The sequence below is a fragment of the Cavia porcellus genome, unplaced genomic scaffold, assembly GCF_034190915.1.
Source record: "Cavia porcellus strain 051 isolate PalLab524CR breed Dunkin Hartley unplaced genomic scaffold, mCavPor4.1 scaffold_17, whole genome shotgun sequence".
Lineage (NCBI taxonomy): Eukaryota > Metazoa > Chordata > Mammalia > Rodentia > Caviidae > Cavia > Cavia porcellus.
Window position 1 is genome coordinate 15,555,991 of NW_026947500.1, and position 144,179 is coordinate 15,700,169.

Here is a 144,179-nt window from a genome sequence, read left to right on the forward strand (position 1 = left end):
GAACGCGTTAGGTCACTTTCGTGGCTTAACAAAACAACTCTAAAGACTTGGTCCGAAGAGTGAAGCCTGGCGTTCCTGGGCGGTTCCGAGCACGTTGCGCTCCACTACTGCACAGTTTGGGAAACCATTTTCTCCTTTTTGCGCTGACACCCGCTGGGCCAAGCTCTGAGCACGCCGCCTGCGGGGGGCCCAGAGGCGGGCCAGACACTGGAGGCACCGAGTGCGCGTGCGCGTCGGCGCTGCGCGGGGGCGGGGCGGCCGCGGGGCGCACGCCGTAAACAGACAACATGGCGGCGGCTGCGGCGGTACCGGGCGCTCTGGGCACCGTGCAGGCCAGCCGCGCGCGTCTCGGCCCCGGCTGGCGGCTCTCCGGCTCGTGGGTCGGCCGGCGGGTGGGCCCGGCTCTGTGGGCCCGGGCCTGGGCGTCCGCGGCCGGGGGTCCCGCCCCGCGGAGGGGCTACGTCTCGGAGGTGAAGAGCGAGGAAGAGCTGCGGGTGCGGCAGCTGGAGGAGGAGAACCGCGGTGAGCGGCGGCCTGGGCTGCATCTCGGGGGCCTCGCGCGCCTCCTCAGAGCTGCGCGCCAAGGTCGCGTCGGGCGGCGCGGGCCGCACCTGTGCGGTTGCGGACGCTGCGGGGAGGATACACTTTCGTCTTGCAGAGCCCGGACTCGGAAGCAGTTTCCCCGTGTCTTTTTATCTTAGAAGTTAGTTTTGTTTCGTTTCAGTTAAATGATTCAGAGCACTTTCTGTCTTGCTGAGCTCTGGGGGCAGACAGTGTGCAGGAGGTGATTGATTTTGTCCTTGTGCTTCCGTGTGCCTGGGAGGCAGACGCCAGGCCTGGACTGTGCAGAAGATACGAGGGTACTTGGTTCCTTCTGCTCGCAGTGCTGGAAAGGGCTGGAGGGGTCTCGAAAAGGGCGGCACAGCACATTGCTCAGGTTAGGGCAGGGGACCAGGCATTTAGTTTTGGCATACATTTATTGAACACCTATAATCCATTATGCAAAAGTGAAAATCGAATATATTAGGGTTTTTAAGAAGCACTTGGAAAGCATCGTGAAGAATACCTGGAGTGCTAGTCTTAAAGGCATGTGAGAGCAGAGAGCTTCAATACTTGCAGGGTTTGGCAGGTGAGAGGAGTTCCAAGGCTATGCTTACCAGGCAGTGGATAGGGAGGGTTCCTGGGCAAATTTAGCTGCATTTCACTTGTCAGGCATGCAGTCAGGTAGCATTGTTTCTTAGGGGGTCATTTCTTTCATGACTGTCCATCCCACAGCGTTTTAGAGCAGGAGTCTGGTCTTGGCGGCTCTTCTCATCTTTTTCGTAGGTCTGTTGGCCTCCAGTCATTCTCCTTCCCAGTTTATTCCTCACGTTACTGCTAGGGTTACTCTCCGAAGCCTAAGAATCATTGATTGCACAGTTAAAAACCTGTCATGGGTCCTGTAAAACCTTCTCAACCATTAGGCCTCACAGTCTATTTCTCTGCCACTGAATCTAGACTTTGCCTTGCCCTGCCTTTTTTTGTGTGTCTGGGATACAGCACACTTTTCCTGGAGTGACTCTTCCCTTTGCTCTGCCAGCCTGCCTTCCCGTGGTGTGGTAAGCTGTACCATGTATCATCTACTGTAATTGTGTGCTATTTCAAAGATCATCTTTGCAAACCTTCTGGCAGAAATAGAGCAGGCAGATGCATAGTGCAGAGTCATTCTTGATCCTGGCCTCCTCATGCAGCACATCCAGGACAGGATCCCATCTCCCAAGTGTCTGGGAGAGCTTTCTGTGTTCTCTGTGCTAGGCATCCCCTGCCAGTCCACTGGACTGCTCAGCGGCCTGTGATAGGTCTGTTTTCATGTTATAAAAATGCACTTTAATATATTTTATGGTTATGTGACTTATATCTTAGTAAAGTAGGTTCTGAGATATTTGTACTTATTTTCTACTGAGATGTAATTCATAAACTGTGATGTGAAGATCTCACATTGTGCCTTTCTTTACTTCATTCAGAGTTGTGTAGTAATGGTCAGCAAGGTCTAGTCCTTGTGCTGCGGTTCCCCATTGCCCCCTCCCCGGTTCACTGGAGCTTACCTACTTTCTCAGTGCGTTGTCTACTCTGATGAAGTCCGTTCTTCAATCTTTTATTCTTTTGGATTGATGCTAAGTGGGATTTTTCTTAACTTCATTTTCAGATTGTTCATTGCCAGTACATAGAAATACGATTGATTTTTGCACAGCACAAGTTGCACAACTTTGATGAACTTTTATCTTTTTTTTTGGTTCGGTGATTGAACTCTTGACCGCCTGCACGTTTGCAAGGCAGGCACTTATGCCACTGAGCTAAATCCCTGGCCCCTTTTTTGTTTTAATAATGTCTTAGGAATTTCTTACTACTTTCATTTGCAGATAAGGTAATTTTACTCCTACCTTTTCAATACGGGTATCTTTTAGTTCTTATTTCTTTTTTTTCTTTTGTTCCTGGGGGATGGAACTCTTGACCCGGTGCTTGCAGAAAGTTCTGTTTCTTACAGTTGATGAGTCTGGAGCCTCCACAGCAGTGGCCAGAATCGTGAAAATGGGAGGAGCATTCAGACATCACCATTCAGTGTGATGTTAGTAAGTTTTTCAGATAGGCTTTATTCCTTAAGTTTGTGTGCTGAGTGTTTTATCATGTTGAATGTTGTCATATATTTTTCTGAGTCCATTTGGGTTATCATGGTTTTACTTGTTGAATCTGTTGATGTGATGAATTACATTAAATGATTTTTAAATATTGACTGTACTTGGAGACTTAGAGTAAACCCCACTTGCTTGTGGTGTAAATCTATTTTACATATGGTTGGATTTCATTTGAGAATTTGTATTTTGAGAGTGTTCACATTTATGTTTATGAAAGATATTCATTCTTAAATGTCTGATTTTAGAATGAGGTGTACTAATTTCATAGGATGAGCTGGGATATTTGCCTTACACCTTGATTTTCTAAAGAAGATTGTAGAAAAACAATGTCATTTTGTTGGTATTTTAGAGGAATTTATTAATGAAATCATCTGTGTTTAATGATTTCTGTGTTAAGCTTTTAAACCATGTAGCTCAGGTTGGTCTTGAACCTTCAGTCCTCCTGTCTCAACTTCTCAGGTGTTGAGTTTAGAAGTGTGTGCACTATCGTGCCTGTTACACATTTTTTTTTTTTTTTTTTTTTTGCAGAACTGGGAATTGAATCCTGGGACATGGTAGGCAGGTACCTAAAATATTTTTCCAGCCTTTGTTGTCCTTGTTTGTTTATTCATTCTGTTGCTTAGGCATTCTCTCTCTTTCTGTGTGTGTGTGTGTGTGTGTGTGTGTGTGTCTGTCTGTCTGTCTGTCTGTCTGTCTTACTGCTTCCTGTGGTTCTGATCAAGCATTTTATATGATTTTATTTTGTTTCTTCAATTTTTTTTTTATCGGTACCGGGAGTCGAACTCATGACTGCCTGCTTGCAAAGGCAGGCGCTTATGCCACTGAGCTAAATCCCCAGCCCCTTATTTTGTTTCTTAGCCTATCAGTTACACTTCTTTAAATGTTTTGTAGTGATTTCCTTAGAGTTTTGCAATATACATTTATGGCTAATCTAAATTTATTTTTAAATTAACATTGTGCTGCTTCCTGGTAATAATAAAGTACTAGCATTCTCAGTGTTTTCCTCCTGTTCTCTGTAACAGTGCTATTCATTTCCCTTCTGGAACTAGAATCATCTACACATAGTTCAATTTTTTTTTTTTAAAGAATTGCTACCTTTTACTCCAGTTAGGAATTATAAATCAAAAAGAATCTTAAATTTTATATAGTATGTTTGTTAGCAGAGGTAGATAGATATACTTCTTAATATCTTTTGTTTTTTTTTTATGTAGGACAAATGAAAAAGGTTGTTTTTGGGAATGAGATTTTTCATTATGGTGGGAGGAAAAAGTACAGATACAGAATAGGGAACACAAGGTGTGAAAGAAACCTGGAATGGTACATTTAGGGTTAGGGTTAGGATACACTATGCTTTCAGGTAACCCTAAAAACCATAAGCACATTATCATCTAGTTTTGTGCACTGAAATAACCTAAAAGCCATGACGCTACCATGATAGTAAAGATATTTAGTACCTGGATCATGGTTTCTGAATACAGCTTTCTGATAAACATAAGCCAGTGCTCTTTGAAAAAATAGCTGATTTTCTTTCTGGAACTGGAAAAATGTAACGGGAACCTGGAAAACCTTCTTGAGTCAGAAATAAGCAAATGCTCAGGGAATACCAACAGGAATATTTAAAGGGTGTGGCAGTGGCTGCAGAGAGGTCATCGGAACATTCAGAGGCATCGTGGTGCTGCTAGGTCATGGATGGTGCATGAAGAATGCGTGATGCTGTGGGAGTGCTTAGTAGGGGAGAGGGGAGCTAGTGTTTAGCGAGGAGGGATAGCAGAAATCCACTGGATCGGAGTCTCTGCCAGAGTGATCTTGGCTGCATAACCTCGGAACCCTCTATCTGTGGGTGCCAGGTCATCCCAACACCATTTGTTCATTTTTTTTACCCACGGATTTGAAAAGTTTTATCTAAATTTAACTGAATTTCCAGACGTTTTATTATTTTACTATCACATAAATTTTACTTCTAGTGTTGTATTAAGATGCTATGTTATGTTTTGGTATATGATGGGCTGGTTCCTCTCTCCTTTATCATTGCTTTCTGTTTTGGGGGGTATACTGCATTATTTTCCCCATGAACATTAGCATCTTCATCAGTAGTTTCAAAATTGGGATTGTTTTGAAGTATTCATGTTAATTTTCCCTATGTAAGAACATGGTATGTGTTTTCATTTGTTCAAGTGTGTTTTTGTGTGTCTTGACCTTTTTTGTTTATTTGGAATATATTCCAGGCTGGCCTTGAACTCACTGATGTAGCCCAGGTTGGTCCTAACCTGGTGGTGGTCCTCCTACTTCAGCTCCCAAGTGTTAGGATCACATGTTTTAGTTTTAATGATGTCCACCAGTGGGATTGGCAGGGTTCTTGCTAAGTATGTCACTGCCATCCTGCTGTGCATTCTGCCTCCTTTGCTCTTTTCTTACTATTAGCTACCATTATCTGATTACATAGTACTTTCATTACCCCCTTTAGAACCCCCAGAATAAACTTCTGCTTTACTCTTCTTCCATTTCCTCCTCCCCAGCCTCTAGGAACTCCTGATCTCTGCTCGGTATTCCATAGACATAGAATGATAGATGCTCTTCTTTTTTCTAGAAGCCTGAAGTTCCATATTAGGTTGTTTATTTGAGCTGTTTTTCTGATATGAGAATTTATTGTTATAAATTTCCTTTGTAGGACTGCTTTCATTAAATTCTGGTACATTGTATTGGCATTACTGTTTAATTGTAGAAACTATCAAATTTCTTAATTTTATCTGTGATCCATTGGTTGTCCAGAGGATGTCATTTAATTTCCATGTGTTTATGTACTTTTTGTTTTTTCTTTTGCCATTGATTTCCAATTTCATGGCACTGTAGCCTGGTAATATTCTTGGGGTGATTTCCGTTTCTTTGCATTTGCTCAAGAAGATCCTAGGAGCTAGCATGTGGTCAGTTTTGGAGAATGTCCCTTGAGCAGTTGAGAATGTATATTCTGATATTATGGAGTGGAAGACAGCTACTGAGTCCATTTGTTCAGAGCTTTGGTTCAGTCCTTTTGTTATTGTTGATTTTTTTGTTTAGTTGATCTATTTGTGACAGTGGGGTAGTGAGGGCCCCCATTACAATTGTATTAGTGCTTATTTGATTTTTTGTGACTGTTAATGTTTGGTCCTAACCTGGTGTTTTTATATAGTTGGGTGCTGCTATATGGTGCATATATATTTATGATTGTTAATGCTTTCTCTTGGACTGTTTCCTTAACAAGTATGTAGTGACCTTCTTTGTCTCTCTTGATCAGTCTTGGCTTGAAATTCACTTTGTCTGCAAATAGAATAGCTACCATTGCTTTTTTCTGGCTTCTTGTTGCATGGAGTATTGTTTTTCATCTTTTGACTTTCATGCATGACTTTCTTTTTGCTTTAAATGTGTTTCTTATATGGAATGTTTTGTTGGATCTTGTTTTTTTGATGCATTCTTTTTTTTTAAAGAGAAAAAAAGCACAGAAAAATAAAAAAGCAATCAAAGAAAAGAAAAACCACAAAGCCAAATAACAACAAAAACAATAGTGAAACAGGATTTCAAAACAAGATGATAGGAATTTAACAGTGGTTGTTTTACTGCATAGTGTTATCTTCAGAATAGTTGCTCAGGTTATCAGATATAGACATGCAAAATTGATCAAACAATGTGATTTTCCTTTGAGTAGTTTCTTTCCCTTTCATTGGTTGTAACTTGTGGATCTTACTTTCAGTTTCTTACACCAGTGACAACAATACAGTGTTTACACATGAGTGATTTATTTCACTTATGAATATGGTCTCTAGTTGCATCCACTTATCTGTAAAAGCCTCCAGTTTACGCTCCTTTATAGCTGAGTAGTACTCCATCATATCCATTTCTTTTGATTGGTGAATGGAGACTATTGGCATTGAAGGATATGACTGACATGTATTGACTTATCCTTATGTAATTTCCTGTTGTACTCAGAAATCAATAGCATCCCTGTACACAAACACATACTCACTGAGAGAAATTAGGGAAACCACATCCTTCACAAGAGCATCTAAAAAAATGAAATACTTAGGAATCAGTCTAACAAAGGAAGTAAAAGAACTGTACATTGAAAATACAGTACTCTGAAAAAGGAAATTGAAGATGATGTCAGAAAATGGAAAGATGTCCGTTGCTCTTGGTTAGGAAGAACAAACATTGTGAAAATGGCCACACTCCCAAAATTGTTACACAGATTTAATGCAATCGTGATCAGAATACCGTTAGCATACCTTATAGATACAGAGAAAACATCCTAAAATTCATCTGGAACCAGAAGAGACCTAGAATAGAAAAGTCAGCCCTGGGTAACAACAAAGGCAAGGCAAGAGGCATCTCAACCCCTGACTTGAAATTATACTACAAAGCTGCTGTGATAAAATAACAGACCTGACAACCAGTGGACCAGATTAGAAGATACAGGTACAACTGGAAGTACACTGAGTCACTGTATCTTTGAAAAAGGGGCCAAATGTGTTCACTGGAAGAAAGACAACCTCTTTAATAGAGCTAAAAAAAAACCTGACTTTCCACATGTCTCAGACGAAAACTTAAACCATGCCCATCACCCTGCACTAAACTAAAGTCAGAATGGGTCAGAGGATTAAATATTAAAGCAGAAGCGCTAAATGTGCTGGAAGACAAAGTAGGTAGAAAACTTGAAGACATAGGGGTAGGCGGAGAATTCAGCAGAACCCAAACTGCACAGAAGTACTTCAAAGAATCAATGACTGGGATCTCATCTTTTAAAAAGCTTTTTCTTTTTACCTCAAAAGAAATCACTAACAGTGAAAAGAAAACCCACAGATTGGGAAAAATTATAGCCAACTGTCCCTCAGACAGAGGACTTTTATCTAGAACAAATAAAGAATTGAAAAAAATCAGGTTCCCCCAAATTCAAAGACTCAATTCAAAAATGGGCATCTGAAATATTCGAAAATATACTTCTCAGATGAACAAATGCAAATGGTGAATAAATATATGAAAAAATGTTCAACATCACTGATCATTCACAAAATGCAAATTAGAATAACAGTGACATTCCACCTCACTCCAGAAAGAATAATCAAGATCAAGAAATCAACCAATAACAAATGCTGGCGGGGCTGTGGGGAAAAAGGAACCCTTTTCCATTGTTGGTAAGAGTATAGACTGGTGCAGCCATTGTGGCAATCAATGTAGAGATTCCTCAAAAAACTAGGATGAGAGGTTCCATTCAACCCAGCTATTCCCTTTATGAGTATTTCCCCAGAAGAATTAAAAACATCATACTATACCAATATATGTGCATTCATGTTTATAGCATCACAGTTTGTAACAGCTAAATCTTGAAAACAACCCAAATGCCCATCAGCTGAGGAATGGATAAAAAGATTGTGATATTTTATACAATGGAGTACTAAAGTATAAAGAATGATAAACTAGAGGCTTTTATAGGCAAATGGATGTAACTAGAGACCATACTCATAATCACAATAAGTCAGACTTGCATATGTAAACACTGTATTGTCTTTGTTGATGTAAGAAACTGAAAGAGTATATAAGATCCAAAAAATACAGTGGATATCGTGAAAGGCAAAGAAACTGCTCAGAAGGAAAGAACAATTGGGATGAGGGAAAGGGGAGAAAAGGGAAAATAATATCTATATATACACACACAAGTACACACAAGATAGTTAATATAATTGTACTACTAATTTCTTGTTCATTGAAAAGAATAGTTTGTGCTTGTGTTACTTTATCAGTTTTGCATGCCTATATCTTGCAACTACTTGGAAGATAGCAATATGCAATATATTAACCACTGTTAGTTTTCTATTATGAAATTCTCTATCATTGTTTTTAATTTCTTTCTCTTTAAATAAAAAAAATGAAATTCTCTGTGCTTCACTTCTGTGTCAAATTCTTTTTCCATGGTTGGGAAGTTTTTTCCATTACTTCTGTGAACTGGTTTTTTGTTATTTGTGCTATTGTTTGCTATTTTAATGACTGATCTATTTTATATTATTCTTTTTTGCATCATCTAGCATTTTTTATTTTTACAGATACCCAGGAGATTAAAGATTTTATTGAAAGTATACACAGCAGAATAACCCAGTGTGAGGATAGAATACTGTACTTTTACATGGCTCCCTGGTATTTTTCAGGAAATCTGATTTGCTTTATTCCTTCCAATGTAGCATTGCAGAGAGTTTAGGTGGCTGACTTTTGAATTTTGCTGCCTCATTCCCACCCTGGGTTTGCATTGTGTGAGCTGGAAATCTAGGGTTGCAGCTTGTTTTTGTATCTTCTCATTTTCTTTCTGTCTGGCTCTTTTTTTTTTTTTTTTTTTTAGTTAACTTTCTGCATCAATGCTTGTAAATTGCTTATGGTAGGCAGCTTCCTTGCTGGTACTGAGAACTCCTTAGGGAATGACTACTTTTTAGAGATGTCTTCTACATGTAGTTGGCTTTCGGCTTTTGAATCTGTTGCAAGATCCTACCTCTTCAATTTCTTTTGGGGATGAGAAGTTACTGCTTGTTTGGCCCAGCCCCTGGCTCTTTGGCACCTACCTGTAATACTGTTTATGGTCCTCAAACAGTCTTGGTCCTGGCATACAAGGAAGAAAAACTGATTGGAACAACTATGTGACCTTGGCCAATGCAACAGCATCAAGCACAGTTTAGAAAATGACAAACTGTGGTAACTATTAATTTGCCACCTTTAGCCATATGAATAAGATTTGTAGTAATACAACAAAATGTAAAACAAACATAAAACCCGAATAAACAATGAGGGGAAGAAAAAAGCAAAGAAGAAGGAAAAGCATGTCCACTTCAGGGCCTGTCTCTTCTGTCACTGGTAGACACACAGAGCCCAGATCCGTGCTGATTAACTCCAGCAAGCTTGCAGTAGAATTATGGCAGGATGGTGGATAATCCTGCAAACCTGTGCTTTCAGCTCCATTGAGGTTCAGGCTGATTCTGGGTTTTGGCTGTGAGGCTGGGACCTGAGTTACTCAGTCCTCAATACTCTGGGTGCCTGTTGCTGGCTTTAACTTGGCTCCCTGACCCTGGCTGTCTTCCATGGCTGCACCTCACCCTGACACTGGGAGCCAATAGATGAAGTGAGTCCACAGTGGCTGTGGTGCAGGTGCAGCTGGTTTCTTTCCAGAGTGGCAGCGAACTAATCGGGGTCTCCTGAGGATATCTGAACTGGAGCTACTCACCAGCCTCTGACCCTGCAGCATCCACTGCTCCTTTCTGCTGGTGCAGAAGCATCCGGGTGGCTGATGGTCCCTGTGTCTCTGTAGGTTCAAGCCACCTCTCATGCTGCAGGCTAGGATTCAGGGAAAAAGTGCTTTTGCCAACTCCTTCTTTTGCAGTAAAGTCCTCTTTGCTCTCCCTTGTGGGCTCCAGTTGTTGCTTCAGATCCGAGGGATCCACCCTGCTCCTTCTCTTCCCCATGTTGGTATATTTCAGGCTCTGGACTCCAAATTTCACAGTAGCTGCTGTGCTGCTGCTCTCCACTCCACCAGCTTTCTAGAAGTCCAGTTAATTTGTGTATTGTGAAGATGTTCAATCTTATGAATTTGAGCTATCTGTATTTATTTTTGTGTTTTGTTTTTTCCTTGCCATGTTTGAGATTGGACCAAAGGACTCATATATGCAAGGAAAGTGCTCTACCACTCAGCTACTTCCTGGCCTTTATTAGTACTTCATTTGTCTCTATTTTCTTCCTACGTAAGCATATGTAACTGAACCCATTGTTGCTTACTTTGTTTTTATTTTTATTTTTTAATGCTGTGTTGGGGATCAAACCCAGGACTTGGCACATGCCAGGAGCAAACCCTCCTCCAGTGGTAATGTTTTAAAAAAATTGTTTTCTTAAATCAATTAAGAAAAAGAAAAATAAACTTTTATTTTACCTTCACTTATTTCTACTATGATGCTTTTCCTTTCATTATGTAAATATGAGTTACTGACTTATAAAATTTTCTTCTTTGAGAAGTTTCTCCTGATATTTCTTATAGGGCACTTGTACTGGCAAAAAATTTTAGATTTTTTTTTTTTTTTTTGTATTTGACAAAAACTTTGTTCATCCTTCTTTTTTGGAGGATTTTATTATAGTATCCAGAATTCTGGCTTGGTGATTTCTTTCCTCAGCACCTCAGCACAGCATCATGTGTTACTTAAAGATGGAAACAACTGCTCTGGGAGCTGAGTCATGGGCAGTTTTGTCGTTGTGTGCACACACTGTGTACAGTCGTGAATCTGTGGTGTCGCTGCTCCATATCTAGGTGGTACTGCCTTTTGCCTCTGGGCCCAGGGTGAACTGAACAGTTAGTTTAAATCAGGCTCAGCAGAAGGATGCCCTTGGGAGACAGTAAAGACAGAACAGTTGCGGATGCTGCCGGCATAACATGGCATCCTGTCCTATAGTAAATTTTTTTGTTAGTAGGAATACAGCCTAAAATGATAATTAACAGAAGAATAAGTGTGTAGACCAGTAGCAGTAGAGTGGTTGTCACCCTTAGCGAGGATTTTGTACGGTACTTGCTTGTGTGCCATGCTTCCATGTGACCGGCAATACGGCGGGTTTGTTCACACTGGTACCAGCACAGATCTCGAGCCAGAGGTCGATACCAGGATGGCTACAAAATCCCTGCGTGTAGGGACCCTGCAGTAGACCAGCAGAATTCTTACATTGTTATTAGAGGTGTTTATTTTCCTCTCCTCTCAGGATTTTTATTTATCTTCCATTATCTTCAGTTTGAAAATTGTATATTCTGGTTGATATTGTTGGCATTCATTTTTCTTGACTTTTTCCTATTTTTCTGGGTCTGTGGGTTAATGTTTGACATTAATTTGAGGGAATTATCAACCGTTGTTGTTTTGCATTTTCTTTTCCTCTTGGAATTCTCATTGTATTATACCCTTTGTAATTGTCCCCTAGTTCTTGGATCTGTTCTTTTTTCCTCTGTCGTCTAGTGTTGGTGGTTTCTTTTGTGACATCCTGAAGCTCAGAGTCAGCACTTAGCCAGAGACCCTGTCCCCTTCCACATAGACCGCTCCAGCCACCATCTGCTGCCTCTGGGCTTCTGCGCCCTGGTGCCTTCGCGGTGCTCCCCGCGGAGGTTTGTACCTGTGGATTTCTGCTCAGGCAAGCCAGGGTTCTCCACATTCTCTTATGTTTCTCCAGTTTTAGGGACACTAAGTAATGTTAGCTCTTCTCTAATAGATCTGAGGAGAGTTTTTAAAATTTTTATTTTTTTCAGTTTCTTTAGGGTTTTACTTTTTAGGATTGAGTGAATGTTTTCGGCTTCTTAACATGCTGTGTTGCAAAGTAGAATACCTATTATTAAATTATTTTTCTGATTTCATTTTTGGTTGTGTTACTATATAATTGCCATGCAAGCTTTGCTGCAGTTTTTGTGTGGATTATTTGGGGTCTCCCCCTTTCCTCCAGACCCTGTCAGTTCTGGCAATGAGATACTGTTGCACCATTTGTAGCATGTAAAACATTTTGAATTGTGTATTTCAATGTTGTTAATGTTTGTTTTTCCCTTTTAGAGGACCAAGCACCGTGATGCATACTCAATATATTTGAATAAATGCATCAAGTTTTAGCTGCTTAATTTTCTTCATGAGGAACTGAAGTTGAGCAGGGTGGCATAGTGGTGGCGATGTGGAGTTGATTGCTGCTTACTGTCTGACGGCACTGAACCTCTGAAGTCTCAGGGTCCTTGTCTGTTAACTGATGATAAGTGTGGTGCCTGTCCCTTGGTCACGGGGGTTATGTGAGTTAATCCACCTCAGGCTCTTAGGCATTAACATGCTCAGTTAGAGGTGGCTATTGCCATCTATTCAAGGTCATGCAGAGCCTGCCATAGGTAGACGTTGTGTATTGTGTTGTTCTGCACACTGAAATCACTTGGGATTCTTGAAGATCTTGTGAGCTGAAATCATCTTTGTACTTTCCTTAAAAATATGTCTGTCCAGTTTCTTGGACAGGAGAGGTGTACATTTCACTGTCTTCTGTTTAACTCTACATGTAAGGACTATTCTCAGCCTGGAGAAAGGCAGTTCAATTATGTGGAGAAAATTGTGCTTAACTTAGGGCAGGAAGCTTTAAAGATTGTATTGAACTTTGAATATCCACTTAAGGTCTTTGAATTCAGATATTGAGAAATAAGTAATTAAAGGATTTTAAGGAAATATGAATTCTATATGTAGGTTTGGTGTTTAGAAAATTGATGTGAGTCCTTTGATTGGTATGATGCTCTCTGATAAAATTTAGGGGAGGAAGGCAGGAGGCCTGGGTTTAGTGCAAGACATAGTAAACTTTGTTTTCTGTGGATTGTGTTAGAGTTGCTTGTGTGCTCTCACTGTGAAGGTGCCCTCAGTTTAAGTGTGGGACAGAAGTCAGGAGAGAAACCGGGATGTGAGTGCTGACAACTGCGAGGTGCCGCAGAGGAAGAGGTGAATGAGCTGTGGCAGCTGGCATCCTCGCAGAAAGCAGCTCAGATGATCCCAGCATGCCACTAGCTTTTGTCAGTGATCACCTCTTTATGCCTGAAGATGACAAACGCAGACTTTAAGTAGTATCCTGGGATTCCAGATTTTTACCAGTTAGTGTGGCCCTCCCCCAGGTAGTCTGATTTAGTGTTGCAAAATTTATGAATGTACTGTGGTTTAAAGAAAAAGGCTTGTTTTGAAAAGGAAGTTAAGCATGAAAATAAGGATAGAGCACAGGCCAGGAATTTGAAGGAGGTGGTGGATTTGTTAAGGCCAGTGTTGGTTAGACATGTTAGAGTCTCAGGTTTTGGAATACTGCGCTAACTCTTGTGTCTTGTTTTGCACTCCCACCCCTTCTTTAACTAGGAATCCTGGTGCTTGGAATCAACAGAGCTTATGCCAAAAATTCACTCAGTAAAAATCTTGTAAAAACGGTGAGTGTGAACATTAAAATGTTTATTTCTAATATTAAGATCTAATGTAAATATCACTAGTCTAAAAATAATTTTTTTTCTTTTTCCTCCTTACTCTCCCTGTTTTGGTTTAGTTATCAAAAACTGTGGATGCTTTAAAATCTGATAAGAAAGTTCGGACCATAATAATTAGGAGTGAAGTCCCAGGGATATTCTGTGCTGGTATGTAAGTGAATTTTATTATGAAATAATAGCCAGTTTTTCTCGTATTATGAAATTATGTTAAAGTCTGTTTTCCTAAAATGTCCTGTGGTTTGAGCTTCATTGCCAGCAAGCAACTTCTTTTTGTCTGTTTTTTTTACTGTTTTACAAGAAAAAGTACTTATAAAGAAAAATTTGTAATGTGAGTTGTTTTAGAAGTTGAAACATAATTTGAGCTCTGGAAATATTTGTGGCACATGAGTAGTATTTATGAAACATCTGTTGGGAAGGGAAAGTCCAGTTGCCTGTCCCAGAATTATGCTGTGTACTTTCAGTGGTGTAAACAGTACTCTTAACTGACCAGCATGCCTGCCACGTCCCAAAGCATTCATTGTGGAGTTTGCTTTGGAAATTGGTGGTTACATCAGCACCCACCTGGGTGTGTGCCTGTGGTTGTACAGTGTTTCCAGGTTGGTATTCACGGCAGCAAAAGCTGTATGTTTTTCTGTTGTTGCATTACCAATGCTAAAGATTAATGTAGCTTGCATTTTACTTATTTCTTACTATTTCTAAGTTATTCAGTGAATCTGTTTCAATTAGTAAGAAATGCAGGTGATCAAGATGAGAAAGGCCTGTAATTTGTGGTGCCTTATAATTTACCAGGAAGCAAATAAAGGTAGAATTTAAAGCATAAAGTACACTTTTTCAGTCAACCATAGGTGGAATTATCCCCTCGAAGTAGTCTGATATTTAGGGAAACCACCACCCTGTTCTGTTGATTAAGCAAGTGTTTACTGCATATGAAGAATACATACCTGGAACAGTTCTGAGAATGTGAGAGAATATTTGGAGACAGATGTTTTTAGAGGTGTCTTAATTGTGGTTGATGTCCTTTAGTGTGCTCCGTCTTTTTAAACTTCAGTGTTTTACCTTAAAACATGGTAGATTTATGAACACTTAGGAGTAATAGCACAAGTGGGTTATATTTTGGCTTTGGTAGGGTTTTTTTTTTTTGCTTTTTTCAAATGTAGTGTAACATACTTAAAAGGGTTAGATTCAACTCCTGATGGCATCAGTGCACTCCTGTGCTTGGACTGTGGTGGTTGACATTCCAGACCTCTGCCTTCCCATCTGTCAAGGGCCATTCTGCTGCCTATTAGGGGTGTTAAGAGATTTCACTGTGACAGTGTCAGGAAAGTACAGTGCACTAGAATGGGCCCTTGGTCTCTTATGTGACATGATGTGGTGCTTGCATGGAGCTTATCCACATCTTCTCATAAACTTTAAATTGTGTCTGGAGTACTTGCAATACCCAGTGCAATGTAAACGCTATAGAAATAGTTTTATATACTACATTGTTTATGGAACACTAACAAGAAAAATGTTTGCACCTGTTCAATATAGATCTCCCCCCCCCCCTGCCATTTTTCTCTTTGTGGGTGGTTAATTAAGAAGATGTGGAATCCGGAGATTCAGGGCCAATAGTAGTAAATACATGATAACTCTGTGGTTCTTATTAAAGGTTTTACACACATTTCAAGTTCTTTTTTTCTTAAACAATATGGGGAACTTATCCCAAGAGGATTATGATTCTTATTTCTGTAACTTTTAGAATAGAAACTTTTAGACCAGTTGAGCATGGTCTCGAGGTAAATTGTTCTCACACCATGATTGGTGGCTTTGCAGTCTTCTTGGGACGATAGAGCAGCTAGCTAGGAAGCTGTGATGTGTTTCAGGGATTTTAACAAGGGCTGAGCGCGTGAATCTTTGAGGAGTGGCAGTGATACTGTGAAGGCAAGACGGCACTGTTGGCATTCACTTAGTGTTTGTCCTTGCAGAGCAGTAGGTTTGGTAATTACCACACTATAATTACTGATAGAAGTCTTTTTACTTTACCCTTTCTTTGGCTTCCATTTATTTATTCTGCTTCTCTGCACAAATGATACTATTTAGAAAGGGTTTTAGTGATTTCTTGCAGTGTGTAGCTGTCTGTTGCTGGTACCTGTTAAGGGACATATTAAATAATATACAAAGCACTGTTTTATCAGATGAGCAAGTTAGCCTTGAATACTTTTCAATTTAATCTGTCTTTATGTACTTCTAATTTTTCATGTGATCAGGATAATCTTTAATAGTTCAACTCACAAGATTTGTTATTGTATCCTGTTAAAGTCAGTATTTTAATTTAGGAAAATAGGTGCAAATAAGTTATTTTAGTAATTCACTCTGTCATTTGGGACTATTGTTTCAGATTTCTGTGAAAGGGTTTCTCTGCCTGGATTTTAAATAGACAATCTAGTAAGTGTATCTGTATTTATTTGTATGATTCTAGGTCAATAAAATTTTTTTACCTAGTTAAAAGAATACTTAAATTTATCATGGCCTAAAGTGACATAAATATCTAATGTTTAATCACACTATTTTCATTAGTTACTATTAAAGAATGGAGTCTTTCATGTGATGTCTTGGTTACTTTTCTGTTGTTGCTGGGACAACACACCTGACACACAAAGTTAAAGGACAAAGGTTTACTTAGCTCATAGTTAGCAGCGGGTTAGCTCATAGTTAGCAAGAAAGATTCTTACAATCTGTAGTCGGCTGGCTCCAGGGCAGGGTGGCAGAGCAGACAAGCTTTGCAGAGGAGAATCAGTTCATGGTGGGCAGAAGATAGCGAAGCAAACAAGGGGTGACTACAGCAATTTTTACCCTCATTTCTTATCCAGGCTACTCAGGGCAGTAGCACTTGCACCCTTCATCCTAGTGCCCTTGATCCTAGCAGTGCACCATGAATCGGTTCCAGTGTCACACAGTCTGCCTCTGAAAAAGCCCTGCCTACGCCTGCGTGAGGCTTTGGGGGACATCTAGACACAGCCATAACATGTAATAAAACCTTTTTGACAATCTTGGGTATTGCCAGGCTTTTGCTCCCCGCCCTATTCCCAGCACCTGTTTTGTTGACTTACGTCCTTTGAGATAGGGTCTCACTGAAGTTGCTGGTTTGCCCAGGATGATCTTGCACTTGCTACAGCCTCCCAGAATGCCAGAATTAACAGATGTGCCCTGCTGTAGCTGCCTCACATAATGAAATCTTTAATTTTCCTTCTGAAGTAGCAGTAATAGTAAAAAACCAACACACACACACACACACACACACTGCTCAGCAACAGTGGACCTGTTCACTGGTTATTCTTTTGAAGCCTCCCATCTCCCCCAAATCACTCATTTTCCTTTTTCACCTCCCCAAAGGTTTCTCTTCCCTGTTTATCGATTCTAATGGTACCTTGTTCATTTCTTAAAACTTAAGGCTTATAAAGTGATCTTGCCCCAAATTCCTTGAGCAGAGGAACTTATTCTTTGTCCTTTATTGTATTCTCAGAACACAGCATTATAATAAGACACTCAATCATGTGTTTGCTGAAATTAATTAGTATTTAAACAGTACTTCAGTTCACTGATGCTTGTTTAGGAGTGTTGGTATATGTTTAAGATGATCCTCTGAATTATCCCAGACCACCATTGTTTTAGAGTATTCTGACTGCTGACTTTATTTTCCCTATACCCTTTAAAGTGCTAGGAAAACAGGTACTAATATTAAGGACTATTAAGGAGAGCCTTACATTGTATTGGACCAGGCGTTTTCTGACTTCTGATAACTGTTTCATCTACATTAATCAAGTTTTACTTAAACTAGTATTAGTAAGTTAAAAAGTCTGCAAAAGAGTACACAGAGAAATCTTGCTATTCCTTTCATCCCCTAATAAAAATAATAATTTTATCATTTGTCTCCCCTAACACTTCATTATAGTAATAAGTAATCATTGTACAAATATATGCATGCACTCATTAGAATGTTAAGCAGCTAACAGGATACATATAAAGAAAGATTCTTACAGTCTGGCACGTACATAAGAGAGTTACAGCACATTATGCCCAGTATTATTATAGCTGTGTGAGCTGTGCAAGTTAGATCACAGATCAGAGGTGATATTTTCTCTATCTTGAGACTTTCTGAAATCTGAATTTCATTATATTGACAAATTATATTGAGCAAATATATATGTAGCAAATAATTTTTTAAAACTTATAAAGTGTATTAGTATATTTTTTTGTTTTGATAAATTGTGTCACATTTCTGAGTTGTTAAAACATTTGAGAAGAAAAGTTTTAGACTACAAAGAGATTTCATAGAATAATTTCTGTTCTTTCATTTACAGACTCCCCAGGAGGTAAAAGGCTGGTTAAGCCAGTGGCTTAGTTGGAACTATTTGACTCCCAGGGCAGGGTCAAAGCAGGAGTGGGAGCAAACCCTTGGCCTGGTGCATACTAAGCAGGCATTCTACCATTGAGCTACCTATCCCCAGGCAGGGCTTTCTGTACGGTATTGAGGTTTTTAATCTAAGACCTAAAAGGAATATGAAGTCTTTCTCTTTCTCTTTGGGCTGTTTTTGTCTTTTTGAGACAGTTTCACTATGCAGTTCAGGCTGGTCCTGAAATCACTATGTAGCCTAGGCTGGCCTCGAACTTGCAGCAATCATCTTGCTTTAGCCTCTCGAATACTGGTCTCTGAAGTCTCCTTAAGTTCTTATAATTCATGCATTTACACATCTTAGCAGCTCTGTTGGTTGGAAGTCACTGTTGTGTATCTTTCTTGTAGATTAGAAACCTGTCTCTGGGCTCACGGCATGCCTGTGCATCTTAGAATATTGGGAAACATATTTTGATAGCCAGAGCTTCTTGTGAAGCATCAGTTATACTGATTATATTAGTGATTGACCTGAATGTGTGGTGCTTTCCCTGCCGCATGTTTTAGAAATTGTTTATTCATTTTTAATATTTTTTGTTTCTTACACCTGAAAGCTAAAATAATTCTGTTTCAAAACGTTCGCTCAAAAAATTTTATTGTTGTCTATAATAGTTATGAAAAAGTTCTTTTGAATTAGCCAGAATCTGCTGCATTAGCCACAAACTTGCAATCATAGTCATCTGTTCATTATTTTTACAAGTATTCTAATAGTAAATCGCAGAGTGCCTATGCGTTGTTTTTTATCATGTTTTCAGGTGAAATTTTATGAAAAATTACTGACACTTGAAATTCCTAAAATAGATGACAAACAATTCTTGGTAATTGATTCCTGTGTGTAGAACTGTAAGTTGAGTGTTTCACCGAATTATATCAGTGTGGGTTTTTTAAAAAAAGATCGTTTTACTTCTGCTTTTGAATTCTAGTAAATTGTGTTATGACTAAACACTTCTCACTAAAGCTGTCAGCCTGCATTATTGAACACAGTGCATACTGTTCTAATAGATACAGATCTCATGACATGTGGAAACCTGTGACTAATGAAGCAATCTGTTTAATACTATTTCATAATCTTAGCTGCATACTTATTTATTTACCTAGTCAGACCCTTAGTTAAGTGGTAAGTAAAACTAAGGGTGTAGATACCACAAATTTTGTTTTATGTTAGGTTATCATGTCAGCATAGTTTGTTGTTGTAGATCTTTGTTAGAAATTTAAAAATCTGTTTTGAGGTATGAATTACTTGCTGTGACGTTTACCCATTTTAAGTGTAATTGATGAGTGTTGACAGACACTGAAATGATGATCACACTCATGATTCATGTTCATCACTTAAAAAGTTTCCTTGCCCATTTGTAGTCAGTCTCCTTTACTGTGGTCTCTAAGATGCAGGTCTCCTTGGCACTACTACAATTTTGTCTGTTCTAGAGTTTCTTATAATTGGACTCGTGGTGTAGGTGGTGTTTTGTGTCTAGCCTCTTTCACTTAGCATAATGCTTTGAGTTCACCCGTGTTCTATGACTCAGTAGATCCAGTTTGTTTGTTTGTTTGTTTTTGTTTTTTTTGTTTGGCCAAGTACCGTTTTCAGTACATTGCTGAGTATTCATTTTCTCTGCTGGTAGTTAGTCATTCACTGTATGGGTATTATTTTTCCTTTATCAGTTGACAGTCCCTTGAGTTTTTCCATCTTGGGATTTTATGCAGACTGCTTCTAGATATGTTAGTCTGGATGTCAGGTTAGTTAGCGTTCCACCACTGTAACAAAATACCTGAGGTAATTAAGAGAAAATGCTTTACTGTGGTTCTCAGTTTGGGGTTTCCAGTCTGTGGTCAATTAGCTGCATTGGTTTGGGTCTGTAGCAAGGCAAGTACGTCAAGGCTAGAATGCCTGGAAGAGCAAAAGCGCTCACAGTCGTGTACCAGGGGGCTTAGGGAAAGAGGAAGAGGTCAGGGTCCAACGGTCCCCTTCCAGGGCACATTCCCAGGGACCAAAGAGCTCTGATGATGGCCTGTCCTGAAGCTGCTTCCACAGCTCCTGGGAGTACCACTGGGAGACCAGGCCTTACCACATGGCCTTCGGCAGGGGATGGGACGTTCCACATCCATACTGTAGCATCCTCTCTGCACTGATGTGCAGGCCTCTTTATGAATGATTTATTTCTCTTGGGAAGACACTTTGGAGTGGAGTTACTGAGTCTTACCATAACAATATGTTTAGTTTTATAAGAAACTGGTAACCATGCATAAGGCCCTAGTTTTGATCCCCAATACCAAGAAAACAAAATAGAACAAAACTCAAGAAACTGCCAGCTATTTTCCAAAAAAACTTATCACTTTGCATTTTTGCCAGCAATGAATGTATGAGAATTCCAGGAGTTTCATACCTTTTCAATACTTGATGTTATCAATCTTTTTACTTTTAGGCATCTTACTAGATATGTAATCATGTGTTTATGGTTTTACATTTTTATTTCTCTAATGATTTTTAGCATCTTGTGTTTGTCATGTGTATATATTTTTTGGTGAAACATTTATTCGGATCTTTTCCCCATGTGTTTCTTAGAACGTATATTGTATATTGTTATATATTCTTGACACAAGTCTTTTGTCTGGTATGTTTTGCTAATGTTTTCTCCTTTTCAATGGCTTTTCTTTTTCTGTATACGTTGAGACTGATTCTTTTACAATTTACACTGTTTCAGTGGCTTAAGGAGCACTGTCTTATCTCTAAAGCACAGCACAACGGTTTTCTCCTGTGTTTTCTTGTAGTATTTTAGTAGTTTTTACATTTTGCCTTTAGATGGATGTTATATTCTGAGTTAATGTTTGAATATATTATGAGATAGAGATTGAGGTGTTATGATAAAAACACATATTTGGTCTTTGTTTTGGTTTGAAGCACAGAGCTCCTAAAATACTGGAAATTTCCTGAGTATGCATCCCTTTGGTTTATAGTGTAATGATATAAGCCAGGGGAACCCTAGGTAGCTTTCAGGTGAGAACTTCTAGTAGAACTACAACTATGGGACTAGAGGGTTAGAACTTTCAGTACTCTTGGCTCTGGAAACAGAAAAGGGTCAGAGGTTGAGTTTATTCACTGACGGCCAAGGGTTTAATCAGTCATGCCCATGTAATGAAACCTGCATAGAATCAGAGAATTGGACAGTTGGTACAGGTCCCTTGTCCAGTGGTTGGTTTCAGAAGTAGTATTAGAGAAAAGAATCACAAGTAATGCCAGAAATGAGAATTGCTAAATCAATTCTCAGAACTCAAGGGAGTATTTTACTTACTGTTACTGGTTGATTATGAAGAATACAACTAAGGAGCAGCTGAATGAACAGGTTTATAGGATAAATTGGGATGTAGAGATTGCAGAGCTTCCATGCCCTGAGGCAGGAGATTGGAGTGTGACCAAACTGGCTGGGCAAGTAATAATGACCTTTTTATCACAGACATCCAGGGTGCATGCACAGAATACAGTTTCCAAGCCCTGCAACTGGGACCAGTTAGCAAGTGCTATCTTCAATTCCTCTGGTGGGAAATGAAGCAAGTTTTTGTAAGGCAGGCTAGGTCTGACAGCCCGAAGAAGGAGAGATACACAGGAGCTCTACCATTAACCTCGTGGCCAGTGAAACTTTCTCAGTGGCCTGCTCTCAATCTGCAGATTGTGCTGCTTTTTCTGCCTTCAATAAGTATAAAACCTAGCTACCTTTTGGCATGTCTTCACAGAACACCAAGGTCCTAGCAATAGCCTGTATAATCCCAGAACCCAGTGATCATCACTTTCCCAAGCAGGTTGACATGTTCATTGATAGAAACTCCCCAGATCCTGTTGTTTAGAGGATTTTTTTAGGTGGAGATTTTAGTACAGAGCCACTGTTGATTAAATGCCACTCCACACAGGCTGTGTTGAGTGTGAACTGTGTGTCCCAGTGCTTCATCATCGCTTATTCTTCTGGGTTAGGAACTGTCTGGGGGCCCAGGAGGGTCACTGCAGTGGTGTGAACATTGAAGTTGGTTGAGAAGGGCTGCCTTTGAGTTTCAGAAGATACTGTCACTCGGGACATTCCAAGGGTGTTAGATACTCTTGAATTATTTTTGTGGGGTTTTTTTTGCATGTGTATATCCATTTCTTCTAGTACCATTTGTTGAAGTAATTAAATGTCCTCCTGTTGCGTTGAGACCTTACTAAAAAATCGTTTGGCAGTATGCATGTGTGAGTTGTGTTCGTTTTGTCTGTCCTGTTCCATTAACTTATGTATCTTGTTGCCAGTACCATACTGTTTTGGTTAATACAGGACTTGTCTTAGTCCACTTTGTGTTGCTGTAACAAATACCTGAGGTTGTATAATGAACAGAAGTTTATTTTACCCACAATTTTGAAGGCTGAGAGTCCAAGGTCGGACAGCCCCATTTTCTTTGGCTTCTGTTGAAGGCTCGGGCTCAATTGCTTCATGGCAGATGCCTTCACAGTGGGGGGAGCACCTGTCAGAGACAGGAAGTCACACACTGAGGAAGGGCCAGCTTTGCCTTCTAGTAGGACCCCCCCCCCCCTTAGGAAGGAGTGAGCAGTGTGGTGGTAACCACCTCCCATCGGTCTCCTTCTCTGGAGTGTCTCACCTCCCAGCGTTCCCATCGCCCTGGATGGCCAGGTACCAACACAGGAACCCTTGGGGACGTGGTCAGATTGCAGCTGAGCAATAGTGACGTGTTCAGTCAAAGCGATTTCTAGGTTGTTTCATGTTTTTTGATGCCACTGTAAGGTGGAATTTCTTTTTAATTAGTCTCAAATTTTTATTCCTAATAACTGCTACTGTGTATACCAGTAGTTGGATTTTATCCTTGACCTCGTTAAACTATTTTTGTTTTGTTTTATTTTTTGTTTTTAGGAACCTTTTTTGGAGATACTTGAGATTCTCCCATAGATAGTCAAGTAATCTGCAGATAAATTCAATTCAGTCTGTTTGCTTCTAATTTTTTCCTTACAGCATCAACACAGACCTTCACTACAGGTTAAAGAAATGTGATAAGACTTGACGCTGGCCTTTTCTCAACCTTAGGGGAAGGCAGTCAGTCAGTCACCAGGAATCTTAACCTTTTTGTTTGTTTTTAACAGATGCAATTTCTGAGGTTGAAAAGTTCCTTTTTATTCTTTGTTTGCTGAGGCTTTAAAAAAAATTTGGAACATGAACTATTCAAAATCATATTTAGGGGAGAATCTATTGATAGTCAAATATAAAAGTCGTGTTTTGTAATGAATCTCTCGGTCATGATGTATCCTTTTTATGCATTGCTAGATTTGATTTGTCAAATTTTATTGAAGTTTGTGATTACTTTCATAAGGGGAGCTGATTTCTTGTTATGTCTGTTTTTGGTATCAATCATGCTGATCTATGAAATGAATTGAATGATATTCCTTCTGTTTTTCGGAAAGAGTTTGTATAGAATCTAGTCTCCAAATTCTCTTTGTGAGAAAGAATTTTAGCTATTAATTTAATCTCTTAATGGATACAGGGCAATTGAAGTTACTTTTTGAATGGCTTGTGTTTTTTAAGGAAATTGTTTTATCGTAAGTTTTCACATTTATTGGCATAATTTTGCAATTCTTACTTTCCTTTTTAATATCTTCTGAATCTATAGTTATATCTCATTCACTTTTGATACCTTTTTTCTTAAAATGCTATACAGCTTTAATCATTTTTGAAGAGTTATTTTAGTTTCATTGTTTTTTTAACTTTGTATTTCTTTCATTTATTTTCTGTGTGTTTTGGGTTTAATCTTTCTTAATTCCTAAGGTATAAGTTTAGATCATTGATTTGAGGCTTTTCTTCAGATAACCTTTTACTAATATTGTTATTTAAATTTGCACTTGAGTGTGGCAAAGTTGCCCATGAATAGTGTGATTCAATACTGGTGTCCTTTCTGGGGAAGGAGTAATTGATTTGCTGTTGCTGATTCATTATGGCTAATTTCCATTTTTACTATTTCAGGCTGTGCAGATTCTTTCTCTTTGTAACGAACAGGAAATGTGCATTAGTAAGTGCTATCCTGCTGACTCACCCCACTTTCACTCTTGTCCCCTGGTGGCACTTTCCCCATGCAGCATCCAGAGGACCCTGAAGAAATGAAAAGAGCCCGCCCCCTGCCTCAGGGCCCTCACACCACCTGGCGTGAGTCGTGGCTGCCAGCGCAGCAGGTGTCTGGATGCTGATTCCAGTGAGCGCAGGACCTGTGTGCAAAGGGGAATGTGGCCCGTGGTGGTTGAAGACCTCGAGTCGTGGCGATTTCCCTGATTGACCGGTTGGGTTCAGTGCAAAAGCCCGTGAGTGCGGGTAGCAGGAGGAAGGCAAGAAGGAAAGATGCTGAAGGGAAGCTAGAAGTCCCAGGGACGTGAGCAAGGGGCCACATACTGGGAATGTGGAGGCCCAGAGACCCTTCCGTGGTGCCTGCAGGGGATACAGTGGCCCACAAATACCAACTAATCCCTCTAAGCAACAGGAAACGGATGCCAGGCGAGTGCAGTACTGTCCGCCTGGCCTCTTGGGCTGTGGCCCTGTCTCTGCTGTGCTCCCTCTTGTCCCCTCCACCTTAGTTCCGCTTCTCTTCTGGTTCCTGTGAGACAGAACTCACTTGCTTCTTGAACTTGTCCTCGGTTTTCCCTGGGCTTGGAAACACTGTGTTCAAATGTCATCTCAGGTAGGCCAGAGTAGGCCTCCCTCCTTCCCCAGCCGTGCCACATTTTCCTGTTTTGAAGTTTCATCTTTGAGCTTTTTAGTTCAAATTTATTTTTTCCTGCTTAGTATCAGTCTACCTCCCCACAATTCAGCTCCTGCCTAGAATGAGGCAGGGTGAGGGCCCATGGCCAGAACAGTGCCTGGCTCATAGAAGGAGCCTGCAGCTGGCTTGTGGGACACTTGTATGAGCATTTCAGATGGTAAGGAAGTAGCCTCGGCAAATGCCTGATGAAATGAGCTTACTGTAGAATTTCCATGTGCAGGTAGGTGGCTTGTGTGGTTAGCAGTGACTTTTTCTTGAGATACCATTGGGATCTCATAGACAGATTATATCTAGAATATCAGTAAATCCAACCTCTTGCTTCCCCTCTCAAATTTGAAGCACCTTTACTACCTGTTGTTAAAACTATTTGAAGATGTGACTTGCATGTGAACCCAAATAGACTTGGAGCTTCCCCTTTTCACAGGGATGCCTGGGAGGGGCAGAGCTGCTGGGGAGGGCAGTGAGCAGAGAGCAGACCTCTCTGGAGATCGGAGCCCTTCCTTGGCTGACCATCGAGGCCTGCTGGGAGTATGGTTGGCCTCCTGAGCCATCAGCCTGGGTGGAGCCCCAGCCACTGAGTGCACTCCAGCAGGCGAGGTCACCTTTTCTTGGGCTCTTCCTGGTGTTGGTCTTGGGCAGTAGCTGGCTTTGTTAGTCATCTCTGAGACTGGTAGGTGTCTAGGCCAGGATCAGCAAAATTTTCCAGTTGTGGGCCAGATATTATTAGGCTTTGTGGGGTTCTTACCATTTTACATAGTCTTTGTTTTATTTTTATAACCCTTAGAAAAGTAAGATCATTCTTGGGTTGAGGGCTGTTAGTCTGTTTTGGTTATTATGGTGAAATAGGTGAAGCAGGCTACTTTATTAGAAAGGGATGTGATATGGATACCAGTTCAGAAGGTACAGAAAACCTTCATCTAGTGGAGTACAAGCCTTAGGAGGTGAGAGGCGGGGCATTTCTTCTCCCTCTGTGTCAGTCACCGCATTCAGTTTGTAGGAGTTTCGTCTGGTCACCTTACCTAATTTAAGTCACTTCCCAAAAGCATCACCATCATCTCTGAAAACTTTTTTTTTAATAACTTCTTTTCTATACTGGGGATTGAACTCATTCTACATAGTCCACCAAAATGTATGCATATTTCAAGAAAACAAAAACATGTATAAATATTTTAATACTGAATTGATTGAAACATATGAGATTAAAGGGAGTTACCTTTGGCCTCTGCAGTCACAGGAGGTGCTCACCGTGGTGGGGTCAACCTCCCGCGTGGGTGACCTTGGTCATGGAGGGAGCTGCACATGCACTTACAGTTTCTCTCTGAGGGCTGGCAGTGTAGCGGCTTTTTGTGTGATCTGCAGCATCCTCGGGGGTCCCCCATGTGTGGGTAGCACCATCTGTTGAAAACATATACTGTTTTTCTTTTCCTGAAGTGTGTGTTCTTTTTTTTTTGGCAGACTGTGTATGCATTTTGTTGAGCTAGGGCCTTGCTAAGTTGTCACATTGCGCAGGCTGTACTCAGACTTGTGATCTTCCTGCTTCAGCGTCCTAGAGGGATGGGGGTACTGTGCTCACTTTTACCTCGAGGAGGCCTCACGGTGGGGATTACATTTGAATAGGAAGCCTTGGGACACTGGTACCACATGCAAACCACAGCAAGGGCCACGGGGAACAGACTGGCCTGTGGGCTGCTGTGCCCTGCTCCTGTGCAGGCACAGTCTTCTGTTTCCTTGGCTCATCCTGTCGGTTCCCTGGATTCTGGGCCCTGGTGCTGGAGGGGGCTGGGCAAGGACGCGTGGTAACGGAGACCCTAGAGAGGTTCTGCTGAGCAGGCGGTGTGGCTGGATAGGCAGTAAAGGTGTTCATGCTTCTTGTGTGATGGGGCGACCTGAAGGCAGCTGTGCAGCCCACACAGTTCATGAAATACTGTGTTCAGTGGTAGTGTCATTGTGCAAATGTTAGACTGAAAGGTCAGCACCAATCAAGATGATCTTGAGGTTTATGGTTCCTAAAATTCCCCTGGTTTTTAGAATTTCCATATGAATAATGTAGGCCTTTTGGGGACAAAATAAGGTCAAGATAGGTGGAAATAATCAGTATTTTTACATTTTCTATAAAAAGTAAAGGCTGTGTGATTAATGAATTAAATACCAATGCAGTTTCCCCAGCTTAAGTTTGTAAAAATGGATACTATACATCTCCCTTCCTGCCTATGAATGTTTACAATTGTTCCCCACGATCAGTGGGTTGATTGTGATTGTGACCGGACCCATCCTTCCTGGGCATCTGTCTCCATGGCGCCTGCGCTGGGACCTGCAGACCAGGGCTCCTGTGGGTCAGGCCCTAACTGTCTCGCCTGCTGCAGTCTCCAGGCTTTTCTCAGATCACAGCTCCTTAGCTGTTTGTTCTGGGAAGGAGCCAGTGTGGATGGTTGGTGCTTTTCCCTGTGAGGCTGTCTGCCTCTCTAGGCCCTTGCCCTGAGGATCCATTGCTCAACCTGCTCTGTGCGGCTCCTGCTGTGCACCAGCCGCTTTATGCCTCGGGAGAAAACTGGGGCAGTCACAGGCCCAGGGCCACAGTCTGTCCCCCTCTGCTGACTGTATCAGAGTGACCTTTTGATTTGTGTTGAGAGAGAGTGGGCCGGCAGCAGTTGTTCCATCTCAGTTTGGGATGCAAGTCCCCGGTGTACCTGGGGTGAGTGGTGTTGCACTGAGGGGAGGGTGCTCCGAGAGCTCGTTGTGATGTCATCATTGTGCTCTAGGCCTCTGTCAGGAAGTCAGTTACATTTCCCACGCATACACATGGACTTGAATCAGTTTTAAATGTGGTAACTGCGTTTTGAGTTAATACTGCAAGGTTCATCCTCCTCCTCTTCTCCCTTTTCATTTGTATCATCTCTTTAGTCCCATGATACACAGAAAATAGTCATATAGTTGCTGATGCAGGCAACTGTGGTAATCAGACCCTGTAACTAGAGCTGGCAAGTAATTTATTTACATTTCTGTCTTTAGACTGAGGGCAAACAATGCTGTACTATTCAGTGTTAAAAATGCTGTGGTGAGAGTTACTTACATTTCTTCTCCTTTGGTGTGTTTATGTTTTATTCATTTGAAACAAAGTTAGATTTCCTCACTTCAGATCTATAAAACATTAACATGATTTCAGAAAGTAAAAGCTGTTCAGAGAGATGCAGTTATAGAAACGTCAGCGTCTGCTTCCTTCCTCTAGTCTCTTTTCTTCTAGTTTCCATCCTTGAGAGTGTTAAGGAATATAGTATCTAGATTATTCTTGTGTCTTTTTGCAAAATTAAAATTACCTACTTGCATTCTTTGTTACACAGGTAGCATTTCTATATATACTGTTTTTAATTTTTGGTTAATAATGCATGCTAGAAGTCATTCGATGTTCGTTTATAGGAATGTGATACCTGGGAGTATATGAGGGACTAACAAGCTGTTTTCAGGATGGAGATAATACCACTGTTTGCATTTGGATGGATCAGTCCTATCTTGTTGGAGAGGGAGAAATGATCTCTTTACTACTAGAGAGGCTGGGATGCTAGACAAAGGCGGAGGTTTTGATTCTATTTAGTAAAAGAAGACTTTGAAAAACTCCTGTAGGAGGTATAAGGGTGGTCATGTTACACCAAGCAAATAATGCTCCTTAGCTTCACTGGTCCTCTCCCCTCCAGACTTTGTCCGGAAATTTCCTGTAGTACCTAGGCTCATCCAAGCTCCAGTAATCAAGATCCTACCCTTTGAGGATAGATGTGGACTGCACAGAACCAATTTGTCACTTGTAGGTGATAAGCTCTCACATCCTGTAACAGAAAAAGCTCCACAAATCGACTTGAATTGTAGGCCTGTCATTACTATGGGAGCCCAGTGATTGTGGATTTTTCTGCAATCTTTTCATCATCACTCTCAGTATGCCAACTTCATCCTCAGCTTGGTAGTTGGAAGCTTCGGCAGTCCCAGGTCTTACATCAATGCACGACTGTTGACGGAAGAGATTGCTTAGTCCACAGGGGACCCTTCAAGTTGACTGCTTAGGGGAGTGGACCATCCTGTGAGTTCAGGCTTATAGCGCCCAGGTGTCAATGTTGGGGTGACTTCATCTTCCAAATATGTGGGTGGTGGAGCCTAAGGAGGGCATATGCCATAACAGAAATAACAGTGTTGTTAGAAAATGGGAGGAAATTTGTATAGTGAAAAAGATGGCTAGTAGTCATGCCCTGTAGAAATTCCTGCTGAACACTTGCTAAAAATAACACATTTAGATTTGAAATGTTTATTCAGTTTTTTGGGGAGGGAGTGTGTATTAGGTAATGTTCTAAAACCTGAGGATATAGCAATAGATAAGACTAAAATAACTGCTGCCCTTCTGGAGGAAGGTGCTGAGACAGACCACCTGATTTTACTGGGAGGATGTGTGCCAGTGTGTTTGAATATTACGTATAGTCTGTGTATGAACCTTGTAAACTGAAAGTGTTGAAAGCAGGTGTGTGTACAAAGAAACTAGGAAGTAAGTAGATGGCAGATGAGTGACAGCCATCATTGGTGTGATTATTCTGACTGGTGCTTACTATATAAATTCAAAAGTGAAATTATTTTGAAACTAGAGAGCAAAGAATATCCTTGACTCTTTTCTCAGCAGAGTTCAGCTGTTAGTATTTCCAAAAGCACTGTGTTTCTGCAATGCAAGTACAGAAGAATCAGAGGCAATGATCATCTATTGCAGATATATTTGAAATGTATCAGTTTGATAAACTTTTGTGTTCCAGGTTAGTTTATATTAGAGAAAATGTGATTAAATTATACAGCCCTTTGCTGGTGTGTATGTGAAGGGAAAGAATGCTTACGAGAGTAAGTTTCCAACTTCAGGGACAGAACTACAGAGTAAACCCAAATAGGATAGAAGGAAAGCATGAAGTGAACATAAGCTAATACCGACATGGAAAACACGTGAAATCCCAGAGCTGATTCTTTGAGAATCAAATAATCAAACTCTTGGCGTGATTAATACACATATATATGTATTTGTAGGGTATATGTGTGTATACATGTGTATATATACCAGGAAAAATGTATAATCAAGATGTGTTTAAATTTTGTTAAAATTACTAATAAAGTTACTTTCTCACTGTCCTGTGCTTTTCTCTGAAGTGATGAGGTGAACTAAGAGTAAACCAGGCATGCCATTGGCCACAGCTCCTGCAGGTTGGGCTGCTGTGTCATCTAGTGGGGCTGGTGTCAGGTGCTGTGTGGGGGTGCCTACCCGGGGACGACTTGACATTCCCTCCAAGTGGACGCTCTTGAGACCTCAACAGTCTCCAAGTCCGTAAACCCCTGGACGTCTAGCAGGTTGCTGCCACCATGGTAAAGGTAGAAATCATTTACAAAAAAGAGTAAGAAAAAGTTAGGGATAACTTGTATCTTGTAGTGTGGCCAGAGACTTTATGGAAATTAGAAAACAGAAACAAATCCTAACAAAAATATTTGAAAAGTTGTGTAAGAGAGTGTAATTTAAGAAGGAATGCTTACGAGAGTAAGTTTCCAACTTCAGGGACAGAAATAACTACAGAGTAAGCCCAAACAGGATAGAAGGAAAGCATGAAGTGAGCATAAGCTAATTACCAACATGGAAAACACGTTGAAATCCCAGAGCTGATTCTCTGAGAATCAAATAATCAAACTCTTGACATGATTAACTGGGAGGGGGCAGATAAACAATATTCACATTGAAAAGGGAAGCCATAGGCATAAATTCCACAGAGATTAAATGTATAAAGTCAACTTGGTTCCAATAAATTCAGTATTTTAGATGGAAAATGAAACTTATCCAAAACTGACTCAAGAAGTGGAAGACTTTAGTAATCCCAGGATAAAAAAGTCCATCCACACAGAACCCAGTTCTGATGACTTCAGAGGAACATGCCATCCAGATATTTATGGAGCAGATAATTCTAGTCTTTTGTACATTCTTTGAGAAATAGAAAAGAAAGACTTTTTCAGCTCATTTTCTAAGCCAGGAGACTCCTGATGCAGCCCCCACCCAGGAGCAGCACAGGAAGGGAAAGAGCAGGCCAGTTGTCATCGTGGATGAGGACATTGTGGGCTCAGGAAGAGTCAGTCTGTCTGTCTGCCCCATTTTATGCTGGTGTAAGTGACGGTGCAGATCTAGTGTGGGGAAGGCATGGCCATCCCAGCCTGATCTTTGGTTAAGTGTAGGGAATAAAAACCGTGGTTTCAAGGAAGATAATGATGAAAACAGCTGTGACACACAAAACAGGAGGGTCAGTGGGACAGAGCAGAGGATGCAGAAACAGCCCAAACACAGTGAGCTAATGTGATCTTTGACAAAAGGCCAAAGCATACAAGCTGGAGGAAAAGTAGCCTCTTCAATAAATGGTGCTGGGCAAACCGGCTTTCCACATGCCGAAGAGTGACTCTAGATCTGTATCCCTTACCGTGTACTAATGTAGAATAAAAATAGATCGAAGGTCTGCCATTTAAACAGAAACAGTTAATCTGCAGGAAGATAACATAAATACATAGGCACAGGTAAGTACTTTCTGAACAAAGCTTGGTTGCACAGGAAATAGTACCAAGAATGAGCAAATGGGATCACATTAAATTAAAAAGCTTCTGCACAGCAAATAGCAGCACGGTTTATAATACCCAGATCTTGGAAACAACCTAAATGCCCATCGACTGAGGAATAGATTTAAAAAAAAAAAGATGTGGAATGCTACTCAGCCACAAAAAGTAATAAACTGGACACTTTTATAGGTAAATGGACTACATTTTTATAGATAATTCCTTGAGAACATACTTACTAGTGAAATAAATATGTCACACATATAAACATTACGTTGTTTCATTAGTGTAACAAACTGAAAGGAAAAACATATTTTGTCCCAGAGAGAATGACTTCACCAAAGCAACATCTCAGGCCACACTTGCCTTTACTTTAACCCACTGTGAGCCATTTTGAGTTGATTGAATGTCTTAAGAAATTTTTGATGTGTCATAAGGTTTGGGTTTTTGCATGTGGATATACAGTTGTTCCAGTGTATCTCTCTTTATTTAATTGCTTTTGCATCTTTGCCAGAAATCAACTTTCTGTAATATTTGTATCTATTTTGGAACCTCACATTCGAACCTTGGTGGTTTTGTCTATCTTGATATCAATGCTGTTTTGTCGTGATTGGTGTAACTTTATGGTAAGTCGTGGGATTGGGGAGGGTTGGGGCTCTAATTTTGTTCCTTTATCAAAGTTGTTTAGACTGTTCTCAATCTTTTGTATTTCTACAGAAATGTAAGAATCAAAATGTTAATCTTTATGAAAACTGATGTTGGCATTTTGATAAGATATTGTATTTTCTGATCTTTATTTTCTTTTATTCATTTTGGTTTTATTCTTTTAGTTTCTTAAGGAAAGAAAGGATATCTCATAACTTTCTTTTCTAATGAATGTAGTTGGTATAAAAAGCAAAAAAACAAAAACAAAACAGTGAAAATACAACCTAGAGAATTTGAAAACATTTTGACCAGCTAGCCCATGGACAGAAGACTAATACTTGAAATACATAGAGAACTCAAAAATGTTAGATTCCCCCCAAATAAAAGGCCCCCCAAAAGATCAAATGAAATGGATAGACACTTCAGAGAAGTACACATGGCCAATAAAGACTTTAAAAAGTGCTTGCATCATTGACTATTAGAGAAATGCAAATTAAAATACAGGTTTATCTTATTCCAGAAAGAATGATCATCATAAAAAAAAATCAAACAATAACAATGCTAGTGAGGCTGTGGGGAAAAGGAACCCTTATACATTTTGGTGAAATAAAGTAGTATAAGCACTATGGAAATTGTTATGGAGATTCTTCAGAAATCTAAATCTAGAAATTCCTTTTGACCCAGCTATTCCACTTTTAGGTATCTTCTTATAGTTAAAGACTTCACATTTACATGTATCCCCATGATAGGTGATACGTGTATCCTCATGTTTGTATTAGCACAGTTCACAATAGTTGGGTCTTGGAAGCAGCCTCTGTGTGCATCGGCAAATGAGTAGATAATGAAAATGTATTTACACAGTGGAATACCCTGCCAACAGTGAGGAGAGGCTTGAGCCATTTATAGGAAAGTGGTTGCACTGGAGATCATACTGCTAAGTGAAACAAATCAGACACACAAACTTAGCACATGCGTTCTCTTAGGGAAGAAACCCAAGTAATAAGTAAAGAACAAAATACAAACATATAATAGGAAATAGGGAGATCTTTTTCAAATGAGAAGGGGATCGACAAATGGAGGAACGGAGAAGGGGAAAGGAGAGGAAGGAAAGAGTCCGAGGAAAGGAATTAAGCTGTGTTGTACACATGCACCAACTCCACACAAGGAATGTAAATATCTGCCCGCATGTTCTGATAAAAATACCAAGATGCTGAAATGGCACTGTATATACAAAAACTGGAGTGATTCAAAGCTAATGATCTTACAGTGTTTTAATGCCTTACAGATGTGTGAGCATTTTCTTTTTTACTGCTGAGGAAAATGCAGCTTGTTTCTTGTCCATTAGGTTGGCACAGTTTAATAAGTGTGTCCGGGTTCAGGAGGAACAACCAGTAGGAGATAAAAGATTTATTATAAGGAACTGACTGCACATGATTACAAAGGCTGGGGCTGCCTCTGCCAGGAAAGCCAGTGGTGTAATTAGTCAAATTCAAAGACCAGAGAACCGGAGGAGCCAATGAAATCTCAGGCCCAAGGCAGAAACCAGGATATCCCAGCTCAAGTGTAATTCCTCCTCCCCTTGTTTTGTTATTCAGACCCTACATGAGTTGGGCGGCGAGGCACTGCCACATCACCATCTGCTGAGTCCATGAATCACACACTAATCTTGTCCCAGGATTGCCCTTGCACATGCAGGCTTGGATCTGGGGACTCAGGGACCCAGAGGGATTAATACATTGGCTGTCATGGGGAGTGGGCAGCGCTCATCCTGGAGGTCCCGTGCAGAGGTGTGCAGAGGTGGCCACCTGGAAAGGCAGCTTGGTGTAGACCTTTCAAGAGTGTCCTTTGTGGTCTGTGTGATCTGGCCATCCAGCACTGATGGAACAGCTTATACCTGCAAGCCCCTTCCCGTGAGGCCGTGTTCCCAGGTGTGCGGGAGGGGCACGGATAGTTGCCCAGCGGTGGTTCACATGGGCCTTCTCTCAACCCAGCCTTTCGGGCTGCCCCTTGCTTCAGCGACTCTGTCTTCCTCATCCTGGATTCAGCAGGGTCCGTCCTGGAGCACTTTTCCAGCTCTTTGATTTCAGTGGTAATTTGTAGAGGCTCTATAGAGCTGTTCAGGAATGGTTGTGTGTTTCTTGATGACGGTATCATTGTTTAGAGAGTTTGCTCTGGCGCAGTGATGCTGCTGTGGAAATGTCCCCCTTGGCTCTGAGGAGGGCAGGGTTTGGTTTCTTAGTGAGAGTGAAACCGACAGTGACTCTCACAAGCCTCCGGGGAGGGGACCCCCCCCCATGTGGCCTGTGCAGTGTTTGGGAGAAGGGAAATTAGGCCTCATCGAGATACACTTTTAAGAGATGTTTGTATTTAACACTCAGTAGCTTCACAATATAGTTATGCCCCAGTCAGCTCTGCTAGTAATAGTTGTAGTGATAGTTCCATCTGGAAGGAAACTCATACTATATAGGACATTAGTAGTTTAGGGAATTGAATGAAATTTTAGTTCACGGACAAATTCGGTTATAAGGAAATACAGGATTATCAATAAGACTTTGAAGCATAAATGCCACTTATATTAAGGAAAAATTACAGGGTCACTGTTGTGGTCTGAGGATGATCTGCCTGGGACTCCCACTGGAGTGATTGCCACTGTGGTGATATGGAGGGTCTCCTCTCACAGGGCTGTGCTGATCATTAGGGCAGTGAGTCTGTGCCTGCTTGCCCATCTCTTGGGCCGTTAGAAAGGTTTCTTGAACATAGCTTCCAGGTACACACAGCTGATGTGGTGACGGACAGGCCGATAGCACTGCAGTGTATCGATCAAGGGAGATTGGCACCCTGCGTGACCCCGAGGGGCCAGGTCACAGTCCTCACGGTGCTGTGCAGCGATGATTCTCCTGTTGAATGTTTTTGGATCCAGGCTGACTGCAGTGAATTGCACTGTAGAGAGCACGGTGGGATGAACAGCTGCTGCTGCTGCTGCTTTTCTTCCCCACCTTAGGGATGCTGCTCATTCTCCGTTAAGAAGTCAACTGTTGGTTGACTGCCTTTTCAGATACTTACTGTGGCTTTCATTTTGGCAGTTCTAAGATTTGTTTTTTGCCCTTGGTTTTCCACACTTGGCTTTGGTGTAGATGCCTTTAATATGGCTTTATTCTGTTTGGCACCTGAGTGCTAAGTCTCAGCTGAAGGCCTGGGTATTTATGGGTCCCCTGCCTTGGCAAGCTGTGAGTTCTAGGTATTCCTCTGTTGTAGAGATTTTACTTTAGAGACTGTGTGTCCCTCGGTGGACACTGCTTCCTGTAGATCCTGTTTCTCCAGGACCTTGGCTTCTGTTTTTGGCTAGCGTTTCTCTTGGGTCCCAGGTGGCCCGCAGTCCTGCAGGGCTCCCAGGCCTGTCTGTTACGGCTCATCCAGTAGTTGGTGGGGCAGGTGAAGCTCACTGTAGTTTCTTTCTCTGTAGTTTGCTGACCTCCTACTGCCTTAGTTGCTCCCCAGCTCCCTCAGAATAGCTGACTTTGATATTTTCTTCCATAGTGTCACGGGCTTGATCTGAAGAGATATGTTCCATGATAGCTGTGGTGGAAGTCCACAAGGGTTGTTTTTTAGGATACCATCGTTGCAGGATTATTGTACAGTGAGGGGAATGAGGACAGCCAGAAAGCAGGCAGGTGCTGGGCTGATGTCTTCAAAGAGCCAAGAACTGGTTGGGCCCAGTGACAAGGGTGGCAGTTTAGTCTCAGGACAGGGCAGGGTGCGGGACTCGGTCCTACAGAAGCGAGATTCAGTGGGGTGCTGTGGGAATGTCTCCAGTGAGTGCGAGTTTTCCAAGTAAGTTGGTGTCAGGTTCAGTAGGTGGTTTTGAGATTTGAGGAGAGGACTTGTGGTCTGTACAGGAACAGGAGAGTGATGGACTAGGAAAATGCAAGATTGCTGGTAACATAATAGTTCACTTGAATAGAAAATAGAACTGGGAAATGCTAAACTACTGGATATGACCAACTAATTTAGAAAAGAATAGAGATAAAACTATTTTTAAAGTTCTGAACGTTTAGTATTTAAGGATATGTTTCAAGAACTAAAAAGATACTAAAATTTTAAAGTAGTCTCAGTCTCAGATGTTGTACTTCATGTAGAACCTTGGAGTCCCACAGGAATCTCAGCTTTGCTGTATGGACAGACAAGCTGTCATGATAGCGGGAGCTGGTCCTCAGACCTCTGTGGGAGGTGCGCTTGGCCCAGGAACACACCTGGGCTGTCTTCGGCCCACGCTGAGTCCTGGCCCTAGTCCTGCTTCCAGGGTCACCGGCAGCCTGCTGTGTCACCTGCCCTGAGGCCTCCATGCAGCCAAGGGGTCTCCTCAGGACCAAGGCATCAGGAGCCTCTAAGCTGCGGCCTCAGTCTGCCTTCCCCTGTGGGCGTGGCTCCTTTTCAGCCACCTCTTGTCCCAGCCCCTAAGCCACGTTAGCAGTTCTGAGTCATCCTGCGCAGCAGCCACTGAGCACTAAGCCGGGTGCTCCTCCCAGTGTAAAGTCACACTCTCGATCTTAGCCAGCCGTGAGTTGAAGCATTTATTCTTAGCTTAGCGTAGCGTACCATGGTCAGCTTTTTTTGCCCTTACTAATATTTTCCTTTTTTGTTAACTTAATTTTCCATGGAAAAAACTCATTGTGAGGTCACATCAGGCATTCAGAAGCGTTGCTTAGCGCAGTGGTACAAGGGAGGGCGGCTCTGCACGCCTGGCCTCAGCCTCAGCTGTCACTGTCACCTCAGCCCACTCATGAGCCACTGATGCAGTGCCAGGCACCGCCACCCACACCTGAGGTCCCTGAGGAAGTTCTTGTTCTCCTTTTGCTCAAAGTTATTGAAATTGATGAAATTGTATTTATCATGTAAAACATGCTATTTTGAAGTATAAATGTAGAATGGATGGTGCAGAGTGGTTAAATCTAGATAATTAAAATGCAGATTCCCTCACACAGCAGGTTCGAACTGCTTCTCCCAGACCTGTAAACATATTACTGCTTCCAGTCTCTGTTCCTGGTGCAGTTCTCCGGTGTCCATGGCCAGTGTTGCCCCACCCCTGCCACTCTCCGTGCCCAGCTGCTGCCCATCACTGTTCTGTTGTGTGTTGCTGCGAGGTCACACTTTGCCTCCCTGTATCTGGCCTGTCACCCATAACATACTGACCTCATTCCTGCTACCTTCCCAAATGCCAGGCTCTCTTTTGGTAAGGCCGAGTAACATTCCATTGTGGGTTTGCCTGTTTTCTTGACCTGCTTTTGAGGTGGTAGATGCTTGGATTGATGCCATATCTTGGCTGTTATGAATAAATACTGCAATGAAAATGGGGTGCAGATAGCTCTGTGACACAGTTGATTTGTTTTCTTTGTATGTTTTAGTAGTTATCCCTTATCCATAGAGGGTGTATTCCAAGACCTACAGTGGATACCCAGCACCAGGAATAGCACTGACCCTCATGCAGATGCTACAGGTTGGATCTCAAATGTCCCCAAAGGCCAGACTTCATCCTAGGCTTGGTGTGATGGAGGTGTGGAATCTCTAATCCTGAGGCCTTGAGGGAGGCTTTTCAGCCATGGGGTGGGGGGGTGTGCTCCCAAGGGGATTATGGGATGCTGGCCTTTCTTCCCAGCTGTGCAGTGTCACCCACCTACTGCCTTGCCACACGCCCAAAGCAATAGGGCCAACTGGACGTGGACTAAAACCTCTAATACTGTGAGCCAGGAGAACCTTTCTCTTTAAACTTTGATCCTCTCAGGTACTTGGTAAGTAACAGAAAGCTGCTGATGCAGCCGGCCCATCTCAAGAGATGGCTTGGGTTCCGAGCAACCCACAGTAGTTTTCTATGTGGCAGGCAAGTAGCTGTCACATGAAGCAAGTCGTACAAAGTTTTTGGCCTTTCCATGCATATAAAAATTTTTCCATGGTACTGTAATTTAAGCATAATAGCATTCCTTTAAAAAATGTATATTAGTTAAAATACTTTATTGTTGAAAAATGCTACTGATCAGCTGAGCTTCAGCCACTTAAAATCAGTGAAGGGTCTGGCCAAAATACTGATGGTTGTTGACTGTTCAAGGTGGTGACTGCTGAAGGTTAAGGTTTCTTGCCAGACCACGCAGAAGTATGCTGCATTGGTCAGCTCTTCCTTTCGTGGAAGCATAGTAACATTTTACCCCACCACAGGTCTTGTTTCAGAATTGGAGCTATTCCTTCCTAAGGCTGCCTTTGCTTTAGCAGCTCATTATATGCAGTATCCTGAGTCCTTTGCCTTCGCTTCAGCTGTCACAGCTCCTTCACCAGTAGATTCCACCTCAAGAAACCACTTTTCCTTGCTCATAAGAAGCAGTTCCTCCTCTGTTAGTTTTATCAGATGGTTAAAAGAGTCACATTCAATTTCAGTTCTCTAACTGCTTCTCTTATACTGCTTCTCCATTGACCTTAGAAACCCCTCAGAGTTGTCTGGAAAGGTTAGAGTGAACTTCTTCCAGACTCCTGTTATTGATGGTGCTTTGAGTTTCTTCATGACCTAAGTGTCCTTAGTGGTATCTAAATGCCAGTGAATGATACAATTTTGAGAAGACTCTCCTTTCTGAGTAGTGGTCTAAACCTGGGGCTTGAAATACCAGAAGATAGGAATGTGTTGTCAGCCCTTTGTGTGCGCTCACAGCACACAGGCAGAGGAACGTGGTGGTCTCATTTGTGAGGCCCTGGGAGTCTTAGAAGGGTGAGTGAGCATTGGATTTAACTTAAATCCAGTGACAAGCCCACGGTAGGGCTAGCCCCTAACAGTCCCTAGTCAGCCCACATTCCTTCTCATGTGACAGTTGCATGTGGCCTCCTCTTGGTAGGAGATCGGCTGTTTCTTGGCAGCCTTGACTTACCAGGACCTCCTGTGTGTCACTGCAGCAGCATGGGTTATGCTTCGTGCCTCGGGACTGCTGCTTTCCCGAAGCCTCATGGACCAGGTCCGCCTGTGGCTTCCTCCTCCTCCGCCTCCGCCTCCGCCTCAGTAGATGGATGGGGACCTGGAGCTGGGTCAGGGTGTGACTGAATGCACGTGTGGCCAGTGTGGTCTTGTGTCCAATCACTAAAACTTCCCCCCAGAAGCAGTGTGGCTGTTTGGACCTCCGACTGTTTCTGTGTTCACCGAGTGGCACTTCCCAGGCACTTACGGCTTCGGTTCCTTGGTGCAGGAGGCCTAGCTTTTGGCCTGTCTTGGCTTCTGATGTGCTCTTTCACTGTGCTTCATCACCTCTGGTGTGTGCGTCTGCCCCTGTGAACACTTGCTGAGAGGTTGTTGTTGGGTTTCAGTAATGTGCTGTAAGTCTGCTGTTCTCTAGGAGCACCATTCATGGCAGCCGGAAACCTTGTAATGGTAACATTGTACATCACTAGTCAGCCTAACAGATGCAGTGATAGGGGATGTAGTAACACTGAACAAGTGTGAAAGACTGGGGAATTACAAAAAGTGACCGGAATGTGAAGTTAATGCGAGCTTTGGGAGAATGGTCCTGATAGACTTCCTGAGGAAAGTTACAGCAAACCTTCAGTTTGAAAAACATGCAGTATCTCTGAAGTGCAGTACAGTGAAACCACAATAAAATTAAATATGCCTGTGCTTTTTCCTGTTCATTCGTACTGCAGATCTTAGCAGCCTCAGCATACAATTTTATAATCGTTTTTCCTTATCATCAAGAACTTTTACCTTTTCATTTAAACAGAGTACTTTATGATTTATTTTTGAAGGACTATCTGAATTGTTAGCATCACCACTCTTGTACTTTACGTTCATTGTTAAGTAAAATAAGGGCATTGAAAACAAAGCAGTTGAGAACAAGGGTGATGAATGTACATGACAGCCCTGTGACAGTGAGTTGGTGCCTGGGATGGTGACGGGGTGCCTTACAGATGGGGTTGAGCACAGTGCGGACGCTCTGTGGTCATGGGATGGTTCATAGCCGTGTGGGGAGTAAAGGACAATGCAGAATTTCACCACGCAACTCAGAATGGTGCAGTTTAAAACTTAGCAGTTGTTTCTGGAATTTGCCATGTAATATATTTGGACCACTTTTGTGAATTGGTAACCATGAATGAGGGAAAACAAGTCTGTGCCCAGTGGTGGGGTTGCTGGATCCCAGTGGAAGTTGTGCTGCTGGTGTTTTAGGCTGAAATAGCTGAGGTTTGCATCAGTAACTTTCAAGGGCTCTCTTCTTTCCATTCTCATCAACACTTTATCCTTTTTTTTTTTGTCTTTTTTCCTTTTCCCTTTTTATCGGTACCAGGGATCGACGAACTCACGACTGCCTGCTTGCAAGGCAGGCGCTTATGCCGCTGAGCTGAATCCCCAGCCCCCAGCACTTTATCCTTTATTTTCTTGAGAATTGGTGTTCTAAACTGAGGCAGGATGACATCTTACTGTAAATGTTCTTTTTGTCTTTTTTTTTGTGCCAGGGATCAAACTCAGGACCTTGTGCTTGCCAGGCAGGCGCTGTGCTGCTGAGCTAAATTCCTGGCCTTCGTATTGTAATTTTAGTTCACATTTCCCTAACGATTAGTGATGTTGAACATTTTTTCACATTTTGACCATTTGTATGTCTTTGTTTATACATCCTTTTCCTATTTTTAAAATCAGACTATTTTCTTGCTAAGTTGTTTGAGTTCCTTACATTTTGCATATTGATCAATTATTAGCTGTGTGGTTTGCAAATATTTCCTCCCATTCTGTTATTTCCTTTGCCGTGCACAAGAAATCCCATTTGTCTGTTTTTTCTTCTTGTTAGCATTCTTGTTTTAAAAATTTATGTACGTGGTTATTATGTATCTTTCTGTAATTATATTTTTCATTTAATAGATTTATCTTATCAGTACTCTTCTTTCATTTTTGGTTCATATATAATACGCTTTGTAAATGTCCTACTTTTATTAATTCCTTTGTTGATAGACATTTAGGTTAATTCCAGTTTTTGCTATTTTATTAATGTTGCATTGAATGTTGTTTATGTTTCTTGTTCACATGTTTGAGGTTTTCTGGTATCTGTGTATCTATGTATCTGTATGTCTGCGTCTGTATGCCTGTAGATATATGCATATGTTTTGACAGGGAATATAACAAAGTGCTTTGTCAACTCTAGTTCTGCCTGTCCTGAAGAGCGTGAGCCCTGTCTGTCCTTGATGTCATTCATAGTCATGACTAATATATAGTGGGCCAATAAGAATGTAGAGAACTCTGGGTTGGTTTGTTTTGATGAGGGCCAACCATTTCTAGGACTTTAGCTTCACTTCAGTTTGTTTTGAGTTCAGAGTTAATGATGCCTATTCTCCCTCAAACTTACCATCTTCCTGCCTCAGCCTCTCAGAGTGCTGGGATCACAGGTGTGAGCCAGCCAAGCCTGGCTAGAGTGTTAATAATCTCTTTTTTGTTCATTTGTTTTTTATTTTTTTGAGACAGGGTCTTGCTGAGTAGCCTATGCTGGCCTTGAGGTCATCCTTCTGTCTCGGCCTGCTGAGTATTAGGATTACAGGGTGTACCACCTCACCTAGCTGAATTAAAAGATCTCATAAGGAACTCCATAAGTCTGTTTTCCTGTGTTCCAAAATTAGCATTGTGTAGTAAAATCATAATTAAGAGTGTGTGTCTTGGTTTGTACCGTGAAGCCAGCATTTTTCAGATGTGGTGCATGGGAACCAAGGTGGTGTGGTGAAGAAGGGTTGGCTGATGGCACAGGGCTCAGTGCCACACCCCTCGTTGGCTTAGCTGTGTCCTGTTGAGGCCCTGTGGTGTCAGTAGCCTACCGGCGTCTGCAGGTACTGAAGCCCCAGTGTCATTGTTGACCATCGTGTTTGCCGTTTTCTTCCTGTGCTGGAGGCTGGCTCCAGGCCCCGCCTGCGGGGGCAAATTGCGCTGTCCCTGCGCTGCTGTGGCCTCAGACCTTTGTGTTTTACCCAAAGGCGGGGCCTCAAACTTCATCTCTGCCTCCTGACTACCAGGCATTTAGGGTGTGTGCCTGACTTTACTTGTGTTTTTTAATGGAGGAACATGTAAAGTTTTTCATAGTTTTTGTGTCTTTTAGAATAATTATGGATCAGTGCCACCCAGGCAGTTTCTTCTTTGAGAATGGGAGGATCTGTAGTCAGGAGGCAAGCACTGCTCCAGACATCACAGTCTGCGACCAGGCAGATGATCTGTGCTGGGGGCACTGGCAGAAGAGCTTAGGTTGTGGAGTTCCTTACCAAATGGCTCGGGACCTTCCTGTGATGTGTTCATCTTATGTTTCAGTGTTGTATGTAACAAGATTATATTTTTAATGAAATATTTTGCAGGTGCTGACCTTAAGGAAAGAGCCAAAATGCATCCCAGTGAAGTTGGCCCTTTTGTCTCCAAGATCAGAGCAGTGATTAACGACATTGGTAAGCACACTCAATTTCTCTTTCAGAATGCAGAGGGGATCACTGAAGTCAGAGTTAAAGTTGCACACTGGCTTTTTATGTATGCTTTAGTCAAATACTTTAATGAGTAGATAATCCGGACCCACAGCTGGTCACTTTAAAATAGCACATTCAATTGGGAAAAAAATTATGTAAGATATTTTATTACTACAGACTCCTCCTGTGTTTGTGGTATGGCTTTGAATGTACTTCTTATAAAACAAGAAACTGACATGGCCGGCCGTTTACTTAAGATGTCTGTATCTTTCACATAACTGTGCAGACGTTTGTGGATTTGGATCTTGTTCCACAAATATTGTCATACTCAGAATTACAGTACGGATCAGTGCACTTTCTCGTTACCAGTTTTCAGTGTATTGTTGCATATTTATCCATGATAAACAGAAGTTTCAAATTATTTATTAATGAACATTTAGAGTTTTTGCTGTTTATTAATTTTTGTTAAAGTAGTGAATATCCTTCTGTATAATGATAGATTCCTAAACATTATAATAATTTATATTTCCACAAATTAAGAGACAATGCCTGTTCCATCATACTGCTGCCAGCATTTAGTTGCTGCTGTTGAGTCAAAGGGAACTACGGAGACGTCGCATCATTTTCATTTTTATCCTCCACATGCAGTTGTGTGATTTATCTTTCAAATAGATGTGCCTTTTTGCTTCTGTAAATTGCCTTTTCACATGCTTCATCCTTCAATAGGGTCGTTCAGTATTTATTTAAAAGAAATTATTTTTGGTTTTTTCCTCCAGTGGTATTAGGGATTGCATTAAGGCCACATACATGCCAGGCAAGTGCTCTACCACTGAGCTATACCTCTACCCCTAAAAGATATTTGAATATTAATCTTTTGTTATTCAGTACATTATGGAGAAAGTCTTTTAATGTGCCACCCTTATTTGAGTTCAGTAAATTCCCACCATTATTCTTTTTCCTTAGAAATTTTCTTTGCTGATATTCATATAATCAGCTTTTCCATATAAATTTGGTACTGTCACTTTTCAGACCAAAGGGAAAATTCTCTGTTGGGACTGTGACTGGAATTTTATTAAATCTTTTTTTTGTTGTTGTTGTTTTGAAACAGGGTCTTAGGCAGTTCAGGCTGGCCTCCAGCTCACTTCGTAGGTCAGGCTGGTCTTGAACTCACAATAATCTTGCTGCCTCAGCCTCCCAAGTGCTGTGATTACAAGTATGTACCACAACGCCCGGCCCCCCGGCAAGTACTTGCTTTTTTTTTTTTTTTTTTTTTTTTTTTTTTTGGTATCAGGAATCAAACTCAGGACGGTCTGCTTGCCAGGCAGGTGCTTACGCCTCTAAGCTATATTCCCTAGCCCTTACTAAATTTTGTTAACTAAAAGAAGAACATTTTTATGATGCCAAATTTTTCTGTCCATAGTATGAATACCTCTTTTTTGAGGGCTGTTCACTTCTTAATGTCCTTCAAGAAAATTTTATCATTTTCTTCATATTGGTCTTGGTCTTGTGTCTTTTTCAGATTTATTATTAGCTCTTTTATAGCATCTGTTCTTTTTTTTTTTTTGTCTTTTTCGTTTTTATTGGTACCAGGGATCGAACTCACGACTGCCTGCTTGCAAGGCAGGTGCTTATGCTGCTGAGCTAAATCCCCAGCCCCATATCAACAATTATTTGTAAACTATGCAGTTTTATTTTTTCTCAGCTTGTTTTTTATTTTGAAGGGAATAAAACAACAATAAAACAGAACAAAACAAAACAGAACAATGTTGGATTTCAAAAACAAGACAGAAGGAGAGCCCCCATAGTTGCTATATTGCATATTGTTGTCCTCTAAACAGATGCTCAGACTACAGTCCCCAGGCCTGAAAGTCAATATGGGCATTGAGTTGTTTCTGTACCTCGGCTGCTGTCATCCCAGCCTGACTTCCTCTGTGGGGTGGGGTTGGGGCTCTTCTCATCTCCCACCCTGCCTGCTGGCTGGCTCGTGGGAAGGCAGGCTGGCTTCTTGGTTCTTCTTCCTCAATTTTTTAGTCTTTGTTTTTTCATTTTGGTTAATGCCCTTAGTACTATACACATGTGTTAAAATGCATGTGTTTATCCTTATCTGTTTTTCACTTTAGAGAGTACCTTTACTATTTTGCCAGTAATTATTGGGTTCAGGTAGTTGTGTTCTATTTCAGTTTGTTTTTTACAGTTTTTTAAACTAAGGAAAATGTTACCATTTATCAGTGCTTTTGAAATACATGGCAGCATTGTAACTGGCACACAGTTACATTAGTGAACTCACTAGTGCTGCGCTGACCTGATGTTTGGAATGAACTCTGCATAGTCATTGCGATTAGGGTAATGGTGGTTTTCAATATGGAATCACCTTGAGTATTTTTGGTACAATCACAGATGAGATAAACCTAATACTGTTTTTTGTGTTACTATTTTCTGGGTTATTGTCAAAATTATACTTCTTTTATAGTATGAGTTGAAAGGCCCATCTTTTCCTGTGATGTCCAGAGAAATTCTCCCTTATCTGAAGGATGAGTAAGATTTGGCAGTTTATTACCTTTCAGAGTCTTATTTTATTGGTATTCATTCTCTCTCTCTTGTAAAGCTGATTATTTAAAGCATACATGTTTTAATTTATGTAATGGCCATTGGCTTACTTGCCTGTGCTATGTGTTTATTAACCTGGAAGTAGAAGTTGACACTGCTTGTAGTTTTATATGTACACTGAGTTTTATAATTTTGGAAACTTGCTTAATGCTTGCCCCAGGACTCTTTCATTATCTTTCAAAGATTTAAGGTCTGTAAGGCCTGAGTGTTGTTTGGTTAGAGGATTAAGATTTTCTACCTCGACCGATTTATTCTTGGAAAAATTCATGAACTAAGAATAAAACATATAGCTTGCAAATAAATAGTAGGTTGGAGTAAGAAAAAAAGAGACTCAAATTTAAATAGTAAGAAAAAAAGAGACTCAAATTTATCTCATCTTAAAAAATGTAAAAAAATGCAGTAATGCAGTAGGTGAACTAATAAGTCTAACAATTACCAATAATGTCAATTGATTGAACTTCTGTTAAAAGGTAAAATCAGTTATATATTGTTAACAAGCTGTGTCTGTTATGGCTTTTTTTTTTTTAACCAGATTACTAACCAAATGAAGGGTCCTGTGAGTACTGGTATCAGGCAAAATTTTAAGATAGAAAGTACTATCTGAGAGTTGTAATGTGATAAAAGCTTCATTTTTTAAGAAGCATATCTCTAAATCTTTGTGTATCTAAAAGTAAGTCTTAAAATGTACAAATAAAATGATACAGATAAATTAGCAAATTTGCCATCATTAGGAAAATTATTGTTGTAGGTAAATTTTAGTGCAGCTCTTGCAATTTATTGTGAGGCCCAAAACAAAAAAGTCAATAAAAGTTATTTGAACAGTATGAAGATCAAGTCTGGTGTAATGGACTCAAACTCAGATTAGATTAGAGGATATATATCATCTTCATGAACATATGAAGCATTTTATGAAAATGTGTCATGCTAGATCCTCAAATCTGTTGAATTTCAGAAAATTGGTATACATTTACCTTGTTCTGTGTATAATACAGGTAGTGAGAAGCCAGATACTCACATATAGAAATTTCAAACCCCTATACAGTATCTATAGATTTAAAAGAAATCACTAAATAATTCACGAGTCACAGAAGAAAATAGAAAAGTTCTGAGACCAATTATAAAATTAATATATATCTATTTGAAGCTTGATTAAAGTAGTATCTGAGGGTAACATAGTTTTAAATTCATATGTTAGCAAGAGACAAACCACTGACAATGAAGTTACATGTTACCTTAAAAAGTTACTTTAAAAATAATATAAAGTATCAAATCTAAAAAAAAAATTAAGGAATAATGCAGGTGTCAGAAATTAGTGACAGAAGATAGAGAGGGCTGACAGTAGTGTGAGCCCATCACAGGGAGGGGAAGTGGGTTTAATACAAGCTCAGCAGACGTGGTTCGAGGTCTTCCTGGAAGCCTGGGTGCAGTCCCACAGGAAGGACTGGGAAAGTGGGAGGAGGTTCTGTTTGGAAACATCAAGTTAAATTTGTGGTCCTAGGCAATTAAGATGTGTTTACTTCTGTAGACTGGGAAAAAGCATTTAAGAAATGATCAGATTCTTTAATTAATGGAAAATGCAGCCCATAAATTAGGGACAGAAGAAAAGTCCTTGGCCTGATGAAAAATATTAATAGTAAAGTGTTGGAAGCCTTTCCTATACCAAGAACTAGACAGGCGAGCCCCTGGTCACCACTTCTGCCTAGTACTGTTCTGAAGTCCTGTTGTGAGGAGAAACAAATGCAGTAAAGATTGGAAGGAGCAAGACTGTCCTCAGTTGACATGTCTCCAGAAAGCTAGAAGGGTCAACAGATTACTAAAAAAAGTATCGCAGTTGGGCAAGGGACCCCATTTTAGAGGTAATTGCCTTTGTTTATGTCTGTGGTAGACAAAAGATATACATAGAAAAGCCCCTGACACTCGGAACAGAAATCTTGGAATGTATACAATATATATGAGAAATTGTCTTTATTATAAAAGAAAAACATTTACATAACAAAATAGAAACAATTTGTATGCTTTTTAACAGAAAGACTCAGTATCAGAAAGGTAATTCTCAGAGATGTACAACTTCATAGTAAGTTCACTTAAGTCCTTCGCACTGATTTTGTAAAGGACTTGAACGAGGAAGCTGTGGGGTGGGCAGGGAAGGGGTGACAGCGGGAGTCAGCCCTCAGCATTTCATTTCTGTGCATGCTTGCTGATGCCTGGTATTTCAAAATTATTGAGTTGTTTTCCATCCAGATACCTCATATTTGCAGAGAAGGGACTGGCAATAATGACTGATATTTCAGAAACCTGAGAAGTTATCGTTTCCATTATGCGAAACAAAAGCCATATGATTTTTTTAAAAAGCAAAACTGAATTTTGTTTTAGGGTTTTGGAGATACTATTCAGGAATGGACTTTCTAAGAACCTAAGAAAACTGAACTGAGTGAAATACAGAACTTCTTCCTGATCTCTAGTTAAACAAAGAATAACTTTCAGAGAAGTCCAGTGCCTTTGAGTTCCTCATTCTCTTTCATTAAAAGCAGCCAGAGCACAGGAAATCGCAGAGTAAAGTCTGTTGTTTGGACTCTAAAGGGATTCTCCAGGTGTGGCGAATGCAAACTGACAGGCAGGCAGGAAGGGAAAGTGGTATCCAAGTCACAGCAAACACCCTGATTTGTCCCATTCTGATGTTCCCATAATTTTAAGGTTGTCTTAGTTTACCAGCCTGAAGATAGAACTGCCTGGACGCAGCATGACCAGGACCCTCCAGCTGGGCCCTGCGGTACCAGAGATCTGGTGTTGGCAGCACATGATGGACCCTCACTTCCGTGAGACAGTCAGTCAGTTCTCTTCAGTAGCTGAATTGCAATTTAAAAAGCGTCTTGGTACTCTCTTCCAGCTGACTGCGGGGGTCATCTGGTTTATGTCAGTGTTGAATCAGGCTTCAAGATACTGGTAAAATAATGTCTCATCATGATATTACACTATGTGTGGCTGAGTTTCCCCAAGTGTGATTTCAGACACTTTAGACACAGCCGTGCTGCATGATTTAGGAAGGTGCGTGGTGTGCGGCACTGCGGCTGGCTGTCCTGATGCCCTTGCAGTGCCCATCCGCGCCTGCAGCCTCTGGGGCAGGCTGCTGCTGCTGCTTTGCACGCTTCCTCTGGTGTTAAGGGAGCAGTGACTGCTTATTTTACTGTACTGCTGTGAGGCGTTTTCTTCGTTTCTTAATGGGAAAGTGCACTTCTTCCTCTTCTGTGTGGCTCAGCAAAGCTGGAACACACCCTGCTGGGCCCGCATGCAGATGTGTGTAGTGGGGAGGGGCGCTGCTGGCCTTCAGCTCTGGTTCCTAGCCTGATGATGCCTCGGGAAGGAGCACTGCTGTCATTGCCCACTTTCATCACAGCAACTTGGGTGTTTTCCTGCTTTATTTGAATTTTACCCTGGTGCTAGAAACGAGGCATCATACTTAGAATATGGTGACCCTGTGCCTTTGGACGCACACTGTTTTTTTTCTTTCTTTTTTTTTTATCGGTACCTGGGATGGAACTCACGACCATATGCTTGCAAGGAGGTGCTTATGATGCTGAGCTAAATCCCCAGCCCCCTGGATGCACACTGTTTTGAGGACATGATGCCTGAGATACCTCAGCCCTGCCCACAGGCCTGCCCGGCCCTCATCGCTGGCCCCCAGCTGGCTCCTTTCAGGGTGGCCTGGTGCCAGCCTCTGGGGAGCTGAGCTACAGCCAGCCTGCAGGCTTTGCCCGGGGCTTGTTCTGTGTTTTGGTTTCTTTATATCTTGAAGGGGGGGGGGAGGTGCACATTTCTTACAGGTAAATTCTGAATGTAGGGGTGCTGGTGGGGAACTTACTGAAGTCATAGTTGAGTCGTTCCCAGTTGCTCCGCACCATGGTTTACCTGTGCCTGAGCAGGAGGAGAGAGGCTTCCCATGTCACAGCTGTGCCCAAGGGCCTTCAACCCAGCCTAACTTACCCTGCTTTTATTTTGCTTTCTTTAAATAGCAAAATGGTTTGGTTGTTTGCTTTAATTGTATTTTTAAGAGCTTTTCAAAGGACTATTTTTTTTGTCATACCTGGCTCATTTCCTGGAATGAAACTCAAAATAGTATCTGATCCTGATGCTTGCATAACACATTGAGTCATAATTTCTTCCTTTTGCTGTTGGGAAAAGCCATTGCTCATTGGATTCGCAGTTCCGGTCCCATTCATTTGCACTCATGCTTTATTCTCTCAGATATTCAAACAGTTACTCTGCCTTTCTTAAGGTAGGTTTTATTAGTCATACAATTATTCAGTGTGCCCAGGTAGAAGAAATACTAGATATAAAAACAAGTGTATCAGATAACTGTGAAACTAGTGTGTGCTTTGAGATGGTGCATGTTTCCTGAAAAAAAGTTGCCAAAGCATAATACCTTTTGAGGAAAGAAAATAGGCTTTAGAATTTATAATATTGGATTGTAAAATGGGTAATATATAATTACTTGCTGAATACTAGTTATTCTACTTAAATAATTCTTTTTTTTAAAAATGTTTATTTTTAAGAGAATAAAACCAAAAAAAATACAATACAATAAAGCCAATCAAAACAAAACAATGAAAGCAGTATAGGACTTCAAAAGAAGACAATAGGAAATCAGCAGTGGCTACCACCTTCCCTTTTTAGCCATTTCCTCCCTTTTTGCGTTCATAGCATCTGTTGTACATTTTGGATCTCACTAACTTCTTTAGGTTTTTATACTAGGAAGCCAGCACGATGTTCACCCATGTGACTCTGAACCATTTCACCCATGAGGTTGTACCTGTTTACCTACAAGGGGCTCATTTATAGCTGAGTAGCTTTCTATTGTATAAAAATGCTGTATCTTTCTTATCCTTCTGTGATTGATAGGCAAGCTACATTAGGCTTGCTTTTTTCCGTGCCCTGTGGCATGGAACGTTGTTTTCTCTCCTTTGACTTTCAGTCAGTTTCCTTTCAAGTTAATGTCTTTCTTCTCATATAACACATATTGATGGATCTTATTTCTTGATCCACGCTGCCTGTGTTCCTTTTTATTGGTGAATTGAGGCCATCTACATTACTAGTTATGGTCAACATGCACTGGCGTGTGTCTGCCATGCTATTTTCCTGCTGTTGGCAGCCTGCTTTTGCCCTCCTTTCAATTGCCTGTCGTGCTCGGTGATCCCACGCTGCTGCTATTCCTGGGACCATGGTCATTTTTATCTCTCTTTAGAATATCCTTCAGTAGTCTTTGTCAGGTTGGTTTGGTGGTCATGAATTCCTTAATTTGTTCTTTGTCATGGAAGTATCTTACTTCTCCATTAATTTTGAAAGGTAGTTTTGCAGAGTACATCAATCTGGGTTTTCTTTCAGGACTTGAAATACTGCAACCTCTTCTTGACTTGATGGTTTGTGTTGAGAAGTGTTGTGATTCTGACGAGTTTTGTTTTATAGGTGATCTGTTTCTTTTCTCTAATAGCTTTTAATATTCTGTTCTTGTGCTGACTTTCTGGGATCTTGATTAATATGTCTAGGTGTAGATTTCTTTTGGTTATGGCCAGTTGGAGTTTTATATGTCTCATTTATCTGCATGTCAGTTCCTTTTCTCATGCTTGGGAAGGTCTCTGCAATTGCTTCTGTAAATAGTCTCTATGTCATTTGTATTGACCCCTGCTTTTTTGCTGATGCTATGATTCCTAAATTATTTTTCTTTGGGTCATCTTGCAGCTTTTGAATTATTATTTCCTGATTCCTTGTTATTTTTAAGAGCTTTTCTTTTCTCAATTGCTAGCTGCCATTCCATCTTCAAGGTCTGAAAGTCTATCTTCAGTTTTTTTCAATTGTTTTGCCAGCTTTCAATGACTTTTTAATTTCCTGGGTATCTCTTTGAGTCTTCATACATTCCAGTTTTTCTCTATATTGTTCATTTGAAGTTTCCCTCGTTTGCCTATGCTTCTCCTTTTTTTTTTTTTTTTTTTTTTTTTTTTAGTCTGTGTCTTCTTTAGCTATGTCCAGGAACCCATTTATTATGCTTGTCATTTCTTCTTTTACCTGAGATATTATTTCTGATCTGCTTTCTTTTACAGCCTCATAAAGTAGTCACTTTACTTCAGTTGCCGTCATCCCAGAAATTTCAGGTGTATGACTCCACTTTCTGCCATGTCCACGTCTCCTGGACTTTTTCTGCTTGGATTGGAGGCCAGCAATTGCCTTTTGCTCCTTTCTCTTGGCATTTTCCTGGGCTCCTCTGGACGTGTAGGTTTATGGGGTCCCAGGCACTTCCCACGTTGTCCACTTGTCCACAGTCTGGGAGATGGGATAGGCAGCTGGATTTTTCCTAACCCAGGTTCCCCAGGAGGTGTCAGGTATGGGGTGGGCTTCTCCAAGGCCTAGCTGTCTGGTTCTCCTGTCTCTCACTGGCTACTATAGGAGAGTCCCGATGGTAGCCAGCATGTGCACGGGGATGGGACTGGCTGTTTCTCCCTGCGGGTGCTGGTTACTAGCGGGAAATTTCTGATGGCATCCGGCCTGTGTGGCTTAGGTAATTCTTTAGTAGAGAAAATCCTATAGGCTTTTCTACAGTGCCAGTTTATGTTAATTAATATGGATGTACCAGTAGTCCACTTGTTTAATGATTTGAGAGTGCCATGACCCTGGTTGTACTGGTCTTAGTATGTGAAGACTTCCAACATCTTGTCATATAGCACTTGTTATGTATTTCTTGCAAGTTGTAATGTAAACTTTTTTTTATCCTCTCTTAATTTCTCAAAATTCTGAACTATCAAATTCAAAAGTAACTTTCATTAATCTCTCAAAGCATAACTGTGCCAGGGGAGGCGTTGTTTCTCTAGCATCTGAATCCAGGAGATCTGAGCAAGAGCTTATTCATTTGAGCCCCTCCTGCTGCTGTGTCCCCATGAGGCACCTTCACACTTTACTTCTCTTCTGCTGTGATTCTGTACTTCACACAGTCCTCAAAATTCCCTGCCCAATGTGTATTTCCACCATTCTACAGTGTTTACTAACACAGGCCGTACACACTACAGTCCCAGTCCTCTGAGAGGCTGAGGCAGGAGGATCACAAGTTCAAGCCCAGAATGGGCAATTGAGAGACCCAACTTAGACCTTCTAACAGTCCCACTGTGCTTGGGATGTAGCTCCGTGTGAAGTCCCTGGGTTCAGTCTCCAGTGCTGCCCCAGAGAGAAAAGGTTTATGTTTTGTGGAGAAGAGCGGTATGGAGGGGATGTCATCAGTCTGTTTCTTTAAAGTGCCTTCCCATGCATGGATAATGCTCCTTTTTTTAATGCAGTCTTAGGAGAGGGTGTCCTTCCTTTGTGGCCCAGCAAGTGTCAGCTTGTCGCTTGAAGCCTCATGGGCTCTGCAGGCAGTGGCCCAAGGTGCCAGACTGTGGAGCTGCCTCTGGCTGGTCTGCTTCTCTTCTGCACGCCTCCTGCTGGGCTTCAGGCTGATGCCGAATGCTGTTACAGGTCATGACTGCTGTTACGACTGCTGCTACGGGTTACGGGTTGCAGGGAGCGAGCATGTTTAACTCTTCTGCTTCTTTAAATTTTTAGAGCACAATCTGCTGTGAAGAAACATTTCTCTTTCCATAGACATCATTTTGCTTCTACTTGTTGAGGAAATCCAAGGAATACGAGAAAATTACCTGCTGACCAAGATTTGGACTTACCTGAAACTGGAACTCAGTTTTAGATTCAGCAAAATCTCAAACTGTTCAGGCCTGGCTTGATTTCTGTAGACCATTTAAACTGATTTTCATTATTTGTTTCTCTTATAGAGCTGTGGAAACACCCCCCAAAGTGTGTTTTCCTGTTCTCATACACACAGCACAACACAGAGCACATCAAGAAGTGTTTTCTGCAAGTGTGGGCCAGCTAGGTGTCCTCTGACTCAGTTCTGACACTAATCACCTGCAGACAGCATCGGATCCACAGGTTCAAGGTTCAGTTGCGCAGGACTGTGTCTGTGTTAGATGCCCGGTGGTGGTTGTCACCTGTACCGCTTAGCCATAAACTGGGGTTTATGACTACTCAGTGTGTTGCTAGAAAGATTCACAGAACTCAGTGAAACACTTTCGTTATAGTCACTTTTATTGTAAAGGACGTTGTAGAGACTGCTGATGAACAGTGGGTGAAGAGCTGCACAGCATAAGGGGAAAAGAGAAAGGCATAGAGCTGCCATGCCCTGTCCAGGCGCTGCCTGTGTTGAGGCATTAAAAGCACCTCCCAGCCCTGTTCAATTGGGTTTTCCAGAGGCTTCTTTATGAAGGCATGGTTGATTACGTCATTGGTACTGGTGATCAGTGCAGTCTTCAGCCCGTCTCTCCTAACGGGGTGTTTGTGGTTTAAGTCTTGACGTTCTCATGAAGGCCCAGTCTCCTGTGACCAGCTCTCACCTAGAAGCTGCTTCTGTGCTCCCAGATGTGTCCGTCTCATCATTACACACAAAGGCAACCTCATTACTCCAGAGAATTTTTCCATGAGTTTCAGGAGCCTTAAGTTTAGAGGTCAAAGAGAACCACCAGATCTGTGTATCACAGCGTCACAGCTTTCAGCAGCTCCTCGCTGAGTGCCTTTGGCACTGCTGGTAACCCTCTTTCATGCACAGAAAGAAAGCGCTTTCTCCACTGGTGCCCTCTCTGGCTTGGAAATGCTTTATGGTTCCTTTTCTGAAGCTCTGTGGGCCTGTATATAGTCATGTTACCTCTTTAAAGTTTTAAAAACAAGACATTAACAGTAACTTCTTATAGTTAAAGAAAAAGATAAGTAAAATAAACCAGGTTTAAAATAACAAAAGGGAAGAGGTTATGTAAAACCTTAAAGGTTGTCCTGAATTGAGAAGTTTGACCCTCAGCTGGCTTGATGTGACATCAATCTTGGTTCCAGGTGGGCAGTGCAGGAGTGAGTGGCCTGAGAGGAAAGGGTACACTGGGTCTAGAGAGACATAAATGGTGGGATGTTGGAGCAGTGCCTGGAAAGACCAGGGATTAGCCAAGCATTCCAAATGGTGTAGAGATCTAGGAGCAGAGGGCAGGTTGCCTAGGCTGGGTTCAAATTTGCAATCCTCCTGCCTCAGCTTCCCAGAGTGGTGGGATTACAGATGAGCACCACCCATGCCTGGCTACAGTTAGGGGTTTTGAATGTGAATAGCTTCTGCAGGTTTTATAAGGAGTTTGGCCTAGAACACAGGTATGTATTTGAGGCTAGAGAAAAGAGGTAGGCATACTTGTTCATCAAGTATCTCTCATGCCATGCTAGAAGCTTACTCCATTTTAATCTTGATGGTAGAATAAATAATTGTACAGTCTTAGAGGAAGAGCATGGCTGATTTCAGAACGATCATAGTGTATGGCAGATGCATGGAAGGGTAACCAGCTGTGGTAAGAGCGGTACGTTTGGGACTCCAGGCTGGTGAGAAGTGATGGGACCCGGAACTCGGACAGCAGCAGGAGGCATGCCAAGGTTTGCAAGCTGCTGGACAGCACTCAGGAATCACTGCATGCATGGTGCCAGGAGGGAGGATGCCTGGGCTGCTTCTGCGTCCTTTCCTAGGTGATGCGGAGTGTGAAGCATAACTGGGAGACAGAACTTAGAGGAAGGGCATAGGAAGGCAGGAAGAGTGCGGCAGGTGAGGGGATCAGGGAGGCAGGGTTGGGGTTTGTGGCTCTGATCCCAGGGGCTACAGGTTGCTCCCTGGCTCAGACAGGGTCAGAGTGTAGAGCCTGCTGGTGTGGTGGGTTGATGACAGATGTGGTGGACACCTGCAGACTCCCTGAACCTGATCTGTCAAGGAAGGCTGGTGGGGGACCAGCATGGCGCAGGAAAGGGATGGTGAACTTTAGAGACAGATCCCCAAACTGCAGCCATCACAGAGTGCCAACACTGCAACTCAACTGGAATGCTGAGGTTTTCGTTGAGAAACAGCTCATACAGTGAAAGAAAAACACAGTAACAGAGCTTTCAGTGACAGAGACAGCCCACAGGGTGCAAGTGCCGTAGGTTTACTACTGCTGGCTGAGGAAAAGCTGTGGGGAACCAGAAATAATCTCCCTGACTGGGTTCTTAGAAAGGCCCCAGTGGTTCTGCTTCATTTTCAGGAGCTGAAGGTGGGAGCTGCTCAGATTATGCTGTGTGTCACAACATGACTTTTCTTTTCTCCAGGTAAAATTCACTAGATAGTATCATACCTTAAACTTACTTTCGACTGTAGATACTGATTGTAGATGTATCTGCCTGTCAGTTTTTGCCAAGTGTGATGGAAAGAACATCTTGGATGTGTCAGGCAAACAGTGGCCATAGGCATCGAGGGGCAGAGCACACATTACTGGTGGGCGCTGCTTCCTGGCCCTCTGACTGCTGGAAGCCAGCTGGCAAATTCCACGTGTGCATGCGTGGGACTTTTAATACCTTTGTGTTTTAAAAGAATGAGCCTTTGGGTTTTTTGTTTGTGTTTTTGTTTTTGGTGGTGCTGGGAACTGAGCTACAGGCATGGTACCTTTTACAGATCTGTATTCTGTTTGTGTTAGGGTTATCCAGACCAGCTTTATATTCCCCTAGTCAAACATAAAATAAGTTGGGTGTGGTGGTCATGCCTGTAATCCCAGTGCTTGGGAGAATTGTGATGAGTTCCTGGTCAGCCTGAACTGAATAGTGAGACCACAGCTCAAAAGGCCAAAAGAAAAAAATGCAGCTTCATAGAATAATTGATACAATAAGTCGCATTTTCAACAAGTGACAAAAATAAACTTGTGTCATTTACAGATGTCTCATTAAAACAGTACTTTCTTTTTGAGTCCTGGTGAGTCAGGTTTGGCCTTCTGGGTGGGTTCTTGGCCTGGACCATGCCCTCCTTTGCAGAGGGAGATCTCCTGGACTGTGCAGATGCCTGCTGGGGTGCGTGTTCAAAGCTCCCATGTAGCCCATTAGAGGCCACCGACTTCACAGTTCATGCAGAGAGCACTTCAGCTTGAAATTGATGTAAGCCAAACATTATGTGAAAGACTGTAGGCTCTGAGATGTGGTTGTGTTAGTTTAACAACAAATATGTATGAAGGTATTTACTAATATAGGAAGTGTTAAGGTATCATTGCCAGGGCATATGGTAGAATGTATATAGTCACTACTTTTGGAAGCATGATGATGGAAATGCCCATATTTTGTTAAGAGTTTAAAAGCACAAAAGTCTTATGCAATACCCATTTAAAAACATAGTCACAGAAAAATTTAAAATGAATTGCATGCTAATGATCTAATTGAAGAAGCATAAAATTGTTTTTCTGTTTCAGCGAATCTTCCTGTGCCCACCATCGCAGCGATAGATGGACTAGCTTTAGGTGGTGGACTTGAACTGGCTTTAGCATGTGACATCCGAGTGGCAGGTGAGAACTGGCCCTGTTCGGCCTGTGGTGGAAAGAAGTGCAGTGTGTGTTTGCTTCCGAGATACTTCCTTCTGTTTCCTGCAGAACATTTTCAGAGAGTCACCTGTGTGGCTGCACGATTTGTCTAAAATTCTCTTTAAGAAAACAGTATTGCTCTCTATCACTCAGTCTTAGCAGCAGAAAGAGACACCAAGGTTGAGGTGGGAAGGAACTGAGCTCCAAGCCCAGGTCCTACCCTTCTGACTTAGTTTTCTTCTCTGAAGTGGAGGAAGTGGCCCTTACTGTGTGAAGCCAGCCTAGGACATTGACTTGTGGGTGTGCTTGGTCTTAGCCCGCGAGTCATTGTCAGGTACAGCTGCAGTAGGTCACTCCCTTTGTTTTCATGGCTCTTCCTGAGTGGTCTTCTGTGGCCGCAGGGGTCAGTTTTGGATGTAATGGAAATAATGTCAGCCGTTCGCCGAGTGCTGAACCAGGGTCGCATACACCTGACTGGTACTGCATCCCACTTGGTCTCCCTAGTAGTCCCACAACCTGGTGCCCTGGAGTATAGAGGAAATCCAGAACAGGGAGAGGGTCACAAGCCCAGAGCTGGCGCCTGGCTGGGACCCCAGCCCTCGCTTGTTACAAAACGAGCGTGTGTCCAGGTCTGCCTTGCATGTGCTGCCTCACGTGGGCCTGAGATAGGGGAAGCAAATGGCAGCTTATTCACTTGTACCTTGGCATCCTTTCTATTTTATTTTAGGTCCCTATGTTTTTGAGGTGAAAGTATTCATTGTTATTTCTGGTGCTGGGTTTTAAACTGAAAAGCTAAAACACACATAATCCATTTTGAAAGAATACATATTCTGAAAATGAGGATATATGAAGTAGTCAGAAGTACATTTATATATGCATATAAAGAGAATTACAATACTGTAAGGTAGCCATGAAAGCAGACACAAAAAGAGGAGCCCTTTCAGCCATCACAGCAATTGAACTGTGTCAGAAAGTAACCCCGGCCTTGATCCTGAGATGTTGCTACATGTGGTATCATGTGTGTGTGCGTGTGTGTGTGTGTGTGTGTGTGTATATTAGAGACGTTGCTACATGTGGTATGATGTGTGTGTGTGTGTGTGTGTGTGTGTGTGTGTGTGTGTATTAGACATTTGAGGGTACCAGGAACTGAATCCAGGACCTTGTGCTTGCCAGACAGGCACTTGTGCCGCTGAACTATACGTCCAGCTTATAAGATATATGTTCAGGCAGTTAAAGAATTCATCCTTTTCAGACATAATCTCTCTCACAATCTTGAATAGTTAATGAAGATCTAAGCCTTCAAATGGGACTTGACAGTATCAAGTCTGATAATGTAGTGACAGCTCTGTTCTTCCACCATCAAAACTAGCTCCCTGCCAAGCACTGCTTAACAGAAAATGTTGTGTGATTCTCCTCATGTATGTCATTTAGAGTGTTTATTTTCAGAAATAAGTAGCTCTTGAAGTGTTTTTTTTTTTTTAAAGAATTGTGGCACCAGTGTAATTAGTATGCAGAGTATTTTTGGTATATCGTCATTTACTCACTTTCACAAGTTGTCATTAGAATGTGATGACTGAATGTTCCTTAATTTTCTTTGTCTTTTTTTTTTAGCTTCCTCCGCAAAAATGGGCCTGGTTGAAACAAAGTTGGCGATTATTCCTGGTGGAGGTATGAGTTCTTCTTCACACCTATCTCTAATACATTATGTGCTCCCAGGTAAAGGTTATAAAGCAAAAATAAACCAGGAAAGCAGCACTTGGGTGAAGAGATAATGCCGCCTTAGATAGCCGCTGTGTGAAGCAAGAGCCCCTGTTCAGTGGGGCATGCCCACAGCATCGTCCTTGAGAGGAGAGGGCAGTGATGTGCGGCTGTTGCTTGCTTTTCCAGCTGTCTCTTGTGCTTGTCTGTTTTTCTTCTGAAGCTTTAAGGACAGCTCACACTGCTGGCTGTCACGCTTGGGTGTTTTTTCTGAGAGCCATGTGGCGGCTGAGAGCCCTCACTGTGTGGCGAGTGTCGCGTGTCAGCCAGGTGGCACAGGAGCAGGCAGGGCTTGTGTGTCTGCCGGCTTTGTGTCACTGACAGCACCTGAGTGAAGCACCTAAGAAGCAGGGCAGCTTTGTCTGGGCTTCTGGTTTTGACCTGGGGAGGCCAGTGCTCAGCTCGGACCTGAGGCCTCAGTGGGAGCGTGTGGCCTAGGAGACTGCTGCCTCGGAGAGCTGGGACCCCAAGACAGAGCGGAAAGGGTTCCTCATAGCCCTTCTGGGGACAGGTCTCCCTCCACAGCCCCGGCTCCTTGACAGTCTCTCATGGGCAGGCATTTCTGCAGCTCATGCCTTTGGGGACAGTGGCATTTAGTGACGAAAGCCTCAGTGGTGGGCCTGCAGGACAGAGGCGGGGCTTAGTGAGCAGCTTGACGTTAGAGCTAAAGAGGTATTTTTTTCTCTTCCTATGAAAAAGATAGATAAGCTGCTTTTTGGGGGAAAGATCATTTAAGAAAACGCCTTCATAACATTCATAATGAAATCATGCATCTTCCAATAAATCTGAAATTTTTGCTATTTTGATTCAGAGAATTTGGAGATACTCCCATTTCGTGAAGTCACTCTTTCAAAAAGTAGACTTCATTTAAGAATGTGCCTGGCGTAGGAACCCTCCTTGTCCCTTTCACATGTAAGTGATCATTTATCAGTGTATAAATGAAATAACTGTCTAAAGATGTAACAGTGACTGTGTGAATAGGTTAAAATTGTGTGTTTAACCTTATTGTACAGTGTTTGTATAATAATAATTGTATACTGATTAGGGTTTACTGGGAGAAGCTAAAGCACAGGTTACAGAGAGCTGAGCAAAGCCTGCCCACGTTACTGTGTGAGAGAGACTCTTCTGTTTAGTAACCAGGAAAGGTCTGTTGCTGTGGGCCCAAGGAAGCATCACATTGTCTGCCTGTTCTAGGGGGCCTACCTGGTTTACAGTAAAACAAATAAGATCATTGGGAGGATTTAGGAAGAAACAGATCCGTGTGAAAAAATGATCAGATCACTAATATGTGAAATAAAGCAAACTTGAGTGAAAGCATGGTATGACAAGTCTCTGAAACACTTCAAGAGGCAGGTGCTCATCGGTGATTCAGGTGTAACTGACCCTGGAGAGGCCATGGCTATGGTGGGTCAGCTGGTACCTCACACTTCCCACTCTAGTGTATGTGACCCTAGGTCCTTGGGGAAGGCCCAGAGTGACACATAACTAAAGGAGCTTGAGGAGGATTGTCCTGGGTTATCTGAGGGTGGTTTGAGTCCATCGGGGAAGAGTACTTAAGAGAACGAAAAGGCATATAGAGATTTAGGAAGATACGAGGGAGGGAGAATGAATCTCTAAACTGTGCAATCCCAAAGATTTCCACAGTCACTGGAGAGGGGTGGGAAGGGTGCTGCTCGAGGATCAGTCCTGAGCACACTTTGATTTTGGGCTTCTGCCCTCTGGAACTGTGAGATAATAGATTCTTGTTCAGAAGCCACTGAATTTGTGGTAACTTATTGCAGCACTCCTAGGAAACAGATGCATGACTTTTTAATGCTGTGTTAGACAGCATTGGACCGAGTTTAGGGATGGGAAAAAGATGAGCTTGATGATTTGGGTATTTACCATGTTTTGAATAAGCAGTGTTTTGTGTTACAATGACTCTAGTATACTTACGTTCTTAGGGCTGTCTTCAGTAATGGATCCATTCCAGATCTGCTTTTTACACGTTTGATTGAATTTGGGCTGTGTTTTCTCATGAGTAGAATTATTCAAATTTTACTAAATAAAGTCATCATGAAGATCAGAGTGCTTTAAAATAGATGGTTCCCTGGCTCTCGTTTTTCTCATAACTAACTTGAAGGAATGTATTTGTTGTTTCTTTAATAAGGTGAAGCTTTCAAGTTCATAGCTCATAGTGTGTTAGGCAGCATTGCATTTTTAGAAAAATGACTCTGATTCTTCTTGAGGCCACATACTCAGATAAAAAGAGATACACTTTTATGGTTCACTTTTATGTATTGTGGTTCTTAAGGTACCTTGGGTAAAAGGCTTTTTATTTTATTTTGTTCTTTAAATTCTGGAGTAGTTTGAAATAAAATTTTATAGCCAGGCACAATGACACACACCTGTAATCCCAACACTAAGGGAAGCTGAGGCAGGAGGATTGCAAGTTTGAATCCTTCCTGGACAACTCAGCCCTGGAGATAGCCCAGCGGTATAGCATTCCTGGATTCTATCACCAGTACCACATGCTTACATACAATTGTACATGTGTGATCTAAAGGTGCTAGACAGAAGTTTTCATGTAGAAAAGCCCTCTTCCTCTCTGTTACAGATGATGGTTTTTATCTGTAGGTATCCTCCTAGATGATCATTATATGGAAAAACTGCTTTTTTAAAAAATGTCACTTCTAACTTGGTCCATTTCACCATGCCCGAGGTGAGCTCTGAGGCGCCCCCTTTTGGTGCCACACATTTACTTGTGTCAACTAGAGGCAGCTTAATTCCTGCCTCCCTTGGTGGCCTTTGGTGACTATAGATGCATGCGGGCCTGGGGGGGAAGGGGCGATGTCCGCAGGAAGGTGTGACTCCGCCCTTCCCTTCCCTTCCTCCTTGGAAGGGCCTTGGGCATAGTGGTTGGAGGCAAGAGGTGGGCAGAGCTTCTGCAGGACCAGTGAGAGAGGCGAGGATATGGTGGGAAAATAAGTGTGCCCTTTTCAGTATTGTGGAGACAGACAAGTGTCTCTAGGCAAAGTGCTAGAATTGTATCCATCCATATTCAGGCTTCCAATTTGTAGTTGTTGGTGCTGGTTTTGTCATGATTTTCTAGCGTAGGATGCAGTTTTACATTTGGCAAATGTATGATTTTTTGAAATCTTTTTTTTATTTAAAGAGAAAAAAGAAAGGGCATAAAAAAGCAGTAAAAGGGTACAAGTAATACAGAATTTCAAGAAAAAAAATACAGTAAGAAATCACTAGTTAATAGGTTACGTATTGTCTTAGAAACAGTTGTCCAAATTATAAAATTAAAGCATATAAAGTGGACATTCATACAGTGAGATTGGAGACAGTTCCGTTCAATGATCCCAACAAAAGCTCAGTAATACGGTTTTCCATCCTACACACTCAAACGTACATGCAGTTATATCCCTTAGTCCACCTTCCTTTCCTCTCTTTTTTATAATAACAATTACACTTTTTGGGTTTTATTACTCCCACAGTTCTTAATACTTTTTTTGAAGAGAATAAAACCAAACATGACTAAGCAAAACAGAGTCAGTTAGAACAGAGGATGGGCATAGTACATGATACAAAAATAGAATACCAGGTGATCAAAAGTGGTTACCATTGTGCCTCTTGCTATTTTTAAATTGAGTTGCCTATATCATTAGGTATAATAGAATTGATCAAAACAGTACAGAACAAGAGCAATAAAACCTACACCGGAGACCTTACAGGACTTCAAAAAAAGATAATAGTCAAACCATAATGGGCATTATAGTATATTGTATTGCCTTCAAAGTGGTTGCCTATACCCTCAAACTTGATACTATCAAACAAAATAGAATATAGTATAATCAGACAGAACAAGATGGGGAGAGCAGTACTGGAGTTCGAATCAGGTTAATAGGAAAACAAAAAAGTTACTGTAATATATCCTGCTATTTTTTAATTTAGTTTTCCCTTAATTGAAAAAAAATGAGAAAAAAATAGATTAATTTAAAAAGGGGGGGAGATTAAGATAAAAGAGGACATTGTAACCGAACAACGCAGGTCAGAACCGAACAATGTAAGCATCACTGTGTTTCACCACCAGATAATCTAACATAATAGTAGTCACCATAGTGCCTCTTTTCTTGAATTATTTGAGTATAACTTCGTATGCTATAGCATCAAGCATATCAAGACAGTGTGAAGCCATTCAAGAGAATGAAAGTATTACAGGGTATTTAGAACCAGCTAACAGAAAACGAACAACGGTTTCTATATTATCTCTTTGCCTATAAAAAATTTTGCTTATACTATCGCATATAGTAAAATGTAGTAAGATACAACATGTTAAAACCAGTGGAAACAGATGTACAACAGCTTGATGGGACTTAAAACGAGATGATATTAAATCAGCACTAGCTTTTATGTTGTGTTGTTTTCTTCAAAATAGGTATTTGTCCTATCACAGATACTAAAATAGAACAACCCAGGTTAAAACCATTGCAATTAATGAGTGAAAACATTATATGGCCTCAAACCAATATGACTGGGAATCATGATTACCACATACTTTTATGTATTCTTATCATTTCTTACGCTAGGGAAACTATTTGGTATTTATACATGTGAGTTTGATTTATTTCACTTATGAGTATGGTCTCAAGCTGCATCCATTTATTTATAAATGTCTCAGTGTGATCATTCTTTATAGCTGAGTAGTACTTCATTATATAAAAATACCACAACTTTTTTTTATCCATTCCTCAGTTGATGGACACTTAGGTTGTTTCCAAGATCTGGCTATTACAAATTGTGCTGCTATGAACATGGGTGCACATATATCACTGTGGTATGATGCTTTCAGTTCTTCTGGGAATATGCCTAGAAGTGGTATAGCTGGGTCAAATGGGGCTTCCAGTCCCAGCTTTCTGAGAAATCTCCAAACTGACCTCCACAATGGTTGCACTCCCACTAACAGTGCAGGAGAGTTCCATTTTCCCCACAGCCTCTCCAGCATTTGTTGTTGGTGGTTTTCTTGATCTTGGCCATTCTTTCAGGAGTGAGATGAAGTCTCAGTGTGGTTTTAATTTGCATATCACTTCTAGAAGAGTGCCTCGTGCTATTTTGAAACATTTTTTAAAGTTTTTTTTTTTTTCAGTGCTGGATTTTTTTCTTTCCCTGATGCTCGGAATTGAACCCAGGACCTTTGCAAGGCCCACCATTACCTTCATCCTTGTCATCATTATGAGACATGGTCTTGCTTAATTGCCTCGGCAGGGCTTAAACTTGGAATCATCCAGCCTAAGCCTCTAGAGGTATTGGAATTACAAGTGTGCAACACCAACCCTGGTTTATAATGCTAATTTTTTTGATTGTCACTAAACCTAATTTTATCTTTTAGCTTTTCATTTTGAAATAATTTCAGGTTTAGGTTACAGTTACAAACATGGGCTAAAGCATTTCTACCCACCTTCTCCCACAAACACGAGTGTCTTGTGTGATATAGTGGTTGTCAAAATTAGTTAATGCCGTGTACTACCACTACTCACCATGGCCTTACTTATGCGCTACCTCGTTTTGCTCAGATGGCCTGTTTGTGTTTGTGTGATAGAAGATCCAGTTCAGAACTTGTGTTGTGTCTAGCTACTGTGACTCCTTAGTCTCATTATCTGGGAGAATTCTGATGTATATTTGTCTTTAGCGGTCTGGACAGTTTTAAAGGGTGCTAGGCTGTAACTAAAGTTTCAGTTTGGACTTGCCCACTTTGTCCTCATGAATAACTTAAGAGTGTGCATTTTTGGCAAAAATGTCATGGAATGCTCTTTCTTTGCAGAGCCTCCACCTGGGGATGTGCAATGCCCTTGTGTCTCATTGACAGGATGGTAACTGTTTTTCCTTTAACAAGACATAGGACATTTACTTAGCTTACCATTCTTTTTGTGAGATAAAATTTTTTCAACAAGTAAACTTTCATAGATTTATGGCATACAGTATGATGTTCTGCTATCATGCATGTGGCACGCTGTCCTTCATGTGTGTGGCGAGCACTTTGGGTCTACTCTCCTGGTGAATTCAGGGCACGGTGTGGTTCCTAACCACAGTCACCATTGCATACAAGGGGACTTTTAACTCTTTTCCTAGGAACTGCAGTGTCTTGTTCCTTGTCCACCATCTCCTAACTCATGTTCCCGCACATCAGTTTCTTTTAAAGGGTTTAGGCAGACTGACTGAGTGAGGTTTGTACAATCTGGATTTCAGTAGTGTTTTCTCTTGGCTAGGTTTGGGTTACAGAGTTTACTAAGAAAACTGAATTAGTACATTTGGTACTTCTTTCTGTGGCATGCATTGTCGGTGTCTGACTTTTGGTGAGGGTAACTTTGGTAGTTTGGTTTAAGGTAGTGATCAACTATGGGTATACTTTATTCTCTTAGAAACTCCTCACACACACGCGCGCACACACACACACAGTGGGAGGCAGGGAGGGAGAGAGATGAAAAGGAGAGAATATGAATAATATGACTGAGAATGAAAATGAATCAGAATATATGGGAGCCTTCAGGTTTCAGGGAACCAGCAAAGTGACCACCATGAGTTTTGAGTTTTGTCTATTTTCTGCTCCCCAGGGTGAAGGCTGCACATTCTTGAAGTCTGTGTTTAATAATAAAGCAATCTCTTGGCATGTTTTCCAGGATCTCTATTTTAAGGTGTGTCTCTAAAGCAGTGAATTTTTAAATCTTTTGAGTGTGTGTTGTCCTGAACACAGTTGTCATTCTGGAAAGCTTTATTTATAGCCTTTGTTGGAACTCTTTTAGAGTTTACATCAGAATCTGAGTTTATCTTTTGACTATCCTCACCAATGACTCATCTTTATTCTGTGAGGGTGACTTTGATCTTCATAAATGAGTGGAGGATTGTCATGTGCCAAATCTGATGAATGAGTTCATGCTGATTCATGAGGGAGCAACAGTCAGACTGGTTTTCTTAAGAGTCTTGCATAACGTCGCACATCCTACTGGTGCTGTGAACAATGAATGGGCAGCACTGTTAGGTGAGTATGGAGCTGCCCGAGGGAGGTCCCTTCCTTAACCACTAGCATCTCTGTCTGAGTCTCTGGTGTTTACCCATGTACCATGCATGACACACATGTGCTCACTGAAAGTCTCTTTTCTTCCTGTGCCAAGATGTGACCATTTTCGTGTTTAACTAAGGTGTTTGGGGAGTTGTTGTCGAATTCTGAGTGCAGGCCATTTCCGTAGTGCTGTGGAGGAAACAGATCGACTTGGACTCTGTGCTACTCCCTTGGAGGTGAAGATCCGAACTCTAGTGGGACAGGTTAAACGTCTGCCTGAGTATCTTAACTGCCATATTATGATGAAGTTGGTAATCAAGCAGGAATAAAGCCAGGCTCATGAGTTCAGAGAAGACGTTACGACTTCTGTCAGGCATCATGAAGGCAGAGCGAATGGATTCTGTGTGGCAAGGTCTGCAGAGTTGGTGCCTGGCTTCCTCTGACCTCAGCTTACACTGCTGCTCCTCCTGCTCACACTTCATGTTTCTGGCATGTGTGTTCATTAAGCAGCCACGTTTTGAGTTTTGCTGTGGAGTCTAGACAAGGCCTTGTCACCATGCATGCTGGTGTAACATCCTGCATGTTACACCATGCAGGATGGTGTAACATGGCAGAGGGTGTGTTGTGTGTTATGGCAGGAGGAGGAGGAAGAGATACAACGGAAAAAGAAAGGGGTCCGAGGAGGGTGCAGGTTTACTCTTTAGAACAGGAAGATTAGGCAGGCCTCACTGAGAAAGTAGCAAAGGCTGAAAGACTTTGAGCAGACTATTCACACAGACTCGAGGAAGAGGGTTTCAGGCAAAGGTCCTGCCTAGTTAAACAGGAGTGCCCTTGGAGTGTTCTCCCTGTCACTGCACCGTAGCAGGAGGAGGAGGACAAGAGTCAGGAGCAGTGTAAGGAGTGGTCAGGCCAAGGAGGAGTTTCCTGTGGTCACGCTGAGCATTTAGTTTGTGAAAATGAAGATGAAAAGAGATGCATGACAAACAGCAGCAGAGTGTGACGTGCTCCTTGTTGTGATTGCTGGGCTAAGAGCAGACAGTAGTCACCTAGGGCAGGAGCCAGAAATCGCCTCCTGCCGGTGCGGGTGCCGGGTACCAGGTGTCCTGGGTGTGGGCGGGGAAGATGGTATTAGAGGTCAAGGTGTGGCTGGACTCAGAAGTCTTTAGGGATAGAGTCAGGTCGGATGGGAAATATGCATGAGAGGGACATATTAGGAGAGACTCCAGGGACTGGGGCTGAGTCACTGAAAGGAGAAGTCGTCTTGTGGCTGGATGTGGAAAACTGTGGGAAAAAAGCAGGTTTGGAAGCAACGGTTTGGATATGTTTTAGTTAAAAATGTCCTGTAGCCACCCTAATACAGTGTTAATCAGGTGTCAGGGTCAGGAGAACAGGCTGGGCATCCGTGCCTTCCCCTCGCATCCACGGACTGCATCTGATGCCTCCTGAAACTTGGAAGTAGACTTGGGCAGAGACAGACCCCAAGAGAAGCTCTTCTGTTCAGGGATGAGGACATGGGACATGGATTTCCTTACAGCACCAGCAGGGGCAGCCATGGCCCCGAAGCACCTGTATTCTGAGGAAGGCCAACCTGCTTCCGGAGATCTAGAAGAGCTGTGGAAGCGAGTCTTCGTCCCTTGTTTTCCCGTGCTTTTGTTTGGTTGGCTCCCGGTGGGGTCATTGGAAGTCTATGATAAAGTAAGTGTGGTTCAGGGTTCTGGCCAGAGGGCCCAAAATTGGGTGCTCTGGGAAACCACAAATACCAGGGAATGATAAACAAGAACTCAAGTCAGTGAATGCATGAAGTTGCTTGTGCACCCTGGACATACTCCCAAGCTGTGCGTGAATCTGATGTGTGGCAGTAGAACTGGCACTTTGAGGACTGTGTCGAGGGATGACCACTGCTCAGAGGCTTGCCTGGGCCAAGGCCTTGGGGAATTATGGTGCTACAATCACAGTCTGCAGAAAGCTGTTTGAAGCCTGGAATTTTCTGACAAACGATTCTAAAGCAACCACCACAAAACTGTTGCAAGAATGGAAGATGAGTAGTTTTAGTCTCCTCCAGCCATCTGTGGGTGTGGGAAGGATGTCTGCCCTGAGCAGGTGCCAACTGTGCATACAACCTGTGGTGCTGAGCATAGGAGGTGGACAGCAGCCTATCAATCACATGGACTCTCGGCCCAGGCATGGCCTCACTGACCACATGCACAGAGAGAACATGAAGGCTGCAGAAGGGGTCCTGGCCATCCTGAGAGTCCTGCTCAGGGCCCAGAGGGACTTGCCAGGATGATTCCACGGGCTTATGCCTGTGGATGAGTGGACACTGCACCTGGTCTCCTTGGCCAGGAGGTGTTCTTGTCTAGGCGACCTGTCACAGAAGCAGAGTGGGGAAGAGAACTTTGCAATTAGTCTGGTTTTGGTCCACACAGTTCACTTGATGCTAAGGCTGCGCATAATATTAGACCTTAGTTTTGAGCTTTACAACACATCAAGAACATTTATAAGTAGAAATGTAAATAAAACAGGTGTGATGTGGTGCATATCCATAATCCCAGCACTCTTGGAAGCTGAGGCAGGAGAAGTGTAAGTTTTGGCTCAAACCAAATGACATAGTGAGACCCTCCCTCAAAATACAAAGTAAAACAGGCTGGGGATATAGCTTAGTGTGAAGGCTCTGGGTTCAACTCCCAGTACCACGGGAGGCAGTCTGAGAAAATAAATATATAAATATGAGATATGAAGTGGGTTGGTTATCTTTTATCCAAACAACTTGGTATCTGGACAGCTTCAGACTTAGGTTTTTCGGATTGTGGAATATTTACATAGTGTTCGTTGTTTGTACATCCCTGATATGAAAAATTGTACTTTGTAATTGTTGTAGTCAGGGGTTATACACAGAGAACAACTAGGATTAGGACATGGAGCGTATAATATTTTTATAATGGTCGCCAGAAGTTAACACAGGAAAATGCAGGAAATCTATCCGCAACACCAAAGACATACAGTATTTAGTCAAGAGCCTAAAGCGTATGGCAATGTCCCACATGAATCTAGATAAAAACCCAGAGCTCAGGACAGTGCCTCCCACGAGTCCAACTGGAGGTCCAGAGCCCACAAGAAGGACTCACGCCAGTCTCTTTTATGGATCCGTGTCGGGAAGACCCAAGGTCAGCGATGGAAACCAGAAAGTCTATGCCAGCAGGATGAAGGAGCTGTGCTAGTGGGATGAGGGTTCTATACTGGAGCCAAGAAGTCATACTCACAACAAAGACCAGGGCTGTCCTGAAAGGCACCACGGCTGTCCTCAGCGACATGGAGGCCCCGAGCTCCTCCAGTGACAAGCACAGTCGGGTATGTGCCAGGAAACATCATGACGAGTTCATCCTGGAGATGAAGCAGCACATGTCTTCCCCTCCAGAGCCAGGAAGCAATGCTCGATGTGAAGACCAAAGCTTCTCCAGGAGAACCAACAGCTCAGACAACAACTCGTAGCAGAACTTACAATGCCTCCTTAAGGACTCAATCCTTCACACCTCCCTTCTTGTCCACCTATTTATCCTGGCAACCCTCCTCAGGTGGAGCATCTTCGCTCAATGCATGCTGATGTAATCCAGCTGGCATTAAGGTGACCACCAGTTCTCAATCCATAACAGTATTCCTCCAAAATCAAACTCTTTATACATCGCATTTGTGTTCATAAAGTTTCCAATTTCAGAGCAAGATATCTTTAATTAGGTGGGTCAACAAATAGACGTTTTAGGATTGAAAAACACAATTGTCAAAGTAAAAAGCTGTACTGAATTGCAGAACAGAGGTGACAGGAGAAAGTGATCGAACCAGGAGGGGTCAACAGAAGTGACTCAGAGTAAGAACAACCTCAGAGACCTCTGTAGCAGTACTACAAAGTTTGACATTTATGTTTCTAAATGTTCTGAAAGGACAGAGAAAAGTCTGTATTAGAAAAAATAAAGAGTAAATGCTGATTGAACTTTCCACATTTGAAGAAAGACAGTAACATAGGATTCAAGAGCCTGTGTAAACCCAAACAAGGTAAGGTGAAAGAAGTCTCTGTGACATATGTTGTAATCATGCTGCTTAACTAAAGAGAAAAATCAAATTTTGAAAGTCAGAGGAGAGGAAACAGTACTTGGGCTGTAGATTCCTTATCTGAAATTGTGGAGTCCAGAAATGAATGGAACGACATTTCTAAAATCTGTCAGCTCAAAATTCCACAAAGAAAATGATTCTTTAAGAATGAAGGTGAAATAAATCATTGAGATTAGAGGAAATTAATAGAATTTATAGTGTTCCAACTCACTGTATTATGGTGAAAAGTAGGCATTTTGATCAATGGAACACAACAGAATGGTGTGTTCAGACTTAGCTGGGGGGAATCTCTTGATGTGTGCACATGGGCATTATATCTGACTCATTGTATGGTCCACATATGGCAGGAACTTACATTTGGAAGAGAAAAAGAGCATATTCCTTTCATTTAATAGATATCTACCCAACAACAACAGAGTTTAAATGTAGAGGAATTGAAACTAGATCATGTATAGTGTCAGATCAGAGTACAATGAAACTAAAAATCAAAAAAACTACAGAAGTTATACGGATGCGTAGAAACTGAACAATACAGGCTTAAATGAATAGTGGGTTCCAAAAAAATAAGAAGCTCTAGAACCAAACAAAAATGTCAGGACAGCATACCAGAAGTTATGAGATACAATGAAAGCAGTACTAAGATGGAAGCTTATAGCTGTGAGTGCCATATCACAAAACCAGAGAGAGTCTAAATATGTAACAGCACACTTTAAGATCCTAGAAAAACAACAATCTAAAATCTAATACAAAAAAGTCAGAGCAGAAATCAATGAAACTAAGACCAAAAACTCAATGACTCAAAGAATTGGTTCTTCAAAAAAAAATTAATAAATTTGGCAGACTTTTAGCCAATCTGCAAATAAAGGGAGAGAAAAGACCCAAATCAATGCATTTGGGGATGAAAAAGGTGAAATCACAATAGACACTGCATAAATAAAGATTATTAACAACTACTTTTAAACCTGTACACTAATAAAGTGGAGAATTCAGAAGAAATGGGAAGATCTCTGTATGTACAAATTGCCAAAATTGAACGAGTAAGATTCAAAAACCCTGAATAACCCAACAGCAGGCAATGAAATAACTGTAACAAACCTACCAACTTAAGAGTAGCACAGGTCTAGATACCGTGAAAGGGAATTAGTACTCCCAAAGTTATCCCAGACAAGTGTCCAAACAAAGACAACTATAGATCAATCTCTTTAATGAATACAGATGCAAAAATTCTCAACAAGATATTGGCAAAGAGAATGCAACAAAACATTAAAAAAGTCACACATCATAATCAACTACCTTTCTTCCCCGAGATGCAAGGATGGTTCAAGCAAGATAAATCAATAAATACAATCCATCACAGAAAGAGGACAAAAATCACATGATCATCTCAATAGACCCAAGATTTTTGACAAGATCTGACATCCTTGCATAATAGAAACATTTAAGAAAATACATAAAGAAGGATCTTATTTCAGTATAATAAAAATTTTTGATGAATCCACTGCCTGCATGATATTAAGTGGAGAAAAACTGAAAGTTTTCCCTTCAAAATCAAGACCCAGACTGGGGTGTCCACTGTCTATTTCTGTTTAACATAGTACTTGAAATGTTAGCAAGAACTGTTAAGGAAAAAATAAAAGGAATATGCATAAGAAAGGAAAAAGTCAAGTTATTATTTGCAGATGATATGATCCTCTGCGTAGAACATCCAAAAAGAATCCAGCAAAGGAATCTTGGAATTTATAACTGAATTTAGTAATGGAGCAGGATATAAAAGCAACGCACAAAAATCGGTAGCATTCCTGTATACTAATAAGGAGTCCATTAAGAAAGATGGGGTGAGAAAAGTCATTCACAGTAGCACCAAGAAAAATTAAGTACTTAGGAATTAACCTAAGGGAGTGAAAGACCACTACAATGAAAAAAACAGAACAACAAAAACAGAACTACCACACTCTGAAAAAGAAGTCAAAGAAGGTATCAGAGAAAGAAGATAATCCCCTGTTCCTGGATAGACAGTGGCCATACTTCCAGAATTGATACACAGATGCTTTGCAATCCCAATCAAAATACCTACAGCATTCTTCATCGAACTGGAGAAAACAACCCTAAAATTTGTAGGAACCAGAAAAGACCCAGAATATTAAAAACAGTTGTGAGTGACAAGGACAAAGTGGGAGGCATTATGGTCCTGGACTTTAACAACTTCTTCTTTTTTTTTTTTTTGGTACCAGGAATTGAACTCATGACCTTATATTTGCCAGGCAAGTGCTTGTGCCACTGAGCTAAATCTCTAGCCCCTGGACTTCAACTTCTGTTATAAAGTTGTAGTGATCAAAACTGTAAAATCCGGACACAACAACAGATGCACATATTGACAGGCCAGAACTGAGGATGCAGAAACAAACAGCAAGCAAATTTGCAAAGGGGCCAGAAACACCCAATGAAAGAAAGGTAGCTTCTTTAATAAATGATGTGGCATTTAATAAATGTTGTCCACGTAGACAAGTGAGTCTCATCCCATTCTCTCTCACTGTGCACTAAACTAGAACTGGATCAGAGACCTCAATATTCAAACAGAAATAACCTGCCAGAAAAAGATAAACTCTTGAAGCCACAGGCGGCACAGGCAAGGACTTTCTGAGCAGAACCCTGGTGTGCCATGAATCAACAAGTGGAATCATATCAAATTAAAAGCTGCACAGCAAAAGAACAACCAGAGTGAAAAAGAAAACCTAAAGAGTGGGAAAAATTTTTTGCTAGCTATTTGGATAGAGGAGTAATACCTAGAAACTATTAGAGTCCCAAAGTAAAAGACCCAATCAAAAAATGAGCAGTAGAAACAGAGAGACTTCACAGAAATACAGATGGCAAATCAACAGATGAAAAATGTTCAGCATCACTTGTCATTAGAAAAATGCAGATTAAAACAACACAGATTCCATCTCACTCCAGGAGAATGAATGGCTGTCAGCAGGAAACCAAATCAGATAAAAAAAAAATGCTGGAGGAGCTGCAGTGCAAAAGAATCTTTTTCTGCATTGTTGGTAGGAATGTTAATTGGTGCAACCACTATAAATCAGTGGAGGTTCCTCAGAAAACTGGAAATTCTGTTTGACCCAAGTATTCCCCTTGTTATCTTCCCAAAAGAGTTGAAGACATTGTACGAGACACATACATGCAAGCCCATGTTTGTAGCACCGCAACTCATAATAGCTGGATCCTGGAAACAGGCTACAGCAGGTGAATGGACAAAAAAGGTGTGGTATGAACACACAGTGGTGTGCTATTCTGCTGTGACATTCATTTGTAGGAAAATGAATGAACCTTGAAACCATAATGATAAGTGAAATGAATCAGAGATACAGGCTTCAATACTTGATGGTTTCTCTTATAAGAAATACACCTTATAAGGGGCTGGGGATTTAGCTCAGCGGCATGCCTTGCAAGCAGGTAGTCATGAGTTCAATCCCCAGTACTGATAAAAAAAAAAAAAGAACATGCAAAAAAAGAAATACACCTTACAAATAAAGAGCAAAATAAAAGATAGATATAAGAAGTATGGAAATAGATGTCTCCCAGATAGGGCTCCAGAGATAGTGATGGAGAAGGAATAGAGAGGAGCAAAGAGGGTGAAGAAAGGGGTGCAGATGTGTTATTACATTGCCAACTCCACCCAATGTACTACGGATGTGTGCGGACACAGAGTGTATTTCCTTTGCTCACAGAAGCAGAAACACACCAGCTTGGCAGTGATGTCGTGGTTCAGTGTCTGGTGATTCAACTGTTTCTGCGGGTCTAGTGCAGCCCTGGGCCACCAAATTGTCTCTGTGCAGATGTGTGTGTGGGTTAGCATTTGTCTCTGTTGCCGCTATTTTTCTGAGCGAAGCTTACAATGTCCAGATGGAAGCTGGAGTAGTGTGTAGTGGAGTTTGAGAGTTGAATGAGACGGTCCGTGTGAGCGCCTCTCAACATGACGTAGACACCGTCATTGGCTAACACTCATTGTGGGTATTGTTGCCTACTTGTTGCTTGCTGAAATTTTTTTCTTTTTAAAATATTGACAACAGCTTTACTGAATTGAGGTATAGTAAACTATATATTTTAGCATGTAAGTTTTGACATGTCATATGAAACCATAATCACAGACAAGATGGAACATATCCACTGCCAAAAAGTATTTTTGAGCAACTGTTGTCCTACTTTCTGTTACTGTAGAGCAGTTGTAATTTTTAAATGTTACATGCTTATCATGAATTGTATAATCTTCACCACTATCTTTTTCTCAGCATAATTATTTTGATTCTCATCTGTGTTGAATTGAGTTTCAACCATAATTCGGTTTTATTGCTGAATGAAATTGTACTGTATGGTTATACCACAGTTTATCTGTTCGCTGTGGATAGGCACTTACTTATTTTCAGTTTTGGCTATTCTGTTAAGGCTGCTGCTGTGACCATTTTGTGTATAAGCCTTTGAATGATGTATGCTTTCAGTTATCTTCTCAGGTGACTACCCTAGGACTGACTGAGATGGTTTCATACAGTAAGAGTGTGTTTATGTGTTTAATTAATTGCCAGATTGGTTTCCAGCATGGTTGTATCACCAGGTTGTGAGTTCCCCCAACAGCCAGTGGGAGCCTCGGTTTGTACACTCTGGCCATCACTGGGTGCACCAGTCTTGGACTCCAGTCCTCTGCTCAGGGTGCGGGGCCTCATCGCGGCTGTGACGTGCATTTCCCTGGAGTCTGATGCCATTAACAGCCTTTCTTTACTTGCCATCTCTCTCTCTTCTTTTTAAAATACTTTACCTGGTTTTTAAAATTGGGATTTATTTTTGGTTCTCATTGAGTTTTCGTAACGGTGTCCAGTCTGTGGTCTGCAGATACTTTCTTTCCATCTGAAACTTGACTCTGTACTTTCGTAATAGTGGCTTACAGGCGCAGTGTTCACTCTGACACAGCCCACTTTATTTGTTCTCTCAGGGACTGTGCATCCAGTGTTGTATTTAAGAAATCATTGTCCAGAGTCACTCATGTTTTTCTCCTGTATTTTGTTGTTAAACTTCTGTTGATTTATTTTGCAATTAGATCTTTGATCCATTTTTAATTTTTATATATGGTGTGAGGTAGAGATCAGTCTTCTTTTTGTATATAGACACAATTTGCTCCAGCATTTAAGAAAAGCCTCTTTTATTTGCATTTGTCTAAAATGACATATCTGTGGGTTAGTGTCTGTACACTGTTTATCTTGACATTAATATATTTTATTAATACATACTGTAATCTTTAAATCAGGAATATTCTCCTGCTGCTTTGTCAAATTTGTTTTTGTCTAATCCAGGTCCTTGCCATTTCCACATGAATTTTGGAATCAGCATATCAGTTTTTATAAAACTGCTTATCTTGCTTTTTTCCCCCTCTCTCTTCATTTTGTAGTATTGGTGATGGAATGCTAGGCTTTGAGCATATTAAGCAAGCATTCTACCACTGAGCTACATCTCAAACCCTTGAAAAGATATTTGTATTTTGAGACAGCATCTCACCGAGTTTCCAGGCTGGCCTCCAACTTGAGATCCTCCTGCTTCAGCTCTCTAGTATCTGAGATGCTGGTGTGTACCATCAAGTCCAGCTGCTGCTGGGTGTTGGATTGAGCTTCCATTCAGCCTTGGAATAAGTTTGCTTATTTGATATCTCGCATACTGATTTTCTCTCTCTGTTGTGTCTTCTCTTCACAGTTATATGTTCTGCTGTGGTCTGGCACTATTCTACAAGTGAAGATAAACTCAATATATGTTACTGTCAGATTTGATATCTTTACTGGTTTTCTTTCTACTTGTTCTGTCAGATTTTGAGAAATAAGAATTTGAACTTGCAACTGTAATGGTGAAATTGTTCATTTCTTTAAGTTTTATTCTAGTACTTGCTGCCTGCATTTCAAAGTTTTTATTAAGTGCACGAATGTTTAGTTGGGTTACTGCCTCTCAGTAAATTGACCTTGGTAACATTTTAAAATGACCTTTCTTATTCCCAGCAGCATCTTTGCTTTGAAGTCCATGCCTGGTATTTGTGTGTTTTGTTGATATTCCCGCTTTGTTTTACTCATGTTGCCTATTGCATCCCGCTTAGGTTCACAATGTGAACCTTTTTCTTTCTACATACCCTGTTTGCTCTAGTTAGCAACACTCCATTGGAGTTTTTAAACTCTGTCTTACATCACTGGGCTCTAATTGGAGTTTTCCGTTTATGTAAGTTTGATGTGATCTTTTTTTATTTTAAAGAGATTAAGACAAAACAGACATAACAAAGCAGATCAGAATAGAATAATGTAAGCAACACAGTACTTTACCACAAGACAACCCTTAATTAACAGTAACTACCATGTCTCTTTGTTTGAAATAGTTGAGCATAACTTCATATACAGTAGTATCAAACATAACAAAATAGTGTAAAACTATTAAAGAGAATGAAAGTCTTACATGGCATTCAGAACCAAATAACAGAAAATGAACAATGACTACTATATTATCTCATTTTCCATAGAAAATTTGTTTATACTTTCACACGTAATATAATCCAGTAATATATAACATGGTAGAACCGACGGAAACAGAAGAGCAAAAGCATGGTAGGACTTCAGAGTAAGATGATATTAAATCAGCACTGGCTTTTATAATGACTTGTTTTTTTCAAAATAGCTGTTCATACCATCACAGATAATAAAATCAAACAAAGCAGGATAAACCCACTCCAACTAATGAATGCAGTCATTATAAGGCATCAAAGCAATGTAATGGGGAATCATGATTACCACATACTTTTATGTATTCTCACCATTTCTTACATTAGGGAGACTATATGGTATTTATACACGTGAGTTTGATTTATTTTGCTTATGAGTATGGTCTGAAGTTGTGCCCATTTGTTTATAAATATCTCAATATGATCATTCTTTATAGCTGAGTAGTACTCCATTGTATAAAAATACCACAACTTTTTAATCCATTCCTTAGTTGATGTTGATATGATTATTGACATTTTTATGTTTCAGTTTTCTGTTTTCTTGTTTGTATTTCATGTTTCTGTTTCTCTTTTATCATTTGAATAATTTTTACATTTTTATGCTATCTTTATTGGCTTACATATTATTACTCTTTGGTTTTTTTTTTTTATTACTTTAGGGTGTAAACTGTACATCTTTAATTATGCCACTCTGTATGTGTCTGTGTGTGTGTTTTACTGGGGATTAACCTAGGACTTGTGCGCTGAGCTACATCCCCAGTGTGTCTGCCCCACTTTTAAGATTTTGAGGCAGGATCTCTGTAAGCTGCTGAGTTGCCCAGGCGAGGTTTAAACTTGTAGTCTTTCTGCCTCAACCTCCCACAGTACTGGGATTACAGGTGACCACCACTGTGCCCAGATGGAGGCCACTGCGTGTATGAGAACATTATAGTACAGACTTGTTTTTCCCTCTGAACTTGGTGCTTCTGTTGTTATGCATTTGATGTTTATGTATACTTTATGATACTGGGCTTGGTGGCACACGCCTGTAGTTCCAGCATTGAGCAGTTTAGCTACTTAGCAAAAACCTGTCACAAAATAAAGGGGTTGTGGTTGTAGCTCTGGGTGACGGCTTGGGTTCAATCCCACATTGCAGTGTTAGTACTTCCGTTTAGATGGTTATCATTAAAAGAGATTTAAGGAATTAGGAGAAGCCTTGGATTTGTACCTGTGTAGGTATTTCCAGTCCTTTTTTTTTTTTTTTCTGTGTAGATGCATACTTCGCTTGTTATTCTTTCTCATAGTGTGCTTATATTGCTGACAGAATCTTCTGCCTTTTGAACATCTGAAAAGTCTGTTTTACCTCTGCCTTTGAAAATATTTTTTCTGGGTGTGGAAATCTAGGTCAGCTGTTTTCGGAACCCTGAAATTGCTGCTCTGCTGTCTTCTTGGTGGCGTTCTTGTCCAGTGAGGACTCCACTGTCTGTCCTTGCTCTGGGCCATGCTGTGAAGCTACAGCTGGGCGTGGACCCTCATCGGCGCTGGGCAGTGTTTCTCACTGTGCTTTGGCCGAGCACGGCCGCTCCTGTGGGTGGCTGCTTCCTGGTCTCCACAGTGTGGCCAGCGTGTGGAGCAGAGAGTCCTCTGTTGAATACAGCCAGGGCGGCTCTGACCTGTCCTTGCCTTCTGCTCCTCCGCTGGGGTCTCTGGGCTCTTCACGCTTCTCTTGAGGTGACTGAGCAGGCTAGGTGCAGCATTGCTCTGCCCCTGCTCCATGTCCTGCAGCCGTCTATGTGTGTGAGGGCCACAGTCACGGGCTCTTGGGCTCTTTTCTTGCCTTCAGTGGTCACTGACCTTTGCTTTGTGTCCAGTGTCTTGAAAACTGGTTTTTCAGACAGGGAGGTGAGTCCTGTCTTTGCTTCTCTGGTTTTGATTGGAAGAGGTGATGCTGTGATTTCTTAAATAAATGCAGTGTCTTGTGTTTTTGTCAAATGACTGACTGCTTAATCAGGCTAATTGCTCAGTGTTCATCTAGACTGACGCTACTTTTCTGTGCACCGAGCTCTCCCGAGATGCATACATTACTTACCCATGAAAGTGAAATGAACCTTAAAATTGATGGCCTTACACGGCATTTTATTATTATAATATTATTATTAATATTGTAATATATTATTAGCAAAGAATCACCTTTCCTTTGAAACAGATGTGCCAATTTTTTCAGTTGTCACTCCTGAGTGCCATCTGTCAAAATTGTGCAAGAGATGTAAGAGAATCCCTAATGTGTGAGTTTCTTGTCTGTACAAGAAAGCCAGTATCAGTTGACTTTTATAAAATGAGTTTTTGATGCCTGTGAGATTATGTGAAACGAGAATATGCTTGTATATTCATGTCTGATGTTTACTTTTCAAATGAAAATGGGACTATGTGAATATGCTGCAGGCCCTGTGGTCCGTGAATGTGGCCATCTCCCACGGCCACGGTACTGAGTGGTTCTGTCTCATGCGGTCTGCAGTAGCAGGCAGTTCTTTTCCTACCCTACCTTCTCCATCTCCTGCTCTCTCCTGATACCTCACCATTGAAATCTCCCCGGCCCTGTCCCCTGCTTCCTCCAGTGGGGAGCCTACGGGCCCAGCCTCCACAGTGCAGGTGAGCTTGGGAGCTCGAATTTTCAAGGGGACAATGTTCACATTGACTTATATATACTATTTTCTCATGATTCTTTAAATTTTCATTCATATTTGGTTCACTCTTATTCCTTAATTTGTATTTTTATTTTCTTTCCTTCTGATTTGCTTTTTTGTAGGACTGGCTGTTAGATTTAAGACTTTTAAATTTTTAATTTTTTTTCTTCCATAACTTACGACTTTTTACTTTTATTATTCATTAATTTTACCTTTCCTTTGTCTCAATATTTGCATTCCTTTTTAAAACCTCATTCAAATACTTTATTATGTTCATATTTATTTTTAGTTTAGAAAAATGTGGTTGTAGTTTAAGCTAACTTTAGCTGATTGCTGATGCTTTTATTCTTATTTTCTTGATTTATATTTTTGTTATTTAATTTGTGATCTTTGTTTTAGAATAGATTGTTTTTTAAGTTCTGAAGTTACTTTTGCTGTTTCCCTTGATAATTTTTAGTGCTCTTATGACATGTTTAGATACTGTTTTCTGTAGCACAATGTTGAGGATGTAGTTTCAGTGTTATAGTGATTGCGTTGGCCAGTGTTAGAAATACAGATGAAAGGACTTCAGTAGTAACGCATTCTTTCTGTTGATAGGCTTTAGATGTAGTCTGTGTGTTGTATCTTACTCATTATATTCTGCTTAGTTTCTGTGTGTGTGATCTGTCAGATTGGAGGGCTGTGTCAAGTCTCCCTGCTGCTGTATCTGTCAGTTTCCTGCTGTATTCTGAGTCCCTGGTTTGCTGCCCTGCGTCAGTCATGTCTGTGCTGCCGTCTGTGCCCCTCCCTCATCACTGGCCGTGCCTGCAGCTCTGCCTCCCATCCTGTCTGCTGATTCTGACACCATCGCCCCTAGTCACTGGATCCATTTTCTGTGCCTCTTCACTCAACCTTTAGTTTTCTGCCTTGGAGTTGCAAAAGTGTGGCTCTCCTGGATCTTACGCCGAGTTTGTGTGGTCTACTGTGCGCTTCTCCTGTGAGATAATTAATTCCATACTGTTTCTACATTCTTCACGTCAGGAAGCAAGCCATATAGGAAGTATGTTTATAGAGCCAGTGTCCTGGATACTGCTCTTCCTGTATCTTCTAAAAGCTGTTGTTTTGGAGTTTTGCAAGTATATATTATGCTTCATTTACATGCTACTCCATGCAAGTTCATTATTTCATTGTATTTTGTATGCATATAACAGAAACACTTCTTTCTTTGGATGTAGTACTGATAGAATCAGCCAGTAATCTTGACATTTCTTGAAAATACTGTTGAGTTACTGTTATAATGGTTTTATCTTTTTTCATTGTTCAGAGAAAGTCAGAAACAGTAAAGTCATGTTATACTGTAGGGGTAATATGTAAGCATAGGCCACAGATTTTAGAACAGTAATGTAGTATTCATTTTTGTTCAGTAGTAAACAGTTTTTGAAACTATATGAGGCTGTAATATTTAAATAGTTTCTTGTTTAGATTTACTTGTTCTCATTTTTTTTGGTTTCCTTTTAATTTGAAAATACAGATAACCTTTGAGAGCCAGCATTAACTTACAGGTACAGAAATAAATTCACCTTTGATATTGTCTCTGGTTATACTTTGCTTTCCCATGGAAAAGTTATTTAAAGTTCTTGATGCATGATGCTGTGCTTGCTCCAAGGACGGATTGCCATTTCTCCCCCACCCTAATGAAACTAGGTCACGGGCTCTCGGCCCGTCCCTGAGATGTGAGACTCATTTGATGCTCGAGTCCACTGCCTAGAAATAGTGGTGCGGTGTCAGCAGGCCCGTGCGTCACTTCATGAGCATAATTTCCATCTCTTTGGAAATAACCTGTTCCTTGGCCTGCCGATGATGATATGGACACCAGCATCTCCGATGTGTGGGAAGCTTCTGGAAATAGCCAAGCTCATCCTGTTAGAGAAGTTATGAGGTTTCTTTTTAGCTTGGAGGTTTGACTTTTTGGTAAGGTTGGCATTTTATGAAAACCAAGAAACAAACTCCTACCTGACAATAATTAATATTTAACAAGATCTAATATTACTAATCTATAATAATTAAGATCTAAAGCTATTTTGAGGCTAGTCGTGCATCAGTTCAGTGTTTCAAAAAGAGCTGGAGAGAACTCTTGCAAACCCACCCCCTGGGGTTGTCTGTGGTGATGTGGCTCAAGCACTAGCCCCGATGCCCTGTCCTGTGGCCCTTAGAGAGAGGTTTGCCTGGGCACTGCCTTCTGATCTGTCAGTGTGAACAGCCCTTCGGTGTTAGGCACTGTGAGGATGATGAGGACGAATGCATGGACAGGGCTTGAAAGAGTTCTGGGGGACAACTCGACGTCCCGTTAGAAATGATGGTGACAGTCCTTGTTACTGTTGCTGGCCGTTGCAACGTCTAGTCCTGTAGATGCTCTTCTTGTATCTGATGACCCTTTCCCCTCCTTGCCTAATATGCTGTCACTTTCCCATGTGCTTTGGTGACTGGATTCTGATTAATTCCCTGATAAAACTTAGGAGTAACATCGGTGTAAATTGCTCAGGAGGTGTGATTCTCACGGGATGGACATTCTACCCTACTTTAGCAGTGTTAACAAGAACTAAATTATTGTGAAAGGGTAAAACTTGGTAGGTTTATAGCTTTTCCTCTGCTTCTGTTTCCCATATATTTTTTGTTTCTTTCTTGTGTTATCTTAAATTCATTTCCATGCTATGATTACTATTACCCTACGTACTGATTTAATGTGAATTTTGTCCAGTATTACTTAGAAATATGAATTAAGGGCACCAATCTAATGTTTACTTTGCTGCTTCTTACTTTTTATACAGTTGATTTTCTTAGTTATAAAAATTTTGCCAGTTGTGCATAAGCTTCATAACATCTCTTGGGAATGTGATGGAAAACAAGGCTTGTAAAATCTGCAAGGGTCTGGATTTGTTTACAAGGACGTCTTGGGAGCATGTTGTTTGGCTTTGAAACCAGAAGCTTTGTAGTGCCCTGTTCCGTGGTTTGCAGTCACAGCTCTGTCCTGGTCTGGCCGTACCATGTGCTGTCACGGCCCTAGGTTCCATGAGGAGAGAAGCCGGTCCAGTTTTTACCCTGTGTCGGCCGTGGCTTTGTGCTGGTTAAGCGCAGTGTTTAGTAAACAGTAAACTGGACAATTTGTTCTAAATTTTGTGTTTTCTAGGATTTCAGGACATACCCAGAAGTGATGTTTACATGTTGTTTCTGCTAATACTAAGTATGTTTTGCACGTTTGTGCTGTTTTGTTGTTTTTGTTCTACTTAGCTGGTTTTTAATAGGCGTGGTTTTAGTTCCTTTTCGGGAGGAATGATTCAGATTTCGGGGAACAGTAGCAATCCTTCCCGTTGTGACAGTGTGTGTACACTATCCCTGGAAAACTCTTCCTTTGGGTGTCTCCTTGGATGCTGGGTGAAGAAGCAAACTGCAAACAGACACACACTTGGCCTGCCAGCCCCTGTTTCACACCCTTGAGAAGAGGTAAAGGCAAACAGGTAAATATTCAGGAGTTACTTGTGTTCTCTGGCTGCCTCACGTAAAGAGGGCAGCAGCCCTAGTCAAAGAGCTCAGATCCCATTAAATGCAAACTGCTGAATTTTCATGAGTGGTACTTGCCCTGGAAGGGAGCCAGCTCCCTCCTGATGCCCATTAACTGGGCTCCTTCACTGCTTTTTGTTAATTTGCTCATGAATGTACACATACGCATGGTAATTTTGATGCCATAAGAAAAATGTTTCAGTTACAGAAATACAGAGGGTTTAAAAAATGCTTTGGTTTGATACCTTTATTCTGTGAGACCTTAATTCAAGTATAGCACTTCTCATGCCAGTCGACGTTATTATAGAAGTCTGAACTGCTTTTCAAGTACATGCAGGGCAGCATACTAGGTTCTGAACTACTCTCACGCACCATGCTTATCACTAGCCACTTAGCTACACTTTTATACTGGCCAGTTGAGAGGAGAAACCTTCAATCAGGCAGATTTGGGCAGGGAGCTGCATTACAGGGAAGAACTTTCTCCGGTGTTTGCGTTAAGTGAAGAATATGTGAAACATTATTTATTTAATTTTTTGGCCTTGGCTGTATCTGAAGCCCTCTGTGTCCTGACCATATAGGGTTTTTTTGTTGTTGTTTTTGTTTGTTTGTTTGTTTGGTCTTTTTTGAGACAGTTTCCCTGTGTAGTTCAGGCTTACCTCCAACCCAGGCCCAGGCTGACCGCGAACTTGCAGTGATTCTCCTGACTCAGCCTCTTGAGTTCTGGGATTACAGGTGTGCACCGCCACGCCCGGCTCCCTGGTGTGTAGGTTTGGGGTGCTGCTTGCAGAATGTCTGCAGCCTCATCCCATGCAGGGCAGCAGCCCTACAGCTGTATCTGTCTGTACTTCTTACGTGGTGAGGGGCTGCAGTCTTGGTTTGTGTCATCTCTTGGTTCTTCTGCTTTTCAAAATACAGTTCTTGAGCATTCCTGGTAATTCTTGCAGCCTTTCAGAACCCTTCCAGTAAGTTTCTTCTCTGTGAAAATCAGCAAAAGTTGGTTCTGATGTTAGCAGCTGAGAAGCTTGATGGATGGAGCTGTCTGTCCTGAGTCTGAGTCGGAGTACAGTGGTGGTAGGAGCAGGAACAGTGTCCTCAGAATTGTGCGGTCCCTTTTCTGTAGGGTGTGTTCTCTGCAGCATTGGTTGGGTCTACTAGTCTTACCTGTGCTTTCCACTGAATGCCTTTTGGCTGTTCTAAGCAAAAGCAATGTTAATATCTTGTTGATGACATTCCAGTCACTACAAAAGAAATGACAGAACAATAAAGCCTGATCCACTTGCTGTAAATCTGCTGTCTTCTTATGAGATCTCAGATGGGAAAAATGTGGTAGCCAGGGGGTGGGGGGTTGCGGTGGGGGAGTATGGCAGGGAAAAGAAAATAGGGAGGGAAAGGGAGCCCCTTCACTGCCTTCTGCCCTGCCTACCCAGGGACCCTGGGCGCCAGAGAATCACGGCCCTGTGTTCCTGGATGCTGGACTGGGCCACCTGTAACTCACTGCCCCAGGTGGCCTCCCCTTTGCTGTGACCTTGCTAGGAGAGCCAGGTGCACCCTCTGGGCTCAGGGCTGCTTTCCACATGGAGAGCTTCTCGAGGAAGAGCAGGCCCAGAGGAATCAGAAAGTGTGGGCAGCTGAGACACAGTGTGGCTACCTCTAGGTCTGTTGCAGCTGTCCAGCGAGAGAGGATGCCACGGAGTGTGGGAGCCAGCGACAGTGAGACTTGGGACTGAGCGGCCTGGACTGAGCCAGGGTAATTGCCTGGCAGGTTGCTTAGGTGTGTGAACTTTTCTTTCTCTGTAAAGTGAAACTGGTGATAATATCTGTATCAAAATGTATTAAGGTTTCTTTTGTTGCCTTTGAAAAATTCTCTAATCTCTGAAGTACCATGGAGTCTGGTTACTCCAGCACTCTGTAGCCTGGCCATGCTCCCTTTCCGTGCCCAACTGCCCCTCTCGCTGTCTCATCTGCTATCTGGTCTGAAAATTGAGAGAGCTGGATTATGAACCTGGACCTCTAGTTTCGCTGGAATGCACACACGTGTGCACACACACACAGTGTGCAAGTGTCTGCCACATGTTCATAATTTCTCCACATTCTCATTTTATAGTTTAATGTTTGCAGTCAGGTCTGTGCAAAATGTTTGACTTGTGCTTTCTGCACCTTCTGCATTACCTGTGGTTAAGATGTTATTAGGGGTGAGGGACCCTGTCCACGGGGTGCAGAGCAGGTGTGTGTGATGGGCTGCCCAAAGCTTTAGAAGTGATTTCTAGGCTCTTTCTGTCCTGAGCAAAGAATTAGTCCAGACACATACAGACATTAGCACGATTTTATGTTTATTAAAGGTAGGAAAAGAAACCAGCTGTGCAGAGTGAGTTTGAACCAAGTGAAGTAGGGAAAATCCCCTCTACAGGATGAGGTTGACAACCTTGGAGGGACGCAGCTGCGAGAGCTCAGTGGCCCGAGCCCTTTCCCACATGCTAGGACTCATCCTGTGGAAGCCTGCTCAAGTCCTGGTGCACGTCCCTGCCAGGGCTTCGGGAACTACTCTGTGGGTGTCCTGTGGTTCGTAATGAACAACCACGCCTGCTTTCCCACTGGCTTTGCCACTGCAGCCTCCTGCCTCACCGGTGCTTAAAATGAAAGTAGAGAAAGAAAGCATTTGAAGAGATAATGTGCAAACTTTTTCTGAAATTGATGAAACCTAAATCAAGGTTTTAATTTTGTAAGTTCTCTAGTGTACATATTGTACATATGGTTATCAGTAGATTTTAAAATACTAATTCATATCCTTTTTGTAAATTGTAAATGATAATAGCAGATCAGCCATTAAAATGTCAAAGAAATAGCCAATAAGTAAGTAGCAACAACAGAAGGGAATACTAAACGTGTTCAGCCCAAAGAAGACAGAAAAAGAATAGCAGGTAATAATGGGCAGATGATAGAAAACATACAGCAAGATGGTAAGTTTAAGCCAAGCCGTATAGGTAGTTACATTAAATACAACTCTGCTGTATAGAACAACTAAAAGGAAGAGACTGTCAGACTAAGCACAAAGATGCCATTGTGTGCTCTTCCTAATGGATGTGCACGGCCATTCTCCCAGTGGTGGGTGGCAGCGTCCTGTTTAGCGCCAGCCACCGTGCTTTTGGTGCTGCTTTCTGAGCTGCACCCCCTCCCTGCTCTGGTGTCATAGTCTCCTGACTTTGCTGGCTTCATCTGGGAAGCTGTCACCATGAGGGTGGGAACTCGCAAGAGGGCTGGAGCCTGGGCTTCCTGGGAGGGCAGTGTGGAGGGCAGGCTGTCTCCAGGATTCCCTGCCTGCTGTCTTTTCTGCTTTTCCTTCTGCGTTGAGGAGGTAGAGGGACAAAGCAGTGAGCCTGCCAACAGTAAGTACAAGGTCAGCTGTGCCTGGGGGTCCCCGGGCCCTGGCCATGCACGCACTGGCAGGGCAGGGTTAGGATCGCCGAGGACTCCAGTGTTCTCCCTCCTGTCTCCTCCCTTGCACAATCTCTCTTCCTGCGCCTGGCCGGAGAGCTGGGCCTTGGTCGTCCTGCTTGTCCTTGGCAGCCGGTAGCACTTTGGGACCTTTGCCCTCTGGGGCCACACATGAGGCCACAGCAGTGGTGCTGGCCCTTTAGAAGAGAGGGCTTGGGAGTCATCTTGGTCACGGTTTTATTCGTGAGTGTCACTTTAGGATAGACTGCACGAAGTGTTATTTTCTGCCACGGAATATGCAAAACTCTTAAGCCAGACTACTGTAGCCTGGTAGAAGTGTGTTTGTTTTACAGTCTAAGCCTCACTAACTAATTCACTAGACTAGCCCAAAGCAGTTTCAAGTACTTGCATACATTACAAATATCTTTGTTGTTTCTAAAATAAAACTGAAACAAAATGTTCAAGTGACATTAGTTAAATTTGGTTATATTTAATTCTTTTAAAATGGAAGATAAAATGCCAGGACTTGGAGTTTAACTTTTTTTTTTTTTTAAAGTGCCTCAATTCATAAGCTGTTAACTTGAGTTTGGAAGTAGAAAAATGCATTTTCTAAGTTAATTTACATCATAGTTATTTTTAAATAATTAAAGTCATTTCTAGATGGTAACTTTAGTATGTACCAAGTTAATATTTGATAGTTTAAAGTGGAAATTTTATTTTCCACTTTACAAACTGAAATGGAAAATATTTCATTTACAAAAGTGACTCTTACTTTGTAAGGGGCATTATAAATGGCGTTTATATTAAAAACATACAAATGCACATGCACATATATATTTCATCATTAAAAGTTACTGGTCAAGAAACCATGGAAGCATTCTGCTTTTCTCAGATTTTTTTCTTGTCTTTTTGAGACAGGGTTTCACTATGTAGCTCAGGCTGGCCTTGAGTCCACTTTGTAGCCCAAGCTGCCCTCAAATGCAGTGATCCTCCCGCCTCAGTCTCCAAGTGCTGGGATTACAGGTGTGCACCACCGTGCCAGGGCTCAGGTCTGTTTGGGGCATATACATCTGTTTGATTTGTCTTTTCCTTAAACTGTCATGTGATGTGAGGTTTTTTTTTTTTTTTTTTGTACAGGCAGCTGTGCAGTGCCTTTTCTTCTGAAAAGGACCTTCTTGTGTACTAGGGGCGCTGCTGTCACTGAGGTTACACATTTGGGCAGCAAGTTAGGGCGAGCGAGCAGCAGAACTGGATGACCTGTACTTGATGCCACTGCGTTTCTTGGTAGCCACCACACAAAAACCACTTTCGGAGAATAGTTGAAACCAAAGGTGTTAAAACGAAAACAGAAACAAAGATACAGTCAGAAATAAAAATGGGTTATCCCTCTATGTTGTTTTGAACAGGAAACTTCTTGCTCAAGTTAAGCTTGCAGTTACATACTATTCTACGGATTCATTACTATGCCAGCATTCAGTCTGGTGTGTTAGTGTTTATTTTTCATAGTTTTGTAAGATTAAAAAATTCCAGATCTGTTGTTCCAATAAGACTGAATGGGATGCATTTCTAAACCCTGTTTTGAGCCTAAATTGAAACCTCACGTCAACTTTGTGTTACGGTTTGAAATATTTTCCATTTCAGTTTGTAAATGTGAGATTCAGTTGCCGTTTGAGGCTGTGCCATATGGCAGGTCCAAGGGTAGGAGTTAATTCTGCCGTCTCTCAGTTCTTTATGCCTGGAAGATACAGAGTTCAGCCTTTGGACTTTCTGAAGTTGCATAGGTAATTAAGGTGTATGGCCCTAGACTTATCAATTGCCTCACTCCACTGCTGGGATTTGGTTAGTTTGGAGGTGCATACTGAGCTAGGGAAATTATCTTCCCAGAGCAAGCGTAGCGCACTGCCTACACTTTGGGAACTTTTGGTGGTTCATGCTAACCAAAGGGTGTTGATCGGTGTGCTGTTTCGGATAGCCTGCCCGTCACATGCCTATCCCTAGCCTCTGTAGATCGATAGTCCTGGTGTTTCGGGAAGGACTTTACCTGGCCCTCACACCACCCTCCGCTTGTCTCTCCTACCTGTCACCTAATTCCTCAGCTCCACCTCAGGAAGTCCTGGAAATTGGCACTGGATCGCGCACACCGTTGGGAGAAGCTGCCTGATCTCTGGAGGGGGCCTCCTGGCTTTGGAGGGTCCACACTTACTTTGGTAGCATTCTGTCTGCTAACTTACTTGTGGAGGAGTCTTGTGTGTGCCAGAAAGGGTATTAGCCTTATTTCCATTTTAATTTGTTGGAAACATAATTATTTTCTTTTATTAAGCTTGTTTACTTGACTTCTTACTTTAATTTCTTTCACTGTATTGATTCTGTCTCCTTGAATCATGCTGTAGTTCACTCCATTAAAATATGATTTGTGCACAGGGAATTACTTCTTAACAGTTTGAGATAAGCAGGCTGTTCAGATGGTCTCAGTGGACTCAACTGAAGGCCTCGGCTTCCCTCAGCTCCCAGGGACAGGGCTGGCATCACAGAAGGGCTGTGCGTGCCCCTGAAAGCAGCTCCTCTGGGTGCAGTTAAGCAGGACACCACGTGGCCTGTAGGCAATAACGTCTGCACTTTCTCTTCTTGTGTTTCTGATTGTGCCCCATACTTTTACACTTTCACAGAGGTCCTGAGGCATGTGTGTGAGGAGATATTTACGGCTCAATTTTTAGGGTACACGTCAGGCTTACTGATGAGTGTGAGGTAGAGTTCTGGCCACTTGCCCTGCCCCTCCTGGGAAGCTGCTGAGCGGGGAGCAGTGGCCTCCAGGTTGCGTAGGTGCTCATCAGCTGCAGTCCAAGGCTGCAAAGCTGTCAGGCACAGACTTGCTTTTCACTGTGTTCACAGGGGATTCTTGTAGAATCTTGATACCCCAGTCATTCTACACAGTGGAAAGACCTCATATAAGCAGTTGTGTGATGAGTATTTTCTATAGAGTGATGGGCCCTTTTTATATTTAAAAATGAAGTATTTGATGTAAAAGAAAAGATAAAAAAAGAAAGAAAACATTAATACTAACAATATAGATGCAGAAAAGTTTGCCCGTTCTCCTTAAACAAACATCTGTACCCTATGTGGTTATAGGCCAGTGGCAGAAATGTGAGCTCCAACATTGTTTTGACACGACATTCCACATTAGAATTTTAGTTTGAGTGGCTTTGCTTCCCCAATGGGGTTCATGGAGTTTCGTGGTATTTCTTCTTCAAGTGTGTTGAGTCCATGCCGTGGCATCTGCACACACTCAGTAGAGAGCACTATGGGTGTATTGCAGAGTGCCTATTGTCTGGGCTCAGCCCGAGCATCCTCCCTTTTGTGCTCGGCCCTGTGGAGTTAGAGCTCTGGGCACAGCCTTGCAGGCGCTGTCTCCTGTGGACAGACAGAAGAGGCGTGGTGGCAGCTGTGTGAACAGCCTATGGACATTGGTCCTGACCCCACCTCCAGAACTGGTGAGGGAGTTACACATGCTTGTAAGTTTGTAAGCCCGGGCCTAGTCTACAGTAAGCCCACGGTCCATGGCCACAGCTGGCTGTTTTAGGCTCTTCTTAGTCACTAGTATTCCCACATGGTGCTCCTTAGTCATATATGTTTGAAAAAATGACTTCTTTTTTCTCTAGTAAATACATAAAATAGAAAATATTATTTGGTAGGTAGATTGGTGGATTTCCTTAACAACTTTTGTAGCTCAGTAAGCCATAAAAGACTAATGATAGGATGATGAGAAGATATCTAAGACCTCATTGCATGCAGTCCTCCTGCAATACCTGCTAGAGGTTGGCTTAGGGTCCCTTTCATGCCATGGACACCAGACCCAGGTGTGCTCGTGTCCTCTACAGTATGGCATGTGTGTGTGTAACCTACACGTGTCTTCCTGTGAACTTTAAATCATCCCCAAACTACTTATGCTACTTAAGACATGCAAGTAATTGTAATACATTACTTAGAGAATAAAGATAGGAAGCAATGTCTATGCGTGTTCGACAGAGGTGCAGTGTTCTGATCTGTGGATTGGAACTGGTTTCCATGACCCCAGAACTCATGAGGGCAACATGAATTACTCTGCTTGACCGGTATAGGACTTTGTTCACAGTTGCTGAGTGGGATGTAGCGGGGCTGTATGAGCTGTTTCCTCAGCCCCTTCTTAAAATCTTGTTTTGAGACAGGGTCTTGCTAAGTTGCCCAAGTGGGACTTGGGCAAGGGATCTTCCTACCCCTGCTTTACTGTATACCTGCTATAAAGCGTAATTTATAAATTAGCAGAGTGAGAAGTTGACAACACCAACTGTAAACCAGAGCAGTCCCCGCAGCTTACTGTGGCAGAAGATGCATGAATGTGGCTTTCCCTGGCTGTTGCCACAGGTGGGCCGTGAGCTCTCAGGGCTCACTGCACGGGAGGTGCTTGAATCCCAGAAGCGGCAGTAGAAGTGGCGCAGGGTCCCCAGGCTGGGCGCAGTGGCAGGGACAGCGCAGGACTTGCTGCTGGGGTTTCCCTTTGGTGTCTTAGCACTGTGGTTGACCCCAAGTAACTGAAGCCTTGGGAAGGGGAAGGAGGCGGAGGTGGGCGGGGGTTCCTTCTGTGGTACTGGTTGAGATGAGGGCTTTGTTGTCTTATGGTATGTTTTTTTTTTTTTTTTTTTTTTTTTTAATTGGTTGGGACGAGAGGGAAAGTTATCTGTCTTTTTTGCTTGAGATGATTTAGAGTTTTGAAAAACTGACTAGGTGTTAGATGTATTTTGCAAAAGTGATTTGTTTCCAGTAAGTGAAGAGTTGCTTCATTCTGCTTGGCTGTGCTCTGAGAATGGCTCATCCTGCTTTCATAATTTGAAACAGTCGTTGCCTGGTTTCCTTAATAGCAGCGTTTTCTTACAGTGGCACTTCAGAGCTGCTTGGTGATTTCCCAGTGAGGACCCGTTTACCTTCACAGGGAACTATCAGATAGGATGCTTGTTTTTATTTGTTCATTGGTCTGAAGTGATTTGTTAAGTGGGTCACTGCACACAGGCTGGTCATGAGCAGCAGACCGCAGGAGCTACCTGCTTGAGGATCAGGGCATGTGGGCAGGTGGCCTCACCCACCACCCATCCTGTGGCTCCTGTGCTTCCTTTTCCAGTGATGCTGGCCCTTACAACTGGGATGGGGAAGGTGGCCTCCTGGCAGGGCAGGACAGGGCAGAGCAGGCCAGACCAGGGAGCAGGAAGGAGCCGCAGTTGCCCCAAGAAGGCCTCTCCTTCCTCTGGTGGACCTGGCAGATCTTTTCTTCCTCTCCAGCCTGCTTGTTCAGGGTCCACCTGCCCTGTCATAGCCCCCAGGAGAGATGGGTAGTGAGGCTGCTCCCTCAGTCCTCCTTACCCAGTTCTGCAGTAGGCAGTGAGTTCTCCTTGAGCGCTGCCGTCCCCATGGAGGAGAGCCGCAACCAGGAGGCTCTGGTCCCCACTACTGCCTGCCCAGGAGAGCCAGTCACTTGGCCTCTCTGGCCCCTGGTGCTCTAATTGGTCAGAGGAGGACAGTAGTCCTGGTCAGGATTTTTGCGAATATTGTGAGAAATACTGTGTTAAATCACACAGTATGAAATCAGTTCTCAATGAGTAGTAGCCATTTGTTCATAATGTTTTTGCTATGCTGATATCTTCAGATCTTTATTATGTGATCAAACCAAGTGTTCACGCCAGTGCTGTTGTTTGGTCATATTTAGGTAATGTTAGATATTTTTGTGCATTATTTCTTTTATCACTGATGTTTTGCTATCTGTATAGCATCTGATAAACTGTTAGAAGTACTTGTGTAGATGTTTTGTGTATATAGTAGAGAAGGCATCTAGACTCTGAGACCTAAACTTGCATGTTAAGCCCTTTATCAAGACTCTGATTTGGTGAAAACTGCAAGATCCAAATTTTATTAAATATAGTGTTTTTATTTTAAAATTAAGTGGCTACATTTTAGAAAGTAAAGGAAAAAATTGATGTGTTACTTCCTTTACTTTCCGCTGTTGTTGGCAGGTACTGCATTTTTTCCCATGTGATGAGCTTTCCAAAAGAAGTGTTTAATATTATTCTCTCCCCACTTTTCTTGCTTTGTTATTTTCTAACATGGATAACATGTTCTGTTTACCTCTTTGATTTTTTTTGTTTGTTTTTAGAGATACTGGGGATTGAATCCAGAACCTTCACACTGAGGTATTTGTGCTGAGACAGGGTCTCTGTAAGCGGCCCAAGCTGGGCTCAAATTTGTGATCCTCCTGCCTCAGCTTTCCAGAGCACTAGGATTGCAGACACATAGCACCAGGCTGGGCTCTCCTTTGATGGAGCGAGAATGGAAACTGTGAACTTCTGGGGAACACACTGTGTGTCCTTCGAGAATAGCAGTGCTGCTCAGTAACAGGGTACAGGAGAACAGGTGCCCTCACCGTGTGCGGCTTGGCCAGTCCTCTTCCCGGAGGTAGGGATCCTGAGCAGGCAGCCAGTTCCCCCACTCAGTGTTCTGCTCTGGCAGTGGAGGTGGGCACCCAGCTCGGGAGGCTCAGTGGGGCTCTCTGCATGTCAGGATCGGTGCTGGCCAGGACCACCAGGGTCTGTCTGTCGGAAGCCAGGAGACAGCCTGGAGAGAGAGGAGCCAGCCAGGCCCCTCATGGACTGCAAACCTGTAGAATCATGGAAGGATAAATGTTCATTGTTTTAAATCAATGGATTTTCAAGTAATTCACAGTGCATAACTAATGAAAAATACAGTGCTTACCATTTAATCATTAGAGATGATGAAACTGTTACTCATAATAAGCTTTGTAAAGACTGCATGGTTTATGCTTTACCATTCGTACTGTCCTCTTGGGTTGGGAAATAGCATTGCATAATTTGTTTTCAACATTCATAAAACATAGGCTGTAAAAAAGTACAAAGTGGAATAATACAACTCCTAAAGGAGTGACATCTGTAGATATCGAGGTATGAAGCTTGAAAACATTTCATTAGTTAGGTGATCTATCTAGTGCAGTAAACAGGCAATGTGTTTCTAGCAAACTATCCAAATAACTTAATAATTTTCTCTATGACTGGTTTATATATTTATATTCATCTAACACCACATCTTATAAAAGCAGATCATCTGTTGTATACATACTGTATACATACTGTAAAATATAGTGATTTCATAGTGGTAACTCTGTGATACACTTATGGATACTAAGGACTTTAAGCCAGTCACACACATAATGCATTATCTGTGATAGTGGAATTAAGATAGAAAAGTGCATAGGCATGGACCTTTGCTTATGACCTCAGTTCATCCCCGAGGGCTGGTGGTCGGTCAAGTTGTCAGCCGAAGGTTCCAGCTCCTCTTTGCAGCCTTCAGTCTCCCTTCTGTGCGCACAGATCTCAGTGACCTCAGAGAGACAGTGGCCCAGGACTTAAGTCCTGCAGGAAAGGATGTAGTCATGAACCTTCCAGAACTTTTTAAGAGTTAATTCTGTATCTGAGACCATCTGGAAGCACAAGTGGCTGGCATTTGATCATATGTGAAAACTAAAATTCCAGTCATAATGCAGATGTCTACTGTTCATGAAAGAGACATCATTATAGAGACTTTTTGTAAGCTGGATTTGAACTCCAGGGCTTTACACTGAGCTATGTCCCTAGATGTCCCCAGCCCTTTAAACATTTTTATTGAGAAACAGCCTGGCTCAGCTGCCCAGGCTGGGCTCTCTTGCCATCATCCTGCTTCAGCCTCCCAGAACTCTGGCGTCTGGCTACAGGACAGCCATGGCAGTGTTTGCTGTGGGAAGGAGGTTTCTGACTGCGCTGTGGCCTTATACCGTCTGATGCATGTGAGCTGCCCCAAGAGTGGACTCTGTCCTTTATTCCTCTTAGTTTTGTTTCTCTGGGTATCACTGTTTAACCTCAGGCGGACTTGGGATTGGTTTGTGTTGAAAGTGTGTAGGAAGATCTTCGTTTAGGTCAGCTGTGTGATTCCACTTTCCTCGCTTGTGCAGCAGCTGTCTTGTGAAATTGTTATTTGGCTCCTGGATGTCTCCTCTGTCTTCAGGTCAGCTTTGCATGGCAAAGGTTGCCCACACCACTGGGCACTGCTCTGTCACTGGCCTGTAAGGATTCTCTGAGGTGCCCCCTCTTACCAGACCTCTGCTGAGCCTTTCCCTGCTTTGCTCTAAACCACATCTCCCTGTCCGGACGGGCACCACAGGGATGCCGTGCAGTCTTTCCACCTCGGCAGCAGCGTTGACAGAGGCACTGGCGTGTTGAAACAAACTGAGGTCCGGTCCAAGCTGTGGTTTTGCAATAGAAATGAGCTTTTCAGCCAACAGGGAAGTCATGGGAACCTTGAGGAGCGAAGAGGCCCCTCAATGACAGCAGACGCCAGGAGATGTGGTGCAGAGCCACTGGCCCTGGTGGCCATGCTATTTAATTGGCAGCTGTGTACTAAACCAGCGGTTCATCCCACAGTCCCATGCAAAGTGCTGAGTCCCCACGTGCAGCTGTGCTGCCACGTGGGCCGCCTAAACATAGATTGGTCCCACCATCGCCACAGTTCCCTAGTGCCTCCTCTTCAGTTGACAGACGCAGCCTGGCCTTCCACTGTTCCACCAGGGCTCCCATTCTGAGAGAGTGGATCAGTCTCCATCCTTCGCTGTGCTGAGCAAGCCAGCTCCGACTGCGCATACTATAGAGCGTGGGCAGGTGCTGGGTGCATGTGGTGGCCTGAGATGGACAGGTGCACACTGTGGGCTTCTGAGGGTTTTTAAAATTTATTTCATTCTATTATTAATTAATTAATTAATTTGTTATCTTGAGTCAGGATCTCACTGTGTAGCCCAGGCTGGCCTTGAACCCACAGTGATCCCCCTGCCTCAGCCTCCCAAGTCCTGGGATTACAGGTGTGCGCCACCACAGCTAGCATTTGTGCCTCATGTTTTAAAGTAAGATTTTATGTTCATCTCACAGGTAGGCTGCTTGCCTTGCTTATGTGAAGCCTTGAGACCAGTGGCCAGCAGCATGATACACGTGTGCAGGAGGAAGTAGTTAACACAGATGATAAAGATGTCACAGTGGCATATGGGTGGGGGAAAAAAGTCTTTTGATAATAGATACAAAAACTGGAAAGCTAAACCCTAAAGGTTTTAATTTGTTCACAAACTGCTTGATTTGCTCCAAGAAAAGTAATTTTGATGTCCAGTTGTGTCCAGGGGAATGGGCACTGCTGCCCACATCAGTGGTAGGCGGGCAGCTCAGGATCGGTGAGCTTCCTGTCAGGAAGGGTTACACAGACAGGGTAAGGAAAGGAAGCTGTTTTCCTGGACCCTGTGTTGGAAAGGAAGGAAGGAGGAGGGGAGACAGCTACCCTGCTGACTCAGGGTAGGGGCTCCATAAAGCCAGAGGTCCCAGGCCTTTGTGCTGGCCCTTTTCAGTAGTATGGCAGGAGGGACGCCACCCTGGAGTGCCTCACAACCTGCTAGCTCTGTCAGGCCTAGAGACCCAAGCCCTGTAATTTGGGTATCGCCATCTACGTGCAAGTTCCCACATGTGCCTTGTTTGGCTTTCCTTTGTCCTGGCAAGGTCTTATCTCTAGAATTTATGGAGGCCTTCAGTGCAGGGCTGAGTTAGCAGTTGTGTAAAGGGGCTAGTGCACGAACACAGTGCCCTGGAGACTGTGTATGTTTATGTATAGAGGGGAGCTGCCTTTGAAGTGGCCCCCTTGCATTTTAGTGGAGGTGGGTGAGGGGTGTCTGCCTGCCTCCCCCCTTGCCTTGTTCATTTCCTTCTCCAGTGAAGCTCTGTTCTGTCATCAGGATTAGCCAGAAAGCCCAGTGAGGTCTTTCCCTCTTCACAGAGCCTCCCTCTTTACAGAGCCTTTTCCTGCTCAGCCTGTCTCCTCTGCCCAGGTCCTACAACTGTTTTGCTAAGTGCTGCTTTAGCGTGAGCCACACAGAGCTTACACTGGTGTATTTCAGATGGGCCTCCTGGGTCTCAGCCAGGTAGGATTTTCTCCCCAGATACTCATTCCTGTCTCCTCTCTCTCTCTCTCTCTCTCTCTCTCTCTCTCTCTCTCTCTCTCTCTCTCTCTCTCTCTGTGTGTGTGTGTGTGTGTGTATGTGTTTCACTGTGTTGCAGCATGCTGAAAGCTTCAGGAATAGAAAGTATTGCAACACTTTAAGCATTGGTCACAAGTTGAAGGATAAATATTTTATGATTTTCACATGATCATGACACAGTCTAAAAGCAATAAACATGCCGCGTTCACTCACGCAGCTCTCTCCTCTTTGACCCAGTGCTCTTACTGTAAAAGGGACAGGCTGTCAGCGTGGTAACTTCCAAGTCCCGGCCAGCCCACGTGCTCCTGCTGAGAGCCCTCTGACCCAGAGTCCCACGGAGTGGGTGCCAAGGGGATCATGGTCCAAAACTGGTGTCACTGCAGTGTCTCCTCCCCAGCTGAAGGGAAAAAGCCCTCATGTGCTTTCTCTTGTAAGATGGATTTGTAAGTAATTTGAAAATAATATTTACTTTTAGAAGTCAAAGGTCACTGCTAATCCTACCAGTAAATACCTTTAATCCAGTGTCTACGAAACTTTGAACTTGAAGTGTTTGTTGTGCCTCCCTTTGTTACTGAGCAGTTTTGCCCTGTGAATTTATGAGAGAAAAAGATGAACAGAAAAACAAAACCTGCTATTTCGTACCTTTCAGAAATGTACCTTACAATCCCAAAGTGTAAGTTGTGTTCAGTTACTAACACATTGTAATTGATTGTGAAATGTCAGATTAAACTTACTTTAAAGATCTTAGTGTGTGTAAATGTTGACAGAATTAAAATAGCATCCGTGTGTGTTACTTTCCACCAGAGTTTGGGTTGCTGGCTTGGAATTCTCCCCGTAGCATGGAAGTTCTGCTTGCCCAGGAGACAGTGGGGAGCCCGGAGCTGGAGCATCATTGGTCTTCTTTTTAATGTGTTTTTCTAGTGTTGTGCTTTTGTTGACTTTGTTGTTTATTTTTGTTAGTATTTGCAGTACTTGGTTATGTTTGTCTTGGGAAGTTGGTCCATATACATGGCACACCTTAATTGTTCTGTTTTTCTGTCCCCTGCCCCTCCGACCCCTCGTGGCTCCTTTCAATTCTTGGTCCCCTTCTCATTTGCAAACACTGTGCTCTATTTCCATTTGTTTTTCTTCAGTTGGCTTTTTCTACCTCCATTCCCTCATTCTCTGCATCCATCTCTTGTTGCGCTTTCCATTTGAAAGAATCTCCCTCCTTCCTGGTATCCAGCTGTTGCTTAGTCCTTCATTGTCTCCAGGTGCATGCCTCAAGTTTATCCTTCTTTATGGCAAAGCATTACTTCAGGTGTATAAATACACACTTTAGCCATTCATCTGTCAGTGGATATGTAGGGTGTTTCCAAGACATAGTTATTGTGAATTGTGCTGTTATGAACATGAGTGTTTATGTAACGTTGTAACATGATATCTTCAGTTCTTTAGGGAAGGTATCTAGAAGGGGAATAGCTGGGTCAAATGACATTTGTAGTTTTCATTTTTTGAGGAATCTTCATGTTGATTTCCATAGTGATTGTAGTAGTTTACATTCCCCCCAGCAACGCAGAAGGGCTCCTTTTCCCTACAGCCTCGCCAGCATTTGTTGTTACTCAATTTTTTGGTGATGGTTATTCTTTCTGGAGTAAGATAGTACTTCAGTGTTGCTTTAATTTGCCCAGAAGCGTTGGACATTTTCTCATCTATTATTGGCCATTTGTACTTCTCTTGAGAAATTATCTGTTCATTTCGGTAGCCTCTCCTTTGACTCAGTCTTTCATTTTGAAGTATCTCACTGTTTTGAGTACTTTGTACATTCTAGATGTGAGTCCTCTGTCAAAGGAATAACTGGTAGAATTTTTTTTCCTGTTCTGTAGGTTGTCTTTTCACTCTAAGATGTTTCTTTTGCTATGTAGAAGCTTTTTAATTTACTGTGATCTCATGTGTTGATTCTCAATATTATTTCTTGTGCCGTTCGTTGGGTTCTGTTCAGAAAGTCCTTGCCTGTGCCTGTGTCTTCAGGACACTTGCCTGCTTTATCTTTCAGCAGATTGTTTCTGCCTTAACGTTTAGATCTTTGACTCATCTGATTTTAGTCTGGTGCCTTGGCTCACAAGCTTAAGTCAGTGCACGGTTCTGGAAGAAAGAGCCACGCACGTGTTCACCTGAGAAGGGCGGCCTTGGTCGTGCTCGTGACGTGATGAGGAGTGTGCGGACCAAAACAGACTCTTACCAGTGCTTCTGTCTGTGGACTCAGTGAGTCACAGACCAAAGCATTCATGAAGCTTTGAGATGGATGCAGAGAATGAGGGAATGGAGGTAGAAAAAGCCAACTGAAGAAAAACAAATGGAAATAGAGCACAGTGTTTGCAAATGAGAAGGGGACCAAGAATTGAAAGGAGCCACGAGGGGTCGGAGGGGCAGGGGACAGGTATCACTGTATGTGGTAAGAAACATAGGTCTAGACTTGATGTGCTGCATTTACATTTCCAGTTTTTTCAGCACTGTTTATTGAGGAGACTCTTTTTCCTTCAGTGTGTTTTTGGCCCCTTTGTTAAAGATCAGATAGCTCAGTGTACTGGGGCTGTGTCTGCTTTCTCTGCAGCATTCCCTTCCCTTGATCCCTGTGTCTGTTTTTGTGTCATTACCATGTTGTTCTCTTTTCTTACTTCATTGTTAGTATATAGGAACACTATTGATTTTTGTGTGTTGATCTTTTATCCTGCTAAATTGCTGAATTTGGTATTTAATTCTAAGATTATCTAAGTTCCAATTAAATTCTTTGTAATAGAATTTTTTGGGTCTTGTAAGTAGGTTATATCATCTGCAAATGATGATACTTTAACTTTTTCCCGTCCTTGTATGTGTCCCTTTTATTTCTTTTTCTTGCCTGATTGCTCTGGTTAATTTTTCAAAGACTGTGTTGAACAGGAATGGTAGTAGTGGGCGTCCTTGTCTTGTTGCTGATTTTTAGAGAGATAGCTTTCAGTATTTCCCCATTTAATAGGATGTTGGCAGTTGGTTTGTCATAAGTGACTTTTATCATATTAAGATAAGGTCTTTCTATACTTAATTTTTTCAGGGTTTTAATCGCGAGTATCTCCTGAACTTTGTCAAAGGCCTTCTCTGCATATGTTGCAATGATTATGTGATTTTTGTCCTACCTCTGTTTGTGTGATGGGTTACATTTATTGATTTACATGTGTTGATCATCCTCGTATCCCTCGGTCATGTGGACCGTATGTAATCTTTCTGAGGACCAAGTTACATTCTATCTTGCAGTGTCTTGTAGAGGGCTTTTGCATGCATGTTCATTTGAGAGAGTGGCCTATAATTCTGTTTGTTGGTGGGATCCTTGTCTGATTTTAGAATCTGGGTGATGCTGGCTTCCAGTAGTGATTTAGGAGCACCCCTTCTCTTTAGTTTCCTGAACCACTTAATAGTTTACCCCAAGTGTTACTTTGGCAGTGCTCATTACATTACATTAATACATTAATATGTATTCTTGATTCTTGTTGGGAAAGAAAAACCTTGAAACAGTGCAAATCTTTATAAGAATATCTAGAGAATGCATATGAAATTGTGGCTATTGTAAGTAAACTTGATCACTGTATGAGTAAAAATTGTACATTTTAAAATGCACTTCCACTGAAAGGAACAGGGTCTGGAGAGGAAATGAACATGAAGCATTTGGTGATACCAGATCATCAGAAATTGTCATAGATCTGAGACTTGTCACAGGGGGCCCAGAGCCATTTCTGGGTGAGTTTGCACTTGCCGGAAAGCACAGTTTGAGTTTCAGGAACCCTAACTGCTGCGAATTGCTGTGTATCGGATAGGTTAAAATCTGTTAAGTTGGTAGTGATTTTCAAAGATTAAAAACTTAATTGGTCACCTTTGAAGGATGCTAGAAAACTGATTTTAGGGTTAGACAATAAACATTTAAAAGTTACAGTTAAGAAAAAAGAAACGTGTATTCAAGATTGTTTTCACCTGTTACTTTGTGACATCAGAGTGTGGTTCGGACCATCTCCTTTGAGAGTCTTGGATGCTGAAGAGAGGATTTCATGGAGTGGACTGCTGTAGAGTAATTACAGTTCTGCTCCCCCTCTTCCAGCGCACAGCTGACTCAGCTTCATCCTATCATAAGAGGCTAGCAGGCCATCTGTCCTGGTGCTGCTCTTCTCATCTGATAAGTACAGTTTTAAAATTCTTCATTTTGGCTGGGCATGGGGGCACATGCCTGTAATCCCAGCACGTGGGAGGCTGAAGCAGGGGGATCGATGCAAGTTTGAGGCCAGTCTAGGCTACATAGAAGGTTCAGGACCAACATGGAATACATAGCAAGACCATGTCTCAAAATAAGATTAAATTAAGTTAAAATATTTTTTGCTAGGCATTGTTGACATTCATCATTTATCTTTAACATGATGTATTTTAATTTTTTATATTATCTTGTTTAGTGCCATTTGGTATAAATAATTCGTATCTGATAGATTTGTTTTCTGTACATACACATGGTCCCTAATGAATTCATCAAATAAATTGGTAGTTGATGTTCGAAATGCTAGGTGTTATGCAGGAACCTTGGTACAGACCATTAGATAATAATTTAATGGTGCTTTGTTTCCTGTTTATTTAGTACTAGCTTGAATCCAGGCCTTGCACTGAGCTACATTCCAGCTAGGTTTTTTTTTGTTGTTTTTTTTTTTTTTTTAATTTTGAGACTGGGTTTCATTAAATTGCTGAGTTGCTAGGCCAGGCTCAAACTCGTGACCCTCTGTTCCCACCTCCCAGGTGCTGAGATTGTAGGTGTGTGCTGTCACACCCAGCACCAGATATTCTATTGATATTTGGAAAATTTGGTCGAAATTTTTGGATGGGCTACAAATACATCATTTTTCCCATTTAGAAAGGTAGATTCCCAGTATCCAATTTTTTTTAATTGATGGGTTTTAAACTAGGAAAGCTATTCTAGAAATTGTGATGAATGCTTTCTGTACATTAGTTTGTACTATCTACACAGCTGAATTTTATTTACTTTTTATCGGTACTAAGGGTTGGACTCAGCACACAACTGAATTTTAGCAACCTGTGATTGCATCTGCAGGCTGTTTTCCTGCTCCCTTCTCAGCCTGGGGCCCCCTTGGCCTTGATGTTGTGTGCACTGCTCAGTTCTGAATCTCCATCTCCTGCCTCTCGCACTGCAGCCCCTGTCCTTGCAGTTCTCCGCAGGCCTGACCAGGTCACCAGAGCCAAGTGCCTCCACACTCCCTCTTTTCTCCAAACCCTGCTTAGGTCTCATTCTTTTGTGATGGACACTTCCTTACAAGGACCCAAGCTATCTCTCTCACTGAGCTCATAGAGAAACTGTGAAGTTTAAACAAGTGAATGCTCCTAATGCTGGCCAGTTCAGCAGTACTTGTCACTCGTAAATGCTGACTTTTGCTATGACTTGATTCACCCTCCCATTTGTACTTCTCTAGTAAAGTTCCAGTTTATCTGCCTACTCTACCTGCCCCAGAAATTGCTCAGGAGATAAAAAGATAATGATGTTAACTTATCTTGTGATGGTGTATTTCAAATGTGTAACTTTGCCCAACAATCCTATCATACTTCCTTAGTATACTTACTTTCCCACTGTCCACAGTGTATGTTCAGATCTTATTCTTTAGTCCATTTAAACATTCAGATGTTCTTGGATATAAATAACAGGAAATCCTATTCAGCTGGCTGACAGAATAAGAAAATACTTTTTAATACCACAGATGTCACCAGACAGAACATCTTTGCATTGTGAGTTTGGTAGCATAGTGACATCTTTCTGCCATGTGGTCTCTAGTTTGACACTTGGCCTTGCAGGCTACCGTCATGGTGACAAGGTGACTCATAGATTCCACAGCATCATGGAAGAAGACCCGTTTATCCCTGAGGTCCTTACTTCAGTGGAGAAGTCCTAGAAGATTTGGAGATTTGACATCCTTAGCAGAAGGGCCGGGTGAGAAGAGGGGAAGGTGCCGTGCGCCTTGGCTGCCTACAGCCCCTGTATGCGTCACTGTGCCTTGGTGAGTATGTCTCATGGTCCAGCTGACTTCTGTGCCTTTCTGTCTGACCAGTCTCCTGGTGATCTTGTCCAGGCCTATCTTCAAATGCCATCTGCATGATACTGAACATTAGTGAATGTCAGAGTTTGTACCCATGTGCACACTGACTGCTTCACTTCTGTGTCTGGAAGATGTCTTTCACTTGGTAACAGGGCTAGCATCCACCTCCTTTTCCTTCCCTCTTCTCTCTTCCTGGTGTGAGATACAACACCTTGGCGGTCATCTAGGTATTAGGTTGGTTGTCTTTTCTTCCTGCATCCACTTCATTAGTAATTTCAAAAAGCAGTTATCCTGTGTCACATGTTCCTCACTACCTACACTACCCTGTGTCACTCAAGCCACCATGTTGCACTCAGGTGACCTGCTGGGCACTTAATTTTGCTGTGTCTCTATGACCCGTTCTCTTTCTCTCTCCCTCTCTCAGGCTTACAAAGGATCTTTTAGAAATGCATTGTGTCACTGATTGCTCAAAAGCCTCCTGTGCTTTTTGTACCCTCTGCTAGAGCAGAACATAAGCTTTCATGCCTGCCTATCCAAGCTCTCTTCCTGCAACTCCCTTATTCTTTACTGCAAGTCACAGTGGCCTCCTTCCTCTCGAACGTGCCAAGCACAGCCTCACCTTTGATCCTCACTCTTCTGCCTGTGTCACCGCCGAACTCATTTGTTACTGAGTACTCTTCCTCGGTATTCACGGCCTGGCCCAGCCACCCAGCCCAGCCAGCCATTCTAAGTAGTCTGTATGGTCTCAGGCCTGAAAGTATCTCCATTTCACTTCCTGTCATTTGCAGCTCTCTTGCTTCTTTCATTTTCTTCTTCCGTGGCCACCTAAGGGTAGAAGGACATCAATGATGGCTTGGTCACTGCTGTCTGTTCAGCACCTGGGACAGAGCCTGGTGGTATTTGGTCCCTCCACCAATAAGATGTGGATGGAACAAATGACCTTTTCAGGCAAACTTGCATTCATCTGTTTTTAAGTAATAGAGGAGAAAAAACAATTGTTACTATTTCATAGCTGTTTTTAGAGAGCAAACAATGAAAATTAACTCCGGCTGCTCTAAGTGAAAGGACATTTATCTATCACGTGAATCCTGGAGTTAGTGGAGGAACAGAAAGTAGTGAGGCTGGGTGGGTACACACAAATCCAAGAGCCTTGGATACCGGCAGTGTGCATCACTGACCCTGTGTTGGTCCCTGCACTTCAAGGTTCCTCATTCAGGACTTTTAAGTGCCAGGGAGTGACATCCAGCAGTCACACCTAGCCTTCGTGCCATTTCACTGTGCCAGGATAGAGAACAAAAGCATCTGACTCTGGCTTCAGGTGCACAGGTTCTCTGCTCTCTGAGCCATGTACAATGAGGTAGAGGGACCCAAGGGTTCCAGAAGTGAGACCAGGACTTCAGTTGGGGCATTGAATGTTGAGCTGTGAACACATGATAAGCATTTAAGGTGTCTGAGGACCTAGTCTGGAAGTTTCTTTCCAAGCTTGTTGGAAACCTACCACGTGCTTCCTTTATCTTTTCCACCAGTAGTGACCTTAACTCTTCTTCACACTAAGTAGAGAACAGCAGTCCTGACCCCATTTCTCAGAGGCCGCCCCAGCTGCTCATGCTTCCTGCCTAATCAGAGCAGACCAGAGGCTTCTGGAACCAGAGGGCCCCTGGGTCTGAGCCTGCTCTGTGCTCCGGCCACACTGGCTTACCTGTGTAACATACACCTTTCCAGGAAACTCATTGCTCAGTCCCATGTGGCCCAAGTTGCAGGATCGCCTACTCAGGAGCCCCTCCCTGGCCATTGATCTAAACTGCGTCACCTTCCACTCTGTGACTTTGCGTGTCCACTGCCCACTGGCAGGCATCTGCCTCCTGTGAGGCTTCCTCATCAGTGTTGGGCTCCAGGGGCAGGAGCATTGTGTTGCCCACAGCTCTGTCCCTGTGCCTAGAACTGGTCCTTCCACAGTGACGTGTCAGGATGTGCTTGCTCGGTGAGAATGGACAGTGGTGTTGCCACTTTTGAAGTTACTTCCCGAAGAGGAATTCCAGAGAGGCACTCAGTGAGCGCTGTGTAGTGTTTGGTGCAATGATCTTGAGTGCTTGTTTGGCCACGTGAATTTTGACACTTCCCCTTAAGAATGGCTCCTCCCACCCAGTCTTGTGCTCATGGATCTGCAGGCTCCTTGCATTGCAGCCAAAGGTGGGGGCCCATTGGAAGTGCAGAGCTTCGGCCGTTGCCTCTGACCCGTGTGTGGCCTGGCCAGGCCTAGAGCCTCTGTAATCCCTGGTTTGTGGCAGGGGAAGGGTGGCAGCTGTGATGCTTCTGTCCTCATCACAGAGTGGAAATAGGACTCAGTTCCCATTGGCTGAACAGGACACGCCTTCAGGCCTTCTCCACTGAAGGCCTTTGTCTGGTAGGTGATGACAAAAAAGCTGTGAAGTCACTATTGAGAGGAAGGTGTGAGTTGGCAGCAGTTTTTATTGTTTCACTCTTTAGCTGGCACACAGAGTGATATTGTCATGCATGTATACATTGTGGAAAGATTCAGTGAAGCTAATTAACATCTCTATTACCTTACCTGTTGTTGTTTTAAGAATGTTAAGATAGATTCTTTGGCCACTTTGGAAATATGCAATACATTACTCACTGTGATCAGGTGTGGTGCTTACCTTTGAGCAGAAGCCTTCTGAGCTGTCCTTTCAGGTTCCCATGCTGTGTGCTGCCTGTAGGGGGATCCCTGGGCTCTGTCCCTGGCTGCTGCCTGGTCAGAGTGTGTGACCATGGCCCAGCATGCCTCCAAGCAGGACTGGCCCAGGAGGCGGGGCTCTGTACTGGATGCTCTTAGTTAGGGTGGACAGCGGAGTGAGTCTGAATATAGAGCGTCACCAAGCTCTGTCAACAGTGCATTCCTGCTCTGCAAGCTTGCAGCGATTTTCATTCCACTTGGGACAGACCTGGTTTTAATGTTATTGTTTAATTTGCTTAGTCACCAAGGCTCTTGGTGTTGCTACCTGAGACGTAGCATTGACCAAGCCAGTGCTGGGGCCTTCCATATCTCTCAGGGGTCCTGAGCTCAGCCGCCTATGGGACACCCACCTGATGGAGATCAGACACTCTTTGTTTTTACCGGATTCCAAGTTCATGCTGGAATTTAATGTTTTTGGTTGGACGAAGGTGAATTGAAGTGAAGTTTTTCTAGTGCTCATCCTTACACGTCTGACACATCAGCCTTTGGTCTGTACCGTGGAGTCTCACCCTTCAGCTTCACAGGCAGCCCTGCACTGGCTCTGTGTGCCTGTGACCCCCAGGAGCACTCATCTTTCATAGCTACTCATAGACACAGTCAGTGCTGCCCAACCAAGGCAGTTTATTAGCATGAAAAGTTTTTATTTAGGCTGTTCTTATAAACATAGGCTAACTATATTTGTAAAAACCTAAGGGTCACATTTAGTTTTTTTGTGTCACATAGCATTGTAACTTCCATTTTTAAAACTCCTTGCTTGCATTATTATAAATTTAGAAAAACAAACAAACTTTTTTTTTTTTGTAATATTGGGGATTGAACCCAGGGCCTTCACACCGAGCTACATCCTTAGCCTGTTGTTTTTAAGTCAGGTCTTGCTAAGTTACTAAGACATCCAGGTGGGCTTGAACTTGGCCTCCAGGAGTACTCAATTACAGGTGTGCACACTGTGCCCAAATTAGACACTACCACATTTATATGGTTTGAAACCCAACTTTGTACGGGGCACTAATGGGGCTATACTTTCATTTCCATAAACGTAGAGATCCAAGCAGACCATCACTCTGTGATTTCTGCAGTTTGAATGCAGCATAGAAAGATAGGACAGATAATTTTTCTTTACCAAAGAAGCTTTGTAAGGGTAAAATGTTATTGGAAATGCTGAATCCAATCATATATATTCCAATCATGTGTTTGTGTAACTATTTAAGAAAGTTTCTTTTGGTAAAGGGTGAATATTTTATACTATATACAAGATGTGAATATTTTATATCATAGACAAAAAGGAACACAAAATATATCAAAGATCTTACTGTAAAAAGAAATAATAGTTCTAAATATATATGCAACCAATATTGGAGTGCCCAAATATATAGAGCAACTGCTAATAGCCCTAAAGGGTGATGGACTCCAAAGCAATGCTAGTAAGGGACTTTTATATAGTAATTTGGGGTGTGTACAGATCTTGCAGGCAGAAAATCAGCCCCCCAAAAGTAGCGCTGCACTGTACTCTAGGCCAGGAGGATCTGCTGGACCTCCGTGGGAGGTTTCTTCCAGCTACTCGGAAACAGACTCTCAGCAGCACACCACCATTCATGTGCTAGACAGACACAAAGCAGGCCTGGAGAAAGTTTTCAAAGTTGAAACTATACTAGATGTCTTTTTCTGACCAAAATAAGCAAAAAGAAAAATTACAGAAAGTGTAAGCATACATGAAAATTAAATAGCTTACTCCTGAACAACCAGTGTATTAAGGAAGACATGAAGAAGGAAATCTAAACATTTCTTCAAGCAAATGAAATGGAAAATACATACTAAAATCTATGCGATATAGTAGAAGCAGGACCGAGAGGGAACTTTATAGCCATTATTGCCTGCATCTCAAAGAAGAGAAAGTTCTCAACCTATCACTGCATCTCAAGGTACTGGAAATACGTAAAGAAGTTGTACTTAGTTACTTTTCCCATTACTGAGACAGAACACCCAATCCCACAAGTTAAAGGAGAAAAGTTATTTCAGCTCCCAGTTTGCAGAGGTTTCCGTCCATAATTAGCTGGCTCCAAGGCAAGATGACTTGACAGACATCCCCTGCAGAGGAGGAACAGTCCATGGCAGGCATAAGGCAGCTAAAGCAATGAAGCAAAGCAAGCTGAGGCCTCTTTCTGTGCATTCTATTCTGTCCAGGTTGCAGGCACTTATGGCAGGTAGCACTCACACCCAGGGAAGGCCTTCCCGGTATCAACTCTCAGAACTATGCCAAACCGGTCAGTGGACTTACTGAGTTCTTGATCCAAGCGTCACACACTCTAGATCCAGCCACCTCTGAAAATTAATACAGTGCAAAAGTAAATGACAAGGACTGGAGCAGAAATAGATGAAATAAATAATTACTTTTAAAAGCACAAAAGATTAATGAAACAAAGAGCTGTTTCTTTCAAAAAGTAAGCAAAACAGGCAAACCCTTAAAAAGACTGAAAATTAGAGATGCAGACAGAGAAATGACTGTTGATATCACAAAAATACAAGGGGATATTAGTAATTATTAGAAATGCCTGTGTATCGACAAATTTGATATCAGAAGAAACGGATATATTTCTGAATGCATGCAACTTGTCAAGATGGAATCAGAATAGAAAACCTGAACAGGCCCAAAATGAGTAATTCGATTGAACCAATAATAAATCTATTGAAGAAAAACCTAGGACTAGATGTCTTCACGGTTAAGTTCTACCAAACATTTGGGGTTTGCAGCACATGCCTGTAATTCCATCACTTGGGAGGCTGAGGTAGGGGATTTCCTGGAGTTTGAGGCTAGCCAGGTTACATAGTGAGTCAAAGGCTATCTCAATTAATTTACTTTAAAAAACAAAAATAACCAAGTGCAGGAATGTGCCCCTATAATCCCAGCACTTGGGAGGCTGAGACGAGGATCTGTGTGAAGATCTGTGGGCTACCATGTGAATTCAAGGTAAGCCTGAACTGTATAGCAAAACCCTGCCTCAAACAGACAAATAAGCAAACAAGTAAATAAATAAATATATAAAGAAATAAATTTTTAGAAACTATAAAGAACTAAAATTGATTTTTCTCAAAATTATTTCAAAAACATTGAGGAGGAAGAAATTCTTCCACACTCTTCTACAGTATGAGCACTACCCTGTTGTTAGAACTGGACAAGGACACAACAGAAAAGACAGTCACAGGCCAGCATCCTTGATGAGCATAGATGTGAAAGTCCTTAATGAAACACTGGGAAACCCAATCCAGAGAACATACAAGGAGTCTCACTGGGAGCAGTGAGATTCATCCCACTGCAGGGATGCAGGGATGCTCGATATATGCAGATCAAAACGTGATCAACTTATCCCAGAATGAAGATCAAAAATCATGCTTGTCTTCATAGATACAGAAAAGGCATTTGACAAAATGCAGCATCATTTTGTGATAAAATTCTGCGTAGATTAGTCACAGTAGCACGCCTTAGAATAGTAAAGGCCATCCTTGTTTGTGGGCACGTGTAAATACTCAGCAGCTAAGCCAGGTATGGTGATGCATGCCTGTTCTTCCAGCACTGTGCCTGGAGCAAGCAGATCATGAATTCAAGGCCAGCCCAAGCAACTTAAAAAGTTCAGGCTTGTGGGCTGGGGATTTAGCTCAGTGGCATAAGTGCCTGCCTGGCAAGTGCAAGATCATGAGTTTGACCCCCAGTTCAGAGAAGTTCAGGCTTGCCCTGGACCACTTAGTGAGACCCTGTACCAAAAAACAAAACAGAACAAAAAACACAAATGTAACAATTAGCTAACAGATGACATACTACTGAATGCACAGAGCCAGAAAAGTTTCTCTGAGATCTAGAAGACCATAACACACACCAATATTCACTTTTGCTACTTTTATTTATTGTGGCCAGCAGATCAGTTGGGCAAGAGAAAGAAACAGGAGAAACCCATGATGGAAAAGACGAAGTCAGATTGTCACTGTGTCCAGGTTGGACATGATTTGGGACTAATAAACTACTTGAGTAGTATTTCAGGATACAAAATCAAGATAAACTAAAAATGGTCCCTTTTATAATACATATCTAGTAATCAGTTTAACTGAAAAAGTGGAAGATCTCTACCATGAAAAGTAAAAACATTTGTGAAAGAGGACAGAAGGAAATAGAAAGGTACCTGGTGGTGTGGGTTGGAAGACTCAATATTGTTAAAGTCCCTATCCCATCCAGAGTAAATCTACACAGGTGTAGTGCAAATTCCTTCAGAATGGAAAAAACAGTTCTAAAATTTGTGTCAAAGCACAGAAACCCCTACTAGCTAGAGCCAGCTTGAATAGAACAAAGCCAGAAGCACTGTAATCCTGACTTCAAAATACACAACAGAGCTGTAGTAGTCAAAACCCACTGTAGTGTTGGCACTGAAACAGGAATGTAGGTCAGTGAAACAAAGCAGAAGAAGCCAGGAAGTAAACCCATACATTCACAGTCAGTCATTTTCAACAGAGATACTCAAAACATGCATTAGAGAAAAGTCTTTTCAAGAGAGCTGGGGAAATTGGATATTCACATACAAATAAAATTTTCTCTCACCAGTAAGAAAAATTAGCTAAAAATAGGTTGCAGCTTTACACATGAGACTTGAAACTATGTAATTACTGGAAGAAAGCATAAAGGAAATGCTTCAGGATATAGAAATTGTGACAGAATTTTTCAGAGAAGAGCCCAAAAGCATGGAAACAAAAGCAAAATAAAACATGGCATGCTGCTAGCTGGGCGTGGTGGTGCATACCTGTAATCCCAGCACTCTTGAGGCTGAGGCAGGAGGATTGCCTCCAGTTCAGTCCCAGCCTAGGCTATGTTGGAGTTCAAGGACAGCCTGAACTAGATAGACCCTGTCTCAAGTAAAAATTAAAATAAAAAACTGCTGCTTAGCCAAGGCTATAATCATAAGAGTGAAGAGATGACGTACAGAGTGGGAAAATGTACTTGCAAACTTTCTGGGGAGCTGGTTGATTCCTAGAATTTATAAGGAACCAAATTCCTCATTACCAAGCACAAGACAAAATAAACCCAGACCACACATGTACACGACACACTTAACCCCGATTCTAAAATAGGTGTAGACTGAAGTAGGCATGTGAACGGTGAACAGATACATGAAAAAATGTTCAACATCAGTAATCAGGAAAATGCAAATTAAAATCACAGTGGGTACCATCTGACTTCAGGAAGAGTGAGCCTTCTCAGAAAGACAGGTGGTGGCTGCTAGTGGTCATCGGAGAAGCAGCAGCCCTCACCCCTGCTGACAGTGGAGCTGCCTGTGACCCAGCAGTCCTGTCCCTGTGTGTGTCCCTAAAGGAAGCGAGGCCGAGACGGCTGCACTTACATGTTCACTGTCGCAGTATCCACAGTAGCCCAGAACTCAAAGCAGCCGGAGTGTCCATTAGCTGACAAGTGGGTAAAGGAAAGGTGCTTAACATGCAAAATACGAAAAGACAGCTGTTGGTGAGTACAGTGTGTAGATAAGTTGGAATTGTTCTCTACTGGGGTGTAAAAGATTCATGTGCTGTGGCAGACTTCTCAAAAACACTAAACAGAATTACTGTGTGACCCAGCAATCTGCTGCTGGGTGTAACCCAGAGGAATAGCAAGCAGGGTTTTGAAGAAGCGTTTGTACACTGGACTCATGTACACAGCAGCTTATTCACGACTGCTGGAAGGCAGCGCAACTGGTATGGCCATGGACGTTAAATGAGCAGCAGGGTGTGGTCCGCAGGTGCTGTGGCATACCTGTGCTGTGCTGACGTGTACTAAACGTGAGAGGCCTCAGGCCTGCTCTGCCAAGTGTACTTTCCCAGGCACAGAGGACAGACACTGGGGCTCCTTTTCTGGGAAGTAGGTGGAGTAGATGACCCAGTCTTAGGGGCAGTGCTCCCTGGCAGGTCACGGTGAGGATTTTCCTCTGGATCCCATGACATTACCATCACCAACAGAAAACTCTCCTGGCAACGTGCTCTGACTTTCACGTCATTCCTCCCAGGAGACCGTCCTGCAGTGCACAGAGCAGCAGTGGGGTGCCAGCCTTGAGGGTGCGCTGCTGTGTGGTGAGGGCACACCTCTGTGGCCCTCACACTTCGAGGGTGTGCAACTCTTCTTCCTGGAGAATGTTCCTGGGCAGTAGTGCGAAGAGGTGTGAACTCCATGGACTGTGACATGCTGAGTTTCGACTGAATGGAAGTGTGACATTTACAAGGGTTCTATTTGTGAATTTTCACCAACTACAGTAGACTTTTCACAGAACACAAACACAAGTCATTTCTTAACATATGGCACTCCTTGTAAATCCCATATCCATGAAACTCTTCAGTCTCATGAAAACTTTCACCAGTTCCTTGCGTGCAGGCAGTCATCAGGGCCACATGGTTTGTGTCGGCGTCCTGGCCAGCACTGTCGTGAGCTCCATCAGTAACTTGTCGGAGTGGGGCAGCTCGTCGTGCGAGTTCTGGGACTTCTTTTTACTGTACTGCACAGCATCACTGTAGACACTGTTTGCTGCTTCAGCAGTGCTTCTCTCTGGGCAGGCATTTTCTGCTGTTCCTGTTGAACACTACATCCTCTTGGGCAGTTTCAGCAACTGAGAACAGCAGGTCGGCAGAAGCATCACTGCATCATGTTTGAAAACCATCTCTATTGAAAACGGGCTTTCCCAGTTCCTGTGGGCTTTCTGTTGCTTTTCTAGAACTTGTTTGCCCTAAATAGCAGTCTTGGCTCTTAAGACAGTTAAGGGCAGTGTCCTGAGCTCTATCCCCCCAATTGGGGCATGCTTTGCTGAAGAGCTTCTCAAAATGTGTGGCATTTATGGCTTTTCCTGTTTTTTGGAGAAATGCGGATAAAAATGAGTTACCTTTCCTCCGAAGGAGAGTGGCTGCACTGAAGTGCTGGTGCTGGGGGTGGAGAGACTGGCTAGGGTATACAGTGCCCGGAAGGCTCACGGAGTCGGCTTGCAAGCGGGGTTGGTTTTGGATAAAAGCGCCATCTACTCTTCAAATGCTTGTGACCAATATAGAGAACAAAGACCAGCTCAGACTTGGTGAACCAGGTGAGGCCAGGCCAGCTTGCATGGACAGAGGGCTTGCTCTCCTCTGCCTCTGCTGCTCGTGCCCTCAGCCATGCAGCAGCCACTCTAAGGGTGCAGCATAGCAGATCAGGATCACAGCTGTTCTGTGGCTTGTGGAAGGGGACAAAGGCCGGGCCTGGCACCTGCCTCTGTCCAGCTTCACTGAGAGGTACTGTAGTGAATGGGCAGATGGATTGGATAGATGGGCCCGTCTGCAGCACACAGGCCTCTTCCTGGAGAGCCATCTGCACCACGGCGTTCTGTTGAGGAGCTGACCACTTCCCAAGATTTGCAAAGTGCTCCGTGCAGAGTCAGCACCAAGTGCATGGGCCTGACTTCACTGAGTGGATTTTCCAGAAACTGGGAAGTGGGTATGTCTGAAGGAGAACAGCTTCAAAAGGGAAGAGAGAGCAGGACTGATGGGGCGTGGACGAATAAAGTGAATGGAATAGGGCAAAGCCTGTTTCCACATGAAGATGTCTGCTTCATCTTTCCTAAATTAAAGTAAGTTTATAGTTCATTCACCATAGCAGAGTCCTTAGAAATGTGCAAGTGAGCTTTTCCTAAGCTGAAAGAAGAGTGCCGGGCTTGACCAGGCCTGCGTCTCTCCACAGCTGCTCCCATCGTACTGGCCGTCGTGGGTTGCGTTTAGGGGTACATCATCTATCTGACACACACAAAATTGTTTGATAATGATGAGAAACTCTAAAATGTTTTTTTTTTCTTTTGTTTTGGTATTACTAACTGTATAAGCTGAAAAAGATGTTGGATTCTCTTCTGAAGTCATTTTCCAGTGACTGTGTGTAGTATACAGATTTACAGCCCTGGTTTATTCTGCAGGAGCACAGGAAACAGTGCGGTGCTATGTTGGAGGGTTTCCGACCGTTGCCTGCCTTGCCTTGCAGGGGGAACACAGCGATTGCCTCGTGCCATCGGAATGTCCCTGGCCAAGGAGCTCATTTTCTCAGCACGAGTGCTCGATGGCCAAGAGGCCAAAGCTGTGGGCCTAGTCAGCCACGTGCTAGAGCAGAATCCGGAGGGTGACGCTGCCTACAGAAAGGCCCTGGACCTAGCGAGAGAGTTTCTGCCTCAGGTACCTCTGCCACAGCACCTTCTCATCCCTCACAGCCCAGAGCAACCTGCCCACCTGCCCAGCAGGAGATGTGTGGTGGCTGAAACACTGGAACTATTACACTGGGTTCACATTGAGATTTTTCAGAAATATAGTTAAGAGTTGAGGATACTCTAGGGTCATGCCATAGTCTCACTTTGATGATTTTTCATACGAACAGTGTTTAGTGCGTTGCCTAGGGAATTGTTTTCTCTTGTTTACCACCGAATGCACATGCTCAGTTGTTCTGTGGGGCGGTTGATGGTGGCAGGTCCCACTGGACCATCTCGGGGTCCAGACCCATCAGCACGCACCTTTGCAGTCTAGAGGTGCAGCTCCGCCATGCCCCCTTGGTGTCCTGTGCAACCAGGGCTGTGACTTACTGTGTGGTATACGTGTTGATGGTGACTTTAGCACCACTTTCATTCCTACCTCATGGCACACTTGCAAAGACTGAGACACACCACACATTCACAAGCATGGCTAGCCCAAGTACCCCTAAGGATGGTGCCTTGATGGCTCTGTCATTCAGGTGTGTTCCAGACACTCCTCTGCTGCATATCAGCAGGAAGGAGTTAACTAGAAGAAGAGTCTCCTGTGGCAGCTGGTGATAATCCCATGAGCCCTAATGGAGTGTGAAGTTTCATTGGGGGTGGGGGTGGGGTGTAGCCACACACACACACCATTTCTGAAGTCAAAACAGTATTTGTAACCTGTTCGGGGCCATAAATCCACTGAGGAATGCTATGAACTGTCTACCCAAAAAAGGTACACATACCCTACAGTTATGCACAGTTTTATATCTGCTTTCTAAAGGTGCCCTCGGCATGCTCACCCTTGCTATCAGATTGGGGCCCTGTGCAGCCATGACCGTGGCCGTAGCACACCTGTCCTGAGCCTTGGGTGGACCTCCTTGTGGCCGGGAGTCCACACCTGCACAGCCCGCTGCCAAGGTTACTCTGCTGTGTGGGAACCCAGGCAGCCCTTCTGCAGCCTTCTTTCAGCCTTGGGTCCAGAAGCGGAGCAGTGAACTGATGGGCAGAAAGCAGATAAAAAGATTTGCACTGCTTTTGAAACAAGAAACTGTTGCAACATTGGTATTTCTCAAATTTGTTAGGGAAATGTCCACTAAAGAAGGAGTAAAGTATCAGGGAACATGAACATTTAACCCTGTACTGGTTTACTGACTTCTATAGCTTGAAACTATGGCACCATGTCTCAGTTGCAGTCAAGGGGTGCGTTTTAAAGAGGCTGGGGCCCTTCCTGCTTCTGATGCCCCAGGGCTGTTTCAGGGTCTGTCTTCCACCCCTGCTGTGGGAGGCCCCTCCCCCATGCAAGGCTCTTTGCTGTCCTCTGTGCCCTTAGGCTGGCGCTGATGGTCCCTGTCAGCCTGAGAGCAGCGCAGCTGCACCATGACCCCACCCACAGCCTGTTGCTGCACTATAGACCCTGTCAGGAGCAGGGCTGTGTCGTTGCGCTGGGTGGCTTCGCTCCCCTCCACCTGAAGGGTGCCTGGGAGCATCCCTGTGCTTCTCCAGGTCCCTCAGGGGTATGAGGGATACTGAGTGACTTCAGAAACTGACCTGGGAAAACTGCATCAGGTCCCAAAGCAAGTCTAGATGGAAGAACCCTTTATTTTTATGTTTATTTCTTTACTTACTAGATAACTCTTCCAAATAATTGAAAACTTCCATAAGATTGGTATTACTGAAGAGCTTAGATAGGTTAAATTTGATAATAGAATCTGTAGATCAGAAAAAAAAAGTCGCATTTTCACCCACTTCTCCAAGTTTCTCGAAATTTCATTTGTAGAGTCTTCTGCTGAGCCTGTCTTTTGGAACCTATCATACAGTTTTACTCAGGAGGCCAATTTAAAATACTGATTTCCAAAAAATAAATAAAATAAAATAAAATAAAATACTTATTTCCTGTCCACCACATGTGAGCAGAGATACAGAGAGATGCAGGGTGGAGAGGATGCCCTTATCTGGGGAGCCACTGATGCCTGGCTCCCTAGGGCAGAGGTGTCCTTCTTAGGCAGGCGTTCTGTTCTCTGTGACCTAGATCCACCCTGGAGTTCAGGCCCACTGGCATGCTGGTCAGACACCCTGCCAACGGGGCAGGATCCACAGTGGGCTCTGGCGAGCCCCACTTAGTCATGGCCCAGCCCCTCTGGTGCTAACGGCTGTGGTGCTGAGCCAGAGACTCCCCACACTCTGCCCAGCTAGGAGGAGCTTGGTGTGGAGGAGTGCAGGCTGGCACCGCACAGGCACGTGCTGCTGCCTGGGACCCGGAGCAGGGAGGGTGAACCTGCCAGAGACCAGCACTGGAGACCAGCTGTAGTTCAAAGCCCACACACTCACCACAGAGTGCCAACCCTGCCGCTAAACCTGAGTGCTGAGGTTTTAGTTCAGAAAGTGTCACGTATTCCTTGGCACTCCCATCTTAAAAGCACAGGGACAGCTCTGGGGGTCCTGCAAGAAAGGGCCCCATGCCTCCAAGCTCACTGGGGGCCGCTCGACCACCAGCCTGATGAGCACCAGGTCCTGAGCTCAATTCCTGGTGCCAAAAATAAGTCAATAAAAATCAAACTCACTGTGGGACTCGGCTGTTACAGTAGCTGTTTGAGACCTTGCAAAACTAGAAGAGGGGTTTTTCACCTGGTGTCTGGCACCCGCTGTTGACCACACCACGCATCCAGCTCTGGAAAATTGAATTTTACTGAGGTGTGCAATGTACTTACTAGCCCATAATTAAAGTTTGTCTCTTTAATTTGAATTTTAGGGACCTGTTGCAATGAGAGTGGCAAAATTGGCAATTAATCAAGGGATGGAGGTAAGTTTCTTAAGGCTTGAGTTTTTTAAAATATAGTGGAAGTTTAATATGGGCACGTGGTGTTTGGACTTGTGCCTTATTTTAATATGCTAACATACAAGGATTTCAGTACAGCCGTTCGGAAAGCCCCGAGCTCTCTTCAGCTGCATCTTTTGTTTAATCCTGCATGTCAGTTACTGCCGATTCATCATCATGATCACAGAACGTAGAATGTAGAATTTTGTCAGGGCTCCACAGCTTGTGATGTGCTTGTTACTTCTGCCGTGAAGATGGAGTGTCTCCAGGAAAACATACAAACACCCATATGTGCATCACACTCATAGATGTCACATACATGTCACATGGCATACACACGTGTCACACACAAATGCATCACTCGTATTTGTCACACATGCATTACATGCCTCACACACATGCCACACATGTACATGTGCTGCACACATTGTCACATACTTGTAATACATGCATCACACATGTCATGCAATACATGTCACATGTGTCACACATGCACCATGCACACGTGTATCATGAACATACATGCATCGCACATATACTTGCCTCACACTATGTGTACCACACGTGTCACACAGGTTTAGGGTTACTATCACATTGTAAAAGCATGCCAAGGAAAACGTGCCAGTCCAAGCTGTGTCCTGCTCTCTCCTCTTTTGGCTTTTCGTGGCTTGTGCAGTTCCTGAGGGAGTGGGGCTGGGTCAGGGTGGCCAGGATACTCATGTGGTTTGGTCTCTAATGACAGCTGTTATGTTCTGGTTAAATTAGGGATCTTCAAAGAGAGCTCCTTTCTCTTTGAAGACATACAAGCCTCTATATCTTCTTTGACTTTATGCCAGTAAAATGAGATTGAGTTTGTTAGCTATGCTATACTATTATAAGTTAGCAGTTACTCAGTTGGTTTATTTCAGTCTGTTTGTAATAGTAGTTTGTCCATCCTGCTTTCTAATGGCTTATAGATTAACTCCTTTACTCCACGGCATCCCCTTCCCTGAGCAGTGCAGTCAGCTCATTGCTTAGGTGTCTGAGGCAGAGAAGGTAAGTAGCTTGCCCAAGTTACTCAGCGCCCAGGATGGGGTCAGGATGGGAGCCCAGGAAGTCTGGTTTTGGTTTCGCAGCTGTGTGTATTTCTGATCAGGTGCACTGGATTGAAGGATTCTTTTTTTTTTTTTTTAATCGGTACCAGGGATCGAACTCACGACCGCCTGCTTGCAAGGCAGGTGCTTATGCTGCTGAGCTAAATCCCCAGCCCTGGATTGAAGGATTCTGTTCTTTTGGAATAAGACTGTCCCGCTTGAATTTGTATTGCATCTCCTTTCATTCAGTCATTCCTTCTGCTGAAATGAGTTCTTTTTGTTTTCAGGTTGACTTGGTAACAGGATTAGCCATAGAAGAAGCTTGTTATGCTCAGGTATGTCACACAGTCACCAAATCAGTGAGGCTACACATTCCAAGTCCTGTGCACTTTCTGTGTAATTAAAATAAATTATGTAAGGCTACACAACACTACACTGTCTCATCCGAGCTGGGACTGCAGTTTGACTCTTGTCAGCCCTTGTGACTGATGCTGTTTTGCGGGTGATGACTGACTGCATCACTTAGGAAACTCGGAATGACAAAATTAGTGCCGTTTGTGCTGGCCCTGTCTGTGCAGGTCACGTTGTCATGCAGGGGTGTGGACCTGGCTTCTCCCTCGGGAGGAGGGCATCTGCGACACAGCAGAGGTGCTTGAGATGTGCTGGCTTTTCCCAGACTTCCCAGCCTTCTTTCCTGACCACCAAAGTCCACTAGAGAAGGGCTCGTTTTCTTTTTTTATATGTAGATAGCTGAGTTCTTTCTATTCAAAAAGAAAGTGCCCCTCACCTCCTCAGAAGACCTAAAACAGCTGCAGAGTGTTGTTTTCCCTCTCCTGAGAATGGAAACTAGTTCAGCATCGCTATGAAACGGCGGCATCTGGAACATCACTCTGCGTCCATTTTGTATACATAAGTCACCTGTCATTGGTGACTACATCCCATGACTGAGTTATATTATAAATATCTTACAAACAACTGCAGACTCAAAAAACAAAAACTCATATGCACACTGCGTAAATCACACCTGATCAAACACTTAGAGAAGAAGTAACTCATCTCCATAATCTCTTCCACAAAGTAGATGCAGAAGGTAAACTTCTGACATACTCAGTGAAGTCAGAATTCTCCTGATACCTATACCAGAGCAAGACATTACTGGAAAGGAAAATTAAAGACAAATTTCTCTCCTGAATGTGGGCCTCAAAACCCTTAATGAAATAATAGCCAGTTGCATCTAATAATATATAAAAAGATTTATACTCACAACTACCTAGAATTTGAAAATCCAGCATTTGAAAATTGTGTGGAATCTATCACATCAATGTAGTAAAGAAGAAAGTTACATGATCATATGAATAGGTGTCTTAGTTACTTTATGCTCATTGCTGAGACAAAATACCTGAAGCCCAAGCTGGGAAAGGAAAAGTTTATTTCTTATAGTTTTTGGAGGTTTCAGTCCACACTCAGTTGGCTCCAAGGCAGGCGGGCATGGCTGGGCCGCCGTTCATGGCGGCTGCAAACAGCAAGGATGAACCAGCAAAGAGCAAGACACACCTTCTTCCTGCCATTACATCACGTCCTGGCTCCACCCCTAAGTGGGTGTAGCACTAACACCATCAATCCAAGCACTAGACAATGCAAACGCACAAATGCCCAATGCAAAATCATGAGGCCTGGGGGACACAGACATAAACCATGACAGTAGGTGCAAAAAAAAAAAAAAAAAAGCATTTGCTCTGAGGCAGTTACTATTTATTATAACGCTCCACAAACTATGAATGGGAATCTTCTTCAAGTTGATAGGAACGTCTACCCAGAGATCATAGCTAATGGTCGGGCAAGAGGAGACCAGGCAGAGACAAGGCCAGAAGTCTCCTGTCACTGTGCCCTTCCAACACCGCGCAGAAATTCTAGCCAATGCATTAAGGCAAAACATAAGAATTGTAAAAAATGTACATATGGAGGAGGAAGAAATAAAACTGGTCACAGATGACATGATTGTCTTAAGTGGGAAATGCTAAAGACTCAAAGACAACAAAAACCTTCTCTAGCAAGTATAGCAAGATTATGTGAAACAAGATGTATATACAAAAGTCAGTTGCTTCTCTAAGTATTAGCAGTGAAAAAATAGAATTGGAATTTTAAAATACAATAATACCATTTACATTAGCACTCAAAAACCTTAGGTATGTATCTACAAGACATAATCTGTAAGTGAAAAACAGCGCTGTGGGGAAGGAAGATTGCCCATGTTCGTGGATAGGAAGACAATGTTGTTAAGATGTCAGTTCTCCCCAACCTGATCTATGAATTTAACTCAGTTAGTAAAAATCCTACTTTGGTACTATTGCGAGCTTGATTCCAGAGTTCGTATGGAAAGTACAGGGCATCAGAAGAGCCAGAACAGTGTTGCTGGCAGCAAGTCTAACCCTAACCTAACTGGGGCTCCCACAGAGCCACCAAGGTCAGACACTGGCACTGGAGGAAGAATCAGTAAGTAGGTCACAGGACACAACTGAAAGCCCATTTGCAAACTCACGTGAGTGCAGGCAGCTGAGCGACAGAAAAGCCGGGGTACCACAGTGGACCTGAAGAAGGTCTTACTGGAACATCTGGATGTTCACACATGTGAAAATGGTATGGACACTCACCCTGAGCTTTCCTCAAGATGCAGCTCAAGACCAGTCAGAAACTAAATACATGATAAAATTCACAGGAGATAATGTAGGGAAGAGCTCAGTGAGTTTGGAGTTGATTTTCTTTAGCTATCATGTTGAAAGTACAACCCATAAAAGAAAAAATTCAATGTATGTCTTTAATAAAGTTACCTTCTGTGTGTGCATGTAAAAGATACAGCTAAAAGAATGAAGAGATGTGGACTGAGAAAAATCCACAGAACACATCTGAAAAGGTCTTATTTCTAAAATAAAGAACTTTTAGATTCAACAATAAGTAACCCAATTAAAAATGGACCCAAACGGGCTGGGGATTTAGCTCAGTGGCATAAGCACCTGCCTGGTAAGCATGGGGTCATGAGTTCAATCCCCATATACCCTCCCCCCCACCCCCCGCCAAAAAAAAGGACCAAAGATCTAAACAGGCTCCAAAGTAGATAAATAATTGATAAATAGTCATAGAAATGATGCCAACACATAATTCATAAAGAAATTCTAAATTAAGCATTTTGAGATGCCAATTACAAACTGCTGTAATGACAAAATTCCAAAGCACTAAAAGTACCAAGTGCTTATGGGGATGTGGACTTGATTCACTGCTACCAGGAATGGTTTGAACTACTTTGTAAGACAGTTCAGCAGTTTCTGATAAAACTATGCTCTCAGCATATGATTCAGCAATCATGCTCTTTGGTACTTACCCAAATTAGTTGAAAACATATCCACACAAAACCCTGCAAGTCAAGCTGTATTCATAATTGCCAAGGCCTGGAAGCAATCAAGAGGCCCTTCACAGCAGTAAGTGGATAAACTGTGCTACCAGTGGAATATTATACAGCAGTCAGTTACTAGCGTGCAGCAAGACATGGAGCAACCATTAGTGTGTACTTACTGCTAAGCAGAACTCAACCAAGATGCCCAGGAACTGTGTGATTCCAGTTTAGTGACATTCTGAGAAAGGGAACTGGAGCGCTGAGAGACAGGTCAGGTGAGCAGGTGTGTCATTCAGTGAGAGTGTTCCATGGTGGATGGGGTGGGGCACAAGCCAGGCCTCTGTCAGACTCCTGGAATGCCCTGCACGATAGTTAACTGTAACAGAAACTGCGCCCTAAGTAACTAGTGTATCTCTGTTGGCTCTCACTTGTAACAGGTGTACCACGGACCAGGATGCTAATTTTTTAAAAGTATATTTGAAACAAAGACAATATTTAGAGTAAGGGTAATGAATTTGATCAAATAGTAAGGAGAATTACTCAGATGATAGATTTCAAGGTTTTAGAATGAACATCTGACTAGCTTGCTTAGATAATCCATGACTGGTTTTTACTGTTGTATTTTTAATTTTTGATGTGTAATGTTTTATTTTTCTTAGACTATTCCAACAAAAGACAGACTGGAAGGTCTTCTTGCTTTTAAAGAGAAGAGGACGCCTCGTTATAAAGGAGAATAGAAGCAACAGAAACTTATAGGCCTCTGTACTAAGTGGACTTCCGGAAGTGTCTTTCCGCCCTGCCCTTGGCCTCCGAGGTGAGATCTCTGACCAAAGTGACGCGAGCGCAACTGTCAGGTGTGCGAGGAGAGCGCCTGGAGCCGCCCTCTTCTGCCTACAGGTCCGTCTGTCCGTCTGGATTGTAAAGCTATAGTACGTGTTGTCAAACACAGATCACACTAGGCATACCTTGTACATATTTCCTGCATATGAAGCTTTCGGTTCTGAATTTTCTAATGTGAATAATTTATATATTGCATACTCTAGGGAATAATGCAGATACGGCTACTGTGCTGTGTTAAGAAACTAAAATTCTTTCTGTATACCAAAAATGTGAAGTTATAACAATGTGAAGTTATACCAAATAAAATTTCAGAGGTATTACATGGGAACAGACAACACACACACACATATACACATCTCAAACTGAAAAATGATAAGATTAATTCTGAGTCAAAACTACCTAATATAAATAAAATTAATGAAAAATAAATCTTGGAAACATTTCTCTTGCACCATCCTTTTCAGCTAAGTAAATCATTGCCTATTGGCCTTCGGAACACTCTCTCCCGTGGTGATTGCATCAGGAACTTCCTCACGTAGCCCTGGAACGCAGTGTTGGGGGTGCGGAGTTAATGCAGTCAGAGTCGCGGGCCGAGAGCTTGTGAGCTTGTGTCCTGCAGCCACCCTCGTGAGACTCCTCCTACCCCGGGCCTGGCCTTGAGAAGAGTCAGTCCTAGCTGGGTGACAGGAGGAAAGAGGAACAGGGCCTGCAAGGTGGACCCTGAGATGGCACAGGGCAAGGGTGGCTCAGCAGGTGAGCACAGCAGCCCCTTCTCCTCCAGCAGACACAGATGTCTGCCTTCCTGTAGCAGGGCGGACTAGAGCAGTGCCCCAGAGGCCCACAGGACGGGGACGCATAGATACAAAAGTGTGTGGGAATGGGAACTATGGAAGTAACTTGAGGTCATTTTTCTTAACGTTCACTTTACAAAGCCAGCCTGCCTTCTGCTATGGTGCCTGGGTCCCAGCCTGGCCACACTAGGGCCAAGATGGAGCCTCTGCAGTCCAAATGGGTCCCATGGAGGTCTTCCTCCACAGTTCACATTCTCCACCCCAGCCATCAGGTGTTTTGAAAGCTTAGGCTTGATTCTTAAAGTGTTGAAGTTTTTAGCACTTAGGTAGTTCAACTCTTACAATTCTAAAAGTCTTGTAAGAGACAGAGGTGGACAGGCCAGCCACTGATTCTCCTGACAGACGGGTGGCCCCTTTCCTGAGGTATGTGCGCTGAGGGGAAGGCTGGCTGCTTATCACCTTAGGGGCTGAGCCTGCAGGTTTATAATGAAGGCTCAGCTGATTGCCGCAGTATAAAAGGAGCTTATTAAAACCCCACTTGGACTCTCCAGTGATCGTATCTGATGGTATGTATGTTTGTTTACTGATAAAGTTGCTGAGCCGTTCGTTTATTGCAGGCAAATTTGCAGATAATGTGGTGGTGCTTGTTTTGATAATCGGTAAAAGTTCCAGGGCCAACTTGTCCCATCCATGGCATGCTAAAATGCCACTTCTGTTTTCACCGACCAGGAGGTAATCAGGTTAATGGGAAAGATTATCGGGCATGTGCTGAGGACTCCTCACTCGGAGTCATTCTGCCTCTGCCTGCCTGACGCTGTGTGACTTCCTGACAAGGTCTGGTCATGCTATGGAAGAGTGTCTGGAAACAGTCCAGTGGTGGCATCAGGTACCGTAGGCTTCGTGTAGCAGGACAGAGTACTCTTGCTGGCAAGGAGTTCTGAGTGGGCCCAAGCCCGGGGCTTTGGGTGGTGCTGAGTTGCTCCAGGGGGCATGTGTCCCTCTTCTGAGCGGAGTCAGTCCTAGAGCTGAGGGCATGGTGGGTGTAACTGTTCAGATTAGGAGAGACAAGGTTCAGAAAAAGAGGGCGTGGATCAAGCGTGGTCATGATGGTGGGGAGGGTGAAAGCAAAATGGAGAGGAAAAGTATCTTGGTTGTCTCGGTTCTTGAAACCGTGTGGCTCTGGTTCAGCCCTGGCTACCTTCTAACTTACCTGCAGAAGAGGAAAGAGCTCCAAGTGACTGAAGGTCTTAAGGAAAGCAAATCCTGGAAGTCAGCAGAGTGATGATGTGCAGTCCATGCTGTGATGTAAAGCATCGCTTCAAGTGTGATTTCCATACCAAAGGATCTGGGTCTCCTTCAGTGCTTTTGCTCTTGGCCTCACAGCTGGCCTGTCCAAAGCTTTGCCTTTCCAGCAGTGTGGATGGAGGAAGGCACTTTGTATGTGATGAGGTGGTGGAGAGAGGCTTACGGGAAAGGCAGGTCTTCACACAAGCTTGGCACTGTCTGGCTGCTGGCCTTTTTCTGGTGACCCGCCCTGCATTTGCTCCTGGCAGCAGACAGTTCTTTAATAATCTAGTCTTTGTCTGCCAACCTCGTTAAATATTAACTGGTACATATGTCAGTGTTTGTTGGACTTTATCAGTAGCAATAGAGATTATTTTTCTCATAGTTTTTTAAAGAATACATGCTATATATGTGTCACAAATGAAAAAAGCATTCTGACTATTAACCATTTCTTTACATAAATGAAGTGGGACACAGATTGTGATGTAATTGGCAGGTGGGGCTGTCTAAGACCCTGAAAATCACTTTGAAATGTCTTCCTTCAAATTTTCATAGCCCTCTGGGAACCTCCAAAACCTGAGGCATAGTTCCTATCCTCCAGTGTCTCCTTAGGCAGTGTTTGCTTTCCAGAATAATTCTCAGGGCAGCTCAAGAGACCTGGGTTCCTAGGGGGGAAATAAAGGATGCAGAGGACCATGCCTCGGCAGGACCACACTCAACAGCACCGCAGCCCTTCTGGGGCTCCTGGGGGTCCGGTCCTTTCCTGAGGGTGGCAGCTCCCTGGTGGCATGGAGGCAGTGCCCCACACCTTGGTTTCCTTGCAAGGGCCTGACGTAGACGTATTTGGCTGGGCCTGTGGCTCAGTGGTGGGGCATGTCCTCACCATGCCTGAGACCTAGGTTGGAGCTCTGGTGTGCAACGTGTAAGAAAACAGTGTTGAGGCTGGGGATTTAGCTCAGCAGCATAAGCGCCTGTCTTGCAAGCGTGCAGTCATGAGTTCGATCCCTGGTACCGATTAAAAAAAAAAAAAAAAAAGAAAGAAAGAAAACAGTATTATGTGTCTTTAAGGGGCCCTTTGACAAGTCACTGAATGCAACCTGTGAATCCAGCTGGGCAAGTGGCGACCAGATCTTGTGACAATAACAACTGCAGTTGTGAAGTTTTTGCTGCTTCCCAGGAGCTTTGCAGGGAGTTTTACTTACTGTCCACAACCTCCCAGGAAAGATCCTTCGCTTGGTGTAGGTCAGGCCTGGAGCACAGACCACTTGCTTGCTTGATTGAGCCCCATAGTGGGGATGGGCTGGAGGCAGGAATTGAACCCACAGCCTTTGACATTCATCACTGTTAATCTGTCTAATGAAACAGCCAGACAGCCCATCCCCAGAGGCTCTGATATATGTGTTCTGGGTTGGTCAATGATTATCTGGTGACTTGGAGAGATCAGAAAAGTGTGCTTAGCGAGTAATCTGGCGACATTGAGCAGGCAGGGTAGCAATTGGAGCCAGCACGCCTTAGCACTTCCTCTGTGTAAGGCACTGTGCCTGTGTTTTCTCCTCATGCTCACTGAGACCTTAAGCAATAGCATCGTCGGTTTCTGCAGGATTCACCCTGGGCGTCCATGTCCGGCACCCCAGCATTCAACAGACGCACTGTGGAACCCAGGGCTACATCAGCAGCGAGCTATGGCAATCACGTGAGGCCTTGCACTCGCTGAGCTGCAGCACTCAGCCCTGATAGCAATACAGCTCGGAGGGAGCCAGGGTGAGCTCATCGTGGCTCAAGACCACCCTCTGTGCATTTGGGGAACAGTTGGAAGTGTATCTCCAGGCGTCAGCCAAGACATGGCCAAAGAGACAGCTATAGAGAGAAGAGAGGGCCTGCCTTGGACCCGCTGTCTGGGCCAGCACCACCTGCTGAGTTAAACACTGGCCAGGGCCAGAATATCCCAGTCTACATACAGGGAGAAAGTGAGCAGGTGACCCAGGTCGTGCACTCAGCGGTCTTCGGCAGCCTCAGCTGGCCCCAGCCCTCATCACCATGTTGCTGACTGTGGCTTTGACACCACTGCCCAGTGAGGGGCACAGCCTCAGCCCGACTTTCTTTAGAAGTGGCTTGCTGGCCAGAAGTGTCCCAGGTCCTTTTTGCCCTGAGTGAAAAACTGGATATATTGAACCAGAAACAGAGCCAAAGTTGATTTGAAAAGCTCGAGACGAAGGGATGAGAGAGAACAGCTCTGCAGCGCAAAACTCGGGCTGAAAGAAAGGAAAGGGAGAAGGCAAAATAAAACGTGCTCCATGCCTTGGGGGTCAGAGCATGCACCATGGGAAGCCCAGAGTCCACGCAGTGCCTGTGTCCTCACATGGCCAGCTGCCTCTCTTGGGAGCGATGGGGAGTCCCATGCACGGGGCCTTGGGCACCCTTTGGTGCTGTCCCGGCCTCTGTGATTGACAGGCTCTGCTCACCTCCAAGCCAGCGCACCCCTGCCTGATGTCTGTCAACCCTCAGCCCCACCCCAAACTCTAATTTCTAACCCCTACCAAACTGTTCTGGGCCATGGACTCTCCTCACTGGCCCATGCAGCTCTGTGGAGCGTGATTCTGTGTGCAAAATGGGCTTTGCTTTCGGTGCTCCTTATAGGTGTCCTACTCAGTTCTTCATTCAGGACATTGAGAACCTGGACAAGATCTCGGACCCCAAGACAGCTGGACTTCCTCAAGTTCCGTGTTTGGTTCTCAGCATCACACACTGCTCAGGTGGGCACAGACGTGTGCTGTTTTTCTAGGGGCGAGTTTCTCAGTGAGACGTGGACAGGGCAGAGTCTTCAAGTGAAAGGAGTTCAGTAGTCTGGGCAGAGACTGGGCAGATGCCCACTCATCCCATGTGGTCTGTGTCAAGGTACCTTAAATTTGTGAGGTCTCATACAGATGTGCAGATGGCATTTTATTGTTTTACGTTTTAGAAGAGACCCACTGGGGCAGGGAGGCAGAATACACATTCAGGGCGTTGGAGGATGTGTCCTAGAACCTGGGTGTTCACCTTGGATAAAAGTCCTGGGAAACGTGGCTGCTCCTGGTGGAACTGCAGCCCGAATCTGGACTCCCAGAAGCTCCCACGGGGCAGGAGAAAGCCACAATCCAGCCCTTCCTTGCCACTCTGCGGCACGCCCAGAGCTGTGACTAAAATCAGTGGCTCAGGTTTCTCTAGAGTTCCCAGGTCTTGGGGCTCTACTCTGGGATGCTGGCACATGAAGTGGCTGTCTGGGGCTGTCTGCAGAGGTGGGTTTTGGGAACAGGGCTCCTGTACAATGGCATGGCTGACTGATGGCCTTCTCCACAGCGCCAGTACATGGTGGGCTAGGCCCAGAGGCAATGGAAGGTGTCGCTGTCTGAGCTGGCTGGCTGACCTGTCCCTCGGGATACCCACAGTTTAAGTAGCATTAGTTTCTTCAGTGTGTTTCTTAACCCTGGATGCTGCATTTATAGTGCAGATTTGGTGGGCCGGCATGATGGATCGCCCTGGAAAACCCATTTGCTCATCTTCCTGCTGGGTTTCCAAGTCTAAGTGGCCACCTCCCTCATCAGCCAGGAGGTAGTGGAGGCCAGTCCCAGGGTCAGCCTGGCCTGCAGGAGAGGGGTTGTTCCTTGGCTGGGCCTTGTGCTGCTCTTGAGCTGGTGCCGAGGCCTCTGAAGCAGTGAAAAGGCTGGCATGTCTCACATTCTCTGTACCCAGACCTTCAGAAAGAAGCGGTGTGAAATCACCACGGCATCAAGCCGCAGCTCAGGACTGCATACTTCTGGTGATGTTCAGAGGGAAAGGCTACAGAGAATGTGAGAATGAGTGAGGGCACTCCTGACCTTTTTGGAGCAGGTTTGAGTCACTTTCACTTTCAGCCTCTGGGCCCTGAGCTGAATGCAGCTTTTGTGCTGTGCACAGAAAGTGCAGCCTTTGGCAAGTGAGAGAAGTCCCAGCCCCTAAGATAAGAGTCTCTCTTGCACTGAGTCACGTTTCTTTTGAGTTGCTGATTAACACTTTTCTGAAACTTTTTATGAAGTCTATCACTTGCTTTCGAGTGACCCTAACTTGAGAGCTTTAAAAATGTAAGCACAAGATACATGTGATATGCCCAAGTAATGGGAAATAGCAGCGGCCTTTGGCCTGGCAGGAAGTATTCAGCTTACTGGAGAGGTATGATTAATCTTGGTGGCAGTTAGTGGCTCCGGGAAAGAATGGTTTGTTCAACACCAATGCGGGCACACAGAGACCACTGCAAAGTTAGGTTCTTTCCTCTAGTGTTCGTATCACTGTGAGGTGTGAGATATCCGCTTTCCCGAGAAGACTGGGTGCTTAGCCTGGCTGGGTTCCTCTGAGACCGGTTAGGCATGGGATTGCCCAGGAATCTGTGTCAGCCCAGGCTCAGGAAGGATCCGGAAACTCTAAGCCTCAAGCCCATGAAGTTAGCATGACTTGCAGTTTACACACCCACATACGCTTCATGCGTGTTAAGAAACATTTGCATGTGTAGATCAGAAGAGGTACATTGAATTCCCTAGAGAGGCTCCACAGACTTTGCATGTTACTTTATGACCATCTCCTTCAGGGACAAATTCCTCATCGAAAGCAGGACAGAGGTACCAAGGAGAGCCAGGTGTCAGCCCTGGCTCTTCTGCAGGTGCGGGATAGAAGCCACATGTGTAAAGCTCATCTCGACGTGTGTGTCCATTCAGACAGGGGCAGGAGTCTCCAACCCTCAGCCCTGGGCTGGGCATCCTTATCTTTTGCGCCTGGACTTCTGAACAGCGCTCTGGGCTTGCAACCTTGAAGACGAGAGTTGAGAAAAGCCCACTGGCTGCTCTTCCCCTCCTGTCCTCTGCTCTCTTCTTTCCTACCATAGACGTAATTCATATAACATCAGAGTCTCTCTCTCTCTCATGTGTAACTCAGTGTGTTTTCAGCATATGCCCGGGGAGCTGTGGCTGCCATCTGTCCCGTAATCTTGCCGTTAGCAGTGGCTCTGGTTGCCCTGCCCCATTCCTGTGCATGCATTTCATACAAAGGAAGCTGTGCCCTGTATAGCCCTTCGTGTGTCAGATCTTTAAACTGAACAGAGTATTTCCAAGTTTATCAGTGGTGCAGCGTATAGCAATGGTTTTTTACGGCTGGAAATATTTTATAGTGTGTACAAACCACATTTATTCACTCGCAACTGACAAATATTTGGGTTGTTCACATTTATTGGCTGTTACAAATAATGCCATAAACGTGTGTGAGCACACAGTCAATACCCTATCTTTTCTGGGATATGTTTGAAAGTGGAATTACTGGAACGTGTGACGACTCTGTGTTTAACTTCTTGACGAGACCAGCCATCTGCTGCTCTTTACAATCCCCTGTGACGCTGGAGAGTTTGCTTCTTCCCATGTTCGCCAGCGCTCGTCACTGACTTACACTTCCCACGCAGCAATCCTGGAGCGGGCGTGGCAGAATCAGGCCGTGCTTTTGCTTTGCTGTTAGTTCCCTGGTGACCTGTGACATGGAACAGATGTGCAGACGCCTGTGGGCCATTTGCATATCCTCGTTGGATGAGTATCTATTCAAGCACTTTGCCTATTTTTAATTGTGTTGTTCTATTACTGTTTAATATTCTTAATGTAGTCCAGATGTAGTCTCTTATCAGACACAGGATTTACAAATCTTTTTCTCACATTCTAAACTATCTTTTCGTGTTCTTGGCCATGACCCTTGAAGCCCAGATTGGTCTCAAACTCTCGGCGGTCTTCCTGCCTCTTGTTGCCTGAGTGTTGGGATTACAGGCGTGTGCCACCATACCCAGTCTTACTCTTTTTTGATGGGAGTGTAAAGAGAATAGTTTTCTTAATTTTATTTTTGAATTGTTTCATTGCTAGTTTATGAACTTAATTTGATTTTTATGTCTTGATATCTAGTAGAACTAGAATGCCTTTACTCTGAACTTACTAGTTCTAAGTGTCTTTTTAAGTAGATTTCTTAAGACTTTCTATATCCTATTTTCTATATCCTTTCAGTATCATGTCATTTACAAAGGGAGTTTTACTTCTTTCTTTCCAACTTGCGTGCCTTTTATGTCTTTTCCTTGTGTTGTTTTGCTGGCAGAAGCCCTCAGGACAATGGTGAATAGAAGTGGCAAGACTGGACATTTCATTTTATTCCTTGTTTTAAGGGGAAAGCTTTTGGTCTCATAATCATGAATGATGTTAGTTATAGGTTTTTTTGTAGGTGCTGTTTATCAGGTTTTTAAAAAGGTCCTCTTCCTAGCTTATTGAACGAGTTTTTTTTTAAATCACAAATGAGTGTTGGATTTTGCAAAAAAATACCTTTTCTGCCTCTGAGATGATAGTGTGGTACTTGTTTTATACAGCTATTACACTAATATGGCTGTTACACTGATTGACTTGCAGGTACTGGACCAGCTCCGGCCCGCACTCCTGGAGTAAATCTCTTGATTGTGGTGTGTATGCTTTGGTTTGATGTGGTTGCTGCTGTGTTGTGCAGAGTTTTGGAGTCTGTACTTGTAAGGAATTTTAGTCTGTAGTTTTCTTGTGATGTCTTTGAATGATTAGGGTATTGGTAATACTGGCCTCTTAGACTGATTTAGGGAGTGTTCCCTCATCTATTTCTAGAACCATCTGGAGAGGATTCTGCTAATTGTGCTTTAAGCATTTGGATGAAAAGCCCTCTGGAAACCATCTGGACCTGTTCCTGTCTGTGCTGGAATTGCTTTGGTTACTCTCTCAGCTTCTCATTACAGCTCTACGCAGAATTTTTATTCCTTTTTGAATCAGCTTCACTAGTTCATTTACTTCTTAGGAATTTTCTCATTCGATCTAAGTCAGTGATGGCAAACTTTTTAGGGACTGAGTGCTCAAACTGCATCCCAAAGCCCACTTCTTCATTGCAAAGCATCGCCACTGCAGTGAAACCTGAGTGCCTGGCGAAGGACGACCCTGGGGGACGCGGCTGTCATATGACGGGCTCTGTGTGCCTGATGCGGCATGCACGCCCTAGGTTCCTCACCACTGAGCTCTGTTATTCCGTTGTTCACCTAGAATTCTACATGGTTTCCTTTTTATATTTTTACACAAACCCATTTTACACATTTTTTCCCAGTACTGGGATTCAGAATCACAAGCTTGCACTTGCCAGGCAGGTGCTGTATTGCTGAGTTCTGTCCCCGGCCCCATTTTACACACGCACAATGTTAAAGTTTCAGCCCTTTTTCCCTCTCATTTGGTCTAGTTGGGTTTATACATTTTATTAACCTTTTTTAGAACTAACTTTTTATTTCATTAATTTTCCTTTTTACCTTATACTTTATTTCACTTATTTCCACCATAGTGTCTATTATAAGCTTACTTGTGTTTGCATGTGGCTATTTGTTTTATTTCTCTGAGTTTATAATGTGATATGTTAAGTTCCTGCCGTGTGACCTCTCTTCCTTGAAGTGCCGGCTTCCGCGGCTGCTCTTTTCCTCTAGTGCTTCAGCGGCATCTCAAGCCTTTTAGTCTGTTGTTTTGTGGCAAAGAGTTCACATCACCAGCTGAGCTGCTGCCTTGGGAAAGACGAATGTCAGGCTGTGTCATGGCTGGCATTTGTGAAGCATGGATTTGGGAGGCTCGTACTATTCCCATTCCAACGAGAGTTACCTTGAACTGTTTGTGTAAATGACACAGTTTATGCTGAATATCTGCTTTCCTCTCGGAAATATGGAGCATGGGTATTTGCCTGGCGAAAACACTGTGCAGCCAGCCCCCAGCGGACACCCTAGAATCTCGGTCTCTAATGAGACGTGGGTGACACCTCACTCAGTTCTTAAGTTCATGGCTTGGGGAACAAATGCATCCTGCGTGGCCCCACCAGGAGGGGTTCCTGGAGGGTTCTTCACTCTACACTGTTCCCCTTCACTGTGTGTACTTGGCATCCTGTGACTGTGATGTCAGAGCCGTGCATGTGATCATGTGCTGGTGTGGATTAACTAATGGGCAGTTCGTGAACCAGATCAGCATGGTTCTGTGTGGAGGGCCACCGGAGGATCCTTGCCAACAACATAAGAACAGAACTGGAGGGGAGGATGGTGAGCGCTTAGTTCTCCTGGAGAAGGTGTCACATGGCTGTCCTGCTGTGAACTCAGCTGTTCTCACCAGAGGAGCTCGGGTCCTCACTCTTGCTGGCTGCAGTTCTCTTTGGGGGAGCCCTGGTCCTTACCTTGAGCATCACTTCCTGGCTCCAGTGCAGATTCTCAGCCTGCTGGCACAGACCCTTCACCCTGCTGGCATAGACTTTCTAGCTTCCACCACTGACCTTTGGGCCTTCCAGGGCAGATCCTTGATACAGACTTGCTTGAGACATTATTGTGGGCTCTAGGGCTCCAGCTGGACTCGTAGAGGACACTGGCATGGGATCCAGGCCCTCAGAGGACTGTTTGAGTCTCTAGTGCATGGGCAGATTTCCTGCAGTCTCCTGCATGTGACTCTGGGTGAATATTATAAAATAATCCCATAAAGTATGTGTCCTGTGTTAATCTCTTCCCCTATAAACCCTGACTACAACATGTTCTGAGGCCTGTGAGTCCCCCTACAGAATCACCAGATTCACAGTGGTCCTGGGGACCTCTAACACTTGGGCTTTTTGTTTTGTTTTGTTTTGTTTTTTGGCGGTTTTTTTTTTCAGGGGAGGTACCAGGAATCAAACTCTGGGGCCTTTGTTCTCCTCAAAGTATTTTAATTTTCCTTGTGACTTTTTCTTCAACTCATTGTTTTTGTTGGTTTTTATTTTTAGGATTATATTTTTTTTTAGTCATATACTTACGAATTTCCAAATTTCCTTTTTTACTGATTTAAATTTGAATTCTGTTGCATGTGGTGAGGATATTCAAAATTAATTCAGTCTTTTAAATTTTATTAATATTTGTTTTATGACTTAATCCTGGTCTCTCAGAGAAGGTTCTGGAAGGATTTGTATAGTCTACTGTTGTTGGTTAAAGTGTTGAGTACATGTTTGTCAAGTCCAGTTGGCTTATAGTCATACTCAGTCTTTATTTCCTTTTTGATCTTCTCCATCCACTTTTGAAAGTGAAATGTTGAAGTCTGCAACTAGTATTGTATCATTTATTATTAAGTAATTAATCATTAATTATTTCTCCTTTTAATTCTGTCAGATTTCTGCTTTCTCCATTTTAGGGCTTTGCTCTTAAATGCATATATGTTTATATGTTAAGGCTTTTGGTGGATTAACTCTTTTGTCATTATGGAACGTGCTTCTTTTATTGTCAGGTTTATTTTTTCTAAATATTAGGAAATCCATACTGGTTACTTTTTGCAGAGCACTTTTTTCCTGTATTATTTCAATTTAATTGTGCCTATATCCTTGAGAGTACCTCCTGCAGACAGGCTAATGCTCTGCCTTTGGACTGGGTGTGGAATCACTCACCTTTAAGGTAATCATTGGAGGGTCGGATTCTCGTCTGCTGGTTTGCTGTGCATTATCTTCATATTCTGACCTTCTTTGCTCTTTCGCATTACTGTCTTCTTAGTATTTTCTGGTGTACTGTTTAATATTTTTGTCATATCATTTGTTATATAGTACTTGGTTTCTTGACTTGTAAAATCCGTTTTTTATTAATGCCAAGTTAGCTTCCACAGAGTGCAGCATTATGGCTCTCATGTAACTTTGTTCCTCCTCCCATAGAAATTACATCTTTATGTACCACAGTGCTTTGTAATTATCCCTTTATGAAGAAAGGAAGTTGCAAATGAAATCTGTGCTCACCTTGTCTGTGTATTAGCTACCTTTCTCGGCGCTTTTTATTTGATGTGAATTTGAGTTCTTCCCTAGTGTCTTTTTATTCTAACCTGAAGGACTCCCTGAATATTTCTTAGGGCAGGTCCCCTAGAGACAAATGCCCAGTTCTGTGTCTTGGAGTCTGAATTTTCCCTTCCTTCTTGAAGGGTCATTGTCTAGAGAGCGGATGGTTGGTTGACAGTCTGTTCCCACTAGCAGTTTATATAAATCATGCTGCAGCCTTTTGGTCTGAGTAGCTTCTGAGGAGAACTGGTTCCCACTCTTACTAAGAATCCCTCGTACATAATCTGGCTGCTTCCAAGACCCTCTGTTTGTCTTCTGATGATTTGCAATGCGTCCAAGCGAGCTGCTCTGTGAGTTTGTCCTTTTCATTGAGCTTCTCCGCTCTGGCAGCTCATGTCTTTTGTCCAGTTTGGAAACGTTTGGGCTGCTGTCTTTTCAGACGACCTCTCTGCTCCCTCTCACTCTCCCCTACAGACTTTTGTTCTGCGGGTGTTGGTTATTTAAGGTCCCACAGGTCCCTGAGACCCTTCGTTTCCCTTTGATCTTTCTTTTCTCTACTCTTCACATTTGATCATTTCTAATGATACCTCTTCAAGTTTATTATTTTCTCTGCCATTTTTAATCTGCTTTTTGAGATAATGTAGTGCATTTTTCATTACAGTTATGTTTTCCATTTTAGAATTATTCTTTGGTTCTTTTATGTTTTCTCCCCAATTTCTTTAAATTGCTATTTATTTAATCAGGTATCACTCTTATACTTCTCTTCAATTCTTTTAACATTTTGAATAATTAATCTAAAATATTTTCTAGTAATGTCAACATCTGGACATTCTCAGTAGTTTCAGTTGTGTTTCTTCTTTTTGTGTGAGTCAAACTTTTTGTTTCTTTGCATGTCTAGTAATGTTTTGTTACATAATGGACCTTTAAAATAATAGGTAACATAATATAAAAATTATAAAATAAAATATAATACAGCAACTCTAGAAATTAAGCCCTTCTTCTTTCAACCCAGGACTGTAGTTGCTGTTTGTTGTTGCTGGTATTTGTTTCTTTATTCAGTTTCCTAATTCTTTGTTGAGTTTGGCCACCTACATCTGTTTGTTTAACACGGTGGTCAGCTTGGGTACAAACTGTGTTCTCCTTGGAGCAGGAAGGCTCTGGCCCTTGCTGAGGGGCCTGTGTACATCTTGAGGATGCTGTCAGAGGCTTGACAGGCAGATGACAGCGCCACCATAGCCTTCTCTGGCTCCTATGCAGATCCTCAAGGTCAGTAGAGGTGAAAGCTGGAGCTTCCTGAGGCCTTTTCTGAGCCTGCATGTGGCACCAAGCATGTGCTAGTGGCTTCTGATGCCTGGCACGTGATGCCCTTAGACTTTCTCGCCTCAGACAGTGGGGCAGATCCCTGTAAGCCCCCGGCTGGTGGTGTGCTGCTAGTGCACTGTGACCAAGACTCGTGGTCACAGTGACTGTGCAAGTGCTCGTCTCCAAGGTCTGTGCGGCACTGGGAGGGGCAGTGCGCCAGGGCGAAATAAAATGCCACAGTGCTTTGTGTTCTATTGTGTTCCCACCACTTTCTTGAATACACGCTTCTTGGATATGACAAGCTTTGGGCTAATTTCCAGGGTCCTGAGAAAGCTTTGACAATTTTGCAGTGTCCTCATCACTTACATGGAGAAGCATAATTTTGGAGATTTTCACTGTGCTGTGTCCACTCACATCACTTCCCATCCCAGCCTGACTCCAGTCAGTAAACGCCATGCGCAAGCTGGCTTCCTCACTTCTGCCAAGTCACAGCTGGGATTCACACAGTGATTACTGATAGGATTTTCAGCACAAGGAAAGAGAAAAAGAATATAAAGGACAGTAGCCTTTATTTAAGGATGAGGAGAAGCACCCCATGACCAAGGACAGCCGGGGCTCTTCTGATCAGGATGTGGGGTATGAGGACATATATAACCTCTGATCCGGGTTTGCACTTAGGGCAGGCATTGGTGACACGTGAGCAGCTGATTGGGACCTTTTTTTGTGCCACTGTAGAAGAAAAAGGAAGTTGTCATAGGGAAAGAGGGAAATGACCTCAAGGTGAACGTCCCTTGGTCCCGCCTTCCACTGCCATAATATCCTATCTAGGGCAAAATCCTTTCAATTATCACAGCCTCAAGTATGTTATATGCTTATTTCCCAGTAGAATGCTGAGGTGCAGTCACAGCGTGCACTGTCTTACAAATGTCTGCTCTGGGGACGGCTCAGGAGCTGAGGCGCGCAGCTCTCACAGAGCTCCCTGGCTGTCTGGGGTTGGATGGTCTGGGAGGGCTGCAGCCATAAAGAGGGGCAAATCAGCTAATGAGCGTGGCATTCAGAGGCTAATCACTGTTGTGCCCACATTTATTAGTGCTTTGTGTCTTAGAAAAGCCTTTCCTGCCAGGCTGTTGAACTAGGGCTTCACTGCTGCACTTTACATGTGATGACACTGGTCATTAATTTGAACTTGTCAGACTTGGACAGGAATTCAAATACAGTAAACGTTTGCTGCTTATGGGATCCAAGAGACCTTTTCTCAAAAAAAAAAAAAAAAGGCAAAATAAGGTGAAAGTTATTACTTCATTATTCCTAATGTGTCTTCAGGAATTTCTACCTGGCTACTGAAATGTCCTGTTGCCTCTTGGCTCGCCTGGGAGCAATTGCAGGCCAGGGTGTGACTGAAAAGAGCCCCTGCACCCGGCCACTCTGGAGGCAGAGGACCACAGTGAGTCACCTGCCACTCCCAGCTGGTAAACACTGTGCCCATTGTTACCCAGGCTAATTACCAGTCTCTCAAAGAGAGCAAGAGTTGGTGTTGCTGCTGCAAAAACAGTTTATGCTCCACAAGCTCCTCGTTCATGTAATGATTGCAGCATATTTGTCTTAAGTGTTTCGCAAGTGTTCTCTTTAGAGAACGCTGCTGAGATTAAGTTTCTCACTAACATTTATTGCTCAAGGACATCAAACATGATGGATCGAGATTTCTGTGCTTGTCTTCAGCTTCCAGTATCTTTAACCTCTTGCTCTTCTTACTTACACAACAGTCTTCCTGTGAGACGGTGTCTGTTGTTTCTAACACAAATGCCAGAAACCACTGGAGCACCATTTTCGTTTCAGCGCTAAAGGTGTTTTTGTAATGGTGAGGAGGAAGACATGGAGCAGCCACAGCAATGCCAGAAAACAGGGACGGCACCGAGCCTTCCTCCGGGAGCTCTGAGGGAGCTGAGCCTCCTGTTTGTCCTGATCTTCCAGCCTGATGACTGGCAGCGGGCCAGTGCTGGCAAGCAGCGGGCATCACATGGCTCCGGCTCTGCTTTGCAAAAGGTCAGTGGGAAGCACAAGCCCTGGCCCACGCTAAGCGCTGTGTACTCTGATCCTACAACACGTGCTTCAGGACGCATTACGCAATGCTGCCCCCTGATTAATGACTGCTTGCACAAGAAGTTTCTCATTACCCGGCTGCAGGCATCCTGGAAATGATTAACACTGTGACATAATCCTGCCTGTGCAAAGGTAGAGAGCCAAGCGCGACCTCGGAATAAAGTGCTTTGGAAATAATTCAGTGTGCTTTTGGCTTCTTAACATGATGAACTGTTTTGAGGCAACGGGGTGAAACAGAGAAGCCTGCCGGGATTACGTTTTTAGCAACGGGATTTTCCTATGAGATTGGCTGCTGTGGAAGCACTCTTCTGTGCACTCAAGTTACCTTTCATATGTGGTGAGGGCTCGGTGTGTTTTACAGTACCCTTCTGATAAGGCTGTCATTCCCACACAGTGGAAAGTCACGTGGCAACCAAGAGCGCCTGGGTAAGAGAGTGCCTGAAGATGACGTCTCACCTGCGCAGTACAGTCTTCTGTCGATGTCGCTCCCGGCCGGCAGGAAAGACACACGACAAAGTCTGGCAGTGTGCAATCTTGCCTTTATTTATCTCCGCGTGGGCCCCGCGAGGCCTCCTCTCTGCCACCAGCCCTTTCTCGCCGGTGGACTTTCTCTATCTCTCTCTGTGCTTCCTCTGTGCTTCTCTCTCGTGGCGGGAGAGGCATTTACTTTTATAGGGTAACAGTGGCCAATCAGTTCAAAGCGCCCGATGCGGGCTGATTGGCTAACATCAGTTGTTGCTAGGCAGACTATCTTACAGAGCGGGTTGTTTAAGTCGCCAGCGCAATCAGGGGGCAGGAAGCAGGCGCCAACTTGACTCACTCGATGGGAGGGGCAATCTAGCTCAGGCTCCGCTCCCACCCACAGGCCCTACGTCCGCCAAGTAAGGCGACCGGTGTCGGCGGCTCCCAACTTCTCCCCCTATTTTATTTACTTTGAATGAATGTATGCATCGCAGCCCGCCCTGGATCGAGTGCAGAGGCTTATGCCCTGTGTTGAGGCCCACCGTAGGCCCTTGGCTTGGACCCTGGTCGGCCGCCCCCGGGTCTGCCAAGGCCTTGAGACCCTCGTCCTTTTTCCAGGGCCAGGAGTGAACTGGACGGAACCTGGATGCACATAGGCATGCACTCATGCCCCTCCGTGTGATCCCCTCGGAGAGGCATCTAGATCTGGGCAGATTCTAGTAATCCAGCGGCTTTCGTGCGCCATGGGGTAGGGGCCTGGCTTAGGTCGAGTCATGCTGGGGAGGCACGCTCTTACCCGTCATTGACTCACCTACCCTGCTGTGTGGTGTCATTAGGGAAGGAGTGCGGAAGACCCGCCACATCTAGACCCGGTCGTAGGCCAGTGGAGCGAGCCATGCGTAAGCCTGGGGGTCATTGTGCCCATCACGGGCTGCTGCCAGGGCCGCATGGGCAACCAGGCGTACTTGACGCCGGGCCGCCGCAAGGCGCCCATTAATAAATGATGTAACCCATCGGAGCAAGCATGGTCCTACAAGTAAGAGCAGAAGCAAGGAGCACAGGGGACCTAACAATGGTAAAACATAGGGGAGCAAGCCATTCCAGGCTCCCCAAAAAGGGATTGTCCTGCAGTTCTTTTAGGGCTCATCTTGTTGTTGGGTCTGCGGTTGGCCTCTGGTGGAACAGGCCTGATCTTCAGTCGAGGGACTTGTCGCGTCAACCTCTCTGGGACCCACAGTGGTTTTCGTCCCGGTTCCTGTGGAAAAACACAAACCGCGCCTCGGTTCCAGCTAACCACCGGATCCGGGCCCATCCATTGTCATGCCATAGATAACCGCGCCTTTGGAGGCAGGCCTTGGCTTACTCCCCCTTTTTATTTTTTATTTTTTTTTTATTTTTGGTCTTTTTCGTTTTTTTTTTTTTTTTTTATCGGTACCAGGGATCGAACTCGCGATTGCCTGCTTACAAGGCAGGCGCTTATGCCGCTGAGCTAAATCCCCAGCCCCCGTTTCCTCGACCGGCATTTTTCTCAGCCTGCTCGGCAGAGTAGCCGCCCATGAAAATACCGTCCGCCCCGCGGCGCAACGTCATAGGACGGAGGTCGCGACAGAGTGGAACGGGGCGTCACTTCCTGTGCCGGCTGAGAGAAGGGAGGGTTCCCTGTAGCGGCCTCTCAGCGGGGAGCCGCTTCTGGAGAAGAGCTCCAGGGCGGAGCGGATGGCTCTCTATCTCCTCCCCGCCAGAGAGCGCTCGGGGGCCCTTTCTCCTCTCTCTGCTTTTTTCGAGCGGCGCACGCACACAATTCGCGGCGCAACTCGGCATAGGAGTCAAGGCACGCATGTATCATTTCCCACAGGGGGCGAATAGCCGGCGAAATATCGCCTCCCAATTCCGCCGAGGCGAGGTCCCCGCCTAACTTCTCCCATGACGGCAGGTTTAAATGCCCTGTGGGTAAAAACCAGGGAGCCACCCTATCTATCTCTGCTATGAATAGTTTCAGTGTTTTTTGACCTACCCTGAGGTCTCTAGCTTTTAAAAGCTTCCTAAGGGCCTTTACCAAGGGCTGCGCCTCCGCGCTCGGTAAATTACCCATTCTCAACCTCTAAGGGCTGTAACTCACCGCGTGTGACTTAAAGAACTCGTCACCTACGCGTGAGCCTGAGGGGAGTCTAAAAGCCCTGTAGGTGCGCGCCACCCAAAGCCCAGGCTTATCCCCAACTCACCTGTCCGGCAGCACCACGCTGGAGCGTTGCACACCACCGCCGTGTCTCGGGGTTGATCAGTCCCCGTGCGGGTCACCAAATGTCGGGGTCGCTCCCGGCCGGCAGGAAAGACACACGACAAAGTCTGGCGGTGTGCAACCTTGCCTTTATTTATCTCCGCGTGGGCCCCGCGAGGCCTCCACTCTGCCACCAGCCCTTTCTCGCCGGTGGACTTTTTCTATCTCTCTCTGTGCTTTCTCTGTGCTTCCTGTCTCGTGGCGGGAGAGGCATTTACTTTTATAGGGTAACAGTGGCCAATCAGTTCAAAGCGCCCGATGCGGGCTGATTGGCTAACATCAGTTGTTGCTAGGCAGACTATCTTACAGAGCGGGTTGTTTAAGTCGCCAGCGCAATCAGGGGGCAGGAAGCAGGCACCAACTTGACTCACTCGATGGGAGGGGCAATCTAGCTCAGGCTCCGCTCCCACCCACAGGCCCTACGTCCGCCAAGTAAGGCGACCGGTGTCGGCGGCTCCCAACAGTCTTCTATGCTGAAGGCTTTGGACTCTGCTGCAAGTGGCAGGTCCCCAGCACATAAGCACAGGAGCATCGTCCTCGGGGACAGTGGACCCAGAGTCTCTGGGCTGCAAGGGCACCTCTATGTTCCATCACCGGCAGCCTGCTGCTCACTGTCCTCCAGGCCTGTCCCTGTGGAGCAGCTCCGCCCCTTGGCAACTTGCAGCCCTGTGTGCACCCCGGAGGGCGCACATGCAGCAGATGGGCGCACTCTGCGGCTTCCAGGAGGAGCTGACTGGGCTGCAGAGCAGCAGCAGGAGAGCAGCAACTCCATGCCTGCTAGGAGATTGAGGACCGATGCCCGTGTGCAGCTCTTCTGGTTCAGGGAACCCAGAGCTGACTCGAGATTCGGATGCATTTCTGTGTTCCTTAGTGAACTCAGCATGGCCAGAACCCCAGTGCATGGCTGATGACCCCAGAAAACCACCCAGCTCTTGGTGGTTTTATCCCCATTATCACTGACAGAGTCCCCTTGTCTGGCTCAGCCACACCACCCTTCCTGATGCCGGGGGCTGTGGTGTCCAGAGTGCCACTGTCATCATTTGAGCCACGCTATTTATCACTGTGTGTGCTTTCTCAGGAGAGGCCTCGGGCCCAGCTCTGCTTGTACTGGACTCTCACAGCTCTCAGAAAAGTGGAAGCCAAGTCTGTCTGATGCTCACGAAGCTCTTTTGCCTTTTTCTGCCGCAAGACGACCAGAATCCTAAATATGGATTCTGAAGAGGAGGACAAGAGGTGGTTTTCTCTCTTCTGAGCAATTGCATGACACAGAAGCTGTTTAAGATGGGGTCATCTGCAGAGGGGCCCTGTGTTTCTGTGAGGAGGAAGATGAAGCGGAGGGGGGAAGACACAGGAATTTACTCACCTGCACTGTTTTTGAGCCCTCCGCCGCCCTCCTTCCTTCCTCAGAGCAGACCTTTACAGTGACCTTGTTTCTCAGAGCTTCCGATGCTCCGCTAGTGGCCACCCTAGACAGGGCTACGAAGGGCTGGGCATGATGCCATGTGGCATTCGGGCAACACCCTGTCCGAGGCCCTTGCTTTCTGCCTCCCCCGGCACCTTTGCGCATGTTGAGCTCCAGTGCTCGGCTGAGCCTGGGGGAGCACGGCCTCTTGCACCGGGCTCCACTGAAAGCCCGAGATGGGTAAAATGTGGACTTGTGGGCCATCCTGGGGACCCAGTTCCACCCCAGCAGCTGGCGCAGGCACAGAGCAGGAGCAGCTGGTCCTCCACAGCCACGCTGCCTGCCTATGTGTGTACAACCCTGACGAGTACAGAGCTGCTTCCTGGAAGGGGGCAGAAGAGAAGCCACTGGCCACGCTCAGATTTTGGATGAGCTCCACTGTGGCTGCAGAGCCCTGTGTCATGATTTCACTCAGATTTCATCTGTTTCCCCAAGGAGGGTTGCACGTGTGCACGCGCATGTGTGTGCACATGTGTAGACGTGTGCATGGTGTCTTTTGGTACTTGTTTTAAAAAACGCACAGCCGAGAACAGGAGCTCCTGTGTCCCTGGTTGTCCTCAGGCCCCATCTCTGCACTGGCCTCTACCCGCAGAGGGACTGCGTGCTGCCGGACAGGCTTGTCATCCACACTACAGAACCCCAAATACTCGTCACAGTGGTTTCAACTGCAGCCTCCCTTGAAGACTCTTCCAACATGTGAGAGAAAGGTGGTTTCTGAGATCCTGGTCCCTCAAGACAGGAAGCACAAGACGTTAACAGTGCAGCAAGGAGCCTGGCCAGGAGGCCAGCTGGGGTCCCCATCCTGCCCTGCCTGCAGGGCCATGGCCCTGGGAGGCCCCGACAGCAGCCTGCTCTGCTTGGGGTGCGGGCGGGCGCTGCCCGGCAGCCTGTTACTCACAGCAGCTTCCCATCCCGGTGGCTTTCAGGCCCAACCCCTGCCTTTCCATAGAAAAGCGTGAGTCACCACTGCCCACCGCTGCAAGGGAGGGCGCCCTTCCCAGAAGGGGCAGGGCCTTTTTATAGCTTTCTGAGTAGGCTTTCTTTTCCATAGGTTAATTTTTATCTTAACAGCCCAGATAGGGTTGGATGGCCTTTTAAAAAGAAATCTGTTTAAATACAGGGGATTATTTGAACTGCGTTGTTAAAAGTCAAGGGCATCTGTGGGCCTCTCTGTGTATTAATAGCCCTTTAGCAGGAGTTAATGTGACTGCCCTGTTCTGGGTGCCCTTCCCCCGAACCCTGCTTCTAGAAACTGAGAGCACCCACTCTCTGGGAGGCTTCCGGGGGCTTCAGGGGTTGCCATGATGAGGGAGGGGAGCCGGGCCCTCGTGCTCAGGCAGCCGAGCTCTGCGGCCGCTGCTATTTGGGTTTCCTGACTTAGGAAAACAGTCTAAAAATAGACCTGAATGAGCATAACCTGCAAAAATAAGTTGTCAGCTTCTTTTTTACTCCTACTGGGTTGAAAACAAAGCTGTCAGCGATTTCTGCGGGTTGAGAAATCTGTGTATGTTCTTATTTTAGAGAAAGCGTCTTCAGGGGACTGTAATTGAGTCCCCTGTGTCTCAGTGTGGACAGAGCACCATGTGCTGTTCTGGAGGTTCCCAGACTGGAGGCCTCTGCCGCCTGCTCCGAGTGCTGTCCAGACTCTAGGCCTTTCTCAAGGAGCTGCTGCTGAGCGGGGGCGGATGGGGCTGGAGCAGGGGTGACAGGAGGCAGGCAAGCCCCGCACTTAGCGTAGGTGGCCACAGCCAGAGCTCTGGGCTGTGAAGAAATGCAAGAAGAGCTCGGCCTTCTCGGCCAGGGAATTGGCGCCCTGCTCCGAGAGGTAAACTGTTCTTGGACAGATATGACCATTAGCAGCTGCATCTGCACTAATCCTGTGCAGAATTCTTTCTTGTTGTTGTTTGCTGAACTGTATAGCAACTGCTGGCCTAGGACGTACCTTGAGTGCTGTAAGCAACCTAGAGAAGAAATCACCAGGGGATGTGCTAGACTTCATGCAAATATGATGCTGTTTCATATAAAGAGGCTGGGAGTGGGTCCCTGTGGACACCGAGGAGTGGCAGGGTGGGACACAGGCTTTGCGGCAGGAGTGGTTGTACAGAGAGCAGTGCACTGTGGTCCTGCCTCATGGGTCAGCAGTGAACTGGGGAAGGACTCTACCTGGTAAGGCGGCTGGCAGACCACAGAGCCTGTAGGGAGCCAGGCCCTTGTGCAATTCAGGCACAGAAAGCCAGAGGGGCGGGGGCTGCAGGCTTCTGAGGCAAGAATAGCACTCATCGAGGTCATGGACTCCATACTCTGTGCCCCCGGAGACCAAATTCTGACCGTGTCAGCCTGGACAAGCCCTGCTCCCTTGGGGTCCCTGGAGCGTCCAGTGTGCTCCAGCCGTGGTGCTGGCCCTGCCTGCAGAAGCAGGGAACGGACCCAGTGCCTTGAACTTGGAAGCACCACGTCCCCCAGGAACTCCTAGGCTGCCTGCCCCAGAGCCCCCGTCATCTTTCTCCATCCCCAGCTTCTCAGGAACACCTCCCAGCTCCCACCGCAGCACACATGCACACACACGTGCACACATGTACACACGTGCACACACAAGGCACTAGGCGAGGAAACGGCTTCCTCCCGGTTTGGGGATGGCAAGACCCCAAGGACACAGAGAAAGGAAAAGGGTAGGCACAGAGCCTGAGGAGCCCTTTGGATCCAGATGGGGCCAGCCAGGGTCTAGAGGAACCCAGTGACTGCTCTGTTGGGTCATCCGGGAGGCCAGTGGCAGAGGGGGACCAGGCCAAGCCCACTGCCCACTGCAGTTGGTGACACTTGACTTTCCAGTCTTGTGGGAGACCACCTCCAACTACTCGACACCTAGAACTATGCCAAGATAATTTAGTAATCACACAGCCCTGATGCCAGCATCACACATTCCAGATCCAAGCACCTCTGAACCCCCCCCGCCCCGTGGCCCCAGGAGGCTTTGGCAGAACATCTAGACACAGCCAGAACAACAGCATAGCAGCCCAAAGCTTTCGTGTGCTGGTGAATTTAACCATTTGTGAAAGGTCCCCCGGTGAAGCACAGCGCCACTGAGAGCCCCTGAGAGGGCTAAGTTAGGAATGGAGCCCACACTCCACTGTCCCAACTGTGCACACCCTACAAAGCAGATGTGTGAGGAGGAGCAGCCCTGGTTCCAGGGACGCAGTCTCTGCACCCCACCTGCGGCAGTGACCTCGTATAGGGCCTCTGACCCAGGCCCTAGGCCAAATGCATGTCACAGATCCAGAGGTTATAAAACATTTCTAGATAATGTAAAAGGATGTCACCAACAGGTGTAGTCCCACACACGTCATCTCCAGAGCAAATAAAACTTTAAAAAGGAATCAAAGGGTCATAGTGCTTTAAAAGTGAATCCTAGGAAGAATAACTGTGTCAGTTGGCTTTTCATCACTGTGACGAAATAACCGAGTATAACAATTTGAAGGAAAGAAGGGTTTGCTGTGTTCCTGGTGTCGGAGGCTCAGGCCACGGTCAGCTGACTCCATTACTTTAGACAGGGAAAGAAGGCAGTGGGAATGGGAACAGAAGAAAGCTGTTCACCTGGACCATGGGACAAGGCGTATCCCCAAAGGTCAGAGCCCTCAGATTCCGAGGACCCCACTCTGACATTTCTGTTGGAGAGCAAGCCTTCAACGTGGGAGCTACTGGGGCACAGGCGAATTTATGATCCAAACCCATGGGCACAC

General features: G+C 43.7%; 1 protein-coding gene and 1 long non-coding RNA gene across 5 annotated transcripts; one reads left to right on the plus strand and one right to left on the minus strand.

Annotated features, from left to right (window-relative positions):
* The first annotated feature begins 258 nt into the window (after positions 1–258).
* On the plus strand, positions 259–121,355 carry Auh (AU RNA binding methylglutaconyl-CoA hydratase). Of its 4 annotated transcripts, XM_063227244.1 has the most exons (10): positions 262–522; positions 13,559–13,626; positions 13,740–13,827; positions 42,470–42,556; positions 56,491–56,583; positions 58,210–58,266; positions 112,570–112,757; positions 115,560–115,610; positions 116,986–117,033; positions 120,746–121,355. In XM_063227244.1, exons 1-10 carry the CDS (start codon positions 288–290, stop codon positions 120,821–120,823), a joined length of 993 nt encoding a protein of 330 aa, XP_063083314.1. In that variant the 5' UTR covers positions 262–287; the 3' UTR covers positions 120,824–121,355. The 4 variants fall into 4 exon arrangements, 3 of the variants coding, with proteins under 3 accessions (XP_063083315.1, XP_063083316.1, XP_063083314.1); XR_010040027.1 differs by lacking the exon at positions 120,746–121,355 and having other exon boundaries at positions 259–522; positions 112,505–112,757; XM_063227245.1 differs by lacking the exons at positions 56,491–56,583; positions 58,210–58,266 and having other exon boundaries at positions 259–522.
* A 15,404-nt stretch (positions 121,356–136,759) lies between these two features.
* LOC134470848 (uncharacterized) lies at positions 136,760–140,420 on the minus strand. Its single transcript, XR_010040028.1, has 2 exons — positions 138,925–140,420; positions 136,760–137,957 (listed from the first exon to the last, which is right to left on the minus strand). It is a non-coding gene; the product is annotated as an uncharacterized LOC134470848 (long non-coding RNA).
* Positions 140,421–144,179: the final 3,759 nt, after the last annotated feature.

Coding starts and splice junctions, on each gene's coding strand:
- Auh (XM_063227244.1), top strand. CDS start 288: ATGGCGGCGGCTGCGGCGGTACCGGGCGCTCTGGGCACCGTGCAGGCC. Junction 13,828..42,469: donor CCCAGGGATATTCTGTGCTG/GTATGTAAGTGA, acceptor AATATTTTGCAG/GTGCTGACCTTAAGGAAAGA. Junction 115,611..116,985: donor CAATTAATCAAGGGATGGAG/GTAAGTTTCTTA, acceptor TTTTGTTTTCAG/GTTGACTTGGTAACAGGATT.